Source organism: Rana temporaria, chromosome 1 (assembly GCF_905171775.1).
Source record: "Rana temporaria chromosome 1, aRanTem1.1, whole genome shotgun sequence".
NCBI classification, from domain to species: Eukaryota; Metazoa; Chordata; class Amphibia; order Anura; family Ranidae; genus Rana; species Rana temporaria.
The window spans coordinates 159,644,022-159,788,200 of record NC_053489.1 but is presented as its reverse complement, the minus strand read 5'-3'; the positions used below and the strand labels follow the sequence as shown (position 1 = coordinate 159,788,200).

General features: G+C 44.1%; 1 protein-coding gene across 3 annotated transcripts; it reads right to left on the bottom strand.

Moving 5' to 3' along the window:
- Window positions 1-47,352: 47,352 nt before the first annotated feature.
- ISOC1 (isochorismatase domain containing 1) lies at window positions 47,353-125,523 on the bottom strand. 3 transcript variants are annotated; one of them, XM_040344916.1, is made up of 6 exons: window positions 125,432-125,523; window positions 124,637-124,987; window positions 69,811-69,930; window positions 69,242-69,445; window positions 65,606-65,722; window positions 47,353-47,923 (listed from the first exon to the last, which is right to left on the bottom strand). In XM_040344916.1, the coding sequence occupies exons 2-6, from the start codon at window positions 124,973-124,975 to the stop codon at window positions 47,777-47,779; spliced, it is 927 nt and encodes a 308-aa protein (XP_040200850.1). In that variant the 5' UTR covers window positions 124,976-124,987; window positions 125,432-125,523; the 3' UTR covers window positions 47,353-47,776. The 3 variants fall into 3 exon arrangements, with proteins under 3 accessions (XP_040200850.1, XP_040200871.1, XP_040200861.1); XM_040344937.1 differs by lacking the exon at window positions 125,432-125,523 and adding an exon at window positions 125,382-125,409; XM_040344927.1 differs by lacking the exon at window positions 125,432-125,523 and having other exon boundaries at window positions 124,637-125,328.
- Window positions 125,524-144,179: the final 18,656 nt, after the last annotated feature.

The following is a 144,179-nucleotide window of genomic DNA, read 5'->3' as shown; positions in this document are numbered from 1 at the left end:
GTGGCCAAAGCGTATCTCGTCATCGCTTGTGCGGAGAGAGCTATGCACACTGAGTACAGCCACCAGGATTCGATTGTCAGCACGCGCTGGGATTTATGACAGGCTGTTTTATATCTACTGAATTGTAAGTGCAACTCTTTTTCATTAAAAGACCTTTTCATAAAGTACTTCACCATGGAGCTATTTTTTGTTCTTTTTTCCTTGAACATATGAGCGTATCTTCCTCATTTTATCTGAAGTTTTGGAGCAGCTGATGATTCGATCTAACCCCTTCCCTGCCAGTCATATTTATACAACAATTAATGCATTTTTATAGCAGGGATCGCTGTATAAATGTGAATGGGCCCAAAAATGTGTCTGCTGCAATATCGCAGTCACGATAAAATTCGCAGATCGCCACCATTACTAGTAAAAAAAAATATATATATTAAAAATGCTATAAATCTATCCCCTATTTTGTAGCCGCTATCACTTTTGCGCAAACCAATCAATCAACACTTATTGTGATTTTTTTTAACAAAAATATGTAGAAGAATACATATCGGCCTAACCTGAGGAAAACATTTGTTAAAAAAAAAAAAATGGGATATTTATTATAGCAAAAAGTAAAAAATATTGTGTTTTTTCAAACTTGTCCCTCTTCTTTTGTTTACAGCGCAATAAATAAAAACCGCAGAGGTGATAAAATTCCACCAAAAGAAAGCTCTATTTGTGGGGAAAAATTCATTTGGGTACAGTGTTGCATAACCGCGCAATTGTCATTCAAAGTGTGACAGCGCTGAAAGCTAAAAAATGGCTTGGGCAGGAAGGGGGTGAAAGTGCCCTGTATTGAAGTGGTTAAAGTAAATGTCCAGTTTAGGAAAAGTCTTTCAAACTGAAACTACTTCCCAAGTGTATGCTTTTATTTTACCTTGTATAAAGAAAAAAAGCAGTGATTGAACAACATGAACAGAAAATGGAGCCACACAAGTCTCTCCTGTACGTATGGAATTATGAAGATTGTGCTGGACTTTGTAGCACTAGAAGACAGCAAAGTTTGGACTCACTACCTGGTGGAGAGGTGAGTATTTTCAGGGAGCTTTAAAGTGTCATAAAAGAGCTGTAGACCTTAAAACTTCTCTACTCCTCCTTCCAGTTGCTGATTGATAATAGCTGGAGTTTTAGCTGTCCCTGCTGTACATGACATGTAAATGGTACAGAGAGGGCACACCACTTCCCGAGAGCTATGGGGAAGCTGCAATGTGGACCTGACACAGCCTATGGTGAGTAAGTAAGGGGCGTGGCCGGGATGTAGAGCGGGACAGACGTGCATAGCCTGTGCTCCTGCCATCCGTGCTATATATCCGACTCCATCCTTACCGTTCGAGGGCCATCCTGCTCAGCAAACTTCTCCCTCCTGTCTGGGGGGCAGCCCCGGTTCTCCCGATGACCGGTAAACGCGGCTCGTCCAAGAAGGCGGCGATTTCTTCTGCCCGGCACCCACCGCTGACCACGCGCGCGGCGGCCATCTTGCCGCCTTCACCATCCTCCCCGGCCTCGGTGGCGGCGCAAACGGAGTCCTGGATGGCGGATCTTGAGTCGCTGGGCCTGGAGGGACCGCAGATGGAGGAGAAGGATCCGCCAGAGTTGCTGGGAGGTCGGTCCACCGCCGCGATCCTGGCGGCCATTGCAGATAGCAAGTCCTCCGTGGAGGGTAAGATTGACACCCTGGCCATAGAATGTGGGCTGATAAGGCAGGACATGGACAAATTCAGAGGCCGCCTGACGGAAGCAGAGCACCGCATATCTGAAGTGGAGGACATGGTGGCCTCCACCGCTCACTCGGTTGGGGAGCTGCAACAGCAGGTCAGGGTCTTATTGGCCCGTTCCGAGGATGCCGAAAATCGCCTACGCCGCAATAATGTTAGGGTGGTCGGGCTCCCAGAAGGCGCAGAGGGAGCTAACCCGGTGGAGTTCGCGGAGCAATTCTTTAAAGAACTCCTGGGCCTGCGGAACCTATCCCCCGTGTATGTAGTGGAACGCGCCCACAGGGTCCCCACCGGTAAGAGGCCTGTGGGTGCATGGCCGCGAGCGTTTCTGGTCCGTCTCCTGAATTTCAGAGACCGGGACATGATCCTGGCGGAGGCCCGAAAACACCCGGAGCTGAAACATGATAATGCCGTGATTCACCTGTATCCTGACTTCTCCCAGGAGCTGCAGAAGAGGAGGCGCTCCTTCACAGATGTCCGTCGTTGTCTGCGGGAAAAAGGTCTGGTATATAGCATGCTCTATCTTAGTCGCCTGAAGGTGATCCATAGGGGCTCCGCAAAATTTTTTGAATCTCCGGCAGAGGCGGTGGACTGGCTGGATTCGTTGGCCTAAAGGCCTACGGGGCTGGGTGGCGGCGCGGTCGGCCTAGGGCTGAAAGTTACTCACCTCATCCTGATGTCCTTGCTGGGAGCAGTGGTGCCTTGCTGCAGTGTATCCTTCCTGCACTCCGGCTTCTCTTGATTGCTGAACTGAGTGAATCCATGATTGCTGGACTAAGCTGCGTGATCAAACATCCGTTCCAGACAGGAGCATCAGGTACTGTTGAGCACGGTTTACATTTCTGTGTTTCCCTGGAACCCCTCGGAACTTTTTGTTCCCCCTTATTTTTCCTCTGGAGTGGATGAACTACTGATCCACACCTGATCTCTAAAGTTTTTGGGTATGAAGTTTCTCCGGCGGTGTTACCGTTTTTTAGTTGGGATTCTAACTATGTTTTTTTTGTTTTACCTTTTTGTTGCAAATCTTTTCCCTTTTTTTGTGTCTTCAGACGCTTTTTGTCTGTCCCCTGTTTTTATTCATGTGTCATTGACTCTGTGCCTTCACCCCCTATTGGCCCTTGGGTCTCGCTCCACATATGTCCCACTGTGCATCGTGAAATGCTTTACATGTCTTCCTTCACTGAGTTACTGTGTCCTGCTGTGCGATGGCTCTCTGTGTCCAGCTTCTGCCCTCCTGATATACTTGCTTTACGTGTTCCTTCCCTTAGCATGTTACCCCCCCCCCCCACCTAATGAATGATATTAAGTTAGTATCGTGGAATGTCCACGGTTTAAACTCTAAGTTCAAACGTTCTCTAGTTATGCAGTACCTTAAATCTCTAAACCCACATATTATCCTTTTGCAAGAGACCCACCTAGTGGGCAGTAAAACCCTTTCCCTGAATAGGAACTGGATACAGTGAGCGGTGCACTCCACTTATTCCTCACATGCTAGGGGGTGTGGTCATCCTGATGGAAAAGAAACTACAATGCAATATAGAACATGTTGTGACGGACCCCCATGGGAGATATGCCATTGTGGTTCTCACTGTTGACTCCCAGCTGCTAGCAATAGTTAATGTATACATTCCTCCCCCCTTCAGCAAAGAGGTATTATATTCGATTCTAGAGAAAATTGCTACCTTGGCCCACTTAAGTTGTTGATGGCTGGGGATTTTAACAATATCCTAGACTATGGGTTGGACGCTTCTAACCCCAATCGGGTGTGTAATCTGGACCTCAGGCACTGGGCGGATGTGGCGGTTGTGGAGGAGTTGTGGCGGTGGAAACATCCTGGTGAGAGAGGTTACTCTTATCTTTCCCACGTCAGCTCCTCCTCCTCCCGTATAGATCTTGCCTTCGCGAACCCGGCCCTCCTACCACAGGTGTCAGATGCTAGCTACCTGGCCGGAGGACTTTCGGATCACACTCCCTTGCAGGTGACTTTGAGTCGTCCTGGGGGGGGTGGTCGGAGACTCTGGAGGCTGCACCCCGGATGGGTGGATGAACCATCAGTGGAGCCACAGGTCTCAGGTCACGTGGCGGAGTACTGGGAGGTAAATGAGGGCTCTGCGGGTGGACACATGGTATGGGACGCGTTCAAGGCGTCCACCCGGGGAGTGTATATTGCAGCTATCAAAGCTGCTAGAACCGAAAAGAACTCCGAGTCGGAGGCACTTCAGGTGCATGAGATACGATGTGCAAAGGCCCATGCGGAGGCGCCCTCCACCTCTACACTTGTGGAATTACAGATGGCTAGGAGAGCTTTCCTGGTCCACCTCCAATCTCTTACACAATGCACGTTTAGGCGTAGGGCAGAGGATCTATTTGAAAGGGGAGACAAGAATGGGAAACTGCTTGCCTACTTGGCTGCAGATGCCAGGTCGCACGTGTCTGTCCCATGTATTTACACGACTGGGGGTGCTCTGGTACGGGATAGGGGAGATATTCTACAGGCTTTTGTGTCCTATTACTCTGAGCTGTATGCGACCATCCCACATTATGACAGCCAGGTTCTGACAGATCTACTGGATTCCTTTCAGATCCCGGTGTTGCCTGGGGAGGCGGTGGAGCTCTTGGAGGCTCCTTTTTCTCCTAAAGAGCTGGCTGTGGCTATTGCCTCCTTCCCGAATGGCAAGGCACCGGGCCCTGATGGTATCCCGGCGGAGTGGTATAAGACCTATTCAGAGGCGGTGTCCCACAGACTGCTGAACCTTTACGGGGAGTGTTTGGAGGTGGGGAGTATGCCCCCATCATGGTACGAGGCCCATGTGGTTTTGCTCCCCAAGCCTGGAAAGGACCCCTTATACTGTTCGTCCTATAGGCCCATTGCACTGTTGAACATGGATCTCAAAATCCTAACAAAGATGGTGGCCAACAGGCTGATGTCTTGCCTAGACCACCTGATCTCCCCTGACCAGACGGGATTCATGCCTAAGAAGGCCACTGATATTAACATCCACAGGGTGTACACGCACACGCAAATTGATGGCGATCTATTTCACGGGGGGGCCCTGGTGTTTTTCGATCTGGAAAAGGCGTTCGACTCCATTGATTGGGGCTATATGACTCAGGTGCTGGTGCGTATGGGCTTCGGACCTGTGTTTCTTAAATGGATATCATTGCTGTACGACAGACCTGTGGCGGCAATTCGTCTGAATGGCGAGGTGTCGGACGCCTTTCCGGTATCCAGAGGCACCAGGCAGGGTTGTCCCCTATTGCCGGGTCTGTTCGCCCTGGTGATGGAACCCCTGGCGATTGCATTGCGATCCTCGCCCCTAATTCAGGGTATCAAGGTGGGCACTTTGACTGAATCGGTGACTCTTTATGCGGACGACCTGGTCCTGTTTCTTGGGGATACTGGCCCTTCTTTACATGCAGCACTGACACTGATGGGCAAATTTACTGAGGTATCCGGTCTCAAAGTTAACTGGACCAAATCCAAAATCCTCCCACTACGTTCCCATGCGTCCCCTAGAGGGGCTGACCCCTCAAACCCCTTACAGTGGGTGACCCAGATCAGGTACCTAGGGTTGCAGATTACAAACTTAGTATCAGACTTTATTGACCTTAATGTGTCCCCATTGCTTAATATCGTCTCCAAGAGGCTGAACTCCTGGAAAAATCTCCCTCTGTCCCTCATAGGTAGGGTCAACCTTATCAAAATGAAGATCCTTCCTCTTTTGCTGTATACACTTAGGAATGCCCCGGTGTGGATACCAAAGTCGGTTTTTAGGGCCATAGATGGTATGATCTCCTCTTTCTTGTGGCAGGGTAGTTCACCCCGCCTTAAGTTGGCCATCCTCCAGCAGCCATGGGGGGAGGGGGGCCTGGCGGTGCCCAACTTCTCCAAGTGTTTCCTGGCCGGCCAGTTAGCAGTGGCACACCGTTGGCTCACTTCCGCCCTGGATGATGCGGCAGTGTCGCTGGAAGCTGCATGCGTGGGCTCCTATGAAGCCCTCTCCCGGTTAGTCTACAGGGGGCCGAGGGCCCCGTACCCCTTAACGCCTTCCATGAGGTCAGTGATCAGAGCGTGGGCTGTGGCGCAGGCGTTAGGACCCACTGGCTGTGCCACCCTCTCCCCTCATGCTCCCATATGGAGGAACCCCAACTTGATCCATTTTTTGGATTACCCGGACCCGGTGGTGTGGACGACCTATGGGATTAAAACCCTAAATCACATTGCAGTGAATGGTAAACTAAGGACGTTTGACGACCTAAAAACGCAGCATGACCTACCTAATACTCATTTCTTCAGATACCTGCAATTGCGCCATGCATTTCCAGCCCAGTTCGGAGGGAACCCCGTGGTTCTGGAGTCTGGAGACTTAGAATCATTGGCTCGCTGTGAATCACTTCCCAAGGAGGTATCCAGCCTCTACAAAAACGTATTTCCGGAGACTACCGGGTTACTGTCGCCCTGTCGGCAGGCCTGGGACTCGGTGACCTCGGGACTGGACGGGGACGACTGGGATGATGTCTGGGGGGCGGCTTTCCTGGCCTTAGTTTCCTCTAGAGACAGACTTATACACTATAAGTTTCTACATAGGGTGTACCTGACCCCTGCTAGACTGGCTAGAATGTTCAGAGGTCAGGGATCGACCTGCTGGCGGTGCTCCATGCCAGCTGCCGATTTCATGCATGTTTTTTGGGAATGCACACAGATTCAGACGTACTGGCAGGAAGTGGTGGATTGTATCCGGTCGGTCACCACCATCTCGGTCCCCATGACTGTGGAGGTGTGTCTGTTACTGTTGGTTGAACCCCTGGCTACGACCAGGGCTATAAGAACCCTTCTCATTCTTGTTCTCTTCTACGCCAAGAAAAGAATTATCCTCTCATGGAAGAGTTCCTCTGCCCCCACGGTATCAGCCTGGAAAGTCTTAGTCAACAAAGCCATCCCATTCTACAAAGCCACATACTTGAGCAGAGGAGCATTGACCAAGTTCGATAAGGTCTGGGGGGGTTGGATGGCCTCCACGGATACGGTATCAGACTAAACCAATTTGACGGAGAGGTGTAGTATTTAGCGGATGCAGTGGTAGAGGAATCCTGTAGGAGGGAATCGTAGAAACATTTGCCCTAAGCACGTGGGGGTGACTGTTCAATTCTGCAGAGGGGCATGTGGTATCTGTTGATATGGATGGGTTTCTTGGGTGGGAATGAGACCGTATATCATTTGGTTTTTGCACTGGAGCTGGGTGTGGGCGGAAGAGCCTTATGTATATTGTATGGGGGGGATTGGTTATGCTCTAACTCCACTTTGCTTCTATTTATCCTAGTCCGTTCAGTGAATATGGACGGTCTACAATGCGAGCATTTCTGTTCCCTCATTCCTTCCCCCTCCCCCCCCCCCCCCCCCCTCTTTTTTTTTTTTCCCCTCCCCCTTAATTTTGTTAGGTTTTAGTTTTGTACACCGGTCTCTGTGTTTCAACCGGTCACTGTTGGTCATGTATGTGGCCTGTTAATGTATGTGTGTTTTGAAAACTCAATAAAAACTATTTTACAAAAAAAAATAAAAAAAAATAAAAAAAGGTCAGTAAATGAAACTAATTGGAAATGACTGCACTGGTGTGAACTAGAGCCATTGGAATACATGGAAAACACTGTGCATGCATTTTTAGTGCAGAAAAAAAGCGCACGTAACTGCATCTGGTGTGAACTGGCCCTTATACTACTTTCATTATTTATTTTTTTAAGTGATGTGATCACTTTACCCGCCTGCCGACCGCCCACTGCAGTTTTACTGCGGCAGGTTGGCTCGGCTGCACAAAATCACGTTATATTACATGATGCGTGCATCCCCTGCCCGCCCCTGGTGCGATCACCACTGGGCACCTGCGATCGCTCGTCACAGAGCGAGAACCGGGAGCTGTGTGTGTAAACACACAGCTCCCGGTTCTTTCAGGGGGAGAAATGGCTGATCGTATGTTCATACAATGTATTAACAGTGATCTGTCATTTCCCCTAGTCAGTCCCACCCCCCTTCAGTTAGAACACAATTACGGAACATAATTAGCACCTGGATCGCCCCCTAGTGTTAACCCCATTCCTGCCAGTGATCAATGTATTTTTATAGCACTGATCGCTATAAAAATGCCAATGGTCCCAAAAATGTGTCAAGAGTGTCCGATGTGTCCTCCATATGGTCGCAGTACCAATAAAAATGGAAGATCGCCGCCATTACTAGTAAAAAAAACTATTATCAAAAATGCCATAAAACTATCCCCTATTTTGTAGACGCTATAACTTTTGCGCAAACCAATCAATAAACGCTTATTGCGATTTTTTTAATGAAAAATATGTAGAAGAATACGTATCGACCTAAACTGAGGAAAAACATTTTTTTGATATATTTTTGGGGGATATTTATTAGAGCAAAAAGTAAAAGATATTGCATTTTTTTCAAAATTGCCTTTGCCTTTGGGAAAAATATGTATTTTTTTAAAAAATTGGCGCTCTATTTTTGTTTATCGCGCAAAAATGAAAAAAACACAGAGGTGATCAAATACCACCAAAAGAAAGCTCTATTTGTGGGAAAAAAAAGACGTAAATTTTGTTTGGGAGCCATGTCGCACGACCGGGCAATTGTCAGTTAAAGCGACGCAGTGCCGAATTGCAAAAAGTGGCCCGGTCATTGACCAGCAAAAGGGTCCGGGGCTTAAGTAGTTAAGGATAATACCTGTTATGTCTCCAGAAAAGGAAATATGGGGAAGTTGCCTGGAATACATTTATTTTGGAATTTGATCTACTTCAATTAACATCTCAGATTAATTATTTTAAACACAGAATACAAAATGAACTGTAAGTGATAAAAAAAATGAAAAGTTCATACTAAAGGGAAGACTGTGATTTTACATTTCATCAGTAGGTGGTGTGAGAGTACAGCTTTTAACTAGACAAAGTAACGCAGAAAACATTTCATGCCGTAAAAGTAAAACAGTCTTAAAGGAAATATGGCAACTTCCATTGCTGACACACTGGTTTCAATGCTTTCCGTGTCACTGATTTAAATATTCATAGCCATAGAGTAATATTAAACTCAGAAGTCTATATTTGGGTGCTTGCCTTAGGTCATTGACAAAGTATTGAAACAAGAGGGTCTATGTAACAGCCATCTAGAGGTAAAGGTTAAAAAAAAAAAACACAGCCTGTATTTTCCCCTTGTGACAGGTTTTATTTAAAGTGCATAGCTCACAACTGTCCCTGATTTGGAGCAATGTCCCTCTGTCCCTCATTCCTCCTCAATTGTCCCTCATGTTGGTCTTATCTATATAGTTGTATATAAAATGCACTATTTATCTTTCAAAAAGTGTTTCTCAGTAAGCGCCTTGAGGCGATTTAGTTCGCATTTGTAGCGCTATACAAGTTACTCACTCACTCAGTACTAAACCTTTCATCCAATTTCTAAATTGTTGTATTTGTAAATGTCAAGAGCCAATATAAAGGAATAAGTGTTAAAAAATAGAAACTTGTGGGTTTAACTATTTTTTTTTGTAGTATAATTCCCCTTTAAGATGGTGTTCCAGGGGGGCGTGTCCTAAGCCTACATGCTTTTGCTAATAGGCGTCCCTCATTCCCATCTCAAAAAGTTGGGAGGTATGAAAGTGTGTTATGTGAATTTACAATATATAAATAAATATGGATAGCATAGCAGTTTTGGATAGAATAGGGAAGCGTTAGATCAACTGTCAGGTCTGTATCACTTGCTGTGCCCCGTTAGGGAGATTCACCCTGTCTATTTGTCCTGTTTACCTTTATCATGCAAAATGAAAGTAAAACAAAATTTCTGATTTTAGGCTGCATCAGAACACGAGGTGAAGTCGTCCAATAGTTCTGTTGATGCTGGTGACTCACTGGTATTCCCTCAATTTGGAGGGATTTCTCTCACTTTCTGTTTGGAACAGGAAGTGAGGGGAAATCTCCCCAATCGGTAAACAAAAATTAATGGGGATTATATCTTTACCTTACTCTTCAAAGTGAATAAAAACCCAAGAAAATTGTATCAAACTTCCCATAATCTTCTTTTCCTAACAGACATCATGGCAGCATATGTATGGGTTTAACCCTGCCTCCTTTCCTACCCTATAGGACCCCACTCCTATAAATTTTGCTCAGTGCTAGGAGCCATGTTCCTTTTTTTGTCCTCCTCCTAGGAGCGTTGCCTCTGAAGTGATTTGCAGAGCGGCCTTGTGGTTTTCAATTAACACCTTTATGGCCCATTACTGTGTTTAAACAACCTCTTTGTCTTCTGTTAACTTTGGTTTGCAAATTCTGTCTGTTGATGGTGAAAATGTAATCTTTTTATTTTGTCCAGCAATTGCCCACCCGGGCATGTATGGCTAGTTATTTCCCATCTGTATGCTGCCCATGGAGTCTTTCAGGAAAACGGAAATCTTCCTATCAAATACTTGAGTGAGTGAGTGAGAAACTTATATAGCGCAACACATGCAAACTGAATCGCCTCTGGGCGCTTAGTATCCATTCCCTGAGTAAACTTTTTTGCCCTCAGAAGAGATGGGTTTTGATTTTTCTTCTGAAGGCCAAGTAGTTCACCTCCAGTCGGAGGCCAGTCCCTGACCAGACATGCCTGCACTGAGGAACCATTCTGTTGTAGTGCGTTTTTTGAACATGGATTTCAATGAAATCACTTACTTGTCTCTGCTGGCAGAGGAGGATGAGGAGTATTGTCGCCAGGTTTTTGAGGGATGGACTAGTGACCAGCTGATGGAAACCATCCGATCAGCCCATTCCATGGTGGATCAGGGTTATATGTCTTATGATGATGTTCAGCCGTTAATCCAGTTATGTGTTAAACCGGCCCTGTCGTTCATTCCTGATGGTAGCGATGATTTCTCTCCCCCCTTCAGTCATGACCAAGTTGAATCCCTAATTTGGTTGTTAGAGGATGATCCGGCTTCTTTCAATTAACATTATTCCTCTTGTCCCCAGCAAAAGTTATCTGAATGTATTAGTTCTGTGCAGTCTCTGATTAGACAAGGTGTGTGTGAACCAGCTTTTGTTCAACCTGTGCTGCAGGCATGGTCAGATCTCCTGATTTCAGCCAAACCACTACCTTCCAGCCCTGCCATTAATCACCTGCCTTCCTAAGAATCCAGCCGTCCCTCACCAATAGCAACCCCAGCTACAGTCCAGATAATTCCGCTCTCTACCAAATATTATTACCCAGTCTCTACCAGTTGTACCTACCCCGCTTTCAATCCACCTGCTTCTTCCCTTCCACCTGTAACAACTCCACAAAAACCTCCTCCAGCTACTGTTCCTGTGCCTCTGCCCCATTCCAACCCTTCCTCTTATATTATTCCATCCTTTTTATGCACCCTCCTGTTAACAAATCTGCAGTGACTAAACGTAAAAAGAAACTGAAGTATTTTCCGACCCACACTATTGTGCCAGCTACCCAGCCTGTCGTCCCAGTGCCAGCTACCCAGCCTGACGTTCCAGTGCCAGCTACCCAGCCTGACATTCCAGTGCCAGCTACCCAGCCTGACGTTCCAGTGCCAGCCACCCAGCCTGACGTTCCATTGCCAGCTACCCAGCCTGACGTTCCAGTGCCAGCTACCCAGCCTGTTGTTCCAGTGCCAGCTGCCCAGTCTGTTGTTCCAGTGCCAGCTGCCCAGCCTGTTGTTCCAGTGCCAGCTGCCCAGCCTGTTGTTCCAGTGCCAGCTGCCCAGCCTGTTGTTCCAGTGCTAGCTGCCCAGCCTGTTTTTCCAGTGCCAGTTGCCCAGCCTGTTGTTCCTGTGCCACCTGCCCAGCCTGTTGTTCCTGTGCCAGCTGCCCAGCCTGTTGTTCCTGTGCCAGCTTCCCAGCTTGTTGTTCCTGTGCCAGCTGCCCAGTCTGTTCCTGTGCCAGCTGCCCAGCCTGTTCCTGTGCCAGCTGCCCAGCCTGTTCCAGTGCCAGCTGCCCAGCCTGATGAGCTTCTGTTTGCTGCCCAGCCTGATGAGCTTCTGTTTGCTGCCCAGCCTGATGAGCCACCGTCTGCTGCCCAGCCTGATGAGCCACCGTCTGCTGCCCAGCCTGATGAGCCACCATCTGCTGCCCAACCTGATGAGCCACTGTCTGCTGCCCAGCCTGATGAGCCACTGTCTGCTGCCCAGCCTGAGGGGTTTCTGTTTTCTGCCCAGCCTGATGAGCCACTGTCTGCTGCCCAGCCTGATGAGCCACTGTCTGCTGCCCAGCCTGAGGGGTTCCTGTTTGCTGCCCAGCCTGATGAGCCACTGTCTGCTGCCCAGCCTGAGGGGTTCCTGTTTGCTGCCCAGCCTGATGAGCCACTGTCTGCTTCCCAGCCTGATGAGCCACTGTCTGCTGCCCAGCCTGATGAGCCACTGTCTGCTGCCCAGCCTGATGAGCCACTGTCCGCTGCCCAGCCTGATGAGCCACTGTCTGCTGCCCAGCCTGAGGGGTTCCTGTTTGCTGCCCAGCATGAGATGTTCCTGCCAGCTGCCCAGAATGGTGTCCTGGTGCCTGTCTTCCAGCCTGGCGCCCCGGTTCCTGCCTTCCAGCTTGGCGTCTCTGTTCCTGCCTTCCAGCCTGGCATTCCGGTTCCTGCCTTCCAGCCTGGCGTTCCGGTTCCTGCCTTCCAGCCTGGCTTCCCGGTTCATGTCTTCCAGCCTGGTATGTCTGCCTTCCAGCCTGATGTACCTGCCTTCCAGCCTGATGTGCCTGCCTTCCAGTCTGATGTGCTTGCTTCCCAGCCTGATGTGCTTGCTTCCCAGCCTGATGTGCTTGCTTTCCAGCCTGATGTGCTTGCTTTCCAGCCTGATGTGCTTGCTTTCCAGCCTGAGGTGCTCGCTTTCCAGCCTGATGTGCCCGCTGTCTGCCCGGATGTGCCCACTGTCTGCCCGGATGTGCCCACTGTCTGCCCGGATATGTCGGTACCGCTGCTCAGCTCAAGCCTCTTTTTGCCCAGTTTGTCACCATGGACCTTCCCCGGCAACAGACGGTTGGAGCGTCCGGAGGCCGCTCCTTTGAGGGGGGGTACTGTCAGGAAAGGTTCCATCCGCTGGTGCTATTTACTATCTGGGACGCAGTACTGGTCTCCACCAGTGGATGGACCCCGGCAGTGTGGAGCACACTACCTTTACTGCGCTCAGGTGTGACCTGAACTCAATCACCACACCTCTACAAATACCTGGCGAGTTCAAGCAGACCTCGCCCTGGTATCTTTCTACCTTTCTGACCTGGAGCCTGCAAACCTGACCCTGAGCCTGCTAGCCTGTCCCCGCTTGCGATCTGACCTGATCCCTATCCCATCCTGGACTTATCCTCACCCATCTGCTGACTTCCCCTGTGTATGACCTCGGCCTGGCTTGTTTACGAATACGGAATCTCCCCTTGATTGTATATACTACTTGTTGCACACTGGTTGTCTTTACATGTTTGTAAATAAACACCTTTTATTTCACTACATACATTGTTGGTCTCCTCTGTGCAAGTCACACAGTACTGGTCTACCTGATTCTTCTTTTGGGATAAAGGGAGTGAGTCTGCGCAATAGGCGCAGCAGATGGTGCGATCCGCTGACTACTGACCCTATTTGTGCATCCATTGTCATGTACTTGTCGAAAATGACTCGAGACTTTTGACTTTGGTGCTAAGGGTGATGGTTTTACCCAGAATGGGCGGGGGTGTCCATGTTGTTGCGGGATGATTCTTTTGATTGGGGTGAAACAGGAGAAGTTCTGTTTTCGAACCGTTGAGTTTAAGACAACTCTTCGTCATTAAATTTTCTATCAAAGTAAGGCATTTCTCTAGTCCGAGATAATGATCCTTTTTGTTGCAGATGCGAAAATACAGTTGTGTGTCATCTGCATAAGAGTGGTAAAGTAACTTCTGGTTACTGATGATTTTAAAAAGAGGGCGGAGATAGATATTGAACAGAACAGGCGACAAAGGGGATCCCTGAGGGACTCCGCATGACACTGTGCGTTTTTCAGAAGTGAAAGGACCAAGTTTCACAATTTGTGATCAGTTTTCCAAGAAGGAGGAGAACCAAGATAAATCACATTCCGTGACTCTGGCTACTTCAGCTAGCCAAGTCAGTAATAATTTGTGGTCTACTGTATCAAAAGCTGCGCTTAGGTCCAACAGTACCAGAAGACTAGTGTTGCTCACGAATATTCGTATTGCGAATATTTGGCTCGAATATGGCATATTCGAGTATTCGCGATATATTTCGAATTTCGCGGTGAATATTCGCAATTCCGAATATTCGCATTTTTTCAATTTTATTTTTAAAACAGATCACATCCTATCGACGTCTAAAAGCATTGCTGGTATGATTAGAGACCCTGGGCCGAGTAGCTAAGCTGAGGCGATCCTTTTATGTTGCCGAATTGAAAAAAAAAAAATTGCGAATTTTCGCTAATGCGAATTTTCGCTAATGCGAATGCGAAAATGGTTGCGAATTTTCGATAACTGTGGTAGGAGAACTCTGATTGTCTCTGATGCAAAAGGGGGGGGGCTTTGTGTATGTTTCTGTTATGAATATTTGTATGTTTGATATTATTTTTTTTTGTAAGAAGGAAAGAATTGCGCATACCATAAAAAAAGGGGAGAATACAGCAGCAACTCAAAAATGTTATACAACATAAATTAATACAAGACAGAAAATGGAGTCGCTCTACAAGAATAAAAAATATGTCTAGTGACAAGACATGTGGGCAAATTATAAAATAAGCAAGCGCAAATAACTTGTGAAATACACAGTGAAACAAATATATAAAGAAATATAGTCCCAATAATAGAAAAATAATCTTTCATAAAAATGTCTTTGATATGTGAAGTGAAAAAAAGTCCAACGCATGCAGCATGAACGTGTTCAATCTTCAAGGTGTTTGATTGACAAACGGCTGTGACAGATGGATAGAGTAAAGAATCACCACCAATCCAAAACACTTTTTATTTTCTATTGTAAAATATCAAGAATATTCTGAGCCAATCAGAGTGCTCCTTCCGCATTTGCCGAATATTCGCAATTATTTTGTATTGTAAAATATCAAGAATATTCTGAGCCAATCAGAGTGCTCCTTCCGCATTTGCCGAATATTCGCAATTATTTTGTATTGTAAAATATCAAGAATATTCTGAGCCAATCAGAGTGCTCCTTCCGCATTTGCCGAATATTCGCAATTATTTTGTATTGTAAAATATCACGAATATTCTGAGCCAATCAGAGTGCTCCTACAGCATTTGTCGAAATTGCGCAGTAAATATCGCATTCGCATTTTGAGAAATTTCGAAAAAATATCAAGAATATTCTGAGCCAATCAGAGTGCTCCTTCCGCATTTGCCGAATATTCGCAATTATTTTGTATTGTAAAATATCACGAATATTCTGAGCCAATCAGAGTGCTCCTACAGCATTTGTCGAAATTGCGCAGTAAATATCGCATTCGCATTTTGCGAAATTTCGAAAAAATATCAAGAATATTCTGAGCCAATCAGAGTGCTCCTTCCGCATTTGCCGAATATTCGCAATTATTTTGTATTGTAAAATATCACGAATATTCTGAGCCAATCAGAGTGCTCCTACAGCATTTGTCGAAATTGCGCAGTAAATATCGCATTCGCATTTTGCGAAATTTCGAAAAAATATCAAGAATATTCTGAGCCAATCAGAGTGCTCCTACCGCAGTTATCGAAATTTCGCAATTATTTTCGCATTCGCAATAGCGAAAATTCGCAATCATTTCATTTCGATAAAATATCACGAATATTCGAATTTAGCGAATATATCTCGAATATTCGACTATATATTCGAGATATATCGCGAAATCGAATATGGCGTATTCTGCTCAACACTACAGAAGACAAGATTCTCCTTTGTCTGCTGCCTCGAGAGCATCATCCCATATTTTGAGCAGTGCTGTTTCTGTCCCGTGGCCAGGACGGAAACCCGATTGAAACGGATCAAGTAATTTGTGGGTGTCTAAATGATGTTGTAGCTGTTGTACAACTTCTTTCTCCATTACCTTGGAGAAGACATTTAGGCCTGTTATGGGTCGACGGTGGTTTGGGTCTTTGGGGTCAAGGGTGTTTTTTTTTAGAATTGGTTTGATTATGCCTTGTTTCAGCCAGGTTGGCACCAAGCCCTCCTTGAATGACTGGTTTATGAGCTGCGTGATAGCTGGTGCCAAAATATCGGCACATTCTTTCAGCAGTTTAGTGGGAATGATATCATTAGGCGCTGTGCTATTTCGCAGAGTAACGATGATATTTTTAGTGGCATTGATGGAAATGGGTTTTAGAGTGAAATTAGTTGAATGCGGCGGATTTATGTGGGTATTAGGTTTTTGATTTAGGGGGAGGTTGAGAAATACTTTCACAGATTTTTTCAATTTTGTTAATGAAATAATCCGATAATTTGTTGCAAAATTCTTGTGAATCAGAATTTGGGGCCTCTAGACAGACTGGGTTCATGGTCTGGGTGACTAGATTGAAGAGTTCGCGGGGGCGGTTTAGGGCAGTGGTCATCAACCCTGTCCTCGGGGGCCCACTAACAGGCCAGGTTTTATGTATTACCTTGGGGAGATGCAGACTAGAATACTGCAATCACTGAGCAGCAAATGATATCACCTGTGATGTATTTCAATTATCTTGCAAACCTGGCCTGTGGGCCCTGAGGGACAGGGTTGATGACCACTGGTTTAGGTCATTTGCGATGATATTGGAAAAATGTTTTTTTTGGGCTTTAAAGATTTCTTTATGGTATTTCTTAGTTATTACCTCATAAATAGTATGGTTTTCCTCTTTTCCAAGCTGCTTCCGCTCTTCTGCGCTCTTGCTTCAACAACGACAGCTGGTCGTTAAACCAGCTGGAGTTGTTTTTCTGGATGCACATTTTGCATTTTGGCGCTACTAAGTCTGCTGACTGTAGTAGAGCCTTGTTGATGGCGTAAAGTGTATCTGTGGCTGTTTGATGTTGTTGGATTGTTTTTATTTTGTTCCCAAATGTAGTTTTGAAGAGTTCCGAGTGGAGCTTCTTCTGAGATCCAGTCCAGTGTGTTGTCACCGGTTTTATCGTTTTTTTTTTGAGGGGTCATTTTTAGTAATTATGAATTTAATTGCATGCTGATCTGTCCATGGTTGCGGCTCATTTTCCAGAATGTTAATTTCCAAATCTTGTCTGAAAATTAGATCGAGTGTGTGACCTGAGGCATGAGTGGGCCCACATACTAGTTGCTGCAGCCCTAATCCTTCCAAATGGTCAATGCAGGCGTCGGCGACAGGGTCCTGTGAGGAGTTGGCCCAGAGGTTGAAATCCCAGAGCAGCAGGAGGTGTTTGATGTTTAGGGTATAGGTGGAGATGAACTCTGTCAATGACGTGAGAAGGTGCGTTTTTGGACCAGGTGGTCTATAGCAGAGTAGTATGTGAACGGTGTCCTGGGGATTTGTTTGCAGTTGCAGAGTGAGGGTTTCCATGAATGGAAGTGAGTTCTGAAGGTCTGGTTTAGTGATCGAGAGGTGAGTTTTGTGGATCACCGCCAGGCCTCCTCCTCTTTGCCCCACTCTGTTTTCTGTTAGAATGCGATAATTCTCTGGCACCAGTTCTCCAAGAATGGTGTTACAGTCAGCTGTTAGCCAGCTTTCCGTGATAAAGAGGCAGTCTAAATTGTGTTGTAGGATGAAATCATGGATTTCTTGTCAGTATTTTACTGCCGATCTTGTGTTGACCAAAGCTCATGATATGTTCTTTGGCTGGGGTGAATACGTGTAATTTTTGACTGTCGATCGTTGATCGATTCTTAAAAGTTGCTCACTCCTTAGAGCTTTTTTGGTGACGGCTGGTAATATTGAGGCGGATGGCTTTAGACCCCAAATGGTTTTTGCAGAGTATCTCAGATTAGCCATAATCGCAGAAACGCCGGGGATGGTGATAGTGGTTAAATGTTGATCAGGGAGGTATTCAATGACAATGGGAAGGAAGATTTTTAGGTGGGTCCCCAACTTGCTAAACCATCCCTTCCCGTTTGATCTAGAAGAAGGCGAAAAAAAACCTAGCTGTGCAATGCCAATCAGCAGCGATAGGGAAAAAAAAAATTCCTTCCTGATCCCTCAGGGGCGATCGGATAAAACCCTGGATCAACTGAACTATGGCGGTGGAGCGTGGGTTCTTACCTGTTAGAGCTGCAGATTGGTGATCCTGCTTGTCCTATGTTCTGCGACCGAGCGACTTGTGGAGTGAAAATTTGGCCAGTGAATTGATTGCTTGGACGGGCTGGAGGGGCAAAGAAAGGGGTAAGCGGGGGAGGGTAGTCTCTTTGCTGTGCTAGGAGGCTTTTCCAGGTAGATGCAGTAGTATGGTTTGTGGAATGATGAGGGGGGATAGGGGGAGGTGAAGCCAGATGAGGCCAGGGACCATAGGCTGGAGGCTGTGTGTGGAGGATCCGTAAAAGGAGAGCTGGGAGCTTGATCCTGATCCTGGGAGCTGGGAGCTTGGATGCCGGTGAGCTTACCTGCCTAACCTTCCTCCGGCAACAGGTGCTACAAACCTCACTGCAAGCCGGGCGGAGGAGAAATGACAATTGATTGATCCTCTCTCCAGCAACTTCAGTCATGTGACCAGCATAGTAGAAGAGTCCGGGTGCTTACTGTAATTTTTCTTTTCTGTTGGACTCCATGGCAGCAGGAGTTCCCTCACATTAGCTGGAGTAGGTTAGTCATGGAATGCAGCCCCTAGCACTGAGCAAAATGTATGGCAGGGGGGGGTCCCATAGGGTAGGAGAGGAGGCAAAGCTAAACCCATACGTATGCTGCCATGGAGTCCACCAGGAAAGAAAAATTACGGTAAGTATTTGATAGGAAATTTTCCATTTTCCTGGTGCCTATCCATGGCAGCATACATGTGATAGTAGCCCCACCTACTTCCTTCCACAGGACCAGTGCATAGCTATAAAATGTTAACACCCACTCAACAGCCCATTCCTTGTACATTACTAGGAATGAACTGGGTGGGCTCAGTGTGCTGCCCTGGATTGGCACCAGGAAAAGACAATTCCAGTAAGTAGGATACAATTTTCTGTTTTCCTGGTGCCTTCATGGCAGCATCCATGTGATAGATCAATAACTAGTGGGAAGCTTCAGCAAATCCTATTATAAGACAGTGAGTAAGCTACTGGCTTCATGCCAAAGACAGCTGTAGTGAGAACTACCAAGTCCATCAGTAGTGCTGAAAGAATGTGCCAAAATAGAACCTAATTGGCTCTCCTGCCTGTCGTGTTGGCTGACATCTCTGCATAAGGTGCAGACGATGTTCAGATGGGCACCATATAGTTGGACCTTAGAATTAACTTTAGGAATGGTCTATTGTATAGGTGTTAACACTTTATAGCTATGCACTGGTCATGTGGGCGGGGCTACATGAGCGGGGCTACTATTACATGTATGCTGCCGTTGAGACTTTCAGTCCAGTTTTATTAATATAGTTCTAGATTGTCAAGATTATCATTAAACTTTTTAAAGATAATATAACGATTTAATTTATATTTACTTAAGATCCCTTTCACACTGGGACACTTTTCAGGCGTTTTTGCGCAAAAAATAGCACCTGAAAAGCGCCTCTCAAACCATCCCAGTGTGATAGTCTGAGTGCTTTCACACTGGGGCGGTGCGCTTGCAGGACGGGAAAAAAAGTACTGCAAGCAGCATCTTTGGGGCGGTTTGGGAGCGGTGTATACATTGCTCCTAAATCGCTCCTGCCATTCAAATCAATGGGCAGCGCTTCGGCAACAGCACTTTTCGGGCACTATTCCTCAGCTGCTAGTGGGGGTTCAAAAGCGCCCCTCTAGCGGCTGAATTGCACGGCTATAACAGAAACAGCGGTAAAGCGTTGCTAAAACTAGCGGTGCTTCACCGCTAACTCCCCTACCACCCCAGTGTGAAAGGGGTCTAAGTCAGCTGGTTAAGTGTAGTGATGTTGTGCAGAATCAATCACAATGATATTCTACCCAGAATCTTAACAACATGGAGGTGTCAATGTCCTTTTCTGGTTGTCCCTGCTGGGAAGATTCAACCTGTTTCTCCTGGTGAGGACAGTCTCCGGAACAGAATGTAACATGAATGCAACATTTTATAGATGTGACCAGAACAACAGGTGAGGGAAAATCTTATAACTGGGGATTCTTCCTTACTGACACCAATGCAACAGGGGCATCTTTTCCTGAACCCTACTGGGATTTGGGAATAAAGCCCCCTTTTGCATTGGTGTCAGTGGAACTTTCATTGTTTTCAGTGTGCGTTCTGAACTTCTGTGGCATCAACTCTGTCCTGGTCCCATGGTGGCCACTGGTTCTGTCCCACTACTCCTCATCCCTGGAGCCCTGACCATTGTCCCCCCAAGCGCCAGGCCCCATAGCTGCTTTGTGTGCAGCTATGGCATTAGTGTGCAGCTATGGCATTAGTAATCTATCTATCAAAAGACTTTGATGATTTGAAAAACATGGTTGTTGTTTTTTTGTTTTGAAATTTGTATAATTTTCCGCAAATGCATGTAGCTAACAATAGCAAATGTTACACCCAGGTAAGCACATATATTTACATAGTCAATCGCAGCATGAATGGCAAGCTTTTATCAGAGTGCCACTCTATATGAAGTGGTGGCTCACAGCCAAGTCACATTTTATAGGGCTGGACTGCAAATCAATTCCATTTCTGTTCCAGGCAAGTTAAAATGGACACATTGAATTTGACTGATGAAAAGCGCAGCACACCATGACTAAGTAAAAGGTCATTGCTTCACTTCATCTCGTTTCCATTGATTATTATACCCAAACAACCCAATCCTGGCCTCATTCAGCGTGGTTATCGATCTAAGCTTTTTTTAGGAAGTAGGACTGTCAGGAAATAAAATGCAACAATGTAATATGTAAAGTAAATAAACTGCTAAATCAAGATACTTAAAATACCGACACTATTACCAAAACACTCACAGTGCACACCCCCTATGGACCAGGGCAATGTTTAAATTTCAATAGACATGTGCAATTTGTTTCGTAAAAAATTGAAATTCGGTCAAATTTTGCATCTTTTGGACATTCGGATGCATCTGAATGTTCGAAGAAAAAAAATAATGAATTTCAACAAATATGAAAGAAATTATAGTGAAAATAACAAATTAACTTTATATGATTCGTTCATTCGTTAAAGGTCTAATGAAACAAAAGGTCAACTCGGAGTTAATCTTACAGTCCAATCAGCTAATTAATTTTGTGTTGGAGCTTGGATTACTGGCAAAGTCCATTCCTGAGAACTTAGTGAGAAAGGTGTTGTATTGTATTTGAGCATAGGAGAAGAGATATTGTCATTATGTGTTAATGGATTCAATAAACAAACGACTTCCCAAACTACGAATCGTTATCACGAATATATATACATACATAAATATTTAATCAAAATACATACATACAAAATGAATCAATTAGGTATAACGAATATCGACACTACGGAAATAACAAAATATCCGAAAATGAATTCACATAAAATAACAAATATAACAGAATTAAATTATGGGCTAGATTCAGGTAGCTGCGCCCCTTCTTACGGCGGAGCAGCGTATCATATTTACGCTACGCTGCCGCAACTTACAGGAGCAAGTGCAGTATTCACAAAGCACTTGCTCCGTAAGTTGCGGCGGCGTAGCATAAATGGGGCCGGCGTAAGCCCGCGTAATTAAAATGTGGAAGGAGGGGCGTGTTTTATGCTAATATGTGATGACCTGACGTGATTGACGTGTTTTACGAACGGCGCATGCGCCATCTGTGTACATATCCCAGTGTGCATTGCTCCAAATGACGTCGCAAGGACGTCATTGGTTTCGACGTGAACGTATATTACGTCCAGCCCTATTCGCGAACGACTTACGCAAACAACGCAAAAAATTCAAATTTAAAAGCGGGAACGACGTCCACACTTAACAATGGCTGCGCCACCTAATAGCAGGAGCAACGTTATGCCAAAAAAGCCTTACGCAAACGACATAAAAAAACTACCGCCGGGCGCACGTACGTTTGTGAATCGGCGTAACTAGGTAATTTGCATACTCTACGCCGAAAACAATGGAAGCGCCACATAGCGGCCAGCGTGAGAATGCACCCTAAGATACAACGGCGTAAGAGACTTATGCCAGTCGTATCTTAGGCTAATGTTGGCGTATCTTGCTTTCTGAATACAGAAAGAAGATACGCTGGCGCAGCTTTGAATTTACGTGGCGTATCTATGGATACTCCGCGTTAATCGTTGCTGAATCTAGCCCTATGTATTTTACGAATCTAAACAAAACTAAACTTATGTAAATTACATAAAAGAATGCATATTAAAAAGCCTAACACCTTTGGTCCACCCTCCTGTTTTTATGTCATTCAACATCATGCTGTAAAATAAGTGGTATTTTAAAGGTTTAATTTTACAATAAACCCGTAGGTAAATTCAATGTAAAGTAACAACAATGATGAAGGATTGAGTAATGACTACACGTTTCAATAAACATTTTTAGGTTGATCAGGAGAAATGACTGGTAACTAGGGATGGTCCCCCGTTTCGAGTCGAACTTAAGTTTGACTCGAACATCGGGTGTTTGCCCGTTTGTCGAATTCCGAACATTATGGGGCATTCGTGGCAAATTTGAGCGCCGCGGAACGCCCCATAATGCACTGCGAGATCGCAGTGCATTGATGTCTGATGATTGGCAAAGCATGCACCTGACCTTCATGCTTTGGCCAATCACAGCACGCTCTGTTGTGAGAGCCATTATTGGCCAAAGGCAGGGTGCCTTTAACCAATCATGGCTCAGCGAGCTAAATCCACGTCCCACACTATATAAGGCTGCTTACCTGCCGGCCGTATGTAGTGTAATGAATGAGAGAACGTTAGCTAGAGGCAGGTTAGTTAGTGGCGTGCAGGCGGTTTAGTATATAAATATATACAGTGTAAATACAGTGGCAGGCAGTGTATTAATATATACATATATACAGGGCCGGCACTACCACTAGGCGAATCAGGCAGCCGCCTAGAGCGCACTGCCGCCTAGAGCGCAGCCACGGCCACTGGTTCCCCCACAGTAGTAGTCATTACCGCTGCGCAGTCCTGTGGACGGAGAGGAGGCGCTGTGAGCTTGTTACAACCTCGAGCATCCAGTCAGTGGGTGGATCCATGTGCTCCCCCTCCCCCGGCTCCTCCCAGGCTCCCCTTCTCCCGCTCTGCGGATCTCCTACCATGTGCTGTGCAGAGCACGGATAATGACTGCCGCCGCCGCCGCTGAGCAGCTCCTTGACCTTCTCTCCTCCTGGATGGACCGGACGGCCGTAGTGTGGAAGGTCATCAAAAAGGTACTGTGATGACAGTCCACGGCGCTGCCCGACATCCTGTGACGTCACTGCCTGATCGAGGGTGCCCCGAACATCCCTGCTGACCACACACACAGACCTCCTGTCATCATCATGCTCCTCGTCATCCCCCTGTTCCTGGCATTCCACCATCCCACCTCCAAGGTCTGTCATACATTTTATCACCTCCCTGTCACTTCCTACCACCCACTCCTGTCATCTCCATCCTCCCTGTCACCTCCCTACCACCCACCCCTGTCATCTCCATCCTCCCTGTCACCTCCCTACCACCCACCCCTGTCATCTCCATCATCCCTGTCACCTCCCTACCACCCACCCCTGTCATCTCCATCCTCCCTGTCACCTCCCTACCACCCACCCCTGTCATCTCTATTCTCCCTGTCACCTCCCTACCACCCTCCCCTGTCATCTCCATCCTCCCTGTCGCCCTCCTACCACCCACCCCTGTCATCTCCATCCTCCCTGTCACCTTCCTACCACCCACCCCTGTCATCTCCATCCTCCCTTTAACCTCGCTACCACCCACCCCTGTCATCTCCATCCTCCCTGTCACCTCCCTACCACCCACCCCTGTCATCTCCATCCTCCCTGTCACCTTCCTACCACGCACCCCTGTCATCTCCATCCTCCCTGTCACCTTCCTTCCACCCACCCCTGTCATCTCTATCCTCCCTGTCACCTCCCTACCACGCACCCCTGTCAGTTTCCTACCACCCACCAGGGAAAATTTTTCTCTTCACAACACAGACAGAGGACATTCGTCCTTCCAGTGAAACTTTTTTTTGGGGGGGTGTACATAACTGGTCTTGCCTAGGGCGCCAAATTACTCTGCATTCAGAATATATAAACAGTGCAGGCAGTGTCCGGTATATAATATAGTGTGATGAAGTAATTAGGGGGAACCCTATGACAGAATTAAGAAAAAAAAACAGCATGTCCATACCAGGCCCTATTTGGTCCGGTATAGATTTTAAGGGGAATTTTTTTTTTAAATGGCGTGGGGTCCCCCCCAAAATCCTGCTGTAAGCCACATGCGGCGATGGTGTGAACCCAGCCTTAAGATCTTGTTTGCAAAGATGGCTGAGGGGAAAGAGGGGTAAAAATAGGTAGTTGAGCTATGGTTTTACCCCACCCAGTCGCAAGTGTACATACAGAAGCTGGTGGGGATCTGCCATTTGTGGGGCAGCGGGTAACAATTGTCAAGCACGGTGGGTCGTCGTGTTGGTGGGTCACCTTGACTGATCTGGATATAATATATTGCTGGATGACGTGATTAATGTTGGATTTACATTGGGGGGAGGCATTGTTATTTTAATTTTTTTCTAATAAAGGACTTTTTTTCATGACATGGGTGTTTTTTTATTACTATTTACATTTTGGTGACGAGTACAAAGAGGTACTATGTACCCCTTACTCAATCACCTGGGGGCAAGGGCTTCCAGATTCTGACAAATTTTCATCCCTTTTCATCCCTGCCAAAACTGAACCTAAAGGGGATCTTCACCCTGTAAACAAAAATGTAAAAGTCAGCAGCTACAAATACTGTAAAAACACACACTTACCTGTCTCAGGATCCAGCAATGTCCTCCCCTAACCCGACTATTTGTCAGTCTTCGGAATTAGGAGCTGGCATCTTATCTGTTGGCAGCTGGCTGTGACTCCTTGGGGCTTCACAGTTGACTGTCGTCTGCGGATGTGCAAGCCATGTTGAAAGGTCCCGCAGTCTCCTGGAACTTCTGACATGTCTCAAGACGTGATCAGAGTGAAATTGGGAGTGGGTACCTGTCAAAATCAGATGTAGTAGTGGAATTCCAAACATGGGAGAGGACAGGGGACTTTTGGGTGAAGTTCCACTTTAAATTTGATGGGAAATATCTCAAGTTTTCACACTTGAGAGAGTTCTTATTTTAAATCTTTTGGGTAAACTTACCCTCTAAAGGTAAAAATAAATTAATACAGCAGCAAAGTTTAATCACTGCAGGTAACCACATTTAGAAAGGACCAGTGAAGCATATCTGCAATGAATGGAAATTAGCATTCACTTTGACATACATAATTATTGTGGCTAAGCTTGAATAATTTTGAATTACTAAAGAAGCTACATAATATAAACAAATGCAAGCGGGAGGCACCTATTGAAGCTCCAACATATACTTTAAGCTAGTTATCACTTGAACAAAACTAGAGTTGTATGCATAATTTGGAATGTTTCTTGAATACTTTCAGTTCTTGTTTTAAAAAGTTTAGAAACAAGTAACTAAACGACATAAAAAGTTATATACACTAATTGGTCATATAACACATTTAGATATACAGTAGTAAACCTGCTTGTTAGCATAAATATCCAAACATGAAATCATATAGTAACAAATCAGTACATAAAGCATGCAGACATAATGAACTGATGTTTGACCCACCATTAGAGTGAGGAAAATACAGGATCTAAGGTCTGGTTTACACTAGTGACTTACAGACAATTGTGTGACAATGGAAATCACATTGTTTTCAATTGTGTCCATTCACATTAATGTATAAAAAGGCTACTTTGGTACTATTCCAGTGCGATTTGGCCCATAAAAAAGTGTGGGGGTCCCCCCAAATTCAATTACCAGGCCCTTCAGGTCTGGTATGATATTAAGGGGAAGCCTGCCGTCAATTTAAAAAAATGACGTGGGGTTCCCCCCAAATATCCATTCCAGACCCCTCAGGTCTGGTGTGGATTTTAAGTGGAACTGATTTCACTTTTATTGTTTCACTTTAAGCATTATTAAATTTACTGCACCCGAAAAAAATGCCGTTTTTTTTTTTTGCATTGATACATGTCCCCTGGGACAGGACCCAGGTCCCCAAACACTTTTTAGGACAATAACTTGCATATTAGCCTTTAAAATTAGCACTTTAGATTTCAAACATTCGAGTCCCATAGACTTTAACGGGGTTCTAAAGTTCACACAAATATTTGGTCTGTTCACAGGTTCTGGTGCGAACCGAACTGGGGGGGGGGGGGGGTGTTCGGCTCATCCCTACTGTCTATGTTTTTGATGTTCTACAGTCTCTAGGGCTCACACAAAATGGTACAAAAAAGTAGAAAAATTTGCCATGGTTCTGTGTCAGAATACACATTGCTAATGAAAGAGGTTAGCAGAGAATGACCAGAACTGTTCAAACTGATGGACATTCTTCAACTGCTCAAAAAAGCTCTCTTTACCACAGCGATATCTAGAATGGAATTTTCTGAGTGCAGGTGCAGGGATTTACTACATGAATATTACTGATTTTTTTTTTGCTGTATTGCGGTGGTGTGTGTTAAAAAATAACAAATAGGCTACGCTCATGGGTGTTTGCAACTATAAGGATTTAGCTATTGGGAAGGCCTGCTGTACATAACAAATGGTGGGGTAAAAATTAGGGACACCAGCAGACATGTTTTCTGCCAAGTTTAAAAGCAGTATAGTCATGTTTTACATTATTGTTTTGGATGTCCCTCTGCTAGGTAGATTTACCCTCTTTATTTGTCCTGGTGACCATTGATACAGAAATAATAAGAAAATCAAAAACCTTACAGTTGTCACCAGAACAGTAATAGCGGGGAATCTTCTAATGGAGGGGGTGCTTGTTCTGCTGACAACTTTTCTCACTTTGCAGAGATTCCCTCCCACTTAAGAACAAGGAGTGAAAAAACTTGACATGGGTTTTAACCTCTATTCAAAATGTATTACATTTTTTATTTATTACAGGTACTTATAAAACACTGTAAATTTATAGAGCTTCACGTATATATTATACTTTAAGATCTGTCCCTCTCCTCAATGAGCTTACAATCTAAGTTCCCTAACTAACATTCATACATACTGTACACACACTAGGGCAAATTTAGACAGCAGTCAATTAACCTATCAGCATGTCTTTGGAGTGTGGGAGGAAACCGGAGTGCATGGAGGGAAAAAAAACTAAATTTGACTTCAGATACACTTTAAGGTACTTTTGTGGGCACTCCTTACCAAGGCTGGAGATATAAAGGTGATGTTACTAAAATCAATAGGGATTTATTGCTAAGAGTAGTGATGTAATTTCATTGTGAATTTGTTCCTACAATGACAATAAATCTTATCTATCGATTGAATGCTACGCAATTCTATTATGTAAGCTACACCAGTAAAATGTAGTATAGATCAAATGCACACAATTTGAGCTTTGTGAGATGTATTACCATTACTACATGCTACATTTCTTCGCTATTCCTAGTAATTGATCCCTAAGGATTGTAGTATCATGACTGAGCTACTAAAATGTTCATTTATCTATAGCCTAAAGTGGCACCAGATCCATAGAGTAGCCATATTCAGGTGCCATCTCAGATCATCTTCAGAGATCTATGGGATTCCCAAACCCAGGACACTCTTAAGCAAATATCAACCACAGCTTCCATTGTTAAGCTTTGGCTTGACGCCTTTGGATCTCCTCTTTTACTAAACCAAAGAGTCCTACAATCCCATTGTGGCCAACAGGAAGATATAGGAGCAAAAGGAAGAAGACAAGAGCTTTGTATGTGCATAGTACTGTGTTTTATGCACTTCAAGAAGCCATCAAGAAGTTGAGCTCTGTCATTTCAAAGCCACTGTATCTAATATTTAGGGACTCATTAAAGACAGGAATAGTACCACTGGATTGGCGCAGGGCCAATGTGGTGCCCATATTTAAAAAGGGAACAAAGTCTTTACCAAGTAACTATAGACCTGTTAGTTTAACTTCTATAGTTGGGAAGATACTGGAACGTTTAATAAAAGACCACATGGATGAGTTCTTGCTGGAAAAAAACTATTTAAGCAGCAGACAACATGGATTCATGAAAGACAGAAGTTGTCAGACAAACCTGATTTCCTTTTATGAAGAGGTAAGTAAAACCTTGGACAGAGGAGTGGCTGTGGACGTGATATATTTGGATTTTGCAAAAGCGTTCGATACAGTTCCGCACACACGGCTCATGTGTAAGGTAAGGTCTACAGGATTGGATATATCAGTTTGTAAATGGATAGAAAACTGGCTGAAAGACAGAATTCAGAGAGTCGTGGTTAATGATTCTTACTCTGAATGGTCCAAGGTTATCAGTGGTGTACCCCAAGGTTCAGTGCTGGGACCCTTACTTTTCAATATATTTATAAATGATATTGGGTCTGAGATCAAAAGTAACATTTCTGTCTTTGCAGATGACACCAAGCTATGCAGTGGAATAACGTCCTTACAGGATGTCTCCAATTTACAAGCCGACCTCAATGCTCTGTCTGATTGGGCGACTAAGTGGCAGATGAGGTTTAATGTAGATAAATGTAAAGTTATGCACTTGGGGGCTAAGAATATGCATGCATCATACATACTAGGGGGAGTACAACTGGGGGGATCTGTAGTGGAGAAGGATCTGGGGGTTTTAGTTGATCATAAGCTCAATAATGGCATGCAATGCCAAGCTGCGGTTTCCAAAGCGAGCAAAGTCCTTTCTTGTATTAAGAGAGGTATGGACTCCAGAGACAGAGATATAATGTTGCCCCTGTACAAATCATTAGTAAGACCTCATCTGGAATATGCAGTTCAGTTTTGGGCACCAGTTCTCAAAAAGGATATAGGAGAACTGGAGAAAGTGCAGAGAAGAGCAACCAAACTGATAAGAGGCATGGAGGAGCTCAGCTATGAGGAAAGATTAGAGGAACTACATTTATTCACTCTTGAGAAGAGGAGAATAAGGGGGGATATGATCAACATGTACAAATATATAAGAGGTCCATACAGTGAACTTGGTGTTGAGTTATTCACTTTACGGTCATCACTGAGGACAAGGGGGCACTCTTTACGTCTAGAGGAAAAGAGATTTCACCTCCAAATACGGAAAGGTTTTTTCACAGTAAGAGCTGTGAAAATGTGGAACAGACTCCCTCCAGAGGTGGTTCTGGCCAGCTCAGTAGATTGCTTTAAGAAAGGTCTGGATTCTTTCCTAAATGTACAGAATATAACTGAGTACTAAGATTTGTAGGTATAGTTGATCCAGGGTAAATCCGATTGCCTCTCGGGGGATCAGGAAGGAATTTTTTCCTCTGCTGTAGCAAATTGGATCATGCTCCGCTGGGTTTTTTTGCCTTCCTCTGGATCAACTGTGGGTATGGAGTTGGGTGTATAGGATTTTACTGTGTTTTTTATTTTGTTTTTTTGTTTTTTGTGGTTGAACTGGATGGACTTGTGTCTTTTTTCAACCTGACTAACTATGTAACTATGTAACTATCACTTGCCGAGAGACCTTGAAAGTTACCTGGACAGATATTTTGAAAACAAAAATAAGGATGATGTCCACTCAGGTTGAATCTTTACAAAACAATCTCCCTAGTTCTCCTAGAAGTTCTTAGTCATGCTTGGACAGTCAGCCAACTAATTATACAGATGCAATGGCAATTGGGTAGACCTGGGAATTGTCTCTGATACATTTTTGAAAGATACAGTACAGACAGCTAATATGAGTTTAAAGCCTAGCACACACTCCCACTGACCGCTTCGGGCAGAGCCGTTGTACCAACAATCTGATGTTAGTACATCCATTTCCCCTGCTGTTCTATTGTGTTCTGATAGGAGGACAGCCGTCCCGCCAGAAAACTCTGAACAGCGCTCTCAGCCATTGGCTGAGAGCGCTGATCGGTAGCCAGTCAGCTGCTGGTTTTCCAGCATGCTCTTCCGACAGAAGCCGGTCGATTGGCCAGCTTCTGACAGACTGGCTGCCATAAACACATTCTGAATGACAGCCGGTTTTTATTGAACCGGCCGATGACACCCGACATTCGGCCCTTGTGTACTAGGCTTAAGCCATCATGCACACGGGTGTATGAATTTATGCCCCAAAAATGCTGGATTTTTTTCTGCCAGAAAAAAAATGCCTCTAATTTTGTGTATGTATGCGCATTTATGTGCGTATGGTGCTGAGCATGAATGCATTCTATTGCGCGTATACACACATAAATAATGTTCAAAAGCTCCTCTCTTTCTCACAAATTTTTGCTGATTATTACACAGGAGTTTTTGTGCTAGAAAAAAAAAGAAAAGCAAAATAAGATCAGTAATTTTTTTACGTCCTTGTGAATGTAGCCTTTTACCTCTAATTGCTTCCTCTTAAAATACTGACTTAAATGCCTGATGTGCATGGCTACATGGGGTAATATAGAACTGCATAAACAAAAAAAATTTGCTGTACGCCTGTAAAAGCATTGTTTTTTTATGCATGAGACCTTGAGGTATCCATGATAAATAATTTAGATTTTTGGGTGACCCTTTAAAAATTTAGCTTCCGATTCAAATAAAAAAAACTGCAACTAAATGTTAAAGTGGCCAACAATAGCTTAGAGGAGTCTGCAGGAGAAAATGTGTTTATGTGTAAAGTCATGGGATAAAGCAGATATTACTCTGTGAGAGCGCACAGCACATCATTAAATGATGACATGCAGAGATCACTTGACACTATCAGATTAGGCTTTGTGATTAATAAGTGTGTCAGGTTTTCATTTGTCTGATTGGATGGGGTACTCTGTCCATTTTATGGATTAAAATATTTGATAGAACAAATAACTAGAGTAATGAAATATCATGGGCCCCTGAGACCTTATTTACAGCCAAATGGCTGCATCTGCATTTATTGGTAGCGTTCTTAGTAAATATTTTTTCTGAGCAACATTATCGCTTTTCCATCTTTCACTTTATTGCAATACCAAGGTAAGTATATTGTACAAAGAAATATGTCAGAGGTTTAGTTATAGCTGAAATAGGCAGATAATAAAATACAGAACCAAAAACACAACAAGCCATATTTATAAAGACACAATTAAGCCCCATTCACACCTATGCAACGTTTTTCTTTGGGAGCATTTGTAATGGGACAGCACAGGGCAGCCCATGGACTTCAGGCACCATCCCCAACTTCATGACATGTTGCTTTTTTGTAATGCTTTTTTGCATTTGCTGCTCGACAGCATAGGGTAGCGTAGCCCATTCACTTAAAAGGGCTGCCCTATGTGCATTCCCCTGCAAAGTAAAAGCCCCTGCTGGGGAACTTTGAGATGTGGCACTGTGTCTTTTTCTTTTTTCCATTCATATGCCTGTTATCTCTTTTATGATGTTATACTGTATTGTTATGTAATTTTCTACCTTTGTATAATACATTTATATATTTTTATATATTTTTTTTTAAAAGAATTTCGTTGCCCACATAATCCCAACCCTAGAGGTTTTCATATTTACAATTTTCAAGGGATGATGGCAACCACTTGGTCAACTGTATAGGCTGGTTTATTTCCAAGTAAAAGCATAATGGACTAGTATGCATTGCATACTAGCCCATTATGTGGCACTTACCTGTAAACGAAGCCCGCGATGTCCACGATGTCCCCGCTGGTGGAAGCATCCTTCTTCGGCCCTGTTCCTTCCGGGGGCCGCGGACTCCATCTCTTTGACTGGCTAGATTCACGTGACGTTACTCCTACACTTGAGCCGCCAGTCATGGCACGCGCTGGGAAGAAACGCCACTGAGGGCCGTTTCTTCACTACACAAGCAGCGATGACATTATCATCGCACTACAAGGTAAAGATCTCCTAAATCGGACACGTTTAAGAGATATTTTCAGTACATATAGCCTTATTATAGGTTTACTATTACTTACTATAGGTCATCCCCATCACATGATTCCCCTCAGCTATTACCGTTTGTACCACCACCCCCTCCCTTTAGAATGTAAGCTCTATGAGCAGGGCCCTCCTGTCCCTTCTGTACTGAACTTGTACTGTAATTGTGCTGTCCCCTCTCTACATTGTAAAGCGCTGCATAAACTGTTGGCGCTATATAAATCGTGTATAATAATAATATAATGTAAAAATGTCTCAGGGGGGTGTACTTTAAGTATTTTTTAAATACGCTTTTTTTTTTAGATGGACAAAACACATGATTGTTACCAATCCTCCCATGGGGGTAAAATGGGGTTGTACAGGTACCCCATCTGCTAGGGCAGTATAATAGATGTGTACAGGTCCCACAGCGCAGTAAAATGGATGTACAGGTACCCCCCAGTGGGGGGATGTTTTTTTTATTATGTTTATTAAGAATATACTGATAAAAGTAGAAAAATATCATAAACAAGAATCACATTATGAATGGGGGGATGTTAATGGGGATGTACATGCATTCCTGCCTCCTCGGGGGTATATAGGGAGTATACAGGCTCCCTTTCCCCTGGGGGTATAAAGGGTGTGTCTAGGTACCTCTCTCCGCAGGGTGGTAAAATAATTGTGTGGAACCCCCGCTGGGGTAATAGAAGGAGTTAGTACAGGCATCTCACCTCCATGCATGGGGAGGGATGTTTAATAAGGGTGTACAACAAGCACCCCCCCCAGGTGGTATAATGGAGGTGTACAGGCCACCAGGGTAGTATAACAGAGTTGTACAGGTACCCCTCTCTCTGGGTAGGGTATAATTATGTACAGGACCCCTCTCCTTGGGGTCATAATGAAGATGTACAGGACCACTACCCAAGGGGTTCTAATGGGGTGGAGCTCCCCTTTTTCTCTCAGTATTAGTCCAATCTCTGACAACCCTCCAAGAGTGTTATATTGGGGATATATGGGCACCCCTTTCCCTGTAGGGGTATAATGGGAGGTGGGGGTGACATACTCCTTTATCTCTCGTTATTAGTTTGGTCCTACACCTACCCAGAGATCTACAGAGTGGTAGGTATAATAGGGATATAAAGACACCCCTCCCCAGGGGGGTATAATTGGGGTGCACAAACCTCCACCCAGAAGGATTGGGGTTTAATGGGGGTGTTCAGACACTCCTTTCCCCCCAGAGTTGTATAAATGAGTTGCACAGGCACTTTTCACCCCCAAGGGAGTATAATTGGAGGGTTTAGGCACCCCACCACTCAGGGTGGTATACTAGTTGTGTACAGGTCCCCCACCTCCCCTGGGGGTGATGGTGGTGTACCTCTGGAGGGTTTATTAGGAGTGTAATAAATAATAATACACCCCCATTATACCCGAGGGGGTATAATGGGGGTATACAGACACCTATTCCCCCAGGTGTATGATGGAGATATACAAGCACCCCTACCCCCGGAGGGGTATACTGAGTGTGTAGAGACACCCCCCTCAGGGTGGTATAATAGATGTGTACAGGCCCCCACAAGTGTAGTATATGTGTGTACAGCCCCCCCCCCCCCAGGCTAGTATAATAGAATTGTAGAAGCAATTCTCCCTCTGGCTGAGTATGAAGGGAGTGTACAGGCAGACCTCCCCCTGGGGTGATATAATGGGGATGTGCAGGCACCCCTCCTCTCTGGGGTAAATAATAGGAGTTTTCAGTCATCCTTTTCCTCTAACCTTTCATACTCTGGGTTCACATACAGCTGTGCTCATAAGTTTACATACCCTGGCAGAATTTTTGATTTCTTGGCCATTTTTCTAAGAATATGAATGATAACACAAAAACTTTTCTTTCTCTCATGGTTAGTGTTTGAATGAAGCCATTTATTATCAATCAACTGTGTTTTCCCTTTTTAAATCATAATGACAACACAAACTATCTAAATGGCCCTAATCAAAAGTTTACATACCTTGGTGATTTTGATCTGATAATATGCACACAACTTGACACAAAGGGGTTTGAATTGCTATTAAAGGTAACCATCCTCACCTGTGATCTGTGTGCTTGTAATTAGTGTGTGTGTGTGTATAAAAGGTCAATGAATTTCTGGACTCCTGGCAGACCCTTGCATCTTTCATCCAGTGATGCACTGACGTTTCTGGATTCTGAGTCATGCGGAAAGCAAAAGAATTGTCAAAGGATCTGTGGGAAAGGGTAGTTTAACTATATCAAACAGGAAAGGGATATAAAAAGATATCCAACAAATTGAGAATGCCAATCAGCAGTGTTCAAACTCTAATCAAGAAGTGAAAAAAATTGTGGTTCTGTTGAAACCAAACCATGGTCAGGTAGACCAACTAAAATTTCAGCCACAACTGCCAGGAAAATTGTTCAGGATGCAAAGAAAAACCCACAAATAACTTCAGGTGAAATACAGGACTCTCTGAAAACATGTGGTTTGGCTGTTTCAAGATGCACAATAAGGAGGCACTTGAAGAAAGATGGGCTGCATAGTCAAGTCCCCAGAAGAAAGCCATTACTATGCAAATGCCACAATGTATCCTGCTTACAATGCGCCTCAAACCATCTAGCACAACATTTTTGGGCACAACCATAAACGCTACATTTGGAGAGGACTCAACAAGGCCTATGATGAAATGTACTGAGGTGGATCGCTGATGTTTTGGGGATATGTGAGCTACAAAGGCACAGCAAAAATTTGGTAAAAATGTATGGCAAGATGAATGCAGTATGTTATCAAAAAATACTGGAGGAACATTTGCATTCATCAGCCAGGAAGCTGCGCATGGGACGTACTTGGACATTCCAACATGACAATGATCCAAAACACAAGGCCAAGTTGACCTGTCATTGGCTACAGCAGAATAAAGTGAAGGTTCTGGAGTGGCCATCTCAGTCTCCTGACCTCAATATCATTGAGCCACTCTGGGGAGATCTCAAACGTGCAGTTCATATGCAAGACAGCCCAAGAATTTACAGGAACTGGAGGCTTTTTGCCAAGAGGAATGGGCAGATTTACCATCTGAGAAGATAAAGACCCTCATCCACAAATACCACAAAAGACTTCAAGCTGTCATTGATGTTAAAGGGGGCAATACACTGTATTAAGAACTGGGGTACGTAAACTTTTGATCAGGGTCATTTGTGTAGTTTCTGCTTCATTAAGAATTTAAAAAGAGTAAACACAGTTGATTGATAATACATGGCTTCAGCAAAACATTAACCATTTGTGAAAGAAAAGTTTTTGTGTTATTCATATTCTCTGAAAAATGTCCAAAAAATCATAATTCTGCCCGGGTATGCAAACTTATGAGCACAACTGTAGGGGGGTTTGGTGTACAGGCACTCCACCCCCCTGGTGGGTTAATGGGCATGAACATTTGTACATGCCCCCCCTCCCAGGGTAGTTAAAATAGAATTGTACAGGCACTCCTCCTTGGTTGGATCACAACGGTAATGAGTGTAGAAGCATCTCTCCCTCATGGGGGGGAGGGGTATGCAGGCATCCCTTTCCCCCTAGAAGGGTATAATGGGGGTGTACAGGCACTCCTCTCAGACTGTTAAAATAGCTGTACAAGCTTCCCCCAGAGTAGTAGAATGGGGGGTTTACATTAGGCACATATTCACTTGGGGGTCTAATGGGGGTGTACAGGCACCTCTCCTCCTAGGGGATATAATTGGGGTGTACAAGAACCCCTCCCCCAAGGGGATATAATGAGGATGTACATGCACTCCTCGGGTTGTTATAATAGGTGTGTTCAGCCCCCCCCCCCCCCCCGGATAGTATAATCATGGGATTGTACAGGTTCAGCACAGATTCTAAAAGGGTACAGCAAAAAGACTTGACATAAACTCTCTAAAGTCTGCGAGCTATGGTAGATGCTGGCAACTCCACCGGAGTAACAGAATCTGACAAGGATTTTTAAGACCTTTTTTTAATAAAATCAAATCAATGTCGTTTTGCCCATATAAACAAGGAGGAGCCACACCTGATGGGGCATTGAAAAACTTGAATATACAGGGGCTCAAAAGGGGACAGTAATCCAAGCAGTAGGTGTACAGGGCCAGAAATGGAACACTGCAGGTCACCCCAGAGGCAGAGATGCCTGTGTAAACATAGGCTACACATGATAGGCAAGGAACAGGCACACAGAGGGAGATCAATCCACATGAATCCCCCCTATGGAAGGGGGCACTATGGGCCAAATCCACAGAAAAGCTGCCTAACTTAACTTTTCAGAGTTAAGTTACACGGCCGCAATTCTCCGAATTTAGGTAGCGATTCTCAAAGCACTTACCCGGAAAATTGCGGCAGTGCAACTTAACTCCGTGCATCCTAAGGCGTTCCTAATTAAAATGGGCGATTCCCATTTAAATTAGGCGCGCTCCCGCGCCGGACGTACTGCACATGCGTGTGACGTCATTTTTCCCGACGGGCAGCGCGCAAACGTAATTTACGCCGGGCTTTGTGGATTGCGACGGGACAATAAAGTTGCGACGGGTTAAAAAAAAAATATGCGCCGGGAAAAAAAAATCAAAATTTAAAAAAAACCGCGGCGATCGAAAAAAAGGTCTGGTTTTACATGGTGTACTAACTTTACACATTGTAAAACCAGCCCTAATTTTGCGCAAGCAAATCGTAACTTACGCAGAAAACACAAAGCTTAAAAGCTTTGTGGATCTGCTTAAGTACTCATTTGCATACGCTAGGCGGCATTTCGACTCGAAATGCCACCAGCGGCGGATCCGGTACTGCATCTTAAGATCTGACAGTGTAAGTGTCTTACAGATGTCAGATCTTCTGCCTAACTTTGGAAAAATCCTTTTGAGGATCGTTTCCAAAGTTAGGCACAGGCAGTTCCGCCTGCGTATCTCCTTTGAAGATTTGGCCCTATCTTCCTAGGTATCCTAGGCCACCAGTAGTCGGAATGAAATTACATTCTGCCACAATCAGGCAGAAGGTGAGAAGAAAAAGACTCAGGCACCCTTTATCTACCTGTACGATACAAGACTTATGCCCCACACACGAGCGGAATTTCCACCAGCAAAAGTCTGATGTGAGTTTTTCATCGGAAATTCCGACCGTGTGCATGCTCCATCAGACTTTTGCTGTCGGAATCTCCGCCAGCAAAAGTTTGAGAGCAGGTTCTCAATTTGTTCTGACAAAATTCCTACCGGAAAATCTGTTTGTCGGTATGAAATTCCGATGGGAAAAAAACGCACATGCTCAGATGCATTGAACTTATTTTTCTCGCGCGTTGTCGTAGTGTTGTACGTCACTGCATTCTTAACGGTCAAAAGTTCAGAGAACATTTGTGTGACCGTGTGTATGCAAGCCAAGCTTGAGCGGAATTCCGTCTCGAAAAACCATCCAGCTTTTTTCCCAACGGAAATTCCGCTCGTGTGTACAGGGCATAAGGAGCTCTGGGTCCTCCCATCTCCCAGAACTTTGACGCTATGAAAAATATACTGCATTCAAAAGAGAGATCATACATGACATATATTGGCCAGTGCACACCCACTCAAAGACATGCCCATTCATAAATGGTCACTTGGTGTGACATCATCAGCTACCGCTCCTTGACTGTGCTTTCGATTTTTGCCTATTGTCTTGTTCCTGAAAATGGCAATATAACCCATAGGTCAGAGATTAATATCTCTGCTGTGTACTTCAATTTACACTTGTGGCTTGTGTTAACACACATTTATGCAATACACCTTCTCTATGTGCAGTGCATTGTAGTGACATCCATAGCATCCACAAAGTTATACAATATAGCACTGAAGCACACTGCAGAATACATGTGTGTTGTGGTGTGCTTCATTGCCAAAAAAAGTACATTTTTACATCCATTGTAATGCATTGAGAGGTCATTCATAATGAATGGGCTGCCTTAAGGCAATGCATGTTAACATGTGCACACTGACACAAAGCAACAAGATGTAATACGTATGTGTGGATGGGCTCTTAATGATTTTTCCCTATATTGTCCCATTACTGCAATCCTTACTCAGGCGTCAGTAAGCTGTAGCAAATTCAGCTGATGCTTTTGTCACCCTAGCATTTCTGTCAATATTGCACAATATACCCATAGGCTGCTTTCACACTGAGGTGCTTTGCAGGTGCTATAGTGCTAAAAAATGGCACCTGCAAAGTGCCTGTAAAGCTCCAACGCCCGAGGGCCTTCACTTGCAGGACGCAAAAAAAAAGTCCTGCTAGCTGCATCTTTGCAGCGCTGTAAAAACAGTGTATACACTGGCCCAGATTCAAGAAGAAATTGCGCCTGTGTAACCATAGGTTACACAGCGCAATTGCTTACTTGCCCCGGCGTTACAAATGCTCCTGATTCAGGAACATCGTAACGCCGACTGCAGCCTAAAATCTGCGTGGCATAAGGCTCTTATGCCACGCATATCTTAGGCTGCATTCTAGCGATGGCCGCTAGGTGGCGTTCCCGTTGTGCTCAGTGTATAGAATGCAAATTGCATACTAACACCGATTCACAACGTTGCGCGAGCCCTGCATACGCAATTTACGTAGTTTGCGTACGTCGGGTTTCGCGTAAGGTTGCACATCCTAAAAGCAGGGGCAGCCAATGCTAAAGAATACCCGTCGTTCCCGCGTCGCGAAATTTGAAATCTACGTCGTTTGCGTGATTCGTGAATGGCGCTGGACGCCATTCACGTTCACTTTGAAGCAATGCACGTCAGGAAAGTTTCCAGACGCAGCATGCGCTCTACGCTTGGCGCACCTAATTTAAATGATTCCCGCCCCCTACGGGATCATTTACATTAAGCGCCCTTACGCAGGGCAAGTTTACACAGCGCACACGCAATTTACGGAGCTACTGCTCCGTGAATCGCGGGGGGCGCAGGGCAAAAACGCTGCCCTGCACCTCCGTAACTAAGGGGCAAATCTACCTGAATCCGGGCCACTGTTTCTAAACGGAATCAATGGGCAGCGCCGCCTAACCGTTGGCAAAGCGGCTCTTTGCGGGAGGTTTTAACACTTTTTCAGCTTTTTTCAAATAGCAAAAAGACGGTAAAGCAACGCTTTACCTCTGACGCCTCAGTGTGAAAGCAGCCTTTTTTTTTTCAAATGCCTGATATAGTAACAACTAAAACCAGGTTCTCCTTGTAATTACTTGTTATCCCTACTTTGGAAAGGGGATTAAAAAGCTGCTATGAACTTTCCTAGTCTCTGCAATCAAAGAGTGTTGATGAGCATTCAAGAGGCAGGAATCTTACTCCATTATAAAACCTCTTAGCACTGGGAAAATATACATTGCCAACAACAAATCCTGCTCCGTGACTTCCTATGTTATAATGTAGGGACACAAAAATAAATAAAATGGAACTATACTTCAGATTTCTGCCCTTGTTTAAATCACAGGATTACCCCTTTTCTCCATCTGGTTTTAATTTCTTTCCACCTGCCATTCAATTTAAAATTTCTTAGTGCTCAACAGAATTTCTGAGTTAATCTAACATTTCATTAACAAAACAGTCTCCTCTCTAGACTGTCGTCTTCCAGATGGGCTGTAATATGTAAGAAAGGAAAGAATGAGATTAGATTTACATGTAACTGGTTTTATGTGACACAGCAACTCAAACTAATCTAAACTACATAAGGTTTCTTGACTAGAACAATGCAAAGAGCAGTAAAATAACATTTTTTTTTCCATAACAGGGTTAGCCAGCCTCTGCTATCCTAGCTGTAGAGAAACAATATTATAACTCAGTATTAGGGATGAGCCGAACACCCCCTCGTTCGGTTCGCACCAGAACCGTCGAACGGAACCATCGTTCGCGCAAACTTTTAGAACCCCACTGAAGTCTATGGGACTCGAACGTTCAAATTCAAAAGTGCTCATTTTAAAGGCTAATATGCAAGTTATTGTCATAAAACGAGTTTGAGAACCCAGGTCTTGCCCCAGGGAACATGTATCAATGAAAAAAAAAAAGTTTAAAAAACGGTCAGCAGTGATTTTAATGATGCTTAAAGTGATTTTTTTTTTTTAATTCCTTTAAATATTGCTGGGTGATATTATAAGAAAAAAGTAATTCAAAACTGCTTGCGGCTTTAATGTAATGTTTGGTCCCTGCAATATGGATGAAAATCATTGAGAAAAATAGCATGGGTTTCCCCCCTCCCCCCAGGTCATTACGAGCCCCTTTGGCCCTATATACTTTGAACAGCAGTATACAGGCGGTGCAAACAAGACAGGGACTGTAGGTTTGTTGTCAAGTATAATCTGTTTGTAATTTTGAACTGGTACTTTTTTAAAGTGTAGCTCCAGCCAAAAAATCTATTTTTTAAGCATTTTGGAAAACATAGAGCAGTGACTGCGCAGTGAGGTAGGGTAGTACTGTAGTAACGTTGTACAAAACAGCCATGCTGCTATCACTGCTGTGGTTTTTGATGCCCCTCTGCCTCCTGACTGTGTTTTAAAGGTTCAACTTCACATCTATGCGATGCATCAGAGTATGTGCCTTGCTGCAGAACAGCCTATTAATTTGAGAATGAACTGCCTGCCACCCCTCAATAGCACCAAAGTGCATAGGCCTTTTTTTAATTTTATTTTTTAATGCCGCTGCACCAAAATGCATGGTGCTTTTGTTAGCATGCATTTTTATTTTTGTGATTTTTTTTTATTTACACACATTATATATATATATATATATATATATATATATATATATATATATATATATATATATATATATATATAATGTGTGTAAATAAAAAAAAATTACAAAAATGCATGCTAACAAAAGCACCATGCATTTTTTTGAGAATCGTGAGAGAATCATGATCTTCGTTCTAAGATTCTTTGTGATTCTCATTTTTCCCAGAATCGTGCAACTCTACTGCCTTTAGGAATTAATATGAGAAACACCAGCAAATCTATTGACGAAGCTTTAGGTGCACACTGTACAGAGGACACAGACAGTACACCACCTGAAAATACTGCAGCTAGCACAATCACATACCTGCCAGTATATTAGGAAGAGCGGATCTATCTAAACTCAATACAGTGTATAAATATATATACAACACCTGGGATGCATATATATCCTCTACACACTAACTCTAACTGACTAGCCTGCCTGCTCTATCTAACTCCAAAAAAATTACTCTCTCTGTAAACCACCAACACACTACACAAGGCCGACTTCCAGGCAGCATTATATAGTGTGGGGCATGTACTAAACCCCCTGAGCCATAATTGGCCAAAGCCACCCTGGCTTTGGCCAATTATGGATCACCATTTTTTGCGCGCTGTGATTGGCCAAGTATGCGGGTCATAGTACATGCTTGGCCAATCATCAGCCAGCAATGCACTGCGATGCCGCAGTTAATTATGGGCCGAATTTGGCGCGAATGGCCCAAAACTTTCGTAATTCGACGAACGATCGAACATGGGTTCGACTCGAATACGAAGCTCATCCCTACTCCGTATACCATACCACCTGGTGGCTCTCAGAGAATCCTGGAAACAGTACTCACATGGTAGGGATCAATGGTCATACACTTGCCTTCAACTGCAAAGCCATGCAAAAGTGATACTTGCTTTCCAGGCGGATTCTACTATGTTTATTATATGTTTTGGAAAGTACAGTGACAGCAACTCATTGCAGAAACTCTGCCCCCCCATCAATAATCTTAGTAGAATCTCACTTCTTATGTTGCACTGAAAATAAATGGAGGATGAGTGAGACCTTTGTGATCGCAGAGCACTTGCAGAGATCCTAGAGCCAGTATTTCTACCACCTGAAACTGTAGGTAAATGGATTATGTTACAATGCCTGATTCAGATCTATGCATTTTTTTAGTGCATTTTCAATTTTGCAGAAACAAACTACCGTCCATTTAACATGGTTTCCTATAGATATAGTTCACATCTGTGCATTTTATGGAAAAGGGCCAGGGCCTTTTTATTTTTGATTTTTTTTAGTTCCATAGACTTCAATAGATCAAAAATTTGCAATGAAAAATGCACCCAGAATATGCAAACTGCATAGGTGTGAACCAGGCCTTACAATTTACAAGCTTTGCAGTGAAGGCTGCTCAGCTTTTCTCTCTTTTTTTTGTGATATTAATTCCCCATAAAAAATAATAATTAAGTGGGGTGTTTTAATGCCATAAATGGCATAAGAGGTGGTCAATGAGCACCCTTCTATCTTGAAAGACATGCTAGGTTCATAGGTTGGCATTTGCAAAATTTAGAAAACCACTAAACAGTGTCAACTCCCAGCAACAGAACAACCAGAAACGTATGGAAACTAGGGTTATCCCAGTACCGATATCGAGCATTTGCCCGAGTACTTGTACTCGGGCAAATGCTCCCGATGCTTCACCCGATACTTGTACAGTCAGCGGTGATCAGTGCGGTGGGGGAGTTACAAGCACCGATCACCGCAGTATGGATTTAAAAGTCTGACAGACGTTTTTCCACTTCTCCCTCCCCCCCCCCCCCCCCACGGCTTTCAGCTGCTTTAGTAACATCAGCAGTGATTGCAACTCCCCCCACACACAATCACCGCTCACTGTCCCAGCATCCGCCTCAAGCCCCCCTCCATGCTGCCGACTCCCTCCCTCCGTGTCCCCCTACGATCACCGACTCTGTCCATTCACATAACTGAAACATCGTAAACTGTGTTTACAATGTTTCAGTTTATGAATGAAGTGGAGCCGCTGTCTTCTCTCCATTCATTTTTAGCGCAGATGTCAAAAGGTCTGTTAAGACCCCCGATATCTCACCAAAGCCCCCCCCCCCCCAACACAACAGGGCTGATTAAAAAAAAAATATATTTATTGTAAAAAATAATAAAAAAAAAAAAAAAAAACACACACACCGACACTGTCCACACCCCCCCCCCCCCCCTTAAAAAAAAAAAAAAAAAAAAAGGAAGAAAGCATTGTAAAATGAGATTATATATATATATATATATATAAAAAAAAATTGAAATCGGTATCGGCAAGTATTCGGAAAAATATCATGCTAGTTTATTTTTACACTTTAATGCCCTACCCTACTGTACCTAGCATGTGCACCAATACAAAAATGACAGAACACAAGGGAAAAAAAAGTCATATTTTATTTAACAAGGATTGGCCAACAATTGAAACATACAAAAGAGTACAGTCTAGAAAGCTCTTCACACAGAAAAAAAAATAAAAATCACTTTTTATAGCTGTATTTGAACAGAGGTACTGTACAGAACAAGCAGGCACCATAGTTGAAGTCACTGTTGTTACAGAAAAAAACATTGGACATACAAAGTTTCTGGTATACTAATAGTACCGAGAGTTCAAAAGTATTAAAGCCACTGGAGCCTACTGTATGTGACAACACCACATTCTCTGCAATCAAATGGAGACTCATTTTAATGCTGCCAAGTAACAGAAGGCCTGTTCCTATTCGGAAACAGGTAAAGCACTAATCAGTCTCAATACAGTGGTTACAAAAACCTGCCCATTAAACATGAATGCCTGATAGATTAAATGCAATTCAGGCGAAATAGAACTCCTTTTGATTTGTACACATTCTACACAGTGCTACTATAGGCTTAGTTATTAAAACGCATAAACAATCAGATGGCAAGCTCAAAACACTGATGATCAAGGTGTATGTTTTCCCCTCTTGTTGTCTGCTCAATAGAACAAATAATATTTCTTGGTAATGTGTCTCCTTAAGTGCCAGCAAGCAAATTGACATAGGTAATAATGTGGCTCCAGCATAAGGAGCTTTTCATGCCAGGTTTATGAACAGCTAATCATTATGGGTTAGATGTATAAAAATGATAATACAAATATATGTCCCATGACATGTATTTTCCACTACCGAGTATGCAAGCACTACAATGACATAATTGTCTGTGGACTTGCACTACTCCATTAGGACAGCCACGACTTACTGGAGGAAGACCCAGGACACACCCCTCTATTCATAAATGTGCAGACAGTGTGGTTTTATAAAGCTCTACCTACCACCCTAGGAAATCCATGCCATTTTTTTTAAAGCAGCTGGAAAGTACATATGAGGCAGCACATGAAGTGGGATTCAAATATGGACTGGGCACTTGTTAGTACTTTGTCAGCACATTTTAACATGGGTGTGGAAAGAAAACCCCTTAAACATTAGTAGGACCTATCAATGTTAGCAGGTCAATTACATCATCAAGTAGAAGTATGAAACCAGTGCAAAGTACAAAACATAGAAAGTGTTAAAACCACTCTACACAAGTACAACACAAACAAGTTTTCCTGAAATAAAGCTTCTTATGATTCAGATCAGTAACTCAGCATCTGCTTTCTCTCATGTCACCAAGTGATCATTTGGTTTCAAGGGGATGCTCCTGGTGGCTTTTCATAGGAACCTCTGTGATGAGATCTATTGACATACATTGCCAGTTATGCACCCTATTGTAGGCTGTGATTAAGTTAAGAGAGGTATGCTGACTGCTGTGTTTTCCAGAAAGCCAAATAAATGGAAATTCCGTCAGTGAGAGTAAGACAGGCCTTATATGCTTCATTATCTTTCATTCAACCAGCAGGTTGAACAAAAGAAAATTAATCGATTCCCCCATTCAACATAAGACGGAGGAATCTCTCCTTTGGAACTACTGTATTCTGACAGCAGTGTGGCTTCCCCACCGTTAGAATACACTCATCAGCACTGCTGGCTATCGCCAGTGGCACTGATCAAATGAAAATGTGATTGCTTGTATAGAAGCCGTACAAGAGATCAACTTCTTTACCACCAGCCTGCCCAAAGATGGATCGAAATTCATCAGGTCCCTGCCGAACTGGTGGTATTTCAAACCATCTATGGTCAGCTTTAGACATACTGACACATGGTCAAAGCTAGGTTCTCAAGTGAGACGATCTAACCATCAGTTTAAAAGAACTGGCTGGTGGACGATGCAACAAGTCAGCACCCAGGTAGAACAGAAATAACAGTTTTGGGTTGTACTTTAGAATTTATTAGTGAGATAAGCCTGATCCGCAAGCATTTTTGACACAGTTATCAGATTTCTCAGGTTCTTTCCAAGGATCCAACACATAGTGGTTCTAGTTTGAAGTGCAGGATAACCAGGTTTATGTTTCTAATGCCAGTGATTTTATAGAGTTCAATGGAATAGGATCATGGAGGTTAAAGTTATACAAATTACACTTGCCTCACTCAACCAATCAGCTCTTAGGTCGGCCATAGATGGTTCGAATCTCTGTTGGTTCAGCAGTAACCGGACAAAATTCAAGCCATGTGTGGGCAGATTAAATGCACAAAGTTGATCGATCAATCAACTTGGGTACAACCAGCTTGCCAGATTCACTTGGTATTATTGCTAGCGGCTGCTAAAGCCACTAGCAATAATCACTGTCTTCTCTCGGGAAAGGGACGGCTTTCCCTGCCCACTGGGAGCAGACAATTGTTTGGCAGGAGGGATTGCCCTGTCAGTATGGTCTGTGTTGATGGGGGAAACATGCAAATTTCATTGCTGCAACTCATGGTTGCAGAAAATAAATTTGCACCACCTATAGCCTGCCTTAGTACAGAAGCCTCTTAGGAAATACACGTTGAAATAAGTCAATGAACAGGCAACCAATTCCATTTTTTTATATTTGTGTAGCATAATGAAAACAGTGTATGGCTACATAGAATATAGAGCAGTTCTAGCTAATAACTGAAGCAATATTTTTCTCATCCCTGGTTGGTGGCTAAAGGATGATTTGACAGAGAACATTCAAATAGTGCACAGCATATCAAACAGCTGAAAAAACTGGCAGTGTCCCTGTATGTATGTCCAATGTCTGCGTAAAGAATTTGCGCTAGCTCTGTAAAGGCTGGTCATTTAGGCAGATGGCGAATGAGCCACGAAACAGCTGCCTGCCTTGAAACTGAGTGCCATAGGGACCCAGCATTTTTCTAATCTGGTTTATGCATGCAGTGCTTAGTAAAAAGTTTGCAAACTTTTTCCAACCCATTTTTTAATATGTAGGAAAATCAGTAGAAAAATGATCACTTCTGATAACTACAAGTGCTTGTTATTGCAATTCTTTATGCTCCGGTTTTTATTAGGAGATGCTTAGATTTGTTGGCTTTGTGTAGACAGCCAACTATCAGCAATACAAAAATCCACCTCATGTGAACGCTCATTAAAAATGTACACAACACTAGTATGTGACATGTAAATCGTGAACCTGACTTGAGTTCCCAAGAAGTTCTGAAACCACTGCTTAGTAGTGCGTTCGCATACTGTGTACCTGTACCAATGTGAAACTGTATGATCTCAATTTAATGAGCCTTATTATATAAGGCACTGCAGCAACACTGTGAATCCTACACTTTACATGCAACCAACCAGATTACACCTTGCACCAGTTTAGCATAATCAGAGTGAATACTACTTGCTAAAGGGGTTGCTGCACTATGCATCTTGCCTAATGAAGATTAATCCTAGGTGCCAAAATTGCGATTACAATTAAAAGGAAATTGTTATTACATGTAGTTGCTGCTATAGACACCAGATCGAGATTAATGGACTTCATACACCTAAAAAAAAAAAAAAAAAAAAAAACCTACAACCACTAACTCCTTACATTCTGCATGCTTGATGTTTTATATTATATTCCTTTGCCAATAAAATGTGCCTCTATTTAGACATACTTTATATTTGATTGCAGGTGGCTTTTTGTGTTTGGCATTTGTCTTAAAAAATACATTTAATCTGTGAGAGAAAAGTTTATATCCACTAGGGGCCAATCTATTTGAGCAGTAGCTAGTGAAAGCGCTAGGCCCCTTTCACACTGGGGCGGGAACCGCAGTGGCGGTAGAGCGCAGCTAAAAATAGCGGTACTATACCGTGGGATTTGCCGCGGGGTTCGGCCGCTAGCGATGCGGTATTAACCCCCACTAGTGGCCGATAAAGGGTTAATACCGTCCGCAATGCGCCTCTGCAGAGGCGCATTGCGGGTGGTATTGCCGCGGTTTCCCATTGTTTTAACTGGGAAGGAGCGGTGAAAGAGCGTTATACATACCGCTCCTCTCACCGCTCCAAAGATGCTGCTGACAGGAGATTTTTTATCGCTGTACCGCCTGAAAAACTCATCAGCGTGAAAGGGGTCTTACTGTTGTCCTAATTAACCAAACTCTTTGTTAAGCCAAGTTTTTTCGTAAAAAAAAAAAAAAAACACTTGGCTCAACAAGCCCATTTTATCTTAAAGGGGCTGTAAAGGTTTGTTTTTTTATTTTCTAAATAGGTTCCTTTAAGCTAGTACATTGTTGGTTCACTTACCTTTTCCTTCCATTTCCCTTCTAAATGTTTTTTTCTTTGTCTGAATTTCTCACTTCCTGTTCCTCCTCAGTAAGCTGTTCTGGCTGACTAACCCCCAGCCAGAACGGCTCGGATGATGGGGGCAAGCTTACTGAGGAGAAACAGGTAGTAAGAAATTCAGACAAAGAAAAACAAAAAAAAAACATTTAGAAGGGAAATTGAAGGAAAAGGTAAGTGAACCAATAATGCACTAGATTAAATGAACCCATTTAGAAAATAAAAAAACAAACCTTTACAACCCCTTTAAGCTTGCATTGCATCCATTTTTGTCAATCAACATCATTCTTTGTAAAAAGCTATTTTGACAACAGAGCACAACATAAACCATACTTCAAGCCTTGAGGCTAACACATCGTACCACCTTTATCAAACACCCTGAATCTCTTTACAAAGAGAAAAAGACGCCCTAAGGAAGCTACACATACAAAACATTCACTTAATTTTACATACAAACAATCTTTTCATTAATGGATGAATCCATGTAGATATTGAAGTCGGCATTAGTTTGCTGCAAAGAAATCTCATGCGGAACTGCAGTTAAATGGAAATGACGAAGCCCACAAGAAAAGTGGATTCCAATTGCACGGTCACTTTGTTTGCAGTTACACTTTGGAGAGGAGTCCAGACTCAGGGGCACTTGCTTTGATAAGGTTTTGAATTTCCTTAAATTTAGGATGGTCTTTATCTGCTACCAGCTGCAGAAGTACAGCTTCACTTGTGGTGATTATAATTCCATTTCTTGCCAGGCGCTACAAACAAATCACATTAAAAAAATCAGTGATGCACATATTACATATGAAAGGAAAACCAGTCTTAAATTATTTTTCATTATACATGAGAAAGAACCAACTAATAGAAATCACATGCAATTTTTTAACCACTTCCATACCAGGCACTTACGCACCTTCCTGCCCAAGCCAATTTTCAGCTTTCAGCGCTGTTGCATTTTGAATGACAATTTCACGGTCATGCTACACTGTACCCAAACAATTTTTTTATAATTTTGTTCCCACAAATAGAGCTTTCTTTTGGTTGTATTAGATCACCTCTGCGATTTAATTTTTTTGCGCAACAACTAAAAAAAAGACTGAAAATTTTGAAAAAAAATAAGGTTATTTTTTTCTGTTAATTTTTTCTGTAAATAAGGGGGCAGATACACAGAGCAAGTACACCGGCGTATCTACTGATACGCCGGCGTAATTTCAAATTACCCGCGTCGTATCTTTGGTTTGAATCCTCAAACCAAGATACGACGGCATCTGGGTTAGATCCGACAGGCGTATGTCTTCGTACGCCTTAGGATCTTAGATGCAATACTTCGGCGTCCGCTGGGTGGAGTTCTCGTCGTTTTTCCGCGTTGAGTATGCAAATTAGCTATTTCCGACGATCCACGAACGTAAGCGCGGCCATCGCATTCTCTTACGTCGTCTCTAGTCGGCTTTTTCCAGCGTATAGTTAAAGCTGCTGTTTTGCGGCGTATAGTTAGACTTGCCATGTTAAGTATGGCCGTCATTCCGCGTTTATTTAGAATTTTTTAGTACAGACGCCAGGAAAAAAAGCATTTTTTTCTGCGTTTTGCATTGAATTCAATGCACATTTTGCCACGCTAGTTTTCAGCCGCGTTTTTTTTTCTCTATTCAAAATTAATGGTTTCCTATGGGAGCCCATTGATTTGAATAGAGGTCGCACCAGAAGTCAGATCAAGATGATCCGACTTGCGGGGCAACTCGTGTGCGTAGAATCTTGAAGGGGAACCCCCCCCGCGAAAATTAAAAAAAAAAAAATTAAAAAAACATTTGCGTGAGGTTCCCCCCAGGATGATACCAAGCCCTTCGGTCTGGTATGGATCTTAAAGGGTTTGTAAAGGATTTTTTTTTTTATCTTAATAGCTTCCTTTACCTTAATGCAGTGCTGTTTTCATGTCCTCATTGTTAGTTTTAGCTCTCAAGTTGCTGTAATTCTTCTCTGATCTCCACACTTCCTGGTTGTCTGTTTCCTGATAACCACAGTACTGGGAGCTTTCTCTCTGTGGTCACTAATCAAGGAGGTGCGATTACTGTGTGTCTAAAACCCCTCAGCACCAATCAGTTTCATTTTCCAAACCATCACTGCCCTGTATTGGCTCTGTACAGCAGAGGCAGGAAACAACATGCAAAAACTAAACTAGAAACTACAGGTACATCATATGATTGATTTTTATCTATTTTTAATCGTTTTTAAAAAGAAACAGTTAACCATTATGTCTATACCCTGTAAACAGTCATTTCAGCAAAAAAAATAATATTTACAACTCCTTTAAGGGGAATCCCCCACACGGAAAAAAAAAAAAAAAAGTGTTTTCCCCAGGATCCATACCAGATCCTTATCCAGGCAAGCAGCCGGCAGGTCAGAAAGAGGGACGAGCGAGCGCCCCACCTCCTACACCGTACCAGGCCACATGCCCTCAACATCGGGGGGTTGGTGCTTTGGGGCCATGTTGATGGGGACAAGGGCCTCTTCCCGAAAACCCTGGTCGTTGGTTGTCGGGGTCTGCGGGGGGCTTATTGGAATCTGGAAGCCCCCTTTAATAAGGGGGCCCCCAGATCCCAGCCCCCCACCCTATGTGAAAAAGTATGGGGTACATCGTACCCCTACACATTCACCTGGTAGAATAAAAATGTCAAAAAAATAGACATAAGGGGGTGGGGTTATGTCGTCACCACCCGGAGCATGCTGGGACTGTGACGTCATAAGAGGCCTATATAAATCATTGCACACCGCACATCCGGCATTACAGCGGGAGGGAGAGTCAAGTCAACATCGAAGAAGAGAAGAAGGCGACGCAGAAGACTGGGCCCCCGCTGGTGAAAGAGCTGAAAGAAGACAGCGGTGGTGCCCGGCAGAAGGGAAAAAGAACTGGAGAGCGGGAGAAGAGAGCGGTGAAGTCGGAAGACGACCCCTCCCCCGAAGTCGGAAGACGACCCCCCCCCGAAGTCGGAAGAAGGGAGAAGACCGGGCCCCCGCTGATAAAAGAGCTGAAAGAAGACAGTGGTGGTGCCAGGCAGAAGGGAGAAGTCAGAAGACCCCCGGAGCTGCCTAATAAACTACTTTAAAAACCTGTGTAGTGTTTTTTTATTGACATTTTTATTCCACCAGGTGAATGGGTAGGGGTACGATGTACCCTATATACTCATTCACATAGGATGGGGGGCCGGGATCTGGGGGCCCCCTTATTAAAGGGGGCTCCCAGATTCCGATAAGCCCCCCGCCTGCAGACCCCGACAACCAAGGGCCAGGGTTGTCGGGAAGAGGCCCTTGTCCCCATCAACATGGGGGGCAAGGTGCTTTGGGGTGGGGGGGCCCCCTGCCCCAAACCCCCCCCCATTTTAAGGGCATGTGGCCTGGTACGGTGTAGGGGGGGCGGCGCTCGCCCCCCTTCCTGACCTGCCGGGCTGCGTGCTCGGATAAGGATCTGGTATGGATCCTGGGGGAACCCCCACGCGTTTTTTTTTTTTCGATGTGGGGGATTCCCCTTAAGATCCATACCAGACCTAAGGGCTTGGTATCATCCTGGGGGGAACCTCACGCAAATTGTTTTTTAATTTTCGCGGGGGGTTCCCCTTCAAGATTCTCCGCACACGAGTTGCCCCGCAAGTCGGATCCATCTTGTTCCGACTTCTGGTGCGACCTCTATTCAAATCAATGGGCTCCTATAGGGAACCACTGATTTTGAATAGAGAAAGAAACGCCAGACGAGGCTTAACACATCGTTAAGCCTCGTTAAATCACGTTTTCTGGCGTCTGACGTCTTTACAGCCCTAACGCTGGAGTTTCAGAACGCACTGGTCCTGTTTTTTTTTGCAGCATAAAAACGGCTCAGCCATTTACATCTCAAAAACGTCATGGTGAGCATGAGACTATAGGCTAACATGGAGACGTTTTTAAGCTGCAAAAAACGCTCAGAAAAATGGCTGTAAAAACGTCTGTGGACATGAGGCCTTAATGTCACCAGTGCTTTTAGTATGAAAATTCAATTTGCCCTTATGCTACGATTATTTAGTGGCTCAGCACACACTAGCTGGGGGCACAAAAAGCAAGGTCTTACTGCCATTTAGCTGGGTCATTAAATGCTCAAATCTGCCTTCCTACTTCACCCACTCTTAACTTCCTAACTGCCATACGAGAGATAACAATTAAGGCCAGTCAAATATAAATAGTGCAAAAAACAATGTGTTCCAAACATCAGCTCTGCATAAACCAGATAAACAGCTTAATAAAGAACTCTTAAATAAACAAGCTCTTTAAAATGTTGTTTACGCCTTGAAATACAAGCTAAAACATCTGTTTCTGAAACCAGAAGGGTTCCAAAACATAAGGATTTTTTTTTACTTACCTGTAAAATCATTTTCTTGGAATACAGTACAAGACACAGGTTTATAGAATCCCTTTGTTGCCACTGATGCATGTCATACCGTCAGCAACAAGGAACCTTGAACACAATATAGTAGCCAGCAATGTGAATGAATCCGACTGTCATTTTTCAGCCAGATTGCTTCCACACACTCCATGAATATTCACTCTGCCAACCACCCTCCCCCCATGTTTCCTGGGCTTTATACACCCAACTACAGACCAGGGGCCGTCGTGACAGGTGCCAGCGGGTAGAGGGGAGGAAGACAACAGAATGTTCGTCTGCTGATCCCCCCTACCTAGTATGAACCCGGACATGTGTACAACCTCACTTCTGGCTCCTGCTGTCACTTTACCTGGCCACTGTTGCCAAGGTGATTCTTAAAAGGGGAAAACAAATAAAAAGTGTTTGGTCCTAAGAGACACAAGCTTTATTTGATCTCAAAATTGTTATTAGGACCAATTTATTGAGGTGAACAGTTCATAATTATCACAAGGAGGAGAGAGCACAAGTGGGCATTGGAGATTGGAAGCAAAATGTGCACCTTTCCTGTGGAAGTGAGGGACACAATTGGGATGTTGGACAGACTTTATTCATAATTATGAATCGTTACATTATTTTTCATTTTTGCTGATGATTCTTTGAGCCATGCCATGCTCCCAGCATAACTGAAACATGTTGATTTAATTATCAATGTACGATTGTCTGTGTATATCTACTAAGATGTATTTTTTTAGAGTATAGATATAATTATATATATATATATATATATACATATATATATATATATATATATATACATACACATACACATACACATATACACACACACACACACATATACACACACACACACGTTACCACTACTTCTCCTGAAGAAGCCAACATGGCAAAACATGTAGGGATTCATCATTAAAAAATAAAAATATTTTAAGTACTGTTTGTAATCTCTACCTTTATAGGCACCGCTATAATCCCTAATCCCTATCCCTCTCTATTTTGTTAAATATTATTTGGGATGAGGTGCCAAACACATTGAGGACACTCGAGCCATACTCCATTTTCTGTTTTTGCTGATGATGTTTTGCACAATGTTTGAGATTATGTAAACATATGACACATCTTAAATTGATATATGCTGCACTTTGTAGTGTTGGATCTGATTAGGAACTGTTGTGAATCCACACTTGCAGTGTTACAGCAGCAACTTAAAAGGTATGGGGATGTTAATATATAGTTTTTGAGTGGCGTTTTAGCTGCCCAGATTGAACTTTTTGATCAGACAGAAAAAATATAATGTTTTGGGGGTATTAAGAAATCTTCAGGTCTGAAATTATTTTCTAAACATCAGCAAAAAAATATAAAAACATATTAAAAAAAACGTTGGAGGGGATAGGGAGGAAAACATGAGCTTGGATTTCGGACCTGTGAGGGACAAAAGGAATTCTACCAAAATGAAAAGACTTCGCCATTGGGTACGCTAGCTTTCTTCTTACTAGGTAAGAGTGTTTTTTATAACCGTAATTTACCCCCCTTCATGACCAGGCCCTTTTTTTTTTTTTGATACAGCCCTGCGTTACTTTAACTGACAATTGCGCAATAGTACAACACTGTACCCAAATAACATTTTTAACCCTAAAGATGCCAACCTACCATGTCACTACTTTGTCTATTGCACAGGATGATACTGCATGGCCCACATTAATGGCAAAATGCCATTTGTGAAATAAGTTACGCTAGGATCACACCTACAAGTGCCACCAAATGTGCCCACACATCGGGCAGCCAATATCCTATGCCTAAGAAACGCTGAAAATTCCCTAAAAGTTTTCCAAAAATACTCTGCACCAAACTGGCACCATGTGATTTGAGGTGTATGAAAATGCACATGTACGCAGATGCCCGAGGGTGTCATTATCAATGAATTGCTCTTTAGGGGTGGAGATTGCGCTGGACGGACTTGATCAGTCACTGCTTGTACAAAGGTGAACGTGTGGGTGGGTAGGAAGAATCATCTTCCAGAGATTAGTGCCCCGGCTTGAAAGAAGGTGGGACCCATCAGGGCCTGGGCTGCTGCCTCAGGGTATGGCCTACTGGTTGATTCCACATGTATTCTATAAAAGTGAATGTAAAGGAACGACCAATGTGCAGCCAGAACTTGGATACCAACCCATTAGATCTTTGCCCCACAGGCCGATTAGAATTCTTCTCCAATAGCAGCCTTGATGAAGGCGGGAGTCCTTGTTCCCTCGAAATGCGTTTGGCTTGATTTTATTGTTGCTACTCTAAATAAAACGTCTTTTCAAATCCACATCAGCTTGACGTTGGGCGTTCCTTTAAGTCCACTTTCCATTATCAATTAATGGAACTGCTGCATTTCTGCTAAAGGGTAGCACGTTTCTGTACTTGTTTGGAAAGCGCACAATATTGAGTGCGTTCCCAACACACAAAGGTGTGAATCTAGCCTTAGGGATAAGAAAAGAGTGAATAGGCAGGGGGAGGGTCAGGTTAGTATGAGTTAATGGAGACCAGAGTGGAGGACTACAGAGAATGTGCTAGGCTGAATTATGGTGACAGGACAATTAGAAGAGATAAAAAGTAAGATGGGATGGAAAGGGTATTAGGAGTGAGTGGACTCTTAGTGTAGAAGGTCAAGAGCTGAGACCAGAGTTGTAGAGATTGGTGCGCTGCAAATTTATGAGGGGAAAGCAGACAGAAGGAGAAGGAACAGGGAAGACGGGCAGGTGAATCAATTATTACTCTCAAACATTAGAGTTTGCATGCAGGCGGTTTAGTAAACTTTCTGAAAGCGCACCAAACTGCGGGACACAGTCTATGGGAAAGCACAGCTAACCTGCATGAAAACTGTGGGTTAGCTGTGCATTTGCCAAAGCACAGCAGGAGTGCAGAGGAGCAATGTGAAGCAGCTCCAAGGAAGAGTGAGCTCCCTCCAGGCATGCCTTCCCTTAACCACTTGACCCTCAGGCCAATTCTGAAATTCTCTTATACATGTAAAAATCTACTTTTTGCTAGAAAATTACTTAGAATCCCCAAACATTTTGTATTTGTTAAGCAGAGGCCCCTAGAGAATAAAATGTGGCTGTTGCAATATTTTTGAAAAAATACACAAGTTTTAGTGACCACAAACACAATATAAAAGATGGTATGATGAGTAAATACCGTAGATACCAAACATGTCAGGCTTTAAAATTGTGCATGCTTGTGGAATGGCTACAAAATATGGTACATTACATTTTCTGTAGGCAATGCTTGAATGCCTTTACAAGTTACCAGTTTAGAGTTACACAAGAGTTCTGGTGCTAGAATTATTGCTTTTGCTCTGTCGTTCACGGCGATACCTCACGTATGGTGCGTGTGCGATAATGGGGGAAAGATGGTGTGTAAAAAAATTCCACTGTACCTTTACATTTTTTTGTTCAACTTTATTGCTATCGCAAGGGATGAATAATATCCATTTTAAAATAATGGGCTACAATGGGTCCTCTATCAAGAGATCTCTCCCCCAAAGCTGCAGATCAAACCAACATTGGTTTAAACAGATGCTGTACAAGCCAGTAATGCTTGCAAATAACCAAACCGAAACGGGAAGTAACTAAATCCCCGTCACTACCAGTTTCTGATGTCACAGAAGAGGGGTGGGAACTTTCACCCCATTCCTTCCACTCTTCTAGGGAATGCGACCAGACCAATGAAATTGAAAAGGTGGCGTGGGTGGGGAAACCCCCTTCCACAGCCTTTTATATAAAAGAGAATTGCCAGTCTAAAGAATGGTGCTGGGATCATGACTGTAGTTGAAGCTATAATCCCAGTATAACTGCTTGAACCCGAGGTTGTATACTTACGGCCGACAGACAGGAAGTGGTTAATTTATCCACTGCTATACATGTTCCAACTTGGAGACTCTCAAAAACAAGAGTTAGGACTGCATTTTACAGAGGAGCCTTGACGAGGCACTGCAGCTTTCACGTTTGCAAATGTGTGCAACTCAAACCTCTGTTTTTAATGTAAGTTGTTCGACCATGTCATTTTTTTTGCAGGCTAGCTGGCAAGTGTGCTGGGAAATCTTCTGTTTGCGTGGGATTAGGCACATGCAACAGACCATTGCGGGCCCAAATGCGTCTCAGGATTGGAAAGTGGCACACATTATGCTTAAAGCTGCAACACGCCATTTATTTAGTGGCGCACTGTAAGCCTTGTTCATTAAATTATTCAAAATGTGTTGAAACAAACCCAGTAAACACTGCCCCCTGCCTAAAGATGCTCTTGCCTCCCACCCCATTGTTCCCAAGTCAGAGGCCCGAAGTCCAGGAACTCCTCTAATGCTTGGGGCGCAGAACTGTGTGTGAGAGGTTGGGTGGGGGGGGGGGGGGCCCACAGAGGACTAACCTCACTAGAGTACAGGCACCTATCCAGGGGAAAGACAACTAGGAGGAAGGGCATACACTCTCCTCAAAGGAGAGGGTTTATAAGGATGGAAACTAGCGGGATTCAGATCACCTCTGCCCTCCTAATTTAGGCAGCTTCTGTGACCGGAATTCTGATTATTGGTGAACAACTGCACTTTTTAACCTTTTTAACTTTAATGGCACGGACAGGCACATCAACGTACCTGTACGTGCCCTGCTTGACGGGGGTCGGTAAGCTGCGGTACATGCCGCGGGTCGGTAAGCTGCAGAAGCGATCCGGGATGTGGGGGCGGCTGTTCGTTTTCAGGATCGCTCTCAGCCAATGCCAGCGCTCCCCCCCTCCTCTTCCTGTGTTTACACTAAACACAGGAAGAGGGAAGTGTGTGATCTCTCCTCGTGGTGGTCATATCGACCACCGCTGCAGAGAGAAGACATCACACAAGTAAGTTCCACCAAGCAGCACACTGACACCAGCACATTAGGCACATTTAACCCCTCCAGTCACCGCCGATCACCCCCCACAGTCTCCTGTAACAGTGTCACTGAATGCAGTAATCATTTATTTTCTGATTGCTGCATTTAGTGTCAGTGTTACAGAAAAAAGTGTTAGGGCAGTTAGTTTTAGCCCCCTTTAGGTCCAGGGTAGCCCCCTACCCCCCCCTAATAAAGGTCTAACCCCTTGATCACCCTAGTTAACCCTTTCACCCCCTATTGCCAGTGTCACTAAGCGATCGATTTTCTGATCGCTGTATTAGTGTCACTGTTGCCGCTAGGCAGTTAGTTTTTTTTTGAGGTTCGCCGCCAGGTTCTATAGCGTTAGGTACCCCCATAAATAAAGTTTTTAACCCCTGATTGCCCCCTAGTTAACCCTTTCACCAGTGATCACCATATAAGTGTTACGGTTGACGCTGGTTAGTTAGTTTGCTGTTTATAGCATCAGGGCACCCGCCGTATATAACCCAATAAAGGTTTAACCCCCTGATCGCCCGGCGGGTGATATAAATTAAATTTTAGCGTCAGTCAGGGTCTGCGTCGCCCCAGGTAGCGTTAGGTTAGTGCCAGTACCGCTTACACCCACTCGCAAAGCATACACCCCCCTTAGTGGTATAGTATCTGAACGGATCGATACCTGATCTGATCAGATCTATACTAGCGTACCCAGCAGTTTAGGGTACCCAAAAACGCATTGTTAGCGGAATCAGCACAGATACCCGCTAGCACCTGCGTTTTCCCCCTCTGCCCAGCCCAACCCATCCAAGTGCAGTATCGATCGATCACTGTCACTTCAAAAACACAAGACACATAACTGCAGCGTTCGCAGAGACAGGCCTGATCCCTGCGATCACTAACAGTTTTTTTCGAAGCGTTTTCTACATTTTCCTTTCTATAGTCAGGTGCTTTTTTTACCTGTAAATCATCATCAGTGTACCATTAAATTTAGAGCCCAAAATGGCAAAGCGAATGTACACTGGTGAAGAGGCCGTCAGGATTCTGTGCATGTCAGATAGTGAAGAAGAGGAGGTCACGCATCTGACAGATTCTGGCTCAGAATACGAACCCGTTTACAACAGCGGCTCCATGTCAGATAGCTCGGACGATGGAGTGGTGGTCCCTGCTAAGGCCAGGCGTACCCGACCCCGTTCTGATGTTGTTGAGCAGCAAGAACCGCAGGTCCCTCGTATGGAGCAGAGAGCCAGTACTAGCGCCGCTATTCCTTCTGGTGGATTGGCAAGCACCAGCGGCCTAGTACACCCTGGTCGTTCATCCAGCACTGCAGTATCACGTGGTGACGTGGCGAGTCCCATAAGTGCAGTTCAAGCTGGCGAGGTGGCAAGCACAAGTAGTGTCCCGCTGCCACCAAGACAAAGACAGGCCCGTCGTGCCCATAGTGCCCTTCCTGCAGAATTCGCCTATCCTGATTGGGTCCCCACCACTTCTGCAGAACCCGTACTTCCCCCATTCACTGGCCAACCCGGTATTCAGGTGGATACAGCGAATTTTATGGCACTTGATTTTTATTCGCTGTATTTCACGGAAGATCTCTATAGATCTATTGTGGACCAGAGTAATTTATATGCTGGTACCTACATCGCCGATAATCCCCAGTCTCTCCTTGCCAAAGAATGGAAACCTATTGAGGTTTCCGAATTTATAATCTTTCTGGGCCTTACCCTCAACATGGGCATACACCCATTTCCGAAATTGCGGATGTATTGGTCCACACATCCAATTGACCATATGCCCGTGTTCTCTGCTCACATGGCCAGGAAACGATACGAGGCGATCCTGCGGTTCCTGCATTTCAGTGACAATGCACTTTGTCGTCCACGTGGAGACCCTGAATTTGACCGGCTCTACAAAATTCGGCCCCTCGTAAACCATTTCAACGAACGTTTTGCAGCCTTGTTTAATCCCCAGTAGGTTGTATGCGTTGATGAGTCCCTGGTTAAATTTGCTGGCCGCTTGTCTTTCAAACAGTACATTCCCAGCAAGCGTGCCAGATACGGGGTCAAGCTCTATAAGCTCTGTGACAGGGCCACAGGCTACACATGGAGCTTTAGGGTTTACGAGGGCAAAGATAGTCAGGTAGAGCCGGAAGGATGCCCAGATTACATGGGGAGCGCTGGCAAGATCGTTTGGGACTTGGTGTCACCCTTATTCAGAAAAGGGTACCACTTGTATGTGGACAATTTTTACAGCAGCGTGCCACTTTTTAGTCACTTGTTTGAGCGTCAGATTGGAGCATGTGGCACCGTGCGACCTAATCGCCGGGGCTTTCCCCAGAGGCTTGTAGATTCTCATCTAAGGCTGGGGGCGAGAGCCTGCTTCAGATGTAAAAATTTGCTCGCTGTGAAGTGGCGGGAAAATAGGAATGTTTTCGTTCTTACCACCCTTCACGCAGACACGACAGTACAAATTCGTACGGCGACTGGTGTTGGAGAAACCCCTCTGTGTCCACGAATATAACCAAAATATGGGAGGGGTGGACCTCAACGACCAGCTGATGGCGCCGTATCATATTGCCCGCAAGACGAGAGGCTGGTACAAAAAAGTGTCTCTACATTTATTTCAATTGGCTCTACTGAATGCTCATGTCTTATACAGAGCTTCAGGACAGAATGGATCCTTTCTTGCATTCCAGAAGGAGATAATCACAGAACTCCTGTATCCAGGCGGTACTGTACCTCACCATCCCCAACCAAATGCAGTAAGCCGACTGCATGAGAGGCATTTTTCATATGCCCTCGAGAGTACCCTTACCCAACGAGCCCCCCAAAGAAGATGTCGTGTCTGTAGCAAGCGTGGATTTAGGCGTGACACCCGTTATTTTTGTCCCAAATGTCCTGCCGATCCTGGTCTTTGTATTGGTGAATGTTTTGAACGCTTCCACACACGAGTTAATTATTAGTGTAGGGTAAAAACATTTCACAGGCTAGGCTCACTTACACAGGGTCTCCCAAGATGCCATCGCATTTTGAGAGACCCAAACCTGGAACCGAAAAGTTGAACAGTTACAAAAAAAAAAGTGTTAAAAAAAAAAAAAAGGAAAAAAAAAAAAAATAGTTGTCGTTTTATTGTTCTCTCCCTCTCTATTCTCTCTCTATTGTTCTGCTCTTTTTTACTGTATTCTATTCTGCAAAGTTTTATTGTTATGTTTTTTCATGCTTGCTTTTCAGGTATGTAATTTACTTTACTGTTTTCAGGTTGCGCGGACTTATTTATCTTGACAGCAACAGCGTTTGCTCCCACGATATATAAAGCCGCGACTCCAGTGCTGTAGGAGGTGATTTCACCACCACAGTTAAAAAAAAGAGCATATATGCCGAAGCATGGGGGCAGCAGGGGCGATTTTGCTCCTAATGCCGCGTACATACGGTTGACATTCCTACGGAGGCTTTTCCGTGGAAAAGTCTGACCATGTGTACACGGCATAGAAAAGTCCGACCGTGTGTACGCGGCATAGAAAAGTCCGACCGTGTGTACGCGGCATAACTTTTTTGCGGGAGGAGGCCCCCATGCTTCGGCATATATATTCAGCATGGGGGCATTAGGGGCGGAGGAGCGATTTTTCTCCTAATGCCGCGTACATACGGTTGACATTCCTACGGAGGCTTTCCCGTGGAAAAGTCTGACCATGTGTACACGGCATAGAAAAGTCCGACCGTGTGTACGCGGCATAGAAAAGTCCGTACACACGGCATAACTTTTTTGCGGGAGGATGCCCCCATGCTTCGGCATATATAATTGGTGCATGTATGCCCATCATTAGAAGTGGGTGGATGAAGGGAGGTATTCTAATGGTGGGCATACCCACCTATCAATCTTTTTTTCGTTCAGCCAACAGGCTGCATGAAAAAAAAAAGGTTACAATACATGTCCAACAAGAACCATCAACGTACTGGTATGTTGCTGGACTTTGAATGGTTATACCAGAATGATGCCTGCGGGTTTAGGCATCATCTTGGTATCATTCTTTTCAGCCAGCGGTCGGCTTTCATGTAAAAGCAGTCCTAGCGGCTAATTAGCCTCTAGACTGCTTTTACATTCAGTGGGAGGGAATGTCCCCCCCCCCCGGATATAAACAGCGCCATTGGGAATATGGGAAAGCATTTTATCACACCGATCTTGGTGTGGTCAGATGCTTTGAGGGCAGAGGAAAGATCTAGGGTCTAATAGACCCCATTTAAAAAAAAAAAAAAAAAAAGAGTACCTGTCACTAACTATTGCTATCATAAGGGACATTTACATTCCCTGAGATAATAAAAATGGTAAAAAATAAAAAAAATGGAAGGAACAGTTAACAAATAAAATAAAAAAAGTGAAATAAATATATATATAAAAAAAAAAAAAAAAAAAAAAAAGCATCCCTGTCCCCCCCTGCTCTTGCGCAAAGGCGTCGGTCTGGAGTCATATGTAAACAGCAATTGCACCATGCATGTGAGGTATCACCGCAAAGGGCAGATCGAGGGCAGTCATTTTAGCAGTAGACCTACTCTGTAAATCTAATGTGGTAACCTGTAAAGGCTTTTAAAGGCTTTTACAAATGTATGTAGTTTGTCACCACTGCGCGTTTGTGCGCAATTTTAAAGTATGTCGTGTTTGGTATCCATGTACTCGGCCTAAGATCATCATTTTTATTTCATCAATAATTTGGGCAATATAGTGTGTTTTAGTGCTTTAAAATAAAAAAAAGTGTATTTTTTCCCCAAAAAATGCGTTTGAAAAAACGCTGCGCAAATACTGTGTGGAAAAAAAAATTGCAACACCCACCATTTTAATCTGTAGGGCCTTTGCTTTAAAAAAATATATAATGTTTGGGGGTTCAACTTAACTTTCTTGCAAAAAACACATATGTTTTTATGTAAACAAACAGTGTCAGAAAGGGCTTTTTCTTCAAGTGGTTAGAAGAGTGGGTGATGTGTGACATAAGCTTCTAAATGTTGTGCATAAAATGCCAGGACAATTCAAACCCCCCCAAATGACCCCAGTTTGGAAAGTAGACACCCCAAGCTATTTGCTGAGAGGCATCTCAAGTCCATGGAATATTTTAGATTTTGACCCAAGTTGCGGGAAAAATAAATTATATATATATATATATTTTTTTTGCGCAAAGTTGTCACTAAATGATATATTGCTCAAACATGCCATGGGCATATGTGGAATTGCACCCCAAAATACATTCTGCTGCTTCTCCTGAGTACGGGGATACCACATGTGTGAAACTTTTTGGAAGCCTAGCCGCGTACGGGACCCCAAAAACCAATCACCGTCTTCAGGCTTTCTAAGGGTGTAAATTTTTGATTTCACTCCTCACAGTTTCGAAGGCCATAAAATGCCAAAATAGCACAAAAAAACCCCAAATGACCCCATTTTGGAAAGAAGACACCCCAAGGAAACTGCTGAGAGGCATGTTGAGTCCATTGATTTTTTTTTTTGTCCAAAGTGATTGAATAATGAAAAAAAAAATTGTCACTAAATGATATATTGCTCACACATGCCATGGTTATATGTGGAGTTGCACCCTAAAATACATTCTGCTGCTTCTCCTGAGTACGGGGGATACCACATGTTTGGGACTTTTTGGGAGCCTAGCCGCGTATGGGACCCTGAAAACCAAGCGCCGCCTTCAGCATTTCTAAGGGCGCAAATTTTTGATTTCACTCCTCACTACCTATCACAGTTTCGAAGGCCATAAAATGACAAAATAGCACAAACCCCCCCCCCCCCCAAATTACCCCATTTTGGAAAGTAGACACCCCAAGCTATTTGCTGAGAGGCATGTTGAGTCCAAGGAATATTTAATTTTTTTGCCCCAAGTGATTGAATAATGACCAAAAAAAATAAAAATAAAAAAATGTACAAAACATTGTCACTAAATGATATATTTCTCACACATGCCACGGTTATATGTGGAATTGCACCCCAAAATACATTCTGCTGCTTCTCCTGAGTACGGGGATAACACATGTGTGGGACTTTTTGGGAGCCTAGCCGCGTATGAGACCCCAAAAACCAATCACCACCTTCAAGATTTCTAAGGACATAAATTTTTGATTTCACTCACACAAATCTTGAAGGCAGTGCTTGGTTTTCGGGGCTCCGTACGCGGCTAGGCTCCCAAAAAGTCCCACACATGTGGTATCCCCGTACTCAGGAGAAGCAGCAGAATGTATTTTGGGGTGTAATTCCACATATGCCTATGGCATTGGTGAGAAATATATCATTTAGTGACGTTTTGTAATTTTTTTTTTTTGGTCATTATTCAGTGACTTGGGGCAAAAAAATTAAATACTCCATGGCCTCAACATGCCTCTCAGCAAATAGCTTGGGGTGTCTTCTTTCCAAAATGGGGTCATTTGGGAGGGTTGTGTGCCATCTTGGCATTTTATGGCCTTCAAAACTGTGATAGGTAGTGAGGAGTGAAATCAAAAATGTATGCCCTTAGAAATCTTGAAGGCGGTGCTTTGTTTTCGGGGCCCCGTATGCGGCTAGGCTCACAAAAAGTCCCACACATGTGGTATCCCCATACTCAGGAGAAGCAGCAGAATGTATTTTGGGGTGCAATTCCACATATAACTATGGCATGTGTGAGCAATATATCATTTAGTGACAACTTTGTGCAAAAAAAAAATCAGTTTGTCATATTCCCGCAACTTGTGTCAAAATATAAAATATTCGATGGACTTAACATCCCTCTCAGCAAATAGCTTGGGGTGTCTACTTTCCAAAATGGGGTCATTTGGGGGGGTTTTGTGCTATTTTGGCATTTTATGGCCTTGGAAACTGTGATAGGTAGTGAGAAGTGAAATCAAAAATTTGCAATCACTTGGGACCAAAAAAAAAATATTCAATGGACTCAACATGCCTCTCAGCAGTTTCCTTGGGGTGTCTACTTTCCAAAATGGGGTCATGGGGGGGTTTTGTACTGCCTTGCCATTTTAGCACCTCAAGAAATGAGATAGGCAGTCATAAAATAAAAGTTGTGTAAATTCCAGAAAATGTACCCTAGTTTGTAGACGCTTTAACTTTTGCGAAAACCAATAAATATACGCTTATTGCGATTTTTTTTTACAAAAGACATGTGGCTGAATACATTTTGGCCTAAATGTTTGACTAAAATTTAGTTTATTCGATATTTTCTACTTTTTGTTATAAGAAAAATCATTTTTTTTTCAAAATTTTCGGTCTTTTTCCGTTTATATTGCAAAAAATAAAAATCGCATAGGCAATTAAATACCATCAAAAAAAAGCTCTATTTGTGGGAAGAAAAGGACGCAAATTTCGTTTCGGTACAACATTGCATGACCGCGCAATTACCAGTTAAAGCAGCGCAGTGACAAATTGTAAAAACACCTTGGGTCTTTAGACATCGTATTGGTCCGGGGCTTAAGTGGTTAAATAAGGATTATACATAGAATATGATCAGTACAGCCTATTTGCTGCTGCATCTAAAACATATATATTGTGAAACAGGCAGTACAACATTCTCTATGTACATGTCCACACCAGAAAAAAACTAGGAAGAATCAACATTGTAGAGGAATTCATGACAACAACTTTGGTTTTCATGTTGCTTTGTTATTAAATAAAACAATTATAAAATTAGCTAGTAGAGATTGCTCAGTATTGTAAAAAAAAAGTACTGGGTGCTCCTCTCCTCCCACAGGAATAAAAATAGTGACACAAGTTCACAATATTTGGAACGTGAACCTAAAGAGGACTTAAAGTGTATAGAATGTGTTCCAATTAAACTACCAGGCCTACATCCACACTCATTACCGGAAAGTGTTACCAAGAATAACTTTTTTCTCAAAGGAGATCCTGAAGCATCCCAGGAGACATATTCTTATGGGTGTATTGGATCTGCTAACAAGAACAGTAAAACGTAGCTCTTCTATGACAGCTAGTACAGGTAAATGCACAATGTTTTCCGCTGTCTTGTATAAAAGACCCATTTTATTTCATTCTTGCCATAAGAAAAAAATAAAAAATAAAATAAAAGGTTCAAGTCATGCAGCGTACACACGATAGGTTAAACCGATGAGAATAGTCTGATGGACCGTTTTCATCGGTCAAAACCGATCGTGTGTGGGCGCCATCGGTTATTTAAAGCGGAGTTCCGGCCACAATTTCACTTTTTAAATATAAATACCCCTGTAATACACAAGCTTAATGTATTCTAGTAAAGTTAGTCTGTAAACTAAGGTCCGTTTTGTTAGGTTGTTACAGCATTTAGACACTTTATAAAATAGAAATTGACTGGGGCCATCTTAAGTGTGGGCATCATGAAGCCAGACTGTATGACTTCCTGGATTTCAGCCTTGCAGATCTCGCACATGCTCAGTGCTGCACAAGCAGTGTAATAGGTTTCAGATCAGGTTTCAGCACCTGTACTGTCCAAGTCACATGATTCTTCGAGACTGGGGAGTGCACAGACTCCTGGAAAGTTACACTCACTACATTCCCAGGAGTCTGTGCGGTGTAGGTTAGGAAGCTTAAGCACCTAGGTGCAGGAAGAGGGAAGATTAATTATTCTGCCTAGCAACAACACTTTGAAGGCATCTAAAAAAAAAAAAAATTTCTTAAAGGACTAATGACATTTTTTTAAAACTACGGATGTAATGTTATATTTATGGGTGGAACTCAACTTTAACCATCGGTTAAAAAAAAGCAAACTTGCTTTAAATTTAACCGATGAGATTCCTAACCGATAGGTCAAAAACGATCGTTAGTAGGCACAACCATCGGTTAAAAATCCACGCATGCTCAGAATCAAGTCGACGCATGCTTGGAAGCATTGAACTTCTTTTTTTTCAGCATGTCGTTGTGTTTTACGTCACCGCGTTCTGACACAATCGTTGTTTTAACCGATGGTGTGTAGGCGCGACGGACCATCAGTCAGCTTCATCGGTTAACCGATGAAAACGGTCCATTCTCATCGGATGGACTGATCGTGTGTACGTGGCATTAGTTTTCAAGTCTTGCTGGTTGGGCAGTGAGGTGTGGAAAGCAACTAAATGCAACATTTTCATGTATAACCGGATTGCATATTTAGCCATATGATAACAAGATGTCAGACTTTACAATCAGATTTTAAATCAGATTTATAATACCTCCAAGGCAAACATCCTATCCATCATGCTTCGTGAGGAAGAGGCATCTGCTACAATGTGAACCTCTACTCCTCGTCCAATTAGGTCCAATGCCGTTTGTTGAATACAAACATGAGTCTAAAAAAAAAAAAAAATACAACAGACAAGTTGAACAAATTTGCAACACTCCTCTTGCAGACATGTAGCAAAATAATATTTATACTGTAGACTGAGGTTTGAAAACGGTCACATTCAAAGCTTTCAACTAGGGCTGCAATTAACGATTATTTTCATAATCGATTAGTTGGCTGATTATTGTTTTGATTAATCGCATAATAGCCTTAAAAAAAAAAAAAAATTAGCATTTTAAAAAAAAATTTGGGCCAATTTGTTGTTGGGCAGATTACAAAACACAAATTGCCGCAAAAACACATTACATGCTTTTCTGCAGCTTCTCCATTGAAGTATATTGAACCAAAAAAAAAAAAAAAAAATAGTCCTTCCCTTTCCAAATACGCAGCAAGTGAAAAAAAATCATGGATGTGAACGTGTCCCATAGGGAAACATGTAAATGAACTGTAGTGTGTTTCTGCAAAAAAACACCAAAAAACAGAGGTGTGACCCGGCCCGAGATGTTTAGTAACATAATGGGGTTAAAAAAACAAAAATAAGTACAAAAAGAGCATATAATCACTACTGTAAGGGGTTCATTTTTTTTACTGTGGGACAGTGAAAGTAATATTTACAGTATCGATTTGCTTTTTTGTACTATAAAGGGCTACTTTGTTTTTTTTTTAACCCCATTATGTTACTGGCCGATTACTCGATTATAAAAATTGTAATCGATTAATTTCATAATCGATTAATTTCATAATCGATTAGTTGTCAATCAATCGATTAGTTGTTTCGGCCCTGCTTCCAACTGACAATGCTATATGTTGGCAACACAAACTACAATGTGATTATAATGTACCAACAGTATGCAGTGTGAGGACCCAGTCATTAGGCCCTCACACGACACAGCGACTGGTACAACCAGACTGTACTGTGTGGCCAGCATAAAGTCCAACTATGGGCACTTTTTAAAGAGTCCCCCAGCAGGTTTTTAAATAAAAAGTTGCATTAGCAGCAATGCTCAACGCCTCCTCAGTACGGTCCCCTGAAGCAATTCCTTTATGCCACTATATGTCTTCAGCCTTCCATTTTAAGCAACACCCAATGTCATTCAACCTGGAAGACGGAGGACATTCTGTAACTGCAGTGTGTCAAACATACAATAAAATACAACGATGCAGATAGCAGCCAGCCCTGCTTTCTGCCCAAAGAGCTCTCAAAGACAAACTGTGAATAGGCAGAAGAACCTGAAGTTCATGTGACCAGGCTGAAAAAAAAAAATCTATAAATGGTAAATATATATATAAAAAAAAAATACTGGCAGTGGTCAACATTAGCTGTGCTTTAAAGGTTTAGCTTTTTACTATCTGGACATAAAAGATAGAAAGTCACAGGGACTACAACCGTCTCCTGCTGAGGATTGCAAAGGGTAAGCTAATATATGCATGGTTTGTAGAAAGTGAAAAGTTCCTTGGCTATAGTGCTTTATATTTATATTCAGGATTTAGCTAAACTAACTCCCACTGCCGTGATGTGAAACTCACAAGCTATTGTAATGAAAAAGGATTATGAAGAGGTTTTAGGAGCAGGAGGAAGTTATATATGGAATGAGGTTACCTTAATTTTTATTTGTAAGTACCCGTGCAGACAAAAGATGGAGGTTTCAAAGAATATTCTTTACAATGTGTTCAACTTTGTGAAGAGTTTAAATTTTTTCCTTTTCAAAACTGCTTGGCCCTTTGCATTAATAAAGCTTTGCTATTTTATACAAACCTAGATCAAATATGACAGGATTACTCAACGTGAAAGCCACAGGAAAATCTATATACAAAGAAGTTTACATATTTTCCGGTAAAGATATGATAAATAACTGAGCCTTGAACTGCAAAATGTTACATTAATTTAGCGATGCTATTACGCCGGCTAACAAAACAAAGAGCAGTCTAACGAACCTATAAAATGGATTTCTGGATTTATCTACTTTTAAATCTCCCATTAAAAATGAACCTGTCCTAGGAGAGGTGCCATTGCCAAATTCTTCTTTAAAAATGGAGCATACTCTGGAGCAGTCATATGCTTCACTATTAAAGAAAATAATATAAACAGACAAGGAGTAATAAGTGGGATGCAACTGCTGACGTTTATATAAGAATACTAGTTGCCTGGCTGTCATACTATGCCTCTGGCTTCAACACTTTAAATTACTGACCAGAAACAAGTATTCAAATTAAGAATTCTGCCTTAAAGAAAAAAATAATTTCATACTTGCCCGCTATGTGAAATAGTTTTGCACAGAGCAACAATGATCATTCTGTTCCTGGGTCCCCTGCCGGCACTCTGTGCTCTTCCCAACATGCACGAGTGCCCCCACAGCAAGTGGCTTGCTATGGGAGCACTTGTGCATGTTTGCTCTCAATGTCTATAGCACATTGAAGGTTTTTTTTTTTTTTTTTTTAAACCTTCATAGTATAAAACCATTCTAATTTATTACTATTAGAAACTTTAACTTGTTGCATGCTGGTTTTCTGGATGAGCCACAGCCCTGTGATAAATAGGAAATAGAAATCCCTGATCTGCATACCTAGTCCAAGTCAGCAACTCCAGTAGTAAAAGGACAACGTCTCCAAACTAGTACCTTTTTTTTTTTATTATAAAAAGGTTAGCAATGGCAGAAGCAAAACTTTTATCCAGACTGGTCCCCTTTGAATTGCACATCAGGAAAATCAGCCTCATCACAGGTCTCATAAAAGTAAAAAACTTGAATTGCCATTATAATGCCTAACCCTTTATGAGAAATATGTAGACTGCCATTTGCTGAGCTCTCCTTTGGAAAATACTCGTCTGTCTGTTTTGTTCTTCCAGAGGCTTCAGTAGGCAATTAGGGAACTAGAATTTTTAAGAAAGGGTCAGCAAAGGCATAATTGCATATTTTTTTCTCCAAGTACAAAAGAAGAGCAATGCCTAGTATGCCCCTTTTCCCCTGTACACAAGGCTGGTTTTCCCGACCGGAAAACTGCCAGGAGAGCTTTGGTTGGGAAAACTGGCTGTGTGTATGCTCCCTCACAGTGTTTCCCATTGGAAAACTGCAGGGGAAAAAACGCTGCGATTTGCGGCGAGAAAAAAAGAGAACATGTTCTCATTTTTTAAACCGCAGTTTTCCTGTTGGGAAAACTGTTAAGGAGCATACACACAGCAGGTTTTCCCGGCCAAAGGAAAAAATGGCAGTTTTCCCGACAGGAAAACCGATCGTGTGTACTAGGCATTAGACATTGCTGTAGTAAAGCCTGTATGGGTTGAATATATTTATCCACCCATAGGCTAGCACTCTGTAGGAGCTGGTGGAAGAACTTCTCCCAAAGGTTAACAAATTCTTTAAGTTGAAGTAGCATACAGGGTGCTGTCTGCAATTAAATTAAAGCTAGAGGCACAAAGTGGACACAAAAGGGGCAGTGGCCTTTCAAAAGCATATATACTGTATGCTCATTCCCATGCATGATAGAATCACAAATAAGTACATGACATTTAAAAAAGGACCCCACTTACCTCAACTCCAAATAATACAACACTACGAACCCCAGGAATCTCAGCCAACGCAGCCTCAACTTCAGGCAAGACCATAGAGAACTTTGTTTTTGGGACTACAAGTTTCACACCAGTTAGATCAAGTTCTTGTACTGTGCTTCCAAGACCTTTAGGGTACTGTTCTGTGACAATAACAGGAATCCCTAAAATGCGGGCACCTTGAAACTGAAAGAAGATAGGGTAACACCATTAGGATACAAATATGAAAGCCTAATGAAAAAACAAAGTTTTGACCCCAAGAATAAAAATGTTATTTAGAGAACACCAACACTGCAGGCTGGACTGGTATTACATCATTATATACTGTATATCCATACTTCACTATCAGCCTCTGTTTTGTTTTGTTTTTCTTTAAGAAAGGAAGGAGAGAAGAGGCAAAAAAATGGTCACATAGCTCAACCCGTTTGCTGGATTTAAGAATAGTGATCTGTATTTAAAATTTTCTTGAAGAACAAAAAAAAAAAAAAGTAAAGTATTTTTTAGTCTGGACTATGGCAAAACACACACACATGTCCTTTAAGAAAACTTACTAAGCGCTGGCCGACACTTATAATATCTCCAAAATATTTGATAGCAGGACGGAATCTCTCTTGCATGTCACAGCAGAAAAACACGGTACTAGCAGGAGTAAGGTTCCCAAGTGTTGTCAGCTGAAAGACAGACAATACACATATAACCAAAAAGAAACTTGTCAGGGCCAAAAAAGAAATACAAACATTATATACACATTGTTCCCGATAGGCACAAGGCAGCTGCCTATGGAGGAATATACAGTAGAAGCTGTCATTGCCAATTTTTTTTTGTGCAAACTACATGTCATTTTTAAGCAGGCCATAGATGGACTGGACACATTTTCATCCACCTCTTTATGTGAATTGATAAATCTGTTCACTTTTTTCGCTCAGCCTTCTGGCTAAACAAAAAAAAAAAAATCACCAATGGCCAGTTTTAAGCTGGGTATACATGTATCATTTTTTTCATTGAGCAGGTTGATCAAAGAAAAAAAACTCAAAGATCCCGGCATCAACACAATGTAAATGCAGGGATTGCATTCCGACAGCTGGGACCTCCCCCTCCTCACCCTGTCCAAATACACAGTTTAATCAAATGCTGGTTTTATGTCAAGACTGTTCAACAGAAGGCGGTCATTAGGCCAGCTTCTGTTGAACAGATAGCGGTATACATGTACTGAAATTTGTCTGAAACCTGCTGAACTGGACAAATTATCCAGCTTTAGTCTGCCTTCAGTAAACCAGGAGTAAATGATCTGGAATAATCGAGTATCAGACATCTGTCATTTAAAAAGGACCACCATCTTTTTAATAATTACTAAATTCTGATACACAAGGAATGACACCAATTGCTTTTTTTGTTGAATCATGTTTTATTACTACCGATACACTTGTTTTGTATACAAAATATATCTGCAAGGACTGCTAGAAATAACAGTAGGTGTTCACTAAATTGTGACAAGAATTGTATACAGAATTTTTTTTTTTTTTTTTTTTTTTTTTGAAAACTTAAATTTTATTGAATTTTCAACATTTTCCAGGTAAAGGATAAACAAAAGAAGGGACCGGGAAAGAAAAAAAAATTAAAAATAATAGAAAAAGACATAAAAGGACACATGGCATCATAAAGGGGCAGCACTAGGAGGGACAGACAAAGTTGCCAGTGCAACAACTGCATAATAAGACGGGTCAGTGCAAAATCCAAACTAGTATACAGAATTTTAAATCGTGATTTTATTGAGAAGAGAGATATTAGCCCTGGGCGAAAACAGAATTAGGCCTCACGTACGCTGGGCAGTTAGAGGCTTTTGACTTCTGTTTCTGCCTCCAATTGCCCGCCTATGTGTCCTTGCACATATAGGAGATCACATTAAGAGGCAGTAATAATATATATATAAAAAAAATAAATCACTTGTTCATTCAAGAAAGGAGCATTTTGGCAGAAAGAAGCCCAATGCGCATAATGTGTGTAAACACACCTAAATTGCTAGGCACATTTAGTGCTTGAACATTCATTCAGTCATATTGACCCTGTGGTGATAGCTGGCATTTCTGCACAGCACACACTATTTTGCTGACATTTTTAAAGCGGCAATTGCATAATTTGCCAGTATGCATCGCATACTAGCAAATTATGAAATACTTACCTTCGAACAAAGCCATCCAGTGGCACACAGCTGAGAGGGCTGGCATCTTCCCCTGGTCTTTTTTCTGGGTTTGCATGGTCCGGCTGTGTGATTGGCCAGAGCCGTGATACCCGAGTACCTTTGTACCCGAGTGACCAAATTGCTGCCATCACATGGGGGTGAGGGGAGTCTAATACTCCCCCATACCCAGGAGTAACAAGTATGTAATTTAGTTTCCAGGAATGAATGAACAAAGCCTATGGGGAGGTCAGCAGCTTTACATGAGCAAAGCACAAGTTAACTTTAAATTGAGACATATGTTTGGTCATAATGCAAAATATAAATTACCACGGAAAGTCGGATGTATAAAATCGGATTGTCAAATATAAACCCTGGGAACTAAACACTTTTAGTAAAAGGTACATTGTAATTTGTATTCCAGTATTGTTAACTTTTTTTCCCTAGGTCTAGGAAATGATACATAAACATAAGAAATTCCTTTACATTATAAATAATTCTACCTGCATGCCAGCAATGATGTAGAATTAAAGCTTCATTGCTGCAAATCTAAAAATCAATGTGTTGGTAAAACATTCCACAACTGATGAAATGTTTAATCACTCCAGCCCTGGGAGATTTGGCTGCTCATTGACCAGGCCATTTTTTTTTTAATACGGCACTTTGTCGCTTTAACGGCTTAAGGACCGCCGTACGCCTATTTACATCGACAGAATGGCACGGCTGGGCAAATGGACGCATATATACACGTCCCCTTTTACGTCCCCTTTAAATATGCCGGCCGTGTGGTTGCGCACGCCGCCGACACGCTCGCGACCCTGTTGCGAGCTTCATGACTGTGCCCGCAGGACCCGCGGACTCGATGTCCACCGGTGTCCCGCGATCATTTTACAGAAATGTCACCAATAGTCTGTTCCCTGTCATCGGGAACAGCAATCAGTGACGTGTCACGGCAAGCCACGCCCACTAACAGTTATGTATGCGTTTACACGCGTCCCTGTTCTGGTTCTCGTGCCCACGACCGCCGGTCATGCGCATCGGCACCCCTGCAGTGCAGCTGGCGCACGCCTGCTATCCCGCTTAAAAGGAAGCCAACATACAGATATGCCAGCTTGCGGGATCATGCCGACCTGCTGCAGTATAATGATGGCGACAAGTGGTTAACAAGCATATGATTGGGCTTACCACATTAGCTGCAGGGGAAATTATCTGTAGTTTAAAAAAAAAAAAAAAAAAAAAAAAAGTAGCTCCCAGGTCTACTCTGTTATTTCTCATTATTCATAATAGTTACTGCTGCAAAGGTGACGAGTCCAAAATAAGATTATTAATGGCATTATAGTCATTTCTATATAAAAGTTAGATGCCCAAGTCCCCTTTCAGACAGGACAGACTCCGTAATGTGCATCCGCCTGCTCAGCAGGTAATCTCCCCGCTGATCCCCACTAAGCAGGTGGATGACAGGTTCGTGCCCGCTCACTGTGCAGAGACACAGCCCCGCTATGGGGTAGTCGGATGGAAACGTTTCCATTTGACGGTCATCCAATCCACCAGACTAATGGGGAATGAATCTTCCATCCATCCGTTTTTGGCGGACAGGATTGGATGTCGGCAGGTGTCAGGAGACACATGTGCTCCAACATCCACCGCTCCATAGAGAGCAATGGCTGGTGCGATCCGGTCCGCCTGAAAAACTGACAGGCGGATCTGATCAGACCGCCTATATGAAAACCAGCCATAGTCTGCTTTTTCATTGTAAACCTTCATCAGCAAAAAACAAATCTTGAATTGATGAGATCATCAACCATTGGAAGCATTGTTTGAATGTCTGCACCAATTTCCTTTTTTAATATGTTAACGTTATTATGCTGAAAAGGTAGTATATAACTCGCCCCCCCCCCCCCCCCAATAATTTGTATTGGTTTATCAAAAATTGCATAGAACAAACATTTAAAGCAAAATAAGAAAAAACAAAAACAAGAAATACAAAGTACAAAAAATTGCAGTACAGCTTAGAAACAACTGCATTGCATAATCTAGTGGGAAAACTTCACTTATTCCTTTTCCATATACTCCATGACTTGGCAAAGGTGGCATATTGCAAGGTATTAAATTGCAAGAAGGCATTCTAAATATATCGTTTTGGTCCACCATCTTTACCACGTCCGAGAAGTTTGGGGTGAGATTAGATTTCCAATTTCGTACCACCAAAATATGGGTAACCACAGATCAGAGCTCTGCTGGATATAGATATATTCCAATGTCGAGTATGGCTAAGGCAGGATCCCAGTGCAATCAGCGAGTAATTGGAAGACTTGTTTCCAAAAGATGGTGAGATTGGGGCATCCCCAGACAGGGTGTAGAAGGTTGCCTACCTGTCCACAACTAAGGCAGCATAAGGGGGATAAGGAAGGAGAACAATTGGCCACTCTAGCTGGGGTAATATACCATCTATTGGTGATTTTTAAAGCCAACTCTAAGTGGTTAGTGCAATGCAAGGCTTTAAAAACAGATTTTATGGCAGTTCACCATTGAGGGGGAGTGATTGGGATATGGAGGTCTCGTTCCCATAATAACATGGCTTTGGTTTTACCAAATGTAAGCTTATCCTGGAGGATAGAGTAAAAAAAAAAAAAAAAAAAAAAAAAAAAAAAAGATACCCCTTATGTTGGGCGGAACTTGGGTGAAGAAGTTCCAGGCTTTAGGTGGGAGATTTAGTTTGGGAGGGGGATGTTTAGTAAAGGAAGTGGCACGTAACTCTTAGGCCTCGTACAGACGGGCAAACATGTACGATGAAAACGGTCCGCCGGACCGTTTTCAGCGTACATGTCTGCCCCGGAGATTTCTGTATGATGGCTGTACACACCATCATACGCAAATCCGCGCGTACTCGATACGCGGCGACGAGGCTGCGCCGTCGCCGCGACGATGACGCGGCGACGTGCGCAGCCCTGGCAGTTCAATGCTTCCACGCATGCGTCAAAGTCATTCGACGCATGCGAGGGATGGCGGCCGCTCGGACATGTACGGTAGGTCTGTACAGACGACCGAACATGTCCGACGGACAGGATTCCAGCGGGCATGTTTCTAAACATGTTTAGAAATATTTGCCCGCTCGAAAAAGGCCCGGCGGGCAAATGTACGCTGGAATCCTGTCCGCTCGGCTGTACAGACGACCGAACATGTCTGCTGAAACTGGTCCGCGGACCAGTTTCAGCAGACATGTTCGGTCGTCTGTACGGGGCCTTAGTTGGGCAGGTGTGCTATACTTTTGTTCCAATTTAAGGTGGATGTCTTCATTCAGGAGGTCAGATACATCCGATATACCATATCGAAATAAAGCTTTAGTAGAAAGACGGAATTAGGGACTCAAAAGATATGTATTGGAAGCGGGGGTAATGGGTGCTTCTTTTTACAATTTGGGGGAGTTAACCACTTAAGGAACGCCTCATGTAAATATACGTCAGCAGAATGGCACGGACAGGCACATGCACGTACCTATACGTCCTCTGCTTGACGTGGGTCGGGGGTCCGATAGGGACCCCCCCGGTACATGCGGCGGTCCTTAAGCCTCAGGGAGCGATCCGGGACAACGACGCGGCTATTCGTTTATAGCCGCCCTGGAGCTGAAGAACGGGGAGAGCCGTATGTAAACATGGCGGCGCATCGATCGAGTGATCCCTTTTATTAGGGAGACTCGATCGATGATGTCAGTCCTACAGCCACACCCCCCTACAGTTGTAAACACACACAAAGTGAACACTAAATGTTACAGCGCCCCCTGTGTTTAACTCCCAAACTGCAACTGTCATTTTCACAATAAAGACTGCAATTTAAATGCATTTTTTGCTGTGAAAATGACAATGGTCCCAAAAATGTGTCAAAATTGTCCGAAGTGTCCGACATAATGATCGCCGCCATTAGTAGTAAAAAAAATTAAAATGCAATAAAACTATCCCCTATTTTGTAAACGCTATAAATTTTGCGCAAACCAACCGACAAACGATTATTGCGATTTTTTTTTTTACCAAAAATAGGTAGAAGAATACGTATCGGCCTAAACTGAGGAAAAAAAATTAATATATGTTTTTGGGGGATATTTATTATAGCAAAAAGTAAAAAATATTGAATTTTTTTCAAAATTGTCGCTCTATTTTTGTTTATAGCGCAAAAAATAAAAACCGCAGAGGTGATCAAATACCACCAAAAGAAAGCTCTATTTGTGGGGAAAAAAGGACGCCAATTTTATTTGGGAGCCACGTCGCACGACCGCGCAATTGTCTGTTAAAGCGACGCAGTCCCGAACTGTAAAAAAAACCCTTGGGTCTTTAGGCAGCATATTGGTCCGGGGCTTAAGTGGTTAAGGTGCCTCTATGCCAATAAAGAAGCCTGCATTGGTAAGGGTAGAGATGGAAGTTATTTTCCTAGCCAACTGTTGCTCAGGAGGAACAGGCTGTCTCCAATTCCACCCAAGGAGAGTGGTTATTGAGAGGAAACCAGTGCTAAGTTGATCTGGTACAGTAACCCAATAGTAGTCCTTTAGGTGCGGAAGACCTGCACCACCTACCGATTTGTGTTTGATTAGGCCTGACTGTGGGCATCTGGCCCTTTTCCCTTGCCATAAAAACGTTTGAATTGTACTCGACAAGGCTTTGAAGTAAAGGTTCGGTACGGGTATGCTCAAGGATCTAAAGAAGTATAATATTACTTTTTAGAGCTGCTAGCCTGCCATACCAGGATAATTTGAATTGTGCTAGACATTGTAGCTCCTTTTCGATCTTAGAAACCTAGGGCCAGATTCACAAAGCAGATGCGCCGACTTATTCGAGATGCGTGGCGTAATTGAAATTAGCGCCGCGCGTATCTTTGCGCCTGATCCTCAAAACGAGATACGCCTGAAATCCAGGTGTTTCCGTCCTACATAAAAGAATTACACCGGCGCTTCTTCGCACGCAAAATAAGCTAGACACTCCGCTGTTTTGATAGGCAAAGATGCAAATGAGGGAGATAAGGCGATTCACAAAATTAAGTGTGCGCGGCGTAGATTACGCCCTGTGCGCTTCTGTTAGTTTCCCGGCGGGAAGTTACACTTTATAAAAGCAGCCCTAATTTTACACCAGCCGTGTAAAGGTCAGCTAAAGCAACACCATTAACTACTTGCCGACCGCCCACCGTCGTTATACGTCCTCACTTTAGAGATGAATATCTCGGTAACGGTAGCAGCTGCTGCCACAATCGAGATATTCATCTCTTCTGTGGGCGGCCGTGTTAACGATAATGGCGGTCTCCGCGGCGAATTCGCCGTTATCGGTGGCGGGAGAGGGCCCCCCCCTCCCGCCGCTCTCCCGCGCCCTCCGCCGCTTACCGGAGCCGTCGGTAGCGGCGGAGGGGATCGGATGTGTCCGGCAGCTGAGCGGGGACGAGACTGAAGGAAAAATCTCCTTCGCCCGTCCCCATATCTCCGCTGGGCGGAAGTGACGTCAAAACGTCAGTCCCGCCCAGCGTCTTAAAGAAACATTTTTTTTTTTTTTGTCATTTAAGCCCAAAAATGAGATCTGAGGTCTTTTTGACCCCAGATCTCATATTTAAGAGGACCTGTCATGTTTTTTTCTATTACAAGGGATGTTTACATTCCTTGTAATAGGAATAAAAGTGATAATTATTTTTTTTTTTTCAGTGTTAAAAATTCTAAAATAAAAATAAATGCGAAAAGCAAAAAAAAAATTTTTTAAAGTGCCCCGTCCGGAAGAGCTCGCGCGTAGAAGCGAACGTATACGCGAGTAGCGCCGACATATGAAAACGGTATTCAAACCACACAAGTGAGGTATCGCCGCGATCATTAGAGCATTCATTTTAGCCTTAGGCCTACTCTGTAACTCAAAAAATGCAACCTGTAGAATTTTTTAAACGTCGCCTATCAAGATTTTTAAGGGTAAAAGTTTGACGCCATGCCACGAGCGGGCGCAATTTTTAAGCGTGACATGTTGGGTATCATTTTACTCGGCGTAACATTATCTTTCACAATATATAAAAAAATTGGGCCAAATTTATTGTTGTCTTATTTTTTCATTTAAAAAAGTGAATTTTTTCCAAAAAAAGTGTGCTTGTAAGACCGCTGCGCAAATACAGTGTGACAAAAAGTATTGCAATGACTTCCATTTTATTCTCTATGGTGTTAGAAAAAAAAAATATATAATGTTTGGGGGTTTTAAGTAATTTTCTAGCAAAAAAAAATGGTTTTGTCTCGTAAACACCGACTAAACACCGTGGTTAAGGAAGAGCTGAGCACACACACTTGCCGGACTACAATCTGTCTGCCAACATGCCAGGGCCATCCATGCTCATAACTGCACTAGTGACTTTAGAGGCGCAAAGAAGGAGGAGGGAACGGAGGAGGAGGAGGGCACAGGAGAGGGTATACCGCAGACGCCTAGATGTGTTTGGCATGGCTGCTTCTGAGGTGTATCGCAACTTCAGATTCAACCGTGAAGCCATCATGGAATTAACCACAATCCTGCAGGATGACCTCACCAGCCCAACACAACGCTCACATGCAGTGCAGCCACTGATCAAGGTACTGGCAACACTCCATTTCCTTGCCACTGGCTCTTTTCAGCGCACAAGTGGAGGTGTGGTTGGGATGTCACAATCCTCCATTAGCAGATGTGTGCACCAGGTTGTCCCTGCAATCCTCAGACGCATGGCCAATCAATTCATCAAACCCTCCCAGGAGGTCCAGCGAATGAACACAATGACCGATTTTTTCAAAATTGCAGGATTCCCACGCACCATCGGGGCCATTGATTGCACACATGTGGCACTACAGCCCCCCCATGAGACAGAGCACATGTACCGCAATAGGAAGCATTGGCATTCAATCAATGTACAGGTGATAGTGGATGCCCAATGCCTCATATGGCACGTCTGTGCCAAATTCCCAGGATCCAGCCATGACAGCTACATATACCGTCACAGCAACATCTCCAGAGAATTGGAACAGAACGTGTATGGGGACAGCTGGCTGGTTGGTGAGAGACATGGGTGTCAGGTATGACTGTCCCACCCCCCATGATGCAGACATCACGAGGGGCACATGCATGACTAACATCCTCCTGTCTTTTCCCTTCCAGGTGACTCTGCATATGCACTGGGACCCCATCTTATGACTCCATACCGGAACCCCCAAACCCCAGGAGAAGAAAACTACAATGCTGCACACATACGTACCCGTGGAGTGGTGGAACGCACCTTTGGCCTCCTGAAGTCCCGTTTCCGATGCCTGGATAAGTCTGGGGGTACCCTGTTGTATTCCCCAAACTTTGTGTGCCAGATCATCGGTGCATGTTGCATGCTGCACAACTTCGCAGTGAGAAGGGGCCTGGAGATTGACATCCGTGATGACCTGACCCCCGAACCAGACAATCCCCCCCTAACCCAGGGTACCCCCTCTTCTGAGGGAACAGCAGCCAGGAGACGCCTCGCAGAAGGCATCTTTGCACAGTAAACACACACATTAAACATGGCACAATGAGAATGCATGAATGCACACCCACTGTGGTCCCTAGCACAGACACATCACATGCACATCTAATTGGATTAGATCCAAGTACCCCCAATGGTACTTGGGAGCAGCAACGCCACGCCACGGCTCCAATTAGGTCACTGTGCATTCATACACCATTCACATGGACCTGGGATCACTTCTCCCTGGTCCTGGGGATCCCTACTCCACCAAAACTGAGGGTGACACCCTTATTTAATCAGGAATGCCACCCCAACATTCATACATCATCCACACACATTAAACAAATCATAAGTACAGTATACTTAAAAAAAAAATCAAAAGTACCCTGCAAAATTAACGGCGGCGGCGTGAGCTACGCCTGGGGCGCCCACAGCCAACCAGAGGAGCCTCCTGGGGGGGGGTGAGCAGGGGAAGGAGGATCATCCTGGGGGGGTGGGTGAGCAGGGGAAGGAGGATCATCCTGGGGGGGTGGGTGAGCAGGGGAAGGAAGGAGGAGCCTCCCCTGGTGTCTGTCCTCTTGCTGGCCTGCCTTCCAAAGCCACTGCTATCCTGGTCAGACAGAGCGAGGGCAGCCGTATTGGCCTGGACAGCCCGGGTATTGTCCTGGACAGCCTGGGTCAGGGCACTGACCTCCTGGGCCACGCCTGTTGTGGCGGTCTGCAGGTCACAAATGCATGTGATGACTGCCAAGGAGTTTGTGGCCACATCAGTGAGTGACTCCTTAATTGAACCCAGGCTGTCCTCCATCTGGGTCAGAGTCGGTTTGATCTGCCCCAGATTGCGGGTCTGCCGGGCATTGTCCCTCTGCAGATTGGCCGGCAGACGCTCGGCCACCCCCCTGGTCTCATGGGTCGCCATCCTGCCTGCAGCTGAGGCTTGTGGCCTGGGAGGAGGGGAGAGAGAGACCGTTGTGGGTTGAGGCCTGTTGGGGGAGGAGTGGGAGGGTCTACCCCTGATGGTGGCCTGACTGCTGCCAGCCTCAGGGGTAGCCTCAAGGGTCAACAAATCCGAGGCCAAAAGGACTTGCCTGGCAATGTCCATATCTTCATCCTCAGCCTCCACCCTTTCATCCTCCTCCCCCTCAACCTCCTCATGAGGGGAGGTGTGGCCACTCCCCTCCCCTGGGGACTCCTGCCCTTCTTTGGACTCTTCTGCAGCCTGTTGTCCAGGGGATGGTGCAGCAGCCTGGCCTGATGGCCCAGCAACCTCCTGGCCTGATGGCCCAGCAACCTCCGGGCCATCTGTGGAGGACACAAAACAATCACAGGTTGGAGGATCTACACACTTGGCACATCTTCCCTTCCCCCACCCACACATGCTAATCACCAGAAAAACCCCAAAAACTTACCTGTCTGCACAGGAGAATCAGATTGATAGCCAGGCAGGCCCACCACCTGCTGTGGGTGGAAACACCGGGCCACTGCCCATTCCTCCTCACTCAGCCTGACAGGGCAGGCTGGGCCTCCTCCAGTGCCCGTGGCATGAGCATTGATCTTGGCCATCTTGTCACGGACCAGGCTCTTTTGTATCCCACTGGGGGTCCTCGTCTCCCCCCCCCCCTGCCGCATTGATCTGATCCGTGATTTTCTGGATGATCTCCTTCCTCTTGGCCGGGGAGGTGTTGCAAATAACGCCCATATCGTGCCCGAGCAAGTATCTGCTTCTCTGCGGTAGAAAAATTCAGCTTCCTGCGCTTCGGTGCCATAACACCCACCACTCAGCACCAACAAAAAACAAACACAACAAACAAACAAAAATACTCACACAACAAACAAACACAAAAATCAAACCACACAAGCAGACAGCTAATACAAATTCAAAAACAAACTCCGAAAAAACAAACAGAAAATACACTCAGACAAAAAACAATAAAAAAAAAACACACACACACACACACACACACACACACAACTACTACACTCTACTACTCCTCCAAATCTTTTAACTAACACTAACCTCATCAACACACACCAACAGACAGAGCAGAAGCAACGTGCTCTAGGAAGGGGAACACAGGGATGTACTTTTGCAAGGGAAGTGTGTTTGTCTGGGGCTATTTATACATAGGGCGATTGTCAAACTAAGTACGCTTGGCCTTTTTCCTATCTCACCGATTGCGCCGAGCCAAGTTCTGCACATGCCCAGTGAGGTGCAGATTCATGCGCGCATGCGCAGTACGGCCGGCCCTTCATTTGCATGGGGTCACGGCTCATTACAATGGAGCACGCCCACTTCCTTCCCACTTGCAATAATCCTGCCTTACGCCTCGGGATTGAAGTTACGCTTGTGCAATTTGGGGCGCAAATGCGCTGTGGATACGGCACTTACAACACAAAATTAAGGCGCCGTAACTTAAATGACATACGTTTTGAGTAACTTAATTTGCGCCGCTGTTTGTGAATCTGGCCCCAAGGGTTTGTAGTTGGAAGGGACTAGCGCGGTTGGCAGGTGCTATAATGCTAAAAATAGCACCTGCAAAACGCCTTGAATGAGTCTCTCCTTTCACTCTCCTTTTCAATGTGAAAGCTCAAGGGCATTCACACTGAAGCGGTGTGCTGGCAGCATGGTAAAAAAAAAGTCCTGCTAGCTGCATCTTTTCAGGGCTGTAGGAGCGGAGTATACACCGATCATAAAGGGCTCCTGCCCATTAAACTCAATGGGCACCACCACCGAACTGCCGCTAGTGCTTTACCGCCGACGCCCCCAATGCTTAGGTGTGAAAGTATTGAATCCGCTGAAAACGTCACTTGAATGGGAGCTGAGATCGGAGCTTGGCTTTGGTGATCCCCAATTTTAGAATGAAAGATTTTGAAGCATTAAACTTATAGTATGATATTTGACTGAATTCCAGCAAGGTTTGCAAAGCTTGGTGTAGGGATTGCTCGGGATAATGTCATCTGCGAAGAGGCTGCTTTTATGGAGAAGTTTTTGGATATCAAAGCCCATGATATGTGGGTTTGAGAGAATGGCTTCAGCCAGTGGTTCGATTATTAGGTTAAAGATCGTGGGCAAAAGTGGACAGACTTGTCCGGTACTATTAGATATAGTGAAGGATTTAGATAGTAAACCAGAAGCATTGACTTGAGTGGAAGGATTTTAATACAGTGCTAAGATAGCAGACATAGATCCATTGAAACCAAACTTCGTTAATACCATAGACATGTATATCCAATGAACCCTATCGAACACCTTCTCTGCGTCAATCGACAGCAGAAAAGAGGGCGTTCGATTTGCTTCGGCATAGTGTATGATATTCAGGATTCTCCTTGTTGCATACGACATCTGTCTACCCGAGACAAAACCCACTTGGTCCTTTCCAATCAGGAAAGGCAAGACAAGCATCAGATGCTTAGCATAAATCTTAAACATCTGTGTTCAGTAAAGATATTGGGCGAAAATTAGCAGGAGTAGCGTGGTCTTTCTCCAGGTTAAGGCAAGGTCACAACCTGGGCCTTTATCATCTCAGGAGAGAAAGAGGAGGTTCGAGTTGCTTTAGAAAACGCATCTCCTTATGCACATATTTTGGTCATGCCTGAAGATAGTAGCATTTTGGAGAGAGGTCCTGAGAGTGATTGGTATAACATCAATAGTTCTGGAACAGGAGGCAGAAATCTGCCCGTTATGCCGCGTACACACGATCATTTTTCGGGTTGTAAACAGTTTTTAAAAATGTAATTTAAAATGACCGTGTGTGGGCTTCAGAGCATTTTTCGGGTTCTGAAAAAAAAAAAAAAAAAAACGAACATGCTCCATTTTTTAACCACGTTGATTATTTTCTACAACCTGAAAAAAAAATGTTTAATGTGTGGGCTTTAACGACGTGAAAAACCCGCGCATGCTCAGAAGCAAGTTATGAGACGGGAGCGCTCGTTCTGGTAAAACTACCGTTCGTAATGGAGTAAGCACATTTATCACGCTGTAAGGCCCCTTTCACATTGGGGCGTTTTTCATGCGGTACAGCGCTAAAAATAGCGCTGCTATACCGCATGAAAAATCATGCCCTGTAGTGTTCAATGTGAAAGCCCGAATGCTTTCACACTGAAGCCGTGCGCTAGCAGGAGCGCTCCAAAAGTCCTGCTAGCCGCATCTTTACCGCGGTACAGGAGCGGTGTTAAAACCTCACCGCTAGCGCCCGAATATCGTGGTAAACACGACGGTATAGCCGCGCAACAAATAGAGCGGCTATACTGTCACCGCGGCTCCATGCTGCAATGTGAAAGCAGCCTTACAGACAGAAAAGCGGGAATCGTCTTTTACGAACACAAAATCAGCAAAAGCGGCCCCAAGGGTGGCGTCATCCGCATGGAACTTCCCCTTTATAGTGCCGTTGTATGTGTTGTACGTCACCGCGCTTTGCTAGAGCATTTTTTTTTTCACGATCGTGTGTGGGCAACGTCGTTTTAATGATGAAGTTGGAAAAAAAATGCATTTTATTCTAGAGGCTGAAAAACGTTGTTTTTTACAAGCCGAAAAATGATCGTGTGTACGCGGGATCAGGATTGGTAGGAAAAAAGATCACGTCTCTGTGGGACACAGCTGGGTTTTATTACTATTTTATGCTAGAAAGGCGATAGTTTTTAAACTGGAAAAAGGCAGAAGCTCCCTCGATAGTACAATGGAAAAATCTAGTAAATACAAATCTGCCATTGTACAGGGAAACATACTGTAATAGAGGTCATGGGGAGAAATATAAAAGTATGGGAAAGCTGGATAGAAAATCCTATGACAGCTTCAGGTTAAAATGAGGTCTAAGGGGAGGATAGCCACATCATGGAATAAAAGAAGGGAGGAAGAAGGGTGAAAAAGGTATATGAGTTAGGTGAAATGAATGTGAAATGGAATGTTTACGTGTTAAATGTATAATGTGAAGATATTGTATATGTGTATGTATGTTTCATTTTTTTTTCCCCCCATAAAAAAATAAGTAAACAAAGAGATTTGCAAAAATAAAAGATAACGCATCTCTTAAATGTGGGGTAAAAGTTTGGCTAAAGATTTTTATAATATTCGTTTGGTAGACCATCATGTCCTGGAGATTTCCCATTGGGTAGGGAAGAGATGGCGTTGGTAATCTCGGTTTCTGATATTGGGGAGTTGAGCATCTGGAGATGTTCCTCTGACAGTGTAGGGAGGTTTAAGTTAGATAGAAAGCATTGGATGTCAGGGGCGGAGGGTTGGGGAGTATTTGGGTCTTTTTAGATTATAAAGCGAGTTATAGTAATTAGGGTTGTCCTGATACCGATACTAGTATCGGTATCGATACTAAGCATTTGCGCAAGTACTTGTACTCGCGTAAATGCTCCCGATGCTTTACCGATACTTTTTTTTTCACCCTCAGAGGGGGCGGAGAGGGAGCAGAGAGCGGTCGTAGAGGAGACCGAGAAAAGGCAAAGAGGAAGCGAAGAGCAGAGCAGTTCTCGGGTATGTAAAACATGCCACTGGAGGAGAGGAGAGCTGCTGCCGCCGCCGTCTAGTTGATCAGAACTCGGGGAACATAACAGCTTTCATTTGAATAGCTGTGTTCCCCGCCGCATGTCATATATAGCCCCTCTACCTTGTCCGGGCACTTCGATAGACAGATCACCCATCCCAGGATTGGACGGGTGATCTGTCTATCAAAGTGCCCGGACAAGGGGGAGGGGCTATAATTCTCTCTCTCTCTCTCTCTCTCTCCTGAATACCCGGCGTTGCCCGGTCTTCTTATCTTAACCTTTTGGGGAGGAAAATCATAGTAATATAAATATACCCATCTTTTATATAAGGGTGTAGGTAAGGGTTAATTTAACTGTCATATATTTTTATTTGGCATGTAAGTAATATGTGTACCAGGTATTATTGAAATATCTCCAGGCGTACAGAAGTTATGTGGGAACATACATTTCCCATTGATTTGCATGGGACTTTAAACAAAAAACCCCGACCCTCACAAATGGGAGTAGTTAAGGGATAAATTAACTATCCTATAGTATAAGTGGACATATAAGTAACATGTGACCAAGTGTTATCGAAATATCTACAGCCGTTTGGAAGTTATGAAGTAACATGTATTTCCCATAGAGTTGAATGGGACTTTAAAGAAAAACCCCGACCATGGCAAATGGGGGTGGGTAAGGGTTAAACCACCTATCCTATGTTTGTTGCTGACATATAAGTAACATGTGTGCCAAGTTTCATGTTAATATCTTTAGCCGTTTGGATGTGATGCTGGAACATACATACACGTTGAGTATATATATATATATATATATATATATATATATATAGATAGATAGATAGATAGATAGATAGATAGATAGATAGATAGATAGATAGATAGATAGATAGATAGATATTAATTATATGATGTAGCGCAGCAGGGAACACACAGCTATTCAAATGGAAGCTGTTATGTTCCCCGAGCGCTGATCAACTAGACTGGGGGGGGGGGGGGGATTTCTCTTTGCCACTGGAGACCTACACAAAGCGGAATTTGGGGACATGGCTGCATTGGGAGGACACAAGGCTGCATTTGGGGGGGGGGACACAAGGCTGCATTTCGGGGGTGACACAAGGCTGCATTTCGGGGGGGGGCACAAGGCTGCATTTGGGGACACATGGACACATTTTTTTTTTAAAAGTATCGGTATCGGTACTTGTACTCGGTCCAAAAAAAGTGGTATCAGGACATCCCAAATAGTAATTTGCGAATTCATCCGCCGTCTCTTGAGAATTTATTTTATGGTTGAGAGAGGGATGAACGAGGCGAGATATACAGAAGCGCGCTTGTGTAGCTTTGAGCTTGTTTGCTAGAAATTTCCCTGCTTTGTTTGAGCCAGCATAGGAAGTAAGTTTGAGGCTCCTGAGATGTCTATCGTAATGTTCAGCGAGGTGGGAATGCAACTCCCTCCATAATTTAGAAAGGAATGAAGAGGTGGTGTGGGAGAGTGTGGATTTATTACCGACTTCAAAGTCATACATGTCAGATAGGAGTTTAGCAAGGATAGAGTTGTATTGTTTCATGGCTCAGGAATTTAGCTGTATACATATGCCCCGTCTAAAGGCCTTGTGTGCCACCCATAACATGAAAGGGTCAGAGTTTATATTGGTGGAAAATATTCTCTGAGATGCTGAAGGATAGCTTTGGATAAAACGTATCTTGTAAAGTTTTCACATTACAGTGCCGAATCGAGGACCTGCAAGTAGGTTCCTATTCTTCTATCATAACCACAATAGCAGCATGGTCTGACCATGTTATATCTAGGAGAAAATTCTCTGGAGTAGCCACCTGTCTGATACAAACATGTCAATACAGGCATACGTATGCTGTCTAGAAGAGAAAAACGTATAGTCTCTCTCGTTGGCGTGTTGACACCTCCAGATATCATAGACCTCCTCTTTGTGGAATATGTCCCTCAATGAGAGGGAACGTCTTTTGGTGGGGGAGCTGAAGTCCATATGTGGGTCCACTGTGAGATTGAAATCCCCACACATCAATAGTTGGCAAAATTTACATGAAGCAAAGGTCTTAAAGAGTTTTCCCAGGAACCTGAGTTGAAGCGAGTTCAGGCCGTATATGTTGACCAAAGTGTACAGCTTGTAGTTAAAGGTCGCCTGTAATAATAAAGTTGCCATCCAAGTCTAGGTGGGAGTGCTTGAGTTGAAAGGGCACAGACTTGTTGATGACTAGCATGACACTCCTTTTCTTCTCTGGAACGCTGGCCATGAAGATGTGTGGATAGTCTGTGTGAGCAATTAGGGGAGGCTGCATTATGAAAAGGAGTCTCCTGTATACAAACAATGTCTTCCTTGACCTTGTTTGCCCCTTTCCACAGGGAGAACCTCTTGGTAGGGTGGTTGAGGCCCTTTATGTTAAGGGAAAGGCATTTCAGGGTAATGGTGATACTAGTGAGTGGAGGCATGTCCGGGGTCAGTGGTTATATATCCCTCAGGTGTTTTGGGCAAAAGATTGCACAATGTATGGAACCAGTGGGCTTGTACTGGAAAAACACGAATGAGGAGTAAAGCGAACTTTGTATAATAGATTAGGAGCCATTCGTTTTCTTTTTGGGTGACCACTTGCGGGAGACCACCTGCCAATCGGAGATTAAGGTTTTGGGTTGATGATGGTGGGAGGCCACAGGAGGAGGGTCAGGAAGGATACTCCATTGCTGAAGGGCACAGAGACCCTCATCCAGGGTAGTTATTCTCACTGTCGCTCCATTGTGGGTGGAGAACATGGCAAGGTATCTCCATTTGTGGAGAATTTTGTGGTTACACAGTGCTTTCGTAATTGTTTCCAAGTTCCTTTGCCATTGTAGAGTATGCTGTGAGAGGTCAGGGAGCAGTAGAATCGCAGAAAGACACTCCGGGAGGCCGGCTGCTTGCCGAGACGCAGAAATAATCATCTCTTTAGCTAGGAAGAAATGCACTCAGTAGTATATCCCGTGGTACATTGTCAGGGAGGAAAGAGGGCTTAGGCAGTGTCAGGGACCTGCCAATAGGCTCCGGCGTGCACGCATGCGCACACTTACTGATGGTCAGAATCAGCACCAATCGCCTATTCATGTCCGCAGGCGCGTCCCACATGCACACGGATATGAGCCAAATGCGCGCATCTGTGCGCGCTCGTATGCGCGTGCATGCGCCTACTACACGCGCACGTGCACGATGGCGGGAACGCGCGCGTGCACGTTAATGCGCGATTGGCGCCACTCAGCCTTTAAAAAGCAAGCAGCTGCAGTGACACTTTGCTGTCTCATCTGCAGCATTGTATCTGTGAAACTTGTGACATGTTGTAACCTGTTACCTCAAACCGACCCGGCTCCGTTTGACCATCCGACCCTCTCCACTCCGACCCCTGGCTTGCTCTGACTCCGCTCTGCTCTCCTGCCCATCGTTACCAGACCCTGTGCCTGAATCTGACTACGCTTGCCTAACCCACCTGATTATCTGCTAACCCGGTTTGCTTCACCAGCTCCTGCTATCCAGTGCCTGTGCCAGCTCCAGAGACGCTGTCTCCTACAACCACCGTCCCGAAGGACCACCACTGGTGCCGGGCTGCTATCATCACCAGGCACTCCTACCTCGCCGCGCTCCCGAGCTTGCTGTCCCAACTCCAGCAGCTCTAGAGCCGGGGCTGTAAGAGAGGCCTCCTCCTGCACACTAGGCTCTGGCTACAAGGTACGTTCCAGTACATAACAGGCAGTCTATGGATCCTGTAAATAGCTAGATCCAGGTTTGTCATGGATGGGACCAGGGAGAATAGGTCATGGGCAAACTGTTGCCGCTGGGTGTCAATCACAGACTCAGGAATCCCTCTGAGCTTAATATTATTTTTCCTAGACCGATCTTCTAGGTCGGCTACCTTGTCCCTTAACCATGCGATTTCTTCAGAGTGCGCAGCATGAGCGTCCACCATGGTATTTTGCGAAGATGGATATTCACACATGGAGGACTCCATCTTTACACTCTATCACCCAGATCAAGTAGGTCCCCTCTAAACTGCTGAATGCATGTCATGTCGGAGTGCAGTGATGATCGCAGGGAGAGGAGAATCTCCAAGTACAGTGTCTGACACTGGCTGCCCCTGGGTCGGGAAGGCAAATATGGGATCATTGCCCTCTATGGAGCGGTGGATGTCGGAGCACATGTGTCTCCTGACACCTGCCGACATCCCAAAAACAGATGGATGGAAAATTCATTCCCCATTAGTCTGGTGGATTGGATGACCGTCAAATGAAAACTTTTCCATCCGACTACCCCATAGAGAACAGCGGGGTTGTGTCTCTGCACAGTGAGTGGGCACGAACCTGTCATCCACCTGCTCAGTGGGGATCAGCGGAGAGATTACCTGCTGAGCAGGCGGATGCACATTACAGAGTCTGTCCCGTGTGAAAGGAGACTAAGGCATCTAACTTTTATATAGAAATTACTTTTAAGCAGGATAGCAGGCGTGCGCACGCGCCAGCTGCACTGCAGGGGTGCCGATGCGCATAACCGGCGGTCGTGGGCACGAGAACCAGAACAGGGACTTGTGTAAACGCATACATAACTGTTAGAGGGTGTGGCTTGCCGATGACAGGGAACAGACTATTGGTGACATGTCACTAGGAAGAACGGGGAGATGTTGTGTTTACACTAACATCTCCCCGTTCTTCAGCTCTGTAAAATGATCGGTGGACATCGAGTCCGCGGGTCCTGCGGGCACAGTCACGAAGCTCGCAACAGGGTCACGAGCGTGTCGCATATTTAAAGGGGACGTGTATATATACACACGTCCATTTGCCCAGCCGTGCCATTCTGTCGACGTAAATAGGTGTGAAGCGCTCCTTTGTTGAAGCCCGCGGCCTACCTTATTGAAGAATCCGGGCAATTTACAAGGCTGTGGCGGGGCTTTTCAGAGGCGTGCCATGCTACCGCTTTCTGGCTGCACGATGGTGATTTCAGAAGCGGTGTGGGGCTAGCGATGGCTCCGATGTTGATGGATTACCCCAGCGGCCAAACGGAGTTTCAGGCAAATTTGGCCATCTTGCTGCTCGGATGCCACGCCACCCAGTATATAACATTTTAATGATTTCGAGCAAAATGTAAAAAATATATATTTATATATATATATATATATATATATATATATATATATATATATATATATATATATATATATATATATATATATATATATATATTTAAATTATACATTGCCTTTGAACAAGTCTTTTGCGCAAACCAATTAATATACACTTATTGCGATTTTACCAAAAATATGTAGAAGAATACATATCAGCCTAAACTGAGGAAGAAACACACACACACACACACATACATACATACATACATACATACTTTTTTTTTTTTTTTGGGGGGATATTGATTATGCTAAAAAGTTAAAAAATATTGCTTTAAAAAAAAAAAAAAAAACTTTTTTTTTGTTTATTGTGCAAAAATAGAACCGCAGGAGGTGATCAAATACAACCAAAAGAAAGCTCTATTTGTGGGGGGAAAAAAGGAAGTAACTTGTTTGGGTGCAACGTCGTACGATAGTGCAATTGTCAGTTAAACGATGCAGTGCCGAATCACAAAAAGTGCTCCGGGTAGGAAGGGGGTAAATTCTTCCGGGGATGAAGTTGTTAAAGTAAATCTATGGTCATGCACACTTTCATTTAACTGTATAACATCAGCATTGTCATCTCGATACAAACAATCCAATATAAGCTTACTTGAAAAATTTCCTTTCATGTTGTGAGGTCTGTTTGCGGGCCATCTTTCCATAAATTCCTGGATTCCCTGCAGCTTCTGCTCTGCTGTTTGCATTCCATTTCTAAGAACTACATATCCCATGGTACCTTGCTGTTTGCAAGCCAATTCCTGTACTGACTCCACATCCTTCCAGCAGATTCAGTAGGCATTGGCCCAAATTGTAGCCATGTATGGCTAGTTTGGTTTCAAAGCATGCTGTGTGAATTAAAGCAGGCTGGGCTGAAGAGATGCAAGATCATTGGGAAGTTATCACAGTAAATGAAGGCTGAACTATTGACTTTTGCCCCAAAAACATGCAGCTCCAGACATCAATGCAGAAGCATTTAAAAAAGGATACAACTTTTTTTATTATTTCCATTAATTTGTGAAGAGATGCTGACACACTTGGGACAGTTTAACTCCCTAGGAGGAAAGCTACAGCTGATGCACAGGAGGTCAGTTCACATAACAGGAACAAAAGATAAAAATAACAGAATAGTTTATCTGTGTTTATCTTCATGGATAGATAATACATACATACATACATACATACATACATAACTAGCAATTTAGGCCGTACTCTCTAGGTTTGTTGTAATAAAATAGGAGTCACATGGCTGGACAAACAACTAGGGTTCAACAAACCCCGGGTGCCAGATCGCATTTGCGACTAGAATTAGCAACCTGGCGCTTGGGGCAGCACAGCTGGGGTATCCTGTGTTTCTGTGCGCCCCCCCACCGCGCGATCGTGTCGGGCCGCGCCGGCCAGTAATTTGCGGCCTTTTGCAGGCCTATTCTTCCTTTGTGATCTGGCGCCATCTTGTGGTGGCCGGTGGTATGACAAGAAGAAAACCAGCAATGCTAATGGGGCTTCCTGCCTGTTTTTACTGCCTGCCCATCTCCTTCCCAAAGTGGAGAAGATAATGAAGTGTTTGCAGCAGTCATCTGGTGCCTTTTGCCCTTTCACATAGCGTCAGCGGTAAAACTCAGCTATTTTTACCGCCGATGCTATGGGCGGATTTGGGGTGCTTTTAACCCACACTAGCAGACGAGAAAGGGTTAAAACTGCCCGCAATGCGACGCTGCAGCATTTTGTCGGCGGTATAGCCGTGCGTAAAGCTTTGGTCGGTCGTTAAAAAAAAAAAAAAAAAAAAAAAAAAAAAAACCCTGGCTCCCAACATTTTTAGCTGGCTCCTAGATTCCAAGCAAATTTGTCAAGCCTTGCAAACAACCATGTACCTGAAGCTGCTGAGGATATATCATTTAAAAAGTGGTCTATACACAGAGCAAGCTGTGGGTGGTCCCATCACCAAGCACCTTCAATCTGAAAACTGAAGGAGTCAGGTGGGAAAATGTGGGATGAACAGCAGCTGCATTCAATTGGATGCAGCCAATACTTGGATATTCTGACAGCTGTGGATGCGGTCTGTTAGAATACAGTAGTGCGCAATGGAGATTAGATTTATTTTGTTTTCTTGATTTCTAACCATGTAAGGGCAGCTTTACAGCTTTTTTTTTTGCATTGGCAAGTACTGCAGAAAGGGTAAAAAAACATGTGCTAGCAGCACATAGAAGCATCGGCTCTTTCACAAAAATCAGCGGTCCGACATGTTCCCCTGCCCTCCCGGCACCGCTACAATCAACGGCAGTGCTAAGGGAGCTAGAGCGCGGTTGAATGGAACAGTGTTTGAAAGTGGCATGTCAGACCACAGCAGAGCCAGGCACCACTTTGTGTTGGAGAGAAAAGAACCCCATATTTATTACTGCATATTTAGCTTGGATACAACACAGTATTAGCAAGGTTTCCATAGGCCTTTAGGAATCTGCTAGCTTGTATACATTTTGGTTCCTGGATCCTACATTTGTTCAGCTTTCCCCTAAAGGCGTCATAACACCACCCAAAAAACAGCTCTGACATGTAAACAATATAACAGAACTTTAGATAAATGCAGGTTGTATAAAATCACCTAAAATTAAAACAATGATATAAAATATTAAAAGTATATAAAAAAAAAAAGATGATATACTATATTTTACAATGTCCAGTCACCAAGGGGTAAATGTATCATATTGCGTGTTTCATCTCAAATATGAACAGAGCAAGCTTTGTTAGGAGAACACATTCCAAACTCATCTATGATTTAAACAGCATGAAAAATATAGCAATGTTTTTTGAACAGCTATAAACAATGATGATTCATGGAATCTGGCCATGGGAATTTTTAGAAATAAACTCCAAAGACCTGGAGAATAAAAAAACAATGGGAAACTGGGCTCTTAAGAAAAGCATTAAAAATAAAGATCATCTATGCCCCATGGCTAATGCCCACATGCAACAAATTTACAGCTCAATAATACTGCCTATAGCAGATACAGTTGTGCTCATAAATTTACATACCCTGGCAGAATTTATGATTTCTTGGCCATTTTTCAGAGAATATGAATGACACAAAAACTTTTCTTTCACTCATGGTTAGTGTTTGGCTGAAGCCATTTATTATCATCCAACTGTGTTTACTCTTTTTAAATCATAATCACAACAGAAACTATACAAATGACCCTGATCAAATGTTTACATACCCTGGCGATTTTGGCCTCATAACATGCACACAAGTTGACACAAAGGGGTTTGAATGGCTATTAAAGGTAATCATCCGTGTGTGTATGTATGTATGTGTGTATGTATGTATGTATGTGTGTGTATGTATGTATGTATGTGTGTGTATGTATGTATGTGTGTGTATGTGTGTATGTGTGTATGTATGTGTGTGTATGTGTGTATGTGTGTATGTATGTATGTATGTATGTATGTATGTATGTATGTATGTGTGTGTGTGTGTGTGTGTGTGTGTGTGTGTATGTGTGTGTATGTGTGTATGTATGTATGTATGTATGTATGTATGTATGTATGTATGTATGTATGTATGTGTATATATATATATATATATATATATATATATATATATATATATATATATATATATATATATATATATATATATATATATATATATATATATATATATATATATATATATATATATATATATATATATATATAGTCAATGAGTTTCTGGACTCTGACAGCCCCTTGCATCTTTGATCCAGTTGTAATGTTTCTGGATTTAAAGCAAAAGAATGGTCTAAAGGATCTGCGGGAAAAGGTAGTTGAATTGTATAAAACCAGGAAAACAGAAAAAGGGATATAAAAAGATATCCAAGGAATTGAGAATGCCAATCAGGAGTGTTCAAACTCTAATCAAGAAGTGGAAAATTAGGAGTTCTGTTGAAACCAAACCATGGTCAGGCAGACTAAAATTTCAGCCACGATAGACAGGAAAATCATTTGGGATGCAAAGAAATACAGGATTCTCTGAAAACATGTGGTGTGGCCGTTTTGCCAGAAGAAAGCCATTACTACGCAAATGTCAAAGTATCCGCTTACAATACGCCAAACACCACAGAGACAAGTCTCAAACCTTCTGGCACAAAATTTAGCTTTTTGCCCACAACCATAAATGCTACATTTGGAGAGGAGTCAACAAGGCCTATGATGAAAAGTACGGAGGTGGATAGCCGATTGTCAGGTCACCTGTGGCCAGGTGACAAGTGCACACCGTTGGGGTCAGGGATGCACCACATGGTAGTGAACCCTTTAGCCGACTGCTGCGAACAGAGAGGAAGCGTGAGCCCAAGATTCCCCAGGGCGTGGAGTCTAAGACCCAGCTTGGTGTTCACCAGAGCCTCTGGTGGTGAGGATGGCATTCGCTGCAGCTAGATCCAGGTCGCGACCCCTGGGGTCCCCTAGGTCACGCTCCGCAGGGAGAGAGGGGAAGCAGCAACCAGGACAAGCAATAGTGATGGGTAAGCCGAGGTCAGGGCAACAGACAGACAAGGGTAACCGAGGGACAGGCAAAAGGTATGGGAAACCGGCAAGCAGGAGTAGTCAGGGACGAGCCAAAATCGGTACACAGGAAGGTAAACTTAGCACACAGCAGACAGGAACTCAAGCTACAAACAAAGGATTAACAGCAAAGCAGACTAGCAGTGCAGTGGTTAATATAGGCTTCCTGGGATGGCCTGGGGTGGAGCCATACATTGAGGGAGGTGATAAAAGACAGCCAGGAAGAGAGTCAGGCCTCTAATGAACACACAGACAGGTAAGCTGCCAGACTTTATTGCATATCCATGACACTGATGTTTTGGGGATGTGTGAGCTACAAAAAGGCACAGGAAATCTGGTCAAAATCGACGGCAAGATGAATGAAGTATGTTATCAAAAAATACTGGAGGAACATTTGCATTTATCAGCCAGGAAGCTGCGCATGGGACATACTTGGACATTCCAACATAACAATGATCCAAAACACAAGGCCAAGTCGACCTGTCATTGGCTACAGCAGAATAAAGTGAAGGTTCTGGAGTGGCCAAGATTTTACAGGAACTGGAGGCTTTATGCCAAGAGGAATGGGCAGCTTTACCATCTGAGAAGATAAAGAGCCTCATCCACACATACATCAAAAGACTTCAAGCTGTCATTGTTGTTAAAGGGGGAAATACACGGTATTAAGAACTGGGGTATGTAAACTTTTGATCAGCATCATTTGGCTAATTTCTGTTGTCATTATAATTTAAAAAGAGTAAACACAGTTGATTGATAATGTATGGCTTCAGCCAAACACTAACCATGAGTGAAATAAATGTTTTTGTGTTATCCTTCATATTCTCTGAAAAATGGCCAAAAAAATAATTATGCCAGGGTGTGTAAACTTATGAGCACAATTGCAAATAGGACATAGAGCATATATCCACTTATGTGTGACTGAAAGATTAAACTTATACTGTCACCTTGCTCATGCAGGGCAAGCTATCAAAGTGCCCATCTAACCACAAGCTTCACTAATACACCATTTGCCCAGGATGCCGCTGTTGCAGCCAGTAGCAATACCAAACTCTTCTGGGTATGGGGGGGGGGGGTAACCTGCTCTCATGTGACAGCGCTCAGGTCTAAAAAAAACAAACAAAAAAACACAACGCACGCTCGACTCAACCCCCTCAAGATCTTAATATAGCATTTCCACGATTCATTCATGTAACAAGTGCAGTGCGTTCTCTGCTCACAAAAAAGCGGCAAATGTTTATCAACATTGTCAGCGCTGGGAGAGAACTATAAACAAAGTATTTTGTTCTTTTAGATCAAGGGGATGAACTTCGGTCTGTAAATGAGGTCAGTTTAACCACTTCAGCCCCAGAAGATTTTACCCCTTTCCTGGCCAGAGCACTTTTTACAATTTGGCACTGCGGCGATTTAACTGACAATTACGTGGTCATGTAATGCTGTACCCAAACAAAATGCGACAATTTTGAAAAAAAAATATATACATTTTTTACTTTTTGCTATAACAAATATTGCAATTTAAAAAAAAAAAAAAAAAAAAAAAACGCAATAAGCTTATGTTGATTGGTTTACGCAAAAGTTGTAGCATCTACAAACTATGGGAAGGATTTATGGCATTTTTTTTTTCTAGTAATGGCGGTGATCTGTTATTTTTGCGAAAGACAGATCGGACACTTTTGACACATTTTTAATATGGGGCGGTGACGTCAAAAGGGGCATGGTCACCAGATGACATCACCCGGTGACCCTGCCCCATGCCAATATAAGTCCTTGCACACCACACACCCAGCATTAGAGCGGGAGAGAGCGTCGAGTCAACATCAGAACAGAGGGAGAAGACAGCGTAGAAGAGCGAGCAAAAGAGCAAGCAAAAGAGCGAGAAGATAGCAGAGGAGACCCGGCAGAAGACAGCGGACAGAGGGAGAAGAACTGACAGAGGAAGAAGACATCAGTGGAGGAAGCAGAAGATCCGGGGAGGGCCCAACAGATTGGGAGAGATGACGGAGCTGCCTAATAAATTACTTTGAAAACCATGTACTGTGTTTTATTTGACATTTAGGTGAATGGGTATTCATTCACATAGTGTGGGGGGCTGGGATCTGAGGACCCCCTTGTTAAAGGGGGCTTTCAGATTCCGATAAGCCCCCCGCAGACCCCGACAACCAAGGTCCAGGGTTGTCGGGGAGAGGCCCTTGTCCTCATCAACATGGGGACAAGGTGCTTTGGGGTGGGGTGGGGGGCTTCAGGCAAGACAGATTTAGACGTGTGTCTAAATCTACCCCAACAGGAAACTCCTACTTCTATAAATATGCTCTGAGCTCACTTTAAAAAAAAATGCCTTTTCACAGATTATTAAAGTGCTCCAATATGAGCTACATGTATTTTCAAAAACTGCTTCTATTATCCAACCACTCTGGACACACTTGGCCATCAGCAACAGCAACTATTCCCTCAATAAAGCTCAATACTCTAATAATAATAAAAAACAAAATAACCCAACATATTTTGCCTCTATAACAAAGGCTTCATCAAGGTTGAATATTGTGAGTGAAATAAAACATGTAATTTCCACATGGCTAAATGGCGTTTCCCTTTTTAACTGCTCTTATTCATAAATAATAGAAGATCAGCCTGGATCAATAAGGGAAACTGTTTATGTAGCTCGGGTTAGAGCATCCAAATCTTATTTGTAAGAACAGTGGGGTTGATTTACTAATACTGGAGTGCGCACAATCTGGTGCAGCTCTATATACAAACCAATTCGCTTCCAGTTTTTTTTGTCAAAGCTTAAAATTAACAAGCTGAAGTTAGAAGCCGATTAGCTACCATGCACAGCTGCACAAGATTTTGCACTCCAGTTTAAGTAAATCCATCCCAGTGAGACTTAAGTACCTTGGAGAGAAATATCCTTTCCAATAGAAAATCTATGCTTCTCCTTTTAGTACTAAGCCATGTTAATTTGTGAATATATGTAATGAAAAGTAACCTTTTTTTTTCACAAAATTTCAAATAAGTTACATTTAAAGCGGAGGTTCACCCAAATAACATCTTTATAAGACCAAATTCTTTATACTTCTAACATGTACAGTAGGCATTTATTTTTTAGTCTGCACATACCTTATAATCTATATTTGCAATCCGGCTTCCGGGTACTCACTCCCGTGGGAGTAGGCGTTTCAAAGCTGAGCCGCAATGTAATATGGGAGTTTGCCCAGATGATTGATGTCCTTCAGAAAATGTTCCCCCCGGCGGATAAGGCCCCCCCGTATTGCGTAGGCGCGTCACGAGAGTCACAGGGTTTCCGAAAGGAGCCGAACATGTAGAGCTGTGAGTCGGCTCTATACGGCGCCTGTGCAGTCAGCTCTACACGGCTACTAGTCGGTGCGCAGGCGCCGTGTAGAGCTAAATCACGGTTCTACATGTTCGACTGCTTTCGGAAACTGACTCTCGTGAAGCGCCTACGCAATACGGGGGGGGGGGGCGGCCTTATCCGCCGGGGGGGAACATTTTCTGAAGGACATCAATCATCTAGGCGAACTCCCAGATTACATTGCGACTCAGCTTGGAAACGCCTACTCCCGCGGGAGTGAGTACCCGGATTGCAAATATAGATTATAAGGTATGTACAGCCTAAAAAAAAAAAAAAAGCCTACTGTACATGTTAGAAGTATAACGAATTTGGTCTTATAAAGATGTTATTTGGGTGAACCTCCGCTTTAAAGTCCTAGTGGGTGTGATGCATGGGTAATTTGTTATGTTCTTTTCTTACACAATTCCAAAAATTTGGTGTAAAATATTAAACAGAATGTAATGATTTGCAAATCTCATAAACCCATATTTTATTCACAAAAGAAAATCATATCAAAACATTTAAACTGAGAAAATGCATAATTAAAAAAAAAAAAAAAAAAAGGTAATTTTAAAATTGATGGCAGCAAAACGCTTCAAAAAAATTGGCACAAAGCTGACAAGTCGCACTAACAAGGAAGACCTGGATAAACATTTTGCAACCAATTAGGTTAATTGACAACAGGTCAGAAACCTGACTGACTGGGTAGAAAATGAAAACAAAAAGGCATTGTAGATGGTCGGAGTGTCTTATAAGTAAAGATGGGCAGAGGTTCACCAATCTGTGAAAAGTTGCCTCCAACAATTCCCGAATAATGTTCCACAATGTAATTGCAAAGACTTTAAATATATCATCATCAACAGTACATAATATCAAACTATTTTAGCAGCTGAATATTTTCTTCTTGCATATCTCTTTCTACCTATATGAGAATTCACATGTATTGGATTTTCTTTTCCCTTTACTGCCATGTAATATTACATTGTTTGTATATGAAATTGCACTGCATTTGACTTTTCTATGTATGAAATCTAAAAACCAATAAAAATTATAAAAAAAAAAAAAAAAAAAACAGTACATAATATATCTTTGTGCACAAGGGACAAGGCAAAAATGCAATGTTGGATGCCTGTGATCTTCTGTCTCAGGTGGCACTGCATTAAAACAGGAATGATTCTGCATGGCCTCAGGAATACTTCCAAAAAGCATTGTCTGAACAGTGTTTGCAATGCTATCCAAAAATGCAAAGCAAAGTTCTATCATGCAAAGAAAAAGCCCTAATCTAAACATGATCCAGAAACACCAAAGCTCATTTAAAACTGTCTGTTGCAAAGTGGAAAATTGTTCTGTTGTCAGACGAATCAAAATTTTACATTATTTTTGGCAACCATGGGCGAGGTGTCTTCTGGACTAAAGAGGAGGGACCGTCTAGCTTATCAGCACAAAAAGTCAGATTCTCTGATGGTATGGGGGTGGATTAGTGTGTGTGGAATGGGCAGGCCAGCTGACCTAAAGCACTGCAATCTCCTGTTCTGAGCACGGGTATTGTCACTTCAGGGGTCCGGGGCTTAGAAATCCCATCGGCATTCACGTGTCTTCTTCCCGGCTGACACAACGGGCTACGTATTGATTGGTCGGCGCTGAGCAATTCGAATGCTCTGAAATGTTCCTGACAGGGTACATTTTGGAGATTCGGCTGCAAGGATTTCTAAGTCCCGGACTCCTGAGACAGCTATACCAGGAGATTGCCACACTCCAGAGGTCGGCGGTACCGGGGGGGGGGGGGGGGTGAGGAAGGCATCCTGTGGAAGTTCACCTTACAGATTTTTCTGTAAGGGTGGACGTACCCTTTAATTACTGTATCCTATTGAAATTACGGCTGAAAACACAGACTAAATGCACAATAGTTGAAATGATGTTGCTACAGTAGAGTAGAGAGACTTTTAGAAATGCATAGAAAGCATTTGAGGTTGGAGAATAATATTTTGGAGTAGCTCTAGACTAGAGCCTAAACTGGGATTTCAGGAGCAGACTGGAGCCAGAGCGGAGGGTTTGTTTAGTCTCTAGAACAAGCCTGGGGCTTCAGATCAACTGTTGTAACCTAGCACGCTACATGTTAATATAAACTTTCAACAACAGTTGCCATATTCTACAATTCAAAACATGTACCCATGCAACTTTCAACAAGGTGTAATGCTTTTAACTGTGGATTGAATGGAGAGTGCCACTGCTCTCAATTTGCTAGAAGTTTTAAAAAGGAGAAGTTCACCTTTACAAAAAAATAAAAATACAATAATAATAATAATAATAATAATAATAATAAATAAAAAAATGTGCAGGTAAAAAAATAAAAAATAATATGCATTATTTTGTTTGTAAGGAACAGCAGATTGGGGGGATAATGCCACGGTGCTGCAAACTGTGCATCTATCTGCCCATACCTCTGATACAGACAGGCAGTTACACTCTGACAGGAAGCTCAATTAACTTATCAGAGCGATTAACAGCGCCATGGTAGTTCATTGAGAACTACAAGCCAACAGCCACAAAGGTTATTGGTACTTGTAGTTTTCCCATTCACAGAACACCAAAATGTGGGTGTAACAAAAAGTAAATGTTAACTATAGCATACACATGGGTTTGGGTGTCACCGGAGCACAAAGAAGCAGTACTGGAGAGCAGGAAAACAATAAGTGCTCCTATCCGTGAAATTCACACCTCAAACATCAACAGGGCACATTTCAACATGATCCAATCACATTATTATACGGTGTACAAACGTTCCACTTGTTTGCCATAAAGATCAGAGCTGCACTCCCAGCGTGCATGGGGCCCAAAGTGGTCTATGTCTACCATGCATATTAGTGGTTGTAAACCCTTGTTTACAATTTTAGGTTACAGGTAAGCCTAGATTAAGGCTTGCATGTAGCCGACAAGGATATCTCCCAAACCTGCACGGTTTAGGAGATATCCCTGTATTTGCATGTGCCGACGTCATGCGGCACATGCGCACTTAACCACTTAAGATCCAGACTATTATGCATGTAAAAGGACCTGGCCAGTTTTTGCGATTCGGCACTGGGTCGCTGTAACGGCTACCCACTGGTGTGAGGGTCTCAGCCGCTGGAGACGTCCTTTTCCCTGGCAAGCTGCGATATGCAGGTACCGCCGGTATATCCCATCGAACGCCCTTCCAAGAAACGAGACGGACTACGTTTGCAGAGTCAAGCAGGACTGACTTTTAATGCCACATTTTTCTTTCCTTAAATCTGGTTACAAACTGTACAGAAACAAATGACACTACCCCCCCCCCCCCCCCAGGGGGCCTTCAATACACACACTTTGAAAGAATGACCTTCCCTTGAGCCAATCAGCCGCTAGCCGTTTCGGCTCCTCGACTTGATTAGACAATAGAATTCAATTAACCTTTAAAACAATTATCATTCACACATAATCCCCATCAGCAGACACCTCACAGGGGGGCTGTTACCTCCACAAGAGAGTTCTCATTAGCTATGCGAAGGGTACATTAGCATTCAGCAGTGAAAGAGACCCTTTGTCCAGTTAACCCTTTGAGCTCAGAATACAATGTGGTACATCCAATTGTGACAAGCCATGCAGTTCCTTGTAGTCCTTCCTGCATGAAGCTTATAACTGTCTCGGCAGCATGCATATGTCCGTTACACTACTCCCCTTTTGTGGAACACTCCGGCAGACCCGGATTGATCCTTTTCGGATCAACTTGGGGATGTCCGGTCTGCTGTTAGGGTAAAAGTTCCGTTTGCCTGAACAGTCCGTCGGCCTTCCCATTGGCTTACCAGGTCGGTAGCTGATGGTGACGGTGAAGAATAGAATTCAATTCTGGAACAGTCACTTGCTTTGCTCTCTCAATGGCTCCCAAAACCTGTTGCTGATGCTCTTGGAACAGATACGGCACCACCTGGATGCAAATCCCATTTAATCTTTTGACAATTTCCGCCTGTTTGTGCATTTCAATGTTCAAGCCACGGGACATCTCATAATACATGACATAGTGTCGTTGCATCTCTGATTTCTCACTGGCCAACTTGTCACATTCCCATTTTAGACTGTGATATTGTGCCGGATCTACAGTACATGTCGGGGAAGGTAGTCTTACCCGGTTCTCAGCAGCAAGCGGGTTGATTCCAGCAACGCGGGTGGTCACGGGACAAGCAGCAGCAGGTGTAGGTAAATAAGCCGAAGTCAGAGGGCCAATGTCGTTGCCCAGCACCACCTCGGCAGGTAGGTTGTCCATGATACCAACTGTGGTCTTTCCTGACCCGGCTCCCCAGTCTAAGTGCACCCGGGCGGTGGGTACGCGAAATACAGCACCCCCTGCGACCCGGACGGCAACTGTGCGAGTGGACACGTTCTCTGGCTTTACCAGATGTTTTTGAATCAGAGTGATAGTAGTCCCGGAATCTCTTAGGCCTTGTGCTACTTGTCCATTCACTCGTACCTCCTGCCGGTGATGCTGACGGTTATCTGGAGAGGCCGCTTGTATTGGGTCTGCCTCATACCAAATTCCCAGACATTCCTCAGGGCCCCCCTCGGTCTCCAGGCAGTGGGCCGCAGAGGGACGTGAGGGAGTGACCTCTGTGTTGGGTGCTGTGCGTCTCCAATTGTTATTTGTAGCTCTCAAAGGGCAATAACGAGCAATATGTCCCGTGTCGCTGCAGTGATGGCACGTCACCCTAGGCGAATCCCGGGGGTAGTTGCTAGGCCCCTGAGGACGTGGTGGGACTGGAGCCCGAAACTCTGGGCGTGGGGTGACGGTTGGAGTACGCGGTTTTACCTTATGAGCCAGCCGTGTAGTACCCTGGCTTACTTTCCTTGTTTCCGCGTACTCATCTGCTAGCCGAGCCGCCTCGTTTAAGTTAGCGGGCCGGCGATCTCGTACCCAGTCTTGTATGTCTGCGGCCAAGTCTTGGAAGAAATGTTCCATTAGGAACAGCTGCAATACTTCCTCCCTGGTGTTGGCCTTGCACCCTTGGAGCCAAAGGGATGCCACCCTTTGTAACTGGTTGGCCCATTCCATGTGGGAGTCCACAGCCATCTTCTTGGACTCCCGGAAGCGCCGGCGGTAGGCTTCTGGCGTTACGGCATATCGGGTTAGCAGCGCCTTTTTAACTTGCTGATATTGTAAAATATCCTCTGGCGCGAGAGCCCGAAAGGCTTCATTGGCTTTGCCCGACAACTTTGCCGACAAAATAGTGACCCATTGGTCTGGCGATACCTGGTGTAGTGAGCACTGCCTCTCAAAGTCCGCCAAATATCCATCGATTTCCTCCTCACTTTCTACAAAAGCTTTAAATGCAGTGAACGGTATTTTCTTTCCTGTAGCAGCAGGTGGGGGGGGGTAGGAACTGCAGGTGTAATGGGCTGTCTCGCTCTTACCAGTTCCAGTTCTTGTCCCCTCTTCGTTTGTATCTCTTCCCTTGCTTCCCGAAAACAGCTGGTTGATTAGTTCCACGGACGTTTCTGGATACAAAGATAATCTCCGCTGTACAATCCCAGTAATTACATCTTATTTGCTGACCGGTGCAAGGGGCTCCGTTCCTTCCATGGATCCATCCATTTTGTCCAGCTCCAGCAGTTCAGCTATCAGCTCCCTCCGTGGTCTGTTGCTGGCGCTCCTACCACGACTCTCTAATAAATCTTTCAGTGTGGATCTTTTCAGCCTGGCGTACTGCGACTCCATTCAGCACTTGCTCTTTGGATAAAAGGACCATCCCACCGCTGCCAACCAATGTAACGGCTACCCACTGGTGTGAGGGTCTCAACCGCTGGAGACGTCCTTTTCCCTGGCAAGCTGCGATATGCAGGTACCGCCGGTATATCCCATCGAACGCCCTTCCAAGAAACGAGACGGACTACGTTTGCAGAGTCAAGCAGGACTGACTTTTAATGCCACATTTTTCTTTCCTTAAATCTGGTTACAAACTGTACAGAAACAAATGACACTTCCCCCCCCCCCCAGGGGGCCTTCAATACACACACTTTGAAAGAATGACCTTCCCTTGAGCCAATCAGCCGCTAGCCGTTTCGGCTCCTCAACTTGATTAGACAATAGAATTCAATTAACCTTTAAAACAATTATCACTCACACATAATACCCATCAGCAGACACCTCACAGGGGGGCTGTTACCTCCACAAGAGAGTTCTCATTAGCTATGCGAAGGGTACATTAGCATTCAGCAGTGAAAGAGACCCTTTGTCCAGTTAACCCTTTGAGCTCAGAATACAATGTGGTACATCCAATTGTGACAAGCCATGCAGTTCCTTGTAGTCCTTCCTGCATGAAGCTTATAACTGTCTCGGCAGCATGCATATGTCCGTTACAGTCGCTTTAACTGACAATTGCGCGGTTGTGCGATGTGGCTCCCAAACAAAATTAGCGTCCTTTTTTTCCCACAAATAGAGCTTTCTTTTGGTGGCATTTGATCACCTCTGCGGTTTTAATTTTTTGCGCTATAAACAAAAATAGAGCGTAAATTTTGAAAAAAAAAATGCAATATTTTTTACTTTTTGCTATAATAAATATCCCCAAAAAGATATAAAAAAAATGTTTTCTCAGTTTAGGCTGATACGTATTCTTCTACCTATTTTTGGTAAAAAAAAAAAAAAAAAAAAATCACAATAAGCATTTTTTCGATTAGCGCAAAATTTATAGCGTTTACAAAATAGGGGATAGTTTTATAGCATTTTTACTAATATTTTTTATTTATTTTTACTACTAATGGTGGCGATCAGCGATTTTTTTCGTGACTGCGACATTATGGCGGACACATCGGAAAATTGACAAATTTTTGGGACCATTGTCATTTTCACAGCGAAAAGTGCTAGAATAATGCACGATTACTGTGAAAATGGCAATTGCAGTTTAGGAGTAAACCACTAGGGGGCGCTGAAGGGGTTATGTGTGACCTCATTTGTGTTTCTAACTGTAGGGGGCGGGGCTGGACGCGAGACGTCAGTGATCGTCGTTCCCTATATCAGGGAACAGATGATCACTGACATTGCCACAGTGAAGAATGGAGAAGGTGTGTTTACACACACCTCTCCCCGTTCTTCAGCTCCTGTGACTGATCGCGGGACACCGGCGGCGGAGCTTAGGGCCAGCGGCACGCACGACCCACGGCTGTGCTCTCAAAGGCGATGTACCTGTACCCAGCCGTGCCATTCTGCTGACGTATTTCGGCGTTAGGCGGTCCTTAAGTGGTTAAGCCAACTGAAGCAATGGCACTATGTGCCGCTGCTTCAGTTGTACTGTGCTGTTCACACTCGCGGGAGTGATGTCATCACGGCTCCGACCACTCACAGCGCCAGAGACGCGATACCCAGTAGTCACTCCGGGACAACATGTCGGCGGCCAAAGGGGGAGACATGGACCGATGCAGGGGCCTCGATCTGAGGTAAGTAATACATAATCAGCCAGTATGCTATGCATACTAGCTGATTATGCCTTTGCCCTGCAGGTTTTTTTGTCTTTTCGGTTTCTTTAGGAGGGTTTACTTCCTCTTTAAGGGTGATTCAGGTCATTAACAAGAAGGGCAGTTTCACACGGGTATTGAGTCTGGATACATTTGTCAGTTTTCAAAAGGATCCACACTGAACAACAATGTACATGGATCATACATAACTTTAGGACAGCCGACAGGTAAAGTAAATAACGTTGATTATCCTGTTACATTGGCACCTGAAAGCAGGTGGGATATATTAGGCAGCAGATAAACATGTTATCCCTGACGTTGATGCGTGGAAAGAAAAAAAAATGGCCATCTCAGTTTGTTGCGTATGGGGCTTTGTAGCAGCAGACCAGTCAAGGTCCACGCTGACCTGTGTCCTGTGGACCACGGAGCAATGGAAAAAGGTGGCCTGGTCCGATGAATCACATTTTTACATCATCTGAATGACCCAGTACATGCAAGTTGCTTAACTGGGGAAAAGATGGCACCAGGAAGTGTGATGCTTTGGGCACTAATGGCTTAATTCAAGATACCTTCAGAGGTCTAGTGGTGTCCATGTCTCAACGGATCAGGGCTCATTTGACATCAAAAGGGGGTCCTAACGATTATTAGGTAGGTTGTCATACAATTATGGCTGATTGGTGTATAACTATTGGTGGGCAGATGTAAACGAAGGGTCCAGAACAAGGATACATCACTTTCCATTTACATGAATCTGAGCAGATGTCATCCATTTATGTTCATTCGTGTCTGTTTTTAGGAAATAAATATATTTTGTTTATATTTGCGTTACCTATGATTGCAAAAGGATGCAAAAATGGATGTAAACTAAACTGAATTGTAAAACTTATGTAAAACTAAACTGAACAGAACGGAAGGACAACCTGAAGGATGTGGAAATTATGTAAACTGATGTAACCTGAATACATATTCATCAGTTTTTTTTCTTAGCAATCACAGGTGACTGTACCGATGACACCCAGGTGAAAAGATACTCACACTTACTCAAACTTACCTCAGATGATGCTGCATCTGTCCCCCGGCGTCTCTGCACTGAGAACCGAGCCACCGAACACTGCCGATGGCTAGGTTACCAATCCTCCCCGAGCAGAGCGATGCTGTGTGTCAGCATTGCTTCTGTTCTACTTCTGAGTGAGTGAATGAGTACTCATTCGAGCGCTGAGCCGGCTTGCTGAGACTGCCATCAATCAGGGCAGCTGGCGGATCCAGACTTGGAAGTCGCGATGACGCGCTGACCCCAATTGATGGCAGTGACGTCAGTGGAGAGCGGAATTCAGACCACTCTCTGCTGAAAACGGGTCACAGGAGTGCAAAACAAATTGCACTCCTGTGACACAGAGGATACACAATGAGAAAAGAAAAATCGAACCCAACACTGTGCAACATGTGTGAGCTACAAAGGCACAGGAAATTTGGTCAAAATTGTTGGCAAGATAAATGCAGTATGTTATCAAAAAATACTGGAGAAACATTTGCATTCATCAGCCAGGAAGCTGCGCATGGAACATACTTGGACATTCCAACATGACAATGATCCAAAATACAAAGGCCAAGTCGACCTGTCATTGGCTACAACAGAATAAAGTGAAGGTTCTGGAGTGGCCATCTCAGTCTTCTGACCTCAATATCATTGAGCCACTCTAGGGCGATCTCAAACGTGCAGTTCATGATAGACAGCCCAAGAAATTACAGGAACTGGAGGCTTTTTGCCAAGAGGAATGGGCAGCTTTACCATCTGAGAAGATACAAATACCACAAAAGACTTTAGGCTGTCATTGATGTTTGGGTAGTTTCCGTTGCCATTATGATTTAAAGAGTAAACACAGTTGATTGATAACAAATGGCTTCAACCAAACACTAACCATGAGTGAAAGAAATGTTTGTGTTTTATTCATTTGCTCTGAAAAATGGACAAGAAAGCATACATTCTACCAGGGTATGTAAACTTATAAGCACAACTATATGTAATGCACAAGCCTTAAAATACAGAAAAAAATATTTACCTTCTTGAGTGATCCAAATTATCCACTTTTGGCTCACAAGCTTCACCTCCCAGATACTACAGCTCACAGTGGAAGGGTTTCAGCAACAGTGCTGTCAATCCAGAAAGCAATGGGCAGGGCTAGGTGCTGAACGCCAGGTGCCACAACGACTGCCACATTTTTTTTTCATCCTTCTCTTGTGCAAATAGGTACAGACTATATGACAGGGGCAACTCTGTTCTGAATCCAGAAGCAGTGCAGCATTGTTGTGACACCATCCAAGGACTCTGCTCTAGGTGGACTTTACTGACAGGATCAACAGTTATGTGTGAGACTTTGCAGAGGGAATAAAAGAGAACTAGTTGCAGATACACTTGTAATTAAATTCTGAAGCACATATTTGTACATGGGAGGGCATAGTTATAATTTCAAGTATTATTAAACCCTCAGCAGTAAACCTAAATGTAGCCTCACGCTAATGCTTGTTTGCAATTCTCCTTTGCCTTCAGCTTGTCTACAGGGTGGCTCTTTCTTACAGAAAATCTATTCTCCTGTCCAGAGATCTCCTCAGATGGAATGTTGAATGATAAGAGAAGATGAATCACTGCCCACCTGGAGATACATTATGATAAAGTAATGGAATAGCCCCTTAACAATTCAACAGTTCCACTTTGATGCCAGATAAAGAGTTTCAAATCTTATCCTTGCCGGTGGCCATTTGCTGCTTGCAAAGCATATGTTCTTGATAGATCAAAGAAAAAGTGCATTCAGATCAGAACCATTGAACGTGCAATTCACCCATTTGAGCCACACAACTCCATTTGTGTCCATGGTGATCACAATATTATCCTTAACGAATCAGAAAGCTTCCTTTGTTAAATTGTGATCCGACATCCATCAATCTAGGAGATGCTCCAATCTGATCTCAGGGAAGTAAACATTTATCCAGGTTGCCACATTTCACAGGAACTGAAGAGTCCAAACTTCTATACCATGGCCTTCCTTTTTTTTTTTTTTTTACTACATCAGAGATCTGAATCCCTTGCTGATATCCCGAAGGCTTCTGCAGACATGTCGGTCATAAACGGGCTACTGTGCATAAGTTAGAAATGGTTTCTGAACTCTGAAGACAACTTGCAGTCTCTGCTGTGTGTTAAGTGAAGCAGCAGATGCCTACTGTAAAACAAGTATGTCACAGACCACTCAATCTTTTTGTCCACTGAGATTTTTAATATTTCTGTACCTTTAAAAGGAGGATCAATAATCTTGGGTAATTCTAACAGCCAATCATCCACCTTTAGGCCATTTACCCAACGTTTATACCATTACCATCACAAAGGGAATTTTCTTTCTATTCAAATTTAACCAGAGACTGCATGAAATTTGTGTGTGGGGAACACACTCTTGAGTCTTGTTTTGCAAATGCCTAATCTTGTGCAGATTTTTTGTAAAAAGGTCTCCAATCTGCTGCAAAAGATTTTCCATGTCCTTGGGACTTCTGAGAACTGCAAGTCACCGACCAAGTACAACAACACTTGGTCGAAATAGGCATCAGAAAAAGCCCAGATGGCCAAGATCACCACTATCGAAACAAAAAACAGTAGCTACAGTAAAGCTTGCCTTAGTACTTCCTACTAGTGAAAGGAAAAACACAAACAATATGTTGGCGGTAGGATACTGTTTTCACCTGCTGCTTGTGACAGTAAAAATAACAGCACTAGCTGCCTGAGCACAAGACATCGGCAAAGCACAGGTACAATTTAAAACAACACTGTCAGGTTGAAAAACATCCTGATGAAAATTCATAGCAAACGAATAGTTATACTTCCCTCTCTGGCCGACCATGTCTCCTACCATCTGTTCAAGCTCTGCAGGCTCCGAGTATCTTTGGCATTCAACACTTCCATGAATGCCAGATGCCTGTATCCCCCACTGCACACTGTGGTTCCATCCTCCATTCCCAATGTCATATCAGAGTCCTGTAGTAATGAAGATGTTTGAGAAAGGAACCACAGCACAGTGGGGGGCACAGGCATCCTATATTACTGAATGTGTGGGATGCCAAATAGTCTTATGGAGGCTGTAGTGCTGGAATGGACAGAAAACAGGAGACCTAGGCTGCCAAAGAGGTAAAGTACAAGATTTCTTCTCTTGCAAGGAATGTTTATCTGGATGTTTTGCAACCCCAACAAGGTTGCTTTAAAGGAAACCTGTACTAAAAAATACAAGACTACCACCATTGCCAACTTCCCTTTGTGAAAACACTAGTTCTGTGGATGTCATACTAAACTAGTGGCTTCAATATTTTCTAAATCATCGACCTAAACATTTATATAAATACTGTATATCAGTAATTCTGACTTCCCTCCGACTTTGCTCTTGCTCCGACTTAACTACGTATGGCCAAAGCTTTTTTAGCCATACTTTTCTTGGGGATCACTGGAATGCACCAATTTCTGCAGTCCAGTGTTACAAATTCAGCCGACAGCACATTAAATAGCACAGTGGCAAAATGTTTAGCAGGTCCGCCAAGTGGCACTACCTGAATGGAGTTTGCATGTTCTCCATGTGCCAGTTTCCTCTGGGTACACCAAAGACATGCTGGCAGGTTAATTGGCACCTGTCTAAACTACCCCTAGTATGTATGCCCCTTTGTATGTAGGAATGCGAGTTAGGGACCTTAGATTGTAAGTGCTGCATAAATTGACCACGCTAAAAAGAATAATAATATAATAATAATAAAGCTCGCTGTCATCACAACCCTGGTCCAGGCTCTGCAGGGATCCCAACAGAATGTCAGGAGATGCCCCACCCACAGCTGGCTCGGATTTTCTCAGAGCCTAAGGCAAATTGCTCTCACCCCCCTTTACATCCCAATGCTCCAATGACCCCTGGAAGAGCAGAACAGAGAACTAGGGATTGACAGTCACCAACTCACTGAAGACTAAAAAACTGATGTATGCTAGCATATAAAAATTACAACCCTCCAGTGCCACATTTAGCACCTTTTTTGGGGAGGGGGGGGGGAGGAGATACCTGTCTGACAGGGAGTCCAGGCCGCGGCAAATTACATCAGCAGCTCGGCTCCCCACTGGCCCAGCGGCGGGGGAAAAGAGCACAGCGGTGCCTCACAAATGCACAGTAGGGCCCTGCCGTGAAGCCGTAATGCTACACTGACTGGTTCCCTTACCCGCAATGGCAGTGGCAGCACCCAACAGCTGATGGAAACAGCTGCGGTGCCGACATCGCTGGAATCCATGAGAGGCAAGTGTCCTATTATTAAAAGTCAGCATCTGCAGTATGTGTAGCTGCTGGCTTTTCATTTTTGCAGGGTTCAGTGGACCTACTCTCTAAGGCACAGGTTTACTCTTCTATGCAGTTTGGAGAGAAGGCCTTTCTTCAGCACTGGACAGAGGCAGAATCTATAGAGTATGTACAGCCACACACCGAGCCATTATTTAATGGAAAGTTATTTAATGGAAAGTTATTTAATGGAAAGTTATTTAATGGAAAGTTATTTAATGGAAAGTTATTTAATGGAAAGTTATTTAATGGAAAGTTATTTAATGGAAAGTTATTTAATGGAAAGTTATTTAATGGAAAGTTATTTAATGGAAATATCAAGGCTGCCATTGTTTACCTCTCCATGTGAATAGGTTAGTGACCTAGCTGAAACATTGTTGCCAGCCTCTAAATTTTAAATTACACAGTGTTCGTTTTGAACTAAAAACCCTGCATTTATTTCCCCACCCTTTTAGCTATTATATGTCCTGATATGGCAGATCTATGGCAGACCCCCCTCCTCACTTTCCAATCCTCTATCAAGCAGAACAAGGTTAGCCTTTATTTTTTCACGGGACACTTGCGCTGCAGACACAAATACAAGTGCTAAAGAAATTAATGGGAGAGCCGTGACAGCTTTCCCATTCATCACTACAGAACTAGCTGTCATGCCTGCAGCACAGGTCACCAGTGGAAAAATAAATAGAATATTGATCAGCAAAATTGAAGTACAGGGAGAGAGAGAGAAACCAGATTTATGTTGCATCGGATATCTGTATAGGGGTATAATAAGAGTGCTGTTGGGAAACCCATTAAAGCGGAGTTCCACCCAAAAGTGGAAGTTCCGCTTTAAGCACTCCTCGTGCCCTTACATGCCACATTTGGCATGTCTTTTTTTTGGGGGGGGGGGGGGGGAGTGGGGGCTTCATTAGGAGTGGGACTTCCTGTCCCACTTCCTACTTCCACCTACGGGCCGCCTAGGCGACCCCTCCCACTAAGCGATACCCTGGGACACATGACAGGTCCCAGGAGATCGCCTGTCCAGTGTGGCATGCGCAGTGTGTGCCCAGCCGTGAAGCCGAAACTGTCACGGCCAGGTTCCCAGAGTGGCAATGGAGGCGCGGAGGAGAGGAGCATCACTGGACCGTGGAACAGGTAAGTGTCTGTTTATTAAAAGTCAGCAACTACACTTTTTGTGTAAACATTAAAAGGCTGAAACTCCACTTTAAACAAATGTTTAGTTAAAAAGTGAACTTGTATTTGAAATACTTTTGTCCACACAGGCTAGTCAATGACTTTCTGAGTAGCAAGAAAGAATAAGCAAGACACCTATGAAACATGTACCTTTAAAAACAAGTCAGTCTTAGCTAGGGATGCACTGAAAATTTTCAGCATTTTGCCAAAAAAGAAAAAAGAAAAAAAAAGTGCAGAGAAGGCGCTGATAATAACTGCACCCATTGCCGGGTGTCATCCTGGCTGCTCATGGTCCTGTCCTCCCCTCCCTCCTCTTCTTGCAGACCGGCGATATCCCTGTGTCGAGGAGCCAAATTGTCCTGGCAGCCGTAGTAACAATGTCCCAACTCCTGTGATTGAATCAGTGTAATGTGATCACAGGAGGCAGGACATTGATAGTGCGACACAAGCAATTCAAACCCTGCTGTGTGATACAGCAAGAGATTGCTGCTTTGATCTGGGCACACGTGGGCTGCATCTGCAGGCACTGGTGAGGTTGCATCTTATGGGCATGCGCGGGCTGCATCTGATGGGAACAGGCAGGCTGCATCTTAGGGGCACCAGTGAGGCTGCATGGAAATGTTGCCAATATTATTACCAGTGTGTTTAAGTAAGAGACTGCTGCCATGCTACAAGAGATGGTTAAGAGACTGCTGCCATGCTACAAGAGATGGTTATAGACTGCAAATTGCATTTTTCTTGAGCTTTTCTTGCATTAAAGGTGCCAATAAAAGGCCAACAATAAGTTCAAAATTTTAATTGTATTATATTCAACTTTTTAATATCACCAATTGTATATAACAATCTAAATATTTTTTAAAGACTATCATTTTCAGTTTTCAGCAAAGTGCATCCTGTATTTTTGGTTTCGACACCAAAATTTCCATTCGGTGCATCCCTCTGTCCTGATAGTAAAACTAAACTAACAAGACAGGTTAAGCATGCTTTGGAGGCAAGACTGCCCTATTATAGCAATTGGTGATTCAAAACTACCAGTTGTCTCTTTTTAAAGTAAATAGAAATTTGCATTGTGAAATACCACACACTTCACTGAGGATATCTGAAGCCCACAGCATTCTATTTTTGCCTCTACCCGTCTTTTCTGCTCTGCCCGATACTAAAAAATGAGTTGGAAACTGATTTTGGATTTTTTGAGCAACACTGGCATGTCCATATTGTGGGTACACAACAGGGGCGGACTGACCATTCGGGCATATCGGGTGCTGCCGAGGGCCTGGGCACAGTAGGGGGCCCACCCCTGACTGTTGCCAAAACATCCAGAGCAGACATATGCTGAAAGAGCTTTGCCGTCTGTCAGCATATACTGCCCGATCTGCAGGTTTACCAGGCAGCTGCACACTGCTGACTCTGCTCTCCCTCCAGCACTACTTTGAGCAGAACAAGTAGAAGAGCGGTGAGTACACCTGCTCTCACAGATCCAGCCCGTCACTGTCTACCGTGCTTCCCCTCCTCTCCCTGTGCTTGATGATGGAGGTGAAGTCAGCTACTGTCTCTTCTGGTCTCCCAGCCACTGTATCCTTCCCATGCTCTCCCCCTCCTCTTCTCGGGCTTGATAACAGAGGTCACTACACTGGCTCCTTCTCAGCATTCCAGCCAGCACACTTCACCACCCCTGCTTTCTATGCTTGCCTTGTGCTATGAATCTTCCTGAGCTCCCTCAAACACTACAATAGGAGAGGAGGCATATTAACCACTTCAGCCCCAGAAGGCTTTACTCCCTTAATAACCAGGCCATTGTTTGAGATGTGGCACTGCGTTGCTTTAACTGACAATTACATGATCGTGCGATGCTGTACCGAAATACATATTTTCCCACAATAAGAGCTTTATTTTGGTGGTATTTGATCACCTCTTCAGTTATTATTTGCGCGGATAAAAAAAAAAAAAAAAAAAAAAAGAGACCGACAATTTTGAAAAAAAAAAAATATATATTTTTTTTACTTTCTGCTATAAAACATATCCAATATATAAAAAAATAAAATAACAAAATCTACAAATCTAAACAGATGATTAGTGCAGTTCCTGGGACCATCAGTGCTGCCAATCTGTGCCACCTACCAGTGCCCACTAGTGCTGCCTCATCAGTGAACAAACTATGAAAAAAAAAAAATTCCACCAATATAAAGCTCTATGTTAACTAATATAAAGCTCTATTTGTGTGAAAATAAACAATAACAATTTCTTATGGGTACAGTGTTGCATGACCGCGCAATTGTCATTCAAAATGCGACAGCGCTGAAAGCAAAATATTGGGCTGGGCAAAAAGGGGGTAAAAGTGCACAGTAGGCAAGTGGTTAAATAGGACACCTTGGAGGAGCAGAACATAAGGGGGCACTCTACAGGAGGATGTAAAGGGACACTCTTAAGCAGTGGTCTCAAAGTACCGGCCCGCGGGCCATTTGCGGCCCAGTTATAAATGGCCCGCAGGCAGGGCGGAAGTGGGGGGGAGCTGGCGCCATCTGGTGGCGGCCGTTGGTATTACAAGTTAAGCATTACAAGTTAAACAGCAATTCTAATGTCATTTTACACTATTTTCACTGCCATCTTCTTCCCTCCAATTAGAACCCCCAAACATTATATATATTTTTTATCCTAACACCCTAGAGAATAAAATGGCGATCGTTGCAATACTTTGTTACGCCGTATTTGAAGCACACTTTTTTGGGAAAAAATTACACTTTTTTTAATTAAAAAATAAAACAGTAAAGTTATCCCCATTTTTTTTAATATTATGAAAGATAATGTTACGCCGAGTAAATTCATACCCAACATGTCACGCTTCAAAATTGCGTCCGCTAGTGGAATGCCGACAAACTTTTTTACCCTTTAAAATCTTCATAGGCGACGTTTAAAAAAATCTACAGGTTGCATGTTTTAAGTTACAGAGGAGGTCTAGTGCTAGAATTAATGCTCTCGCTCTACCAATCGCGGTGATACCTCACATGTGTGGTTTGAACACCGTTTACATATGCGGGCGCTGCTCGCGTATGTGTTCGCTTCTGCGTGCAAGCTCGTCGGGGGCTCCTAGATTCCAAGCAAATTTGTCAAACCCTGACTTACACCAGTGCTGGTGGTAATAATGCGCTCGCTGACACCAGTGCTGGGGGTTAATAATGTGTTCGCTGACACCAGTACTGTTGTTTTTGAAGTTTGAAAGTTTGCATGCGGCCCCCCATGGCATATGAAAACTTGTCTTGTGGCCCTCAGGTAATTTGAGTTTGAGACCCCTGCTCTTAAGGTACTATCTCCTATCTCTGTCTAGAGCACGCGCTACCCTTTCTCTCCAGTTATCATGTAGAAACAAGGCTAAGCTGCACAAAAACATAGGAACTGAGGCACAGAAAAATGTCAGCAGGTACTCTGCACTGATAAGTCACAATTTGAAAAATATTTGGCTGAAGCAGGAGGCAGTTTAAGCGGTACAATAATGCATGTCTGCAGGCAACAGTGAAGCATTGTAAAGGTTCCTTGCAAGTTTGGGGCTGCATTTCTGCAAACGGAGTACAAGATCTGGTCAGGATGAATGGTGTCCTCAATGCTGATAAATACAGGCAGATACTTAGCCATGTCATACCATCAGGGAGGCGTGTCACTTGCCCTAAATTTATTCTGCAGAGGAACAATGACCCCCAAACATACAGCCAATGTCAATAAGAACCATCTTCAACGTAAAGAAGAACAAAGGAGTCCTTGAAGTGATGGTTTGGCCCCCAGAGAGCCCTGATCTTATTGAGTCTGTCTGGGATGACAAAGAGACAGAAGGATTTGAGGCAGCCTACATCCACAGGAGATCTTTGCTTAGTTCTCCACAATGTTTGAAACAACCTACTTGCTGAGTTCCTTCAAAAACTGTGTGCAAAAGGTACCCAGAAGAATTTATGGTGGTAAAGGGTGAAAAATAAAAAATAAATCTGCGCTATCAAAGTAATTGAGCGGCTACAAACAATCCAGTGAAAAAAAGGAAAGCAATACAAACAGAAAAAACAAAAATGCAGCGCTTGAAAATATGAGTAAATAATAATGTCTATATGGAACACATATATATGTGAACGTATAAGTCCATAAATGAATGGAAGGAATTTTCACTTGAAAAATGTCAATCAGTGTATGAAAACACTGTGGACATGTATTCCAATTGTATTAAATAAAAATAAAATAATCAAGGTCCACCAAAAATAAGCGTGAAAGTAGAGGTGAGATGATCAATCAGTAACAGTGACACGACACCCACGGTGATCCAGAGTAAACTGAAGTATAAGTGATAACGCCCGCCACCATTGGAGGCTTACCGGATGTGATGGACCCAAATGAGCTTATGCCCAAAGGATCAATAGAGCTTGAAATCAGTTGGATCATGGAGATAAACCGAACCACATCAGAACGTTCAACCAGCAAACAACGATAAAGTTTTTCACTTAGTAACAGGTGGACAAGATGACTCTAGTTGGAAGATGGTTCATGGAAGTGGAAAAGCTTGCGCAGAGTATGTGGAGGAAAATAAAAGGCACATAGCGTAACTCCGCAAAAAAGAGAAGTTTTAATAATGGTTAAAAAAACTTACAGTTATGTAGGTATTAAAAGGCATCAATGTAGGATAGTGCATGGCAGCAGTAGAGTCCCGACGCGTTTCGCTACAATTAGCATCGTCTGGGGTAAGACTCCACTGTTGCTACCATGCTTTAAATGTAAAATATGACCTGGTTTGGGGACACTCCCCTGGGGGATCGTCCAACGAGAGAGCACTTCCGGGTCAACATAATGTCTCATATAATGCTGATTATATAAAACAAATATCTTGCAGAATCTGTAGAGATAAATATGTGCAAGTAAAGTATGGCCAATAAGATATTAAAATCGACCAACCTGTTATAGTTGTGGTGTGTGCCTAATAACGCTTGGTGATCGGGTGGGATGAGAACTCGTAATCCGGTCACGTGTGCATCTGAGGCTAGTGTCCAGGACCAATGAGAAGGATCCACGTCACTGCGCATCAAACTAGTGTGGACAAACGGCGAATGAAAATTGCCGTCTTCCCGGTCACATGACCGTGTCCACAGGGCGCATAAACAAACCGTCATACGGCGCGCCAGAGATCACATGGGTCCGGCGTAGCGTCGTAAGATGACGATCTTAATGGACGTACTCACAGTGTTTCCGAACGTCACTGCGTGCGCGCGTATATACGCACACACGCATTGCGTTCCAGAATAGGTGAGCGTGGAGCGCTGCGCTCCACTGTGCGTTCCAGAAGGTCAAGCACTGACGTGCAACTTGGACGCCTGGAAAACTGGATATTTGTAATAAAATACCCGAGGAAAGACAAGGGGGGTGGATTCAAATATAGTCACAGCTTAATAATAGTCTGTGTGGAATATAAAGTAGGATTGTATCTGCTATATTATGAATTGAAACACCAGCAGAGAGACAAAACTTGATAAAAGAATGTTACATATTATCAAATATCAATGTACCTACATATTTTAATATTATGATTCCAGAAATTGTGGTAAACACAAAAAATGGAAAATAAAGGATTAAAAATAGAAAATATATGTTTCTATCTATTAGTAATTTCTTAAAAGGCTGTATATGTAAGAAATAATGTGTGCAATAATGTGTCCAGAAAATGACTCTACCATGGACGAACCCCCAAAACAGGTGGTATAATATGAATATAATACACTCCATTATTTATATATACATAAAAGAGCAATATTTAAAAAAATATTAAAAATATTAAAAAAAAGGTTTAAAACATATATATATGAAAGAAAAGAAATAAATAACATTATTTTCACCGACCCACATTGTATGGACCACAATTAAACCCAGATGTGTTTTGGGCAACACCGATTAGGTTTATTTTAGAAAAAAGTGAAAATAATAATAAGTTCGGACATTATAAAGATGTTAGGATTTATTAATAAAAGAATTGATGTCCCACTCTACATTGAGGCCTGATGGTATGTGAGTACCTAGCTCATAAATCCAGAATGTCTCGAGTTGGGACACCCCGCGAGTTTTTGGACTACCTCTCCACGGGGACACAAATTGATCTATAATAAGAAATTGTGTACCAGTAGGGTTCTGGGCATGATGTTTCTTATAATGCCTGGGTACAGTGTGGTGAATGTCACCAGCTAGAATAAGAGCTATATGTTCGGCAACTCTGACAGAGAATTTCCGAATGGTGCGACCAACATATTGTTGGCCGCATGGACAGGTAATAAGGTATACCACCTACTTGGTTGAGCAAGTGCAAAAATGTTTTATGGGGTAAACTTTCCCAGTTACCGTCGAACGAAATTCAAGGTTTTTGGTTCTGCTGGAGATATTATATTTACATACTGTACACTTTTTGCAGGGGTGATATCCAACTAACTGGAAAAAGAAAGATGGACGTGTTGGAGGGTTAATGACATTCGGGGCTATCTTACTCTGAAGAGTTGGTGCACCCCTAAATATCACTTTGGCACGTTCGGGTAGAACTGTTGCCAGAACTCGGTCATTTCTTAATATATTCCAATGTTTAGACACTATGGACTTGACCACTTTATGTTGTTTAGAAAAAGATGTTAGCAGGGCCCATTTATAGCTCTCATCTTGTTCCCTTTTGGGTTTGACCTCTAGAAGAGAGCTTCTATCAACTTCAAAAGAAGTTTTGAGAGCAAGTTCAATGTTGGCGGGGTCATATCCCTTTTCAATAAACCTATGTTTGAGGATATTGGCTTGCACAGAAAAGGTGTTTAAATCTGTGCAATTCCTTCTCAACCTCAAAAACTGACTTCGAGGTATCGAGTTCAGCCATGACGGATGATGACAGCTGTCAATGGGGATAAAGCTGTTCCGGTCGGTTTTTTTGAAAAAAGTTTTGAATTGAAACCGGTTGTCTACAATGCTGATCTCTAAATCCAGAAATTGAATTGTATCTGAGTTAGCTGTATGGGTAAGGGTTATCCCCCTGTCATTAGTGTTCAAATGGTTTATAAAAGTCTCGAGTGTTGCGAGACTGCCATCCCATAGGAGGAGGATGTCGTCTATGTACCTTGCCCAAAAAACCAATGAAGTGGTATCATAGGTATAGACGACATCCTCCTCCCACTTAGCCATAAATAAATTGGCGAGGCTTGGGGCGTATTTAGCCCCCATAGCAACCCCTCTTTGCTGTAAATAAAATTGATCATTGAACCAAAAATAACTATGTTTAGTGGCAAATTTTAACAATTCCATAATGTAGTCTGTCTGAAATGAAGCTAATGTCTCATCCTTCTTTAAATAATAATGTACGGCTTCAAACCCTATATCATGTGGGATACAGGTGTAAAGGGATGCTACATCAGCCGTCACCATAATAAAATTACCCTTTACCTCGACATTATCCAATCTGTTTATGGTTGCCCTCGTATCTCTAAGATAAGATGGAGTACGTTGTACCAAGGGTTGTAGAAAATTGTCGATATATCGACCTATTCTGGAGGTTACTGAGTCGATCCCACTTACAATGGGTCGACCAGGTGGGTGTACAGGATCTTTATGAACCTTTGGCAAATAATAAATCGTCGGTATCCTAGGGACCGTGGGAACTAAATATTTCTTTTCTTTCAAGTTTAAAATCTTTCTATCAAAGCCACTATTGACGAGTGTTTGTAGCTCTGTTTTGAACCTGGATGTAGGATTAAAAGGCAATTTAAGATAAGTATTAGGCTCATCTAGTAATCGAAGCATCTCAGTTTCATAGTCAGGTTTGTCAAGAATGACTATACCGCCTCCTTTGTCCGCGGGGCGGATAATGATGTCCTTATTCTGACATAAGGATTTCAAACCATTACTTGATACCGGGTGATGAGAATTACGTCTATCAGGTATCTCTGCTAGATCTTTCAAGACAAGGTCTTTAAAGATATTAACTGCAGCTGCCGCTGGAACAGATGGATTGAACAATGAAGGGTTCCTGAGCCCTGAATGTACTGTGCCAGAGGTAGCTGCTCTAGATTCATTTCTAATAGGATTAGTGATTAAGTACCGTTGTATGTTAATCTTACGGATGTATTTTTGGTGGTAAAGGGTGGCCATACCAAATATTGGATTTGGATTTCTCTTCTGTTCATTTACTTTCCATTTTGTCAATTAAAATATTAACACTTATCTCTGGAAGCATTTTTTCACACCTGTCTAAAACTTTTGCACAGTACTGTAGGTACTGTTAAATCTATGTATAGATCTATGTTTGTCCCACGCATGTTTGAATCCACTTACTGTTGATTGAATCACTACCTCTGCTGGAAGTTTATTCCAAGCATCAACTACTCTTTCAGTAAAATACTTTCCAAGATCATTTTTGAACTTTCTTCCTGCTAGTTTGAAGTCTTGTCTCCTTGTTCTTGATTTCATATTGAAAAATACTGCCCATCTGAACCTTATTCACCACCTTTATGTAGAGCTTCACAATTAATCGTTAATCATGTAACAAGTGTAGAGACTTCTCTGCTCACTCAAGAAAAAACCTGGGCAGTCTGCCAATTTTTTAACATGAAACATTGTAACGGCTTCTACATAGATCAAAGGGATAAACTTGTGTGTAAATGCAGGAAGTTTAATCACTTAAGAGTCGGTTCACACTAGGGCGACACGACTTCCAGCGCGACTTTCAGAGGCGACTCCGACACGACTTGAGCATGAACCACAGGGCGATTTACAATACGACGACTTGAGGCGACTTCAAGTAGGATCCCAAGTTGCCCAAGTGTGAACCGGCTCTAAAGTCAATCTTTTTCTGACACTTGTTTAAGTAAAAAATCTGTATTTAATTGCTAGAAAATTACTTAGAACCCCCAAACACACGTGTGTGTGTAATATATATATATATATATATATATATATATATATATATATATATATATATATATATTACACATACATACACACATACACACACACACACACACATACATAACACACACAGGGTTTGACAAATTTGCTTGGAATCTGGGAGCAAGCTAAAAAAGTTAGGAGCCAGAAACGCGCCCCGTCTGCATATGAAAGCGGTGTTCAAACCACACATGTGAGGTATCGCCGCGATTGGTAGAGCGAGATAAATAATTCTAGCCCTAGACCTCCTCTGTAACTCAAAACATGCAACCTGTAGAATTTTTCAAACGTCGCCTATGGAGATTTTAGGGGTAAATGTTTGTCGCCATTTCACGAGCGGACACAATTTTGAGGCGTGACATGTTGGGTATCAATTTCCTCGGCGTAACATTATCTCTCACAATATATAAAAAAAAAAAAACTGGGCTAACTTTACTGTTGTCTTAATTAAAGTGTATTTTTTCCCCAAAAAGTGCACCTGTAAGACTGCTGCGCAAATACGGTGTGACAGAAAGTTTTGCAACGAAAGCCATTTTGTTCTCTAGGGTGTTAGAATAAAAAATATATATAATGTTTGGGGGTTCTAATTAGAGGGAAGAAGATGGCAGTGAAATCACAGAAGGAAGCATAGGCCTGCAGAAAGCCACAAAGCCGCGGCCTCAATTATCGGCCGGCGTGGCGGGGGGAGTGGGGGCGCACAGAGACACAGAATGGTGTATCCTGTGTCTCCGTGCGCCCCCCCCCCCCCGATCACGTCGGCTGGTAATTGAGGCCGCGGCCTTCTGCAGGCTTATGCTTCCTTCCCCAGGCTGCTAATTCTAGTCGCAATTGCGACCTGGCTCCCGGATTTCGTCGAGCCGTGTGTGTGTGTGTGTGTGTGTGTGTGTGTGTGTGTGTGTGTGTGTGTGTGTGTGTGTGTGTGTGTGTGTGTGTGTGTGTGTGTGTGTGTGTGTGTGTGTGTGTGTGTGTGTGTATATATATATATATATATATATATATATATATATATATATATATATATATATATATATATATATATATATATATATATTAGAGCAGAGACACGACCCTAGGGAATAAAATGGCATTTGTTGCAATATTATATTTTTTGGGGAAAAAATACACTTAAAAATAAAAATTATTAACGAAACAGTAAAAGTTAGCCCAATTTTTGTTTTGTTTCATGTGAAAGAAGTTACGTCGCGAGACTTGAGAGAATCGTGATCTATCATCTAAAAAAATAATAATTGTGATTCTTATTTTAACCAAAATTGTGCAGCTCTACCTTGATGTACATAAAAGGTTTCCATTGTGTCTCTTCTTTCCTCCAGACTGTACATATTAAGTTCCTGAAGTCTCTCCTGAAAGGGTTTATCCCTCAGACCTTCTATCATGTTTGTTGCCCATCTCTGGACTCCTATCCTATTAATATCTGTTTGTGAGGTCTCCAGAACTGGATGCAGCATTCATGAATATGCAACACATCTCTTTTTTATGCAATATCCCAAAGCAAATTTTTGACTTTCATCCTAGGAGTTTGTTTTTTCCCCCAAGTAAGATTGGGGGGAATTTGCTGTTTTACATTTTTTTTAGTCCATTTTTTGCTCTGACAGTGATGAAAAGCTGAAGTGTATTCCAAAACCCATAACCAGATTTCTCTGAATGATTGCTGCTCATTTTTCACTATCTGAAAAGCTTTCACCCAAATAAACTCATCCACTCATCCGAAGGAAAATAAGAGCTTAATGCATGCAATGTTAAAGAAGGTTTAATAGCTCTTTTGTGGTTTGAAATACACTGCAGGTTGCAGAACTCCTCTGCACAATCCATTTATCAGATTACAGTAAATCATCTACAGATCCACTGTATTATTTGAGCCGGTCATTTCCTGATGATCCCTTCTACCTATTCCATCATCGAAGCAGCTCCTCCCCTGTCTCATTACCTTCTGAAGACAGCAGCTGAGAATTATCCAGGGCAGAAGCATCCAGACTTGTTTTTCTTTTTCAGCAGGCAGCACTGAAGAGCATTAATCATTGGTGCCTTAGCTACCAAGGAAACGAGCTGAGCTACTTTCACACAATATTGATGCACCCTGTATTTTAGTCCTAAACGTGAAAGACCTCAATGGCAACACTAATTGCTAATAAAAGGAATGTTGGCGCATTAACTGCCTAAACATTGAATGACTTAAGCTGCTCGTTGTCATTCTTTCTACCAAAAACAGATGAGTAAACAATTGATGGACTCTGGGGGGAATAAATAACCGTATAGTCATTAATTTCATTCAAAACTGATGAGTTTGTTATGGATGAACTCTGGGGGGAATAAATAACCTTGTAGTCACTCCTTCCACCCAAAACTGATGAGTTTGTTATGGATGAACTCTGGGGGGAATAAATAACCTTGTAGTCACTCCTTCCACCCAAAACTGATGCGCTAGTAATAAATGAACTCTGGGGATCTGAGCTACCTTGTAGTCACTCCTTCCACCCAAAATCGATTAGTTATTGATGGACTCTGGGGGGGGGGGGGGGGGGATATATAACCTTGTAGTCATTCCTTCCACCCAAAACTGATGAGCTAATGAATGGGCTTTGGGGATCTGAGCTACCTTGTAGTCATTCCTTCCACCCAACACCAATGAATTACTCTGGGGGGGATAAATACCTTGCAGTCATTCATTCCACCCAAAAGTGATGAGCTAGTAATAAATCGACTCTGGGGATCTGAGCTACCTTGTAGTCACTCCTTCCACCCAAAATAGATTAGTTAGTTATGGGTGGACTCGGGGGGGGATATATAACATTGTAGTCATTCCTCCCACCCAAAATCAATGCGTTAGTTATGGATGGACTCTGGGGGGGGGGGGATAAATACCTTGTAGTCATTCATTCCACCCAAAACTGATGAGCTAATAATGAATGGACTTTGGGGATCTGAGCTACCTTGTAGTCATTCCTTCCACCCAACACCGATGAATTACTCGGGGGGGGGGGGGGGAGAATAAATACCTTGTAGTCATTCCTTCCACCCACAATCGATGAGTTAGTTATGGATGGACTCGGGGGGGTGGTAAATACCTTGTAGTCACTCATTCCACCCAAAACTGGTGAGCTAGTAAAGAATGGACTCTGGGGATCTGAGCTACCTTGTAGTCATTTCTTCCACCAAAGACCGATGAATTACTCTGGGGTCATTCCTTCCACCCAAAATCGGTGAGTTCGTTATGGATGGACTCTGGGGGGGGGGGGGGAATAAATGACCTTGTAGTCATTCATTTCACCAAAAACTTATGAGCTAGTAATGAATGAACTCTGGGGATCTGAGCTACCTTGTAGTAATTTCTTCCACCCAACGATGACTTCGTTATGGATGGACACTGAGGAAATGAATAACCTTGTAATCATTAATTTCACCCAAAACTGATGAGCAAGTAATGAATGGACTCTGGGGATCTGAGCTACCTTGTAGTCATTTCTTCCACCAAAGACCGATGAATTACTCTGGGGTCATTCCTTCCACCCAAAATCGATGAGTTAGTTATGGATGGACTCTGGGGGGGAATAAATAACCTTGTAGTCATTCCTTCCACCAAAGACCGATGAATTACTCTGGGGTCATTCCTTCCACCCAAAATCGATGAGTTAGTTATGGATGGACTCTGGGGGGGGAATAAATAACCTTGTAGTCATTCCTTCCACCAAAGACCGATGAATTACTCTGGGGTCATTCCTTCCACCCAAAATCGATGAGTTAGTTATGGATGGACTCTGGGGGGGGGGGAATAAATAACCTTGTAGTCATTCATTCCACCCAAAACTGATGAGCAAGTAATGAATGGACTCTGGGGATCTGAGCTACATTGTAGTCATTCCTTCCACCCAACACCGATGAGTTAGCTATGGATGGACTCCAGGGGAGTAAATAACCTTGTTGCTTACGTTCTATCCCTATCAGAGAAAAAAAAAGATCTCCCTACGGGAGTTGATGATTGTGCTCCTGCTGACATCAGAGTCCCATGTAACCTGCTGCTATGGATGGCCTCTCACCAACCCTACTACCAAATTATATGAAGAGTACACATAACCAAAACACAGGGTGCATGAAACCCCCTCCTTATGGCAGGTAGGTGGACCCAGGGATGGTGAGGGATCTTTGTTGCTGAAGTCTCACAAAAGATGAATGAACCTACCAGCACCCACCCATATCAGTTTCAGATGGAAGGCGAGTTTCATCCTAAAGCAATATCTATGATGGATGAGAACTATTTGCACATGCTTACAATGTCACACCTGTACTGATGATGTTGGCACTGACCTGAATTTGTAGGGGCACCAGGCGGACTTTACACCGGTCACTGACCACAAAGCCCTTAGGTAGGTCAATGTACTGTCCCCATTCTTCAGCGAAGAGCTGCACCACAAACTTCCGATGCATGTCGATCTGATCCCCGTACAGACTGAGGAACTTCTGGATCAGGACTTCATAGCCCGCGCTGTGGGGTACAGAAGAAGGTCGGGCAAACACAGAGAAGCAGAAAAGGACGGGCACACTGCTGCTGTTGCCACCACAGCCTCCCAGGGCAGCGCTGCAGCTGTTGCTCTGGACGCCGGGGCAGTTGTTCACCTGTGCTGCACACACTGGCTGCTCTGCCATGGTCAACCACTGCTGTGGACAAAGACACAAAAAAGGGGGTTATACTGGAGTGCTCTGGCCAGCCCCTCAGAAGTGTCAGTGCCAACCCAGGGGAGGGAGGAGGAGAGGGGGGAGGATGCAAGCAGTGGGTGGAGGGGACAGCCTAGGTGATGGACACTACCACTCCTTCCTCCTCCTGTCACCGTCTTCTCTCCTTCCTCACACTCACTCCTCCTCCGCCTGCACTACATTGGACTAGGCGGCGTGATTAGGAAGTGAGGGACTCTCTGTGATTGGAGGCTGCCTCACACTGACACCCGGATCTGTGCCCACATCCCAACCAACCTGTGACTACCCAGCTGGAGCGGACCCCTACGTCCCAGCAATGACACCCCCGGAGACTAGGCATTACCGCAGAGCAACTTACTTCACCTGACCCCCTCACCGCCCGCTATCCCACCAATCCCCGCCGCTCACCTCCTGTGGAGCAACACACACCGAACACGTGCTGACGTCAGCTGGCCCGGCGTCTCATGAGGGGGCGTGGCCGCAACAGCCAGTTCGTTGTTGTGAGGAGAGAAGAAAGTGTTCGGGAAACATATATATCGAGGAAGTTTTGGGAACATAGCTGGAGGAAGTGCTGATATACAGTGGCAAGAAAAAGTTTTTAAAATAACGTGTTTTACTAGCCTGCTCTGTGTAGTTGGTTTTACACAGGGAAGCCCCATTCCTTCTCTTCTCGGGTCCCCCGCCACTGTTCTGTCGATATGTGCCCTCCATCGAAAAGTGCATGCGCATAACGGAAGGGCACTCCAGCTGCCGATCAGCCAGCATGATGTCACCGTAGCGCTTCCGCCGTGAACACCTCCCTAGGGAACACTTAACCTCTTCCCTGTCAGTGTAATTTATACAGTGATCAGTGGCTTGATTACTGTAATAATGTCACTGGTCCCAAAAAAGTGTCCATCGCAATGTCACAGTCCTGCCAAAAATCGCTGATCACCACCATTACTAGTAAAAAGTAATAATAAAAATGCCTTAAAGCGTTCCCCTATTTTGTAGATGCTATAACTTTTGCACAACCCAATTAATATAAGCTTATTGCGTGTTTTCTTTACCAAAAATATGTAGAATACATATTGGCCTAAACTGATGAAGAAATACGTTTTTCTCTTATCGTCCATGGACGGACACAGCTCCTTAAATCTTGACAAGTGGGTTATGTTCCCTGTTTACAGGAGAGGACTAGGCAGAAACATGTTAGATAATTAAATACATGTTAAATTAACAGGGTTGAACAGCCCCGCCCAGGGGGCAGTCCCTCCAGACATAACCCTCCTCACTGCAGCCTCAGTTTCGTTCTGCCTAGCAAAGGAGAAGGACGTATGGCTCCCTTTTGGGCCCAGCGCCCCGAGGAGAAATTGTATTTTATTTTATTTTACTTTTTCTTGAAGAATCTTCTTTCAACTGTCGGCTGAGAGACAGGCTGGATAATATAGATCCTTGTAGTCTACTCAGTCCGACCAGCAAGCGTGGGCACACCTTTGCAAAGAGGCTGGGTCTGCCACGCCATACCCCATGACTCCTGGGGGGGGGGGGGGGGGGCGGTGAGCTTTGCTCCGAGGTCCACATATGACTGGGCTGTAGTGTTGTCTCACTCACAGTGGACCGGGCCGACCGTTACCTCCATTGCTGTTGTAGTTCTGTCAGGAATGCGTCAGCGAGTCCTCACTCGGACGGGTAAGTACAGTCCCTCCTGCTTCGGTGGGTTGGTACGGCTGGGCATTCCTGGGGTTCGGGGGTCCTCTTCTCCTCCCTTCCCTGCTCCTTTCCCCTTGCTGCATTGCTCTCCCGGCCCGTCGGTCTGCCTTGGGCAGTGTGGGATTTGATAAGCTGCGGGGTAATTTTACCTTTCCTGCAGGACGAGAGTTTTGGGGTTTTCTATGGGCCTCAGGCCCTAAATACCTTTGTGAACGTCGGGTAGTTCCGCATGGAATCCATTTGTTCGGTGGTAGCTGCACTCCATCGGGGGGACGTCCTGGCGTCCTCGGACATTAGGGACGCATACATGCATGTCCCGTTTTGCGCATGTCACAGTGTTTTTTTCTGTGCTTCGTGATGAGAGAGGGTCTCAGTCAGCCTGTGGCCCTCCCTTTTGATCTGGCGTCAGCACCATGGGTTTTCAGCTAGGAGCTCGCACTTATCCTAACTTTGTTCGGACAGCGAGGCTTTGCCTCATTGGCTACTTGGACGACTTTCTTCTGAGAGCAGCTTCTGTCTCCGTCCTAGTGGATGTGTTATTCCCATTCAGACCCTCCGAAGATTCGGGTGGGTGTTATGCGTTTAGGCCAGAAGGTGTAGCTCAGTGGCAGCAAGCCTGCCCTCCATGTGTGCAACCCAGGGTTCAAATGCTAGGTTCCGTCTCAGCGTTGGAGTATCTAGTGTTGATCCAGACTCCTCAGTGGCTAAGGTCCTTCTTCCCCTGGAGAAATTGCAGACTCTTCAGTCTGCGGTGAAGGTATTGGCATCACGCAATTGGTCTTCTCTCTGGGCGCCTGCTGGTTCGGGGCCTGTGGGTAGCCTCCTTCAAGGCGGTACTGTATGCCCAGTTCCACACTGTCCAGGTGGTAAAAATCTCTTGTCTCTGAAATCGTCAAATTCCGGTGCGCCACCTAGTCAGAGTCTCTCGGAGTTGGTGACAGAGATCCCCGACTCTTCGGTCCGGGAGGTTGTTTCTTCCTTCCAGTGGTCGGTGTTTATGACGGATGCCAGCTCACGGGTTGTGAACCTGGGGGGTTCACAAACCTCGGGGGTCCAGTCGGCCCTGAGTCGCTGGACTTGCGTGGACCTACGGCCACACCTCCCTGAGTGTGTCTGGTCTCGGTAGCTATCCAGGGTCGGGCCTGGCTAGTGCCTGGGTGGGAGACCGCTTGGGGATCATATTTTAGGCGATCAGGCTATGCTTCTTCTCGTGGTCGACCGATCTGGTTTCAGCCGGACAGCGCCACAGCCGTGGCTTCGGTCTACCATCAGGTATACCGGCAGGCGGACTACTGGAGTTGCCAGATGCTGGACCAGGGCGACTGGTCTTTGTGCTTGGGGTGTTTCGACTCCCTTGCAGGAGGTGAGCCTCACAGGGCATGGATCTCCTGGCCGCTTGTCTCTGCCGCAAGGGTGTCGAACCTAGTGGCCAAGTCTAGTAATCTGGTACAGACGCGTCAGTCACGCTGGTGGCCCTGTGGGGTCTGTATCGGCGACTTTTTGCCGTTCCTCCATGGTAGTTGCTTCCTCGGCCTCTCCACAGAGTGGAGGCTGAGGAGATCCTGATGATTCTAATCGCTCCATATTGACCTCGGCGTCCTTGGTACGCCGATATCGGGCACCTGGTAGCGGAGGTACCCTGGCAGTTGCCAGGGCAGGAGGTTCCTCTGTCTCGAGGTCCCATACTTCCTCCTGTTGTACAGTCACCGACTTGCTCAACATGGTTATTGGAAGCCAGACTTTAGGTGACCGGGGTCTGTCTGACTCGGTCATCTCAACAATGCTGAGGGCACCGTAGTCTTCCGGAGGATCTACCGTCGCACCTGGCAGGCCTACATCTCTTGGTGCGAAGGGATGGAGTGACGTCCACAGACGTACTCGGTGTCCAGGGTCCTGATGTTGTTTAAGCTTGGAGTGGATCTAAAAATTGCTTAAAGCACCGTTTAGGGGCAGATTTCTGCCTTGGCTGTGTTCTTTCAGTGACCTTTTTGCGGCCCGTTTCCTGGTGGGCCCCTTTTTGTGTGCAGGGGGTTTGTCATATACTTTCCCCTCTTGGCCCATCTCTTCCCCCATGAGTTTTGACTGGTGCTCTCGGTTCTTCAGGAACCTTCCTTTTTGAAACATCAGAGAGATTTTCTCTTGACACTACCTCAGAAGGTGGCCCCTTTAGTGGCCTTTTCCTCTGTTAGAGGGGTTTCTGAGTTGACGGTCTTGTCTTGCAAGCCGCCATGCTTGATCCTCCATATGGATTAGGTGATGGTGGGCCCGCGACCTTCCCTTCTTCCGAAGGAGGTTTCGGCCTTTCATACTTTAGGCTTGGTACACGCTTTGCGGGTGTACCAGCCTACTACGGCTCTGTTTCGGAGTTCTGACTCTCTTTTGTGTCAGTGTCTGTTCCACAAAAGGGCCTGGCGGTCTCTTCGACCACCATTTCTCGGTGGATCAGGCAGGCCATCATACAGGCCTATGCTCTTAAGGGGCAGACCCCCCTTTCCGGTCATGGCACTTTTGACCAGGGCAATTGGTGCTTTCTGGGGGTTTTTTTTCCGACATCATGCGTCGGTCTCACAGGTGTGCGAGGCGGAGACTTGCTCGTCCGTTCGCGCTTTTTCCAGAACTTACATGGTTGCTGTGAGTGCATCTAATGATGTTTTTTTCGGCCGCTAGTTTTTGGCGGCGGCTGTTTAAAGCTGCACCTCCTCCGTTGAGGAGCTCTGCTTGTTTTGGGGTGAAGTTAAAATTGGTTTTACTGATATATTTCCCACCCCTCGTTTTTGACACTGCTTGGGGACGTCCCACTTGTCAAGATTTAAGGAGCTGTGTCCGTCCATGGATGATAAGAGAAAATAGGATTTTTTGTACTCACCGTAAAATCCTTTTCTCTGACATCCATGGACGGACACAGCACCCACCCCTCCTTTTTAGGTTTGTACTGCTTGTTACGAACTGAGGCTGCAGGCTGCAGTGAGGAGGGTTATGTCTGGAGGGACCGCCCCCTGGGCGGGGCTGTTCAACTCTGTTAATGTAACATGTATTTAATTATCTAACATGTTTCTGCCTAGTCCATTTTTTTGGGGGGATATTTATTATAGCAAAAATTCTAATATATATATATTTTTCAAAATTGTTGGTCTTTTTTTGGTTATAGCGCAAAAATAAAAACTGCAGAGGTGATCAAATACCACCAAAAGTAAGCTCTATTTGTGGGGAAAATGTAAATTTTGTTTGGGTACAGCATCGCACGACACAGCAATTGTCAGTTAAAGCGACGCAGTAATGTATCGCAAAAAATGGCCTGGTCATTAACCATTTCACGCCTAAGCCTATTTCTGACATTTGTTGCTTACAGTTAAAATCACAATTTTTTTCTAGAAAATTACTTACAGTAGAACCCCCAAACATTATATATATATATATATATATATATATATATATATATTGTAAGGTTGGGGGTTATTAACTCAAGTGGGTTATGCGATTTTTAAGCGATTCACTTCAGCCAGGAACTATGTTTAAGGGCATGGTAGCCCATTTTTATTAAAAAGGCAAAATAAAAGTCCAAACAAGCGTTTTCCCACACAGGGGGGGTTCTTCTCCATGAAATACACAACAGAAAATGCTAGCGCACCTGGCTCTCCGTAGCAGTACTTCTGCTCGTTGTCCTGGTCACCCAGACCAGCAGACTCCTCAACGTAGACGGCTTCCCTTCAGCATCTACACAAGGTTCTGGCTGTCTCCTACAGCCTCTCCGATTCCTGGAGACCTCCTGTCTCTTACTCTGGAGCTGTCTCCAACTGGGAGCCATGAGGTCTTCCCACACACTCATTATAAAGGGCTGTGCTCACCTGAGCACACACCCTGCTGGTAATGAACAAAGCCTGGATTACTAAAACCTGGAGAAAGCTGCAAAAGCAGTCTTCTCCAGTCCACAGCTATGCTCTGTAGTTTTTCACATCTCAAGTGTGCATACCCTGGGTCCATTTTACCGTCACAGTAGCTCCTACTGTTACAATATATATATATATATATATATATATATATATATATATATATATATATATTTAGCAGAGACACTGGAGAATAAAATGGTGATTGTTGCAATATTTTATGTCACACGATATTTGCGCAGCGGTCTTTCAAATGCATTTTTTGAGGGAAAAAACACTTTCATAAATTAAAAAACTAAACAGTAAAGTTAGCCCAATTTTTTTGTATAATATGAAAGATGATGTTATGCCGAGTAAATAGATGCCCAACATGTCATACTTTGAAATTGCCCACCCTCGTGGATTGGCCACAAACTACGGTACCTAAATATCTCCATGGGATGCTTTAACCACTTGACAACTGGGCACTTAAACACCCTTAATAACCAGACCAATTTTCAGCTTTCGGTGCTCTCACATTTTGAATGACAATAACTCAGTCATACAACACTGTAACCAAATGAAATTTTTGTCCTTTTTTTCCCACAAATAGAGCTTTATTTTGCTGGTATTTGATCACCTCTGCGGTTTTTATTTTTTTCGCTATAAATGAAAAAAGAACGAAAATTTTGTAAAAAAATGAATTTTTCTTCATTTCTATTATAAGATTTTGCAAAAAATGAATTTTTCTTCATAAATTTGGCCTAAAATGTATACTGCTACATATCTTTGGTAAAAAAAAAAAAAAAAAATTGGATATTATTTAGTCTGGGTGAAAGTTATAGGGTCTACAAGCTATGGTACCAATTACTGAAAATTGATCAATTTGATCACATCTGAAGTACTGACGGCCTATCTCATTTCTTGAGACCCTAACATGCCAGAAAAGTACAAATACCCCCTAAATGACCCCTTTTTGGAAAGAAGACATTCCAAGGTATTTAGAAAGAGGCATTGTGAGTTTTTTGAAGTTGTCATTTTTTCCCACAATTCTTTGCAAAATCAAGGTTTTTTTTTTTTTTTTTTTTTTTTCCACAAAAGTTTCATATTAGCAGGTTATTTCTCACACACAGCATATGCATACCACAAATTACACCCCAAAACACATTCTGCTATTCCTCCCGAGTATGGCGATACCACATGTGTGAGACTTTTACACAGCGTGGCCACATACAGAGGCCCGACATGCAGGGAGCACCATCAGGCGTTCTGGAACACCCAGACCAATTCTGACATTCCTCTCCTACATGTAAAAATCATCATTTATTTGCTAGAAAATTACATAGAACCCCAAAACATTATATATGCTTTTTTAGCAAAGACCCTAGAGAATACAATGGCGGTCGTTGCAACTTTTTATCGCGCATGGTATTTGCACAGCAATTTTTCGAACGCATTTTTTTGGGAAATAAAACAGTTTTGTGCTTTTTAAAAAAAAAAACATTAAAGTTAGCCCAATGTTTTTGCATAATATGAAAGACGAAGTTACGCCGAGTAAATAGATACCCAACATGTCACCCTTCAATATTGCACACGCTTGTGGAATGGCGCCAAACTTCGCTACTTAAAAATCCCCATAGGTGACGTTTTAAATGTTTTTACTGGTTACATGTTTTTAGTTACAGAGGAGGTCTGGGGCCAAAATGATTGCTCTCGCTCTAACGTTCGCAGCGATACCCCACATGTGTGGTTTGAACACCGTTTTCATATGTGGGCGGGACTTACGTACACATTCGCTTCTGTATACGAGCACGCGGGAACAGGGGCGCTTTAAATATTTATTTTTTATTTTTATTGTTCATTTTACTTAATTTATTTTAGTTTGACACGTTTTTCCCCAAAAATAAATGTTTTGATCACTTTTATTCCAATTACAAGGAATGGAAACATCCCTTGTAATAGGAATATAGCATGACAGGTCCTCTTTACAGTGAGATATGGGGTCAATAAGACCCCACATCTCACCTCTAGGCTGGGAAGCCTGAAAAAAAACAAGAAAAAAAACGATCCTGGCTTCGATCGCAGCGGTGAGTCAGAAGAAGCACCGGAGGGCGAAGGGAGTGGGGACGTCCCTTTTTGCCTCCCGTAAGAACGATCAAGAGGCGGAACAGCCGCCATGATCATTCTTATGGTGTAGAGAATCGCCGGCTGAAAAAAATGATATCTGAATGATGCCTGTAGCTGCAGGCATCATTTAGATATCCCTGCACAAAGTCAAGGACCTCATATGACGTGGGCGGGAAGTGGTTAAAACACATTTTTTTCCCCAGAGTATTTTCTGGGTATTGCAAAGTATTGGTGTGGGGGTATTGCAGAGTATTGGTGCGGGGGTATTGCAGAGTATGGTGTGGGGGTATTGCAGAGTATTGGTGCGGGGGTATTGCAGAGTATTGGTGCGGGGGTATTGCAGAGTATTGGTGCGGGGGTATTGCAGAGTATTGTGTGGGGGTATTGCAGAGTATTGTGTGGGGGGTATTGCAGAGTATTGTGTGGGGGGTATTGCAGAGTATTGTGTGGGGGGGATTGCAGAGTATTGTGTGGGGGGTATTGCAGAGTATTGTGTGGGGGGTATTGCAGAGTATTGTGTGGGGGGTATTGCAGAGTATTGTGTGGGGGGTATTGCAGAGTATTGTGTGGGGGGTATTGCAGAGTATGGTGCGGGGGTATTGCAGAGTATGGTGCGGGGGGTACTGCAGAGTATTGCGCGGGGGGTATTGCAGAGTATTGCACGGGGGGTATTGCAGAGTATTGCGCGGGGGTACTGCAGAGTACTGGCAGGGGGTACTGCAGAGTATTGCGCGGGGGTATTGCAGAGTATTGCGCGGAGGTATTGCAGAGTATTGCGCGGAGGTATTGCAGAGTATTGCGCGGAGGTATTGCAGAGTATTGCGCGGGGGTATTGCAGAGTATTGCGCGGGGGTATTGCAGAGTATTGCGCGGGGGTACTGCAGAGTATTGCGCGGGGGTACTGCAGAGTATTGCGCGGGGGTACTGCAGAGTATTGCGCGGGGGTATTGCAGAGTATTGGTGCGGGGGTATTGCAGTGTATTGAGCGGGGGTATTGCAGAGTATTGCGCGGGGGTATTGCAGAGTATTGCGCGGGGGTATTGCAGAGTATTGCGCGGGGGTATTGCAGAGTATTGCGCGGGGATATTGCAGAGTATTGCGCGGGGGTATTGCAGAGTATTGCGCGGGTGTTTTGCAGAGTATTGCGCGGGTGTTTTGCAGAGTATTGCGCGGATGTTTTGCAGAGTATTGCGCGGGTGTTTTGCAGAGTATTGCGCGGGTGTTTTGCAGAGTATTGCGCGGATGTTTTGCAGAGTATTGCGCGGGTGTTTTGCAGAGTATTGCGCGGGTGTTTTGCAGAGTATTGCGCGGGTGTTTTGCAGAGTATTGCGCGGATGTTTTGCAGAGTATTGCGCGGGTGTTTTGCAGAGTATTGCGCGGGTGTTTTGCAGAGTATTGCGCGGGTGTTTTGCAGAGTATTGCGCGGGTGTTTTGCAGAGTATTGCGCGGGGGTATTGCAGAGTAATTGCGCAGGGAAGGCAGAGCATTGCAGAGTATTGCGCAGGGAAGGCAGAGTATTGCAGGGGTTAATGCAGGGATGGCTGAGCAGGGATGGATGGATCTGTGACTGCAATAGTCACAGATCCATCCCACACTGCTGCTGCCATCCGCGCTCTCCTCTCACACTGTACCGATCGGTACAGCGAGAGGAGGGAGGAACCGGCGTCATCAGATGACGCCGGTTTGTTTACCTGTGATCGCGCCGTCATTGGACGGCGCGATCACATGGTAAAAGACCGGCGTTGCCGGTCAGTTACCGTGATCTGTGTAGCGCCGGGTCTCATAGACCCGGCGCGCACAGAATTTTCTGTGTGCGCGCCCGAGGCGGCGCGCATTACTGCTTCTGGTGGGCGCCGTTTCAGAACGGCGACCCCCAGTTAAGCAACCACCTTGCCGCCGTTTGTAGACGGCGGCTGGTGGTTAAGTGGTTAAAAAATAATTAAAGTTTTTTTGCTAGAACTATTGCTCTCACTCTGACTATCGTAGAGATACCTCACATGTGTGATTTGAACACCATTTACATTTGCGGGCGTGACTTACGTATGCGTTTTCTTTGTTGCGCAAGCACGCGGGGACGGTTTAACATTTTTTTTTTAATCTTATTTATTTTTTACATTGTCCCTTTAAAATAAAATAAAAATAATAAATCTGATCACTTTTATTGCTGTCACAAGAATGGTAAACATCCCTTGTGACAGTAATAGGTGGTGACAGGTACTCTTTATGGAGGGTTCGGCATCTAAAAGACCCCAAATCCCTCCTTTGCACTAAAAAGTATTCAGATCGGCAAAATTGGCGATTCTGAATACTGTAATTTATTTTATTTATTTAAATCGGCACCATTGGCAGCGGAGTAAACTGCAAGTGACGTCGCTTCTGGTGGTTCGGATCTCCCGAAGGGACGGGAGGAGCTGTGGAAAGTGGCGGGAGGTGGTGTGTCCCCTCCCGCTCCTTTAGGATAATAGCCGAGCGGCTTTTAGCCGCATCGGTTGTTATCACTAAAGAGCTAAGCGCCTGCTCTAAAAACGTCAGCTGCAGACATCATCCTGGTGTAACCCCTTCAATCCATGTCCTTAAGTGGTTAAAGTGATATTAAAAGCAGATTTTTTTTTTTTAATTAACAAACATGTCTCTGTGCAGTAGTCTTGCACAGAGTAGCCCAGACCTTTCTTCTCTCTTGTCCCTCGTTGGTTCCTCTGGCCCCTCCCTCCTGCCCAGTGCCCCCTAAACCAAGCAGCTTGCTATAGGGCACCCCAAGCAGGTTTGCTTCTGAGCTGCTGCTCAGTGTGTCCATTCACACATGGAGCTCAGCCCCACCCCTGCTTTCTCCTCATTGGCTAACAGGCTCTCCCGCTGCTGTCTCAGCCAGTGAGGAGAAAGAGACCTGGGAGAGCCGCTGCGCTTGTGCACATCGCTGCATTGGGCTCGGGTGATTATTAAGAGGGGGGGCTGAAGGTATAGAATGCAGGAAGGTAAAAAATATTGACCCTGTACAACCACTGTAACTGGTTTCCTATCAAGTGTGAGAGTAAGTAAGATAATAATAGAAAAACACATGTGCTAAAAAGGGGAAGCTCCGCTTATTTGCCTTCTCCCCCCTCCGCTGCCACATTTGGCACCTTTCGGGAGGGAGCGGTTACCTGGTTGAGAGGTACTGGCTCCCACTTCCTGATTTGCAGTGGCAAAAAGAAAGCCATTGTTAAAAGAAAGCCCTAAGAAGTCCATTATGCAGTTTATGAGAAGCCATGTGGGGAACACAGCAAACATGTGGAAGAAGGTGCTCTGGTCAGATGAGACCTAAATTGAACTTTTTGGCCTAAAAGTAAAATATGCGAATGCGCAAATAAATACTCACAAAATAGCCAAACCGCGTGAATTTGCACGAAAATGGAATTCACTATAGTGCTCTGGAAAAAATCTGAAATCAAATTGACTATAGGTCACAGACAACAGAGACCATCCAAAGCCTTAGCCGTGCTAGAAACACAGGAATCATTTTTTACCAAGCGCTATAGTAAATTCACAAATTTAGGCACAGCTAAAAAGCGTTTGCCAAAGTGAAAGGGCGGAAGGGCGGAAGCCGCCTGGAAAAGAAGCCCTTCAGAAGATCACCTCATCATCTACAAGGCAATAACAACACAATATCATAAAGAAATCTTCAAAGCCAAGAAACATCATTTTTCTATGACGATTAACAGCGCCATGAACCGCCCCCGAGAACTCTTCAAGATGGTCACCCAGACCATGAATCCAGGATGTCTTGAAGTCCCCAATTCAGACACCCAAGAGTTCTGTAATGAACTATCGGATTTCTTCATCGACAAAATCGAAAGAATCCGGGTAAGTATTCTGCAAAATAATACCCCCCTCAGCCCCCTCTTCAATCAACTACAAAACACCAACAGAAACCTTCTACAATCAACTAAGTTCACTCTGGAACCCATCTCCATCGATACCACCAAAAATATCATTGGTGCGTTGCGGAACAGCACAGCACCCAATGACATCATTCCCACCAAGCTGCTGAAGGAATGCGCCGACATTCTGGCGCCTCCCATCACACAGCTTATAAATCAGTCATTTAAGGAAGGCATAGTGCCCTCCCTGCTGAAAGAGGGCACAATCCAGCCCATCTTGAAAAAACCTAACTTGGATCCCAAGGACCCAACTCACCGCCGCCCCATAACAGGCCTAAATATTCTCTCCAAGATAATGGAGAAAATAGTGGTACAACAGCTGCAACAGCATCTGGATACCCACAATCTACTCGATCCATTTCAATCAGGTTTCCGTCCCGGACACGGGACAGAAACGGCCTTACTCAAAATATGGGACGATGCCCTCGAGGCCGCAGACGAGGGAGAATCCTATCTCCTGGTTCTGCTGGACCTAAGCGCAGCCTTTGACACAGTAGACCCCAAAATGTTACTGATGCGACTGGCCGAGGTAGCCAGAATCGCAGAAGGTGATTTACCATGGTTTTCCTCCTTTCTTGAAAACCGATCACAAACAGTGAAACTGGGATCTTTCACGTCGGAAAAACGCACGGTGCCATGCGGAGTCCCCCAAGGATCCCCCCTGTCACCGGTACTGTTCAACATCTATCTTCGCCCTCTCTTTGATATTGTCAGTAGCCAAGAACTACTTTATCACTCTTATGCAGACGATACGCAATTGTATTTTCGCATCTGCAACAAAAAGGATCATCATCTCAGTTTAGAGAAATGTCTCTCTTCAATAGAAAACTGGATGACTAAGAGTTATCTTAAACTCAACAGTTCCAAAACAGAACTTCTTATGTTTCACGCCAGCCGAAAGAGTCAACTGGCAACAACCTGGACACCGCCGCCCATTCTGGGCCAAAGCATCACCCCTAGCTCCAAAGTCAAAAGTCTAGGAGTCATTTTTGACACCTTCATGACAATGGACGCACAAATAGGGTCAGTAGTCAGCGGATCGCACCATTTGTTGCGCCTACTACGCAGACTTATTCCATTTATCCCCAAAGAAGACGTAGCAGTCGTGGTGGGAACAATCGTGAATTCCAGACTGGACTATGCAAATGCCCTTTACCTCGGGCTCCCAAAGTACCAAATCTCCCGTCTGCAAGTCGTTCAGAATACGGCCGCCAGACTGGTGACTGGGAAAAGGACATGGGAATCAATCTCACCTTCGCTGAGAACCCTTCACTGGTTGCCAGTAAAAGACAGAATTGTATTTAAAGCACTCTGCCTGACACATAAGTGCATCTGTGATGGACTTTTTACCTATATGCTTCAGGTTAATCCTCCCTGCTTGTTTAAGGCTGTTAATTGTAGTTACTCTTCTGCAGCTAGCCCTGTTTCAAATGTTAATTGTTTTAGCCCTGTGTTTACTGGTTACTGTGATTAGATAAGTGGCTTGTGTTAATTATGCTGATTGCTTCATTGTGATAATTATCTCTCTATATGCGTTGCCGACCCGGCTAGCTACTGAGTAGTTCAAAGAAATATCTTTATTTCAAAGGAGCTGTATTGAAGACCCCCCACTGTGTGAGGGGGGGCGGAGATTTGTCATTGTAACAGTTGTAACCACATATAAGCTCTGGTTTCTTACCATTAAAACTCTGTGTTGTTCAAGCAGTAAGCTGGTCTCATGTGTGGCTTTCTGGGCGATTCCAGGGATATCCCTCCTCGTGGAATATTGGGGTGATTGTCGTTAGGGGAAGAAGGGAACGTTGACGGGGATATCATACCGATACCGTCACAATTGGTTGGTAGCAGTGGGATTTTTCCCTTCTATTCCCCTTCACACCCGGATTCCAAGCAGACACTGGAAGAACTACTGGAAGTTCGTGGAAGGATTGCTAGCAACAAAACCAAGCGGGTCATCATAGCAGAATCAATGGAGCTAGACCAGGAGGACGGGATTGCAGCAACGCCAGCAGTACAAGAGATGGAGACACCAGTGATTCAGGAGGAGGAATCGCCAGCCAACAAGCTAATGAGAGAGAAGCTAGCTTGGTTCGGCCCGAACCCAACGCCAGATGTGGTACTGAAAGTGATGGACATGTTAGTAAACGCAGAGCTACAGAAGGCTAAACAAATAAGAGACGCAGAGCTACAGAAGGATAAACAAATAAGGGACGCAGAGCTACAGTTAAAACTGGCAGCAGTCCAACAAGCAGCCGCACCTTCTCCGAACAGTGAGTACAGCACAGCAGACGCAAGGAAGATTCCGTTTAGCGCTTTTAAAGCTTTTGATGAAAAGGACTGTGAGATTGATAACTACCTGGCGGATTTTGAGCGACAATGTAACCTGCACCGAATAGCTAGAAGAGAGTGGGTTGCAATATTGTCAGGCAAACTGTCAGGCAAAGCTTCTGATGCTTTCCGGACCGTGCCAGATCAGGATATCCATAGCTACGCCCGGGTTAAAGAAGTGCTCCTGGCTCGCTATGCAGTAACCCCAGAGTCCCACCGACAGAAGTTCAGGGACTCACGCAAAACCACGAAAGACTCTTACGCAGAATGGGCATGCCAGCTGTCCCTGTCGGCCTCTAACTGGGTTAACAGCAGCCAGGCCACCACCGCAGAGGACATTTTGCAACTAATGCTCCTGGAGCAATTTTACAATCACATCCAGACGGACGTCAAGGATTGGGTGAGAGATCGCAGGCCCATGACTCTACCAGAGGCCGCGAAGTTGGCGGATGAATATGCGGATACTCGCAAGACAAACCAGGTCACACCACGGGTACAACCCCCACAACCAACGGCGCCCTCACACCCACCAGCCGCTAGATACCAACCGCCTAACAGACCGATGACATATAGCCCTCGCTACCCACGCCAGGAGGACAACGAACAACGCTGCTTCCGGTGCAAACAGTTGGGTCACTTCAAGCAGAATTGCCCCATGAATGACAACACCAGGTCAAATTGGTCTCAACCTGGGTACCGCCCACCAGCAGCAGCCCATTGTGTAGACTCGGCTTGGGATCCCCAGGAGCTGGGTCAGGAAGAACCATTGGGCACCCCTTACGAAGCCCTCATGGTACAATCTGTTATTACGGACAACAGGGAACACCATTGTCAGCTGGTCATGGGCGACAGCCATGAGCCGGAGGGGCCTTGGAGGGAGCTGGGCAGAAAGAGGCACCGCCAGCTAACCTCCAAGAAGAAGAGGTCCTGGAAGTCATATAACCAGCGGACCTGGGAGGAGAAGAAGCGACTGGAGGAGAGGGAGTCACAGCGGGCATCCCAGATGCGGGCCGAGATGTTCGCCAAGGGCCCACCGGTGGCCCCTTACACCCCCACCCAGTTCCTGATGATGAAGGACCACGTGGAGAGCCTGCAGGACATGAGCAAGCAGGATCTGATCCGTGAGTACATGGAGCTGGAGGAGTGCATAAGCCACATGGAGGAGGAGAACAACCACCTGAGGTCACAGCGGGCTGACCCCCCCAGGCTCCATGAACTGGAGATGGAGCTGGAGAAGCTCAAAGAGGAGAACCGGCGGCTGCGGAGGGAGCAGGGGGTGGCTGACCTTATGGGGCTCTGAGTCCCCTCTCCCCCCCCCCGGACTCTGAGCACCAGTGCTACAGCACTTCAACAAATATAACTTTTTCTTTTTATGAATCTCCTGTGATTGTCACTTCAGAGCCATAACCTGCCCCTCCCATAGCGGGACACCTAGATGGCGGCGCACAGACCCATTCGCCATCTTCACACTGACTTCTGGTGACTCTGCAGATCGCACAAAGACTTGGGGACTGACCGGCGTGTGATCTGACGACCCGGTGGCATACCTGAGTCGGGAGCAGTTGTCAAGGGAGGTCAGTCATGCCAAACGGAGTTAACCTCGGACTAAAAGCTCTGAACCCGTCAACCCTACTGGACCAGGGAAGGTCCAACCGGGTTTGCCGGAGCAGGGAGAAGAAGGGGGGCCATTGTGATGGACTTTTTACCTATATGCTTCAGGTTAATCCTCCCTGCTTGTTTAAGGCTGTTAATTGTAGTTACTCTTCTGCAGCTAGCCCTGTTTCAAATGTTAATTGTTTTAGCCCTGTGTTTACTGGTTACTGTGATTAGATAAGTGGCTTGTGTTAATTATGCTGATTGCTTCATTGTGATAATTATCTCTCTATATGCGTTGCCGACCCGGCTAGCTACTGAGTAGTTCAAAGAAATATCTTTATTTCAAAGGAGCTGTATTGAAGACCCCCCACTGTGTGAGGGGGGGCGGAGATTTGTCATTGTAACAGTTGTAACCACATATAAGCTCTGGTTTCTTACCATTAAAACTCTGTGTTGTTCAAGCAGTAAGCTGGTCTCATGTGTGGCTTTCTGGGCGATTCCAGGGATATCCCTCCTCGTGGAATATTGGGGTGATTGTCGTTAGGGGAAGAAGGGAACGTTGACGGGGATATCATACCGATACCGTCACAGCATCCATGGGAAGGCGCCGCAATATCTTTGCGACAAGATAGAACCTCACAATTCTAATCGCGTTCTGCGATCCACTGACCAAAATCTGGTCAAGGTGCCAAAAACCAAATACAAGTCCAAAGGAGAAAGAAGGTTTGCTTTTCAAGGTCCGAGACTATGGAACGCTTTACCAACCAGCGTTCGGTTGGAGGAAAACCACCTGACTTTCAGAAGACAGATTAAAACTCTGCTCTTTTGATGTCATGAGACACGAAACATCAAGCGCCCAGAGGCGATTCAGTTCGCATGTGCCGCGCTATATAAGTTTTTCATTCATTCATTCATTCAAAATGCACGCTATATAGCCAGATGCAAGTTTCAACCATTAATTATAATTGTACAATTGTTATTTCCACAAAAAAATATACCGTATTTTCCGGCGTATAAGACGACTCGGCGTATAAGACGACCCCCTAATTTTCCAGCTAAAATGTTGGTTTTGGGATATACTCACCGTATAAGACTACCCCCTTTCCTACTAGTCATGCCTCGCCTCACGGTGCCACCATTACATGCCAGACTATGCCACTACATGCCAGACTGTGCCCCATTACATGCCAGACTGTGCCCCATTAAATGCCAGACTGTGCCCCATTACATGACCAGACTGTGCCCCATTACATGACCAGACTGTGCCCCATTACATGACCAGACCGTGCCCCATTACATGACCAGGCCTGCCTCATTACATGACCAGACCTGCCCCATTACATGACCAGACTGTGCCCCATTACATGCCAGACCTGCCCCATTACATGACCAGACTGTGCCCCATTACATGCCAGACCTGCCCCATTACATGACCAGACTGTGCCCCATTACATGCCAGACCTGCCCCATTACATGACCTGCACCATTACATGACCAGACCGTGCCCCATTACATGACCAGACCGTGCCCCATTACATGACCAGACCTGCCCCATTACATGACCAGACCGTGCCCTTACCTTATCCCATGCAAATCGCGGCCGTGTAACCTAACATCTTACCTTACCAGAATCGCGGCCGTACGATTTTTCAAAAGCCGCGCCTCCGACGTCTTCTGTTCCGTGATAGGCGGAACATTCAGCTTCCCAGGAGGCACTGTGTTCAGTGTTCGCCTATCACGGAGGCCCTCTCGTCCGAGGACGAGAGGGCCTCCGTGATAGGCGGACACTAAACACAGGACGAGAGGCCCTCCGTGATAGGCGGACACTGAACACAGTGCCTCCTGGGAAGCTGATTGTTTCCGCCTATCACGGAACAGAAGACGTCGGAGGCGCGGCTTTTGAAAAATCGTACGGGCGCGATTCTGGTAAGGTAAGATGTTAGGTTACCGGCGTATAAGACGACCCCCGACTTTTAAGAAGATTTTAAGGGGTTAGAAAGTCGTCTTATACGCCGGAAAGTACGGTATTTAAATTTCGAGATGAATTGTTTATTTCTCTAAAACAAATTGTCCTTGCTAGGTTTTTACGTTGCTTCTTCTTCATCTTCTTCATCTATGGAAAGCACGGAGGAGGACAGGAGCATGTAGGTCCGAGGATGTGACCCAAGAGTGTTCCTCCGGACTGTACCCTTTCCAATGAAGCAGGTACTGTATGCGCCCACGGAACCTACGGGAGTCAATGATGGATTGTATCTCATACTCCTCATGGTTCTTGACCTGCACTGGGCAAGGATGTGGTACTGAGGTGATGAAGTGATTTCATACCAGAGGTTTTAATAAGGAGACATGAAAAACATTTGAAATATACATATTAGAAGGAAGGTCTAATGCTTAAGCCACTGGGTTGATCCTACAGAGAATATGGAAAGGCCCAATAAATTGTGCCAGTTTCAGCGAGGGAACACGGAGTCAGAAGCTACGAGATGACAGCCAAACCCTCTCCCCATCCTGGTAGGAAGGCACAGGTAGGCATCAGCGTTCAGCATGGAGTCTGTTCCTCTCACTGGCACGTTGCATGGACTCTTGGACCTGCACCCAAGTGGAACAAAGATCGTAAGATTGTGGAGATGCTCCTTTAATGCAGAAATTCTTTGGAAGAACAAATGAGGTAGGCAACATGGATGGTTGGAAACCATAATTTGCCAGAAACTGAGACAATCAGGAAGCGGTATTGACGGCACTATTGTGAGCAAACCAAGGAAGAAGGTCTGACCATTTTTTATGGTGGTCAGAAATATAGCAGCGTGGAAATTGCTCCAAGGCTTGGTTGGCTCGTTCTGTGGCCTAATTGGACTGCGTGTGATAGGCAGAGGAGAAGGAAAGCTGAATTCCAAACTGTACACAAAAGACTTGCAAAAACCTGGAGACAAATTGGGTACCCTTGTCAGAGATGATAATTTTTTTTTTTAGCCCATGTAACTGAAATATCCCCCGAGCAAAAATGGATACCAGTTCTTTGGATGTGGGGAGCTTCTTCAGTGGAATACAATATGACATTATCGAGAACCATTCAACCACCATAAGAATTTCTGTGTTGCCCTGGAAGTTGGGCAACTCCACAATAAAATCCATAGACAGGTGGGTTTGCGGCCTCTCTCCATTGGGTATGGGTTGTAGGAGGCCCACTGGAAGGTGTCGTGGAGTCTTAAGCCTCGTACACACAATCCAATTGTTGGCAAGGGATTGTCTGTTGACAGACTGTTGTCCTAAAATCTGACTGTTAGTACACGCCTTCTGACAATTGTTGTCCAACTTACGGCCTGTTGTCTGATTTTCGTATCGTCAGTACACAAGTCCGTTACACAAAAGTCCAATGTACAAACACGCATGCTTGGAATCAATGCTCACCAAACACAAAATTAGCAGAAGGGACCCAAAGGTTGGCGCTCAAGAGCTGAAATTCCCCATAGTACTTGACTACGTTCTTGTTCACACTGCACTATGCAAACTGCTGATAGTGTCAATAGAAAGTTAATGACACCCCCAAATCAGTTTGCATATCGCAGTGTGAGCTGTCAATTCGGACAGGAATCCGATCGCATGGGTGTGAACACCCATGGAATTTGATTCTGG

Excerpts from the sequence above, each read along its gene's own strand:
- ISOC1 (XM_040344916.1), bottom strand. The coding sequence starts at position 124,975 with ATGGCAGAGCAGCCAGTGTGTGCAGCACAGGTGAACAACTGCCCCGGC. Across the intron at positions 69,446-69,810 it reads TAAGTGTCGGCCAGCGCTTA|TTTCAAGGTGCCCGCATTTT; the intron begins GTAAGTTTTCTT and ends ATCTTCTTTCAG. Across the intron at positions 47,924-65,605 it reads ATAGGATGTTTGCCTTGGAG|CGCCTGGCAAGAAATGGAAT; the intron begins GTATTATAAATC and ends ATTTGTTTGTAG.